This window comes from Cydia pomonella, chromosome 21 (assembly GCF_033807575.1).
Source record: "Cydia pomonella isolate Wapato2018A chromosome 21, ilCydPomo1, whole genome shotgun sequence".
NCBI lineage: Eukaryota > Metazoa > Arthropoda > Insecta > Lepidoptera > Tortricidae > Cydia > Cydia pomonella.
In genome coordinates, this window is record NC_084723.1 from 12,203,791 (window position 1) to 12,347,969 (window position 144,179).

Sequence of the window (144,179 nt, forward strand, 5' to 3'; positions counted from 1 at the left end):
ATTGTAAATTTTTGAGATGCGTGCAAAGACAGAGTTTTTACCATATTTGGTAGAATGGTAAGGTATGTTTAATAATGGCACTCAAAGGCCCGAAACCCCAATAATAATAATAATAAAATGTTTAATAATGCTGTATGTCTTGTGCGACGTAAGGGTGTTCGTAGGGAAATGAAGTTAAGAAAAAGTAAAGCTTGGTCTGACTTTACCCTTTTACACAAAAGCGATTTTTTCTAATAGGCCATATACGATAAACCAGGAAAAGAAAACCTCTTTCTCAAGGTCAGTTCAAAATCAGATATGAATTAATTTATAAACAAGTAGGTAATATTCTTGAAACAGCTGAATAGGAATATCTCATTTTGTATTGTAGATCAATCGTGTTATGTTTTCAAAGTATTTTACGTTAATTTCAACAATTAGGAAAATGGCTGCAACAGCTATGCATAATCGTACAAATTAACACACAAATCCATGAATAAGCCATGACTAATGTCAGAAAAATACAAATGATCTCTTATATGTGTTTTATGCACGGTATCTGTGTACTTACGGATCGGACAAAAGGCCAATGACATACCTGCATGTGCGCAGACGTGCATGTGCACGTGCGTGTTGTAATATACAGATCCTTGCGTGGCGTGTGCGTTGTTGGTGCTCAAATATTTTGACGCAAGTGTGCTCTGGCCTTAAGAACTACCGATTTGACCTCCAGGTATTATGGGCTTGTGCACAAATCACGCGAGGTTCGATAGGGGGGAGGGTGTCACGAAAAAATCACGACAGATCACGTAGGGAGAGGGGGGGTATAAGGAGACCTCACGTGTATTTTTTATTGTGAACGAAACTACGAAAAAATATCTACCACATACTTTTCTCGGTTTCGTTAAACATAAATCTTCACTTGGCACTTCAAAATAACAAGTATAAACAAAATTTACTCTATACTATTTATACTATTTATCTTAAAATTAGGTCGAATGAAAAAAAACGTGAGGTTATGTGGAGGAGGGAGGGTTAGCCAAGAACCTCATGTTAATTAATGCATGTTAATTATAAAATGTAATGTTTTGAAAAGACGTATCCCACCGAGTTTCTTGCCGGTCCATATTGGGATACCCTCTTCCAATTGAGGGGGGATTTAAATCTTCTCGGGTCAGAGGTGTAGGGTTCGAGCCGGGTGTAGCTTTATTTGACGTTCATAAGCGCATTGTAATATGCCTACTTGAATAATAAACTATCTTTATCTTTAGAATTGTTTGACATGATGCCAACGGCCGCTTTCTATCACCGCACCGCTCACCGTCGGCAGGGTGTTCATCCTCACACCCTAGAACCTAAATGGTCGCGCACTGTGCGGTTTAAGAGGAATTTCCTCCCGCGGACGCTCCGGCGGTGCCCATAGCGTGGAAGTTGAACAGTTCTGTATTCCTACATAATTATTACTCTTTGATAAATACTTTTTCACTTGGGATTCACGCTTGGTTTGTGTGTGTGCGTTGTAGAATTGTGAAGTTGTATTTTAAGGTTTTTTTTTGTTGCAATTTGTGTTGAATAATTAGGGTATAGAGTGGAGTAGTTTATTAAGTCATTGCAACAATAACGTTTTTGACCCTTATTTTGCCTTTGTAAACACTCTATACACTAATTTGGCTTTTTATCTGTTTTTCTCTTATTTTTTTTCTTTTTGGTTGCGCATCATTATTTCATTTCATTTTCTCATTCTCTATTCATTCTTGATCTATTTCTTCCGTAACATTATTTTTTCCCCTTTTAAATACAGCTCATCAACTAATATACTACTGTAACAGAACGGAGTGCTAGGTTTTTTTATTCACACTTATCCAAAAATCAAAATGTCCGAAATTAAGTTTCTCTCGCTACAGAAGCCCGAACTCACTTATGAGGTAGCTATTCGCGGCGAAACCCCTTCTGCAACTGTTGAGGGGCTGCGAAAGCAAATAGTAAAACTTGCCCCCTTATTACCTTCTGACGATATTTTAGAGTCACCATTTGATTCCAAGACTGATATTTCGGGGGTCGATGAATCGTTGCTGCGTCTGGAGGATATGGTAAAACAAATCTCGGCCACCTTTGATAAAAATAAGCTTGCACGAGCAAAGAATCTGCACAAACATATAACGTTTAGACTGGGCCGTATCGATACTTCGCTATCACCTGAACTTGTTCAAAATCTCAATAACAGCGTTAATAAGTCCGAGGACATAGGCGCGAACTTGGATAACCTTGAACCAGTTTCCCAACCATTGTCGTCTGCTAGTGCTTTCTCAGATTCCGTCCCCCTTGAAGGAAGAGTTATCTCTGTTTCTTGCGATAAAGGGTTTCTTACAGAGTTATCTAAACTAAAATATAATGGAAAGACTTGTGTTCGAGCTTTTATAAAGAGAGTCGATGAATTTACTTCGGCCCGTTCTATTCCTGGATCCAAGATACTCTCTTTTGCTACAGAAATATTCAGTGACGATGCTCTTCATTGGTTCCGTGGTATCAAGGATCAGGTTTCTTCTTGGGAGGTTGTTTGTAAGCGCTTGAAGGAAGATTTTAGCCGACCAAATTACGATTATTTTTTTCGCGAGGAGATAAGAGCTCGAACACAGGGCGAGCGCGAGAACATTACTGTCTATTTAGCTATTATGGCCGGCATGTTCTCACAACTAGATAAACAACCTACAGAGGCTGAAAAACTGGAGATTCTATTACACAATATTAGGCCTTGCTATGCCGCAGTATTGTCGTCCGTGCAGTCCGTTGCGGACATTGACACCTTACGCTTGCTTTGCAAAAATTATGAAAATATTCAATCCCGCCTCTCTCATTTCCGTGAACCACCACGAGTGACACAGGATACTATGGCGCCGGATTTCGCTTACTCGCACTCGAGCAGTTCAAACCGTTTCTTTAAACCTTTTGCGTCCACCGGTAACAAGTCCTCGTCATATTTAAGTGGTTCCCAGAATGAAGGCAGCCCCAAGCCCGTGCATGCTGTTACAACAAAAAATAAATTTTGCCCACGTTGTAGGGATGACTCTCACTCTCTAAGGAATTGTAAGGCCGAACGGACTATCTTGTGTTTCCGTTGTGGTCGACCTGACGTCCGTTTCTACGACTGTCCAGATTGCCAAAAACCATCTTCCAGCCTTCCAAAAAACTAGTCAATCAGAATTGTAGTGCATCTGGGTCTTGTAATTTCGATAGATCTGAATGGAATGACTGGTTAAAAGTCGTTAAAAATTTCTTTTGTGTTTACAAGGTCGCTTCAGTTCTGAAAACTAAACCCAGTGGTGATAACAGGGCCTACATTCAAATAAAAATTGACAATAATAATGCTGTCGGTCTCTTAGATTCAGGTGCTGCGGCAACTATTCTGGGTAGTAATGCGCACAAAGAACTATTAGACTTGAATCTGACCCTACATACGGATCACTCTGAAAAGTTTGAGGCTGCCGGTGGTCACATCTTAGATTGCATTGGCTATATGTTGTTGCCTATTGAATTCAACAATACAGTGCATATGATAACCGCTTATGTTGTTCCGTCGGTGACAAATCCCTTAATTCTAGGACTGGACTTTTGGAGGAAATTTGAGTTATGTCCCAATTTAATTGGCACTATTGACATTCTTCAGACTACTAATTCCTCGCGGGTTTTACTTGACAGTATTGATACAACCACCCATATTATGGGTTTAGAAAGCATGGATAGCACGCAGCGTGATAAAGTTCAAAACATTATTGATTTGTTTAAACAACAATCCACGACCGTAAGGGGACTGGGTCGAACTTCTTTGATTTCCCACCACATCGATACAGGTGATGCACCGCCCATCAGGCAACGTTACTATCGCATGTCCCCTGAAAAGCAACGCATCCTAACTGAACAGGTGGATGAAATGTTAGCCCTTGACGTTATCGAGCCGTCTGAAAGTGCGTGGCAGTCCCCAGTGCTAATTGTTAGGAAAAAGAACGGAGAACCTCGATTTTGTCTCGACAGTAGAAAGCTAAATTCGGTCACTAAGAAGGACGCGTATAATCTGCCCTATATGTCAGAGATTTTAGATAATCTACGAGACGCGAAGTACCTCTCTAGTGTCGATCTTTCAAAAGCTTTCTGGCAGGTACCCATTGTTGAAAAAGATAGGGATAAGACTTCGTTTTACGTCCCCGGCCGTGGTACATTTCGTTTCAAAACTACCGCTTTCGGGCTAACTAACGCCCCGGCTACGCAACAACGCCTGGTAGATATGATGTTTGGTCCCGAATTTGATTTAAAAGTATTTGCCTATCTTGACGATATTATTTTGGTTAGCACTACCTTTGAAGAACATATATCACTATTGACTCGCGTCCTTGACAAATTAAAGTCCGCAAACTTGACGATAAATATCGACAAATGTCAGTTCTTCCGTAGTCAACTTAAATATCTTGGATACGTAGTCGACTCTCAAGGGCTACGAACTGACTCCGATAAGGTGGCCGCGATTGAAAATTTTCCCGTTCCGACTTGTAAAAAAGATTTACAACGATTCTTGGGAACAGCGTCGTGGTATCGCAGGTTTGTACCCAACTTTAGCACTTTAGCAGGCCCACTGAATAAACTTACTTCGAATAAAAAGAAAGCACCGCCTTTTAGCTGGTCGCCAGAAGCGGACGCCTCGTTTAAGAATCTTAAAAAATGCTTAGTTACAGCACCTGTCCTAGCTTGTCCAAATTTCCAGCTGGCATTCGAAGTTCATGCAGATGCTAGTAGTTATGGGATAGGAGCTATGCTAACACAAACACAAGACGGTAAAGAAAGACCAGTTGCTTATATGAGCAGAGCCTTGTCGGGAGCTGAAAAGAACTATAGTATAACGGAGAAAGAGACCCTTGCAGTCTTAACAGCGTTGGAACACTGGCGTTGTTACTTGGACAATGGTAAGACTTTCACTGTTTACACAGACCACTCAGCTCTAAAATGGTTCCTTACCCTTGATAACCCAACCGGTAGATTGGCCCGTTGGTGCATAAGATTATCTTGTTTTGATTTTATAGTAAAGCACCGTAAGGGTTCTGATAACATTATCCCGGACGCATTATCGAGACTCCCACCTATCGACAGTATTTCCACCGCTAACTCTTTTAGTTCAACTGCAGATAACTGGTACAAAGATAAATATAACACTTGCCTTAATAATCCCATATGCTTACCTAATTTCAAAGTTATCAACAACACCTTGTTTCGGTTATCAAAAAATCGCTTTCCGTTGACATCTGAGTTTGCCTGGAAAGAAGTAGTACCTGACGAACTACGTGAAAAAGCCATTCATGACTATCACTGTGAACCTACTGGCGGCCACTTAGGCATTCATAAAACGTACTTACGTCTGGCCCTATGCTACTTCTGGCCAAACATGCATGCGGATGTTGTGTCTTTTGTGTCTAAATGCTCGACTTGTTTGGCTATTAAATCGCCTAATCATACCACTCTGGGTGAAATGGGTCGACCTAAACAGTGTTCTAGACCGATGCAAATGATTTCAATCGATTTTATCGGACCTCTGCCAAGAAGCCGGAAGCAAAACACTTTTCTCTTTGTAATTGTTTGTTGCTTTTCAAAGTACTGCATGATGTTTCCTCTTCGTAAAGCGACGGCTGCTTCTGTTGTTAAGATTCTTGAGGAGGAATGGTTTTTAGTGCATGGTGTTCCGCAGACTATTCTTTTAGACAACGGTAGCCAGTTCATTTCTAAAAGTCTTAATAACCTATTCGTCCATTACAAAGTTCCAAACATATAGGGCTACAATATGAGGTTCTTCAAAAAGGAGTGTGTAGGTTTTTTTAAAAGGGTCGGCAACGCGCATGTAACAGCCCTGTAGTTGCAGGCGTCCGTCGGCTGCGGTGACTGCTTACCATCAGGCAGGCCGTATACTTGTTAGCCACCGACGTGGTATACAACTAAGGCTTATCTAACGATGATTAACGAAGACTTACTATTCATCATACTTTCTTTAATTTTAAATATGTGAAAAACAAACTACTTGTTTTATGTTATCCATGATAAAAGATGACTGCAATACAGATAGTATAGATATAGATAACCCCCCCCCTACATGAAAACCTACAAACATATTATTATCTGCATTAGAAAAACAAGGAAACTTCTATCAAGTACATATATATCTTTTGTATAAAATAAATTTAACTACCATTTATTTCAGGGGGTTGAAATAAAAATACTTACTTGTTTTACTTTACGTATATTTGTCACACGAACCCGCCGCCAAAACGCCGCTCCCATACAATCGAAATTACTCTCGCTAAGATGGTCGGCTCTTTATCATTTGTCACCGTGCCTGTCACGTTCTAACAAGTATGTAAGCACGAAAGCTACGGGCATAGTGACAAGTGATAAAAATGGAACCATGCTGCCACCGCAGATTATCACTTGATCTTAGAATTGATAATTACATGATGTGGCATTTATTTATTTATTCAATCTTTATTGCATAAAAGAAAAACAATCTTATAGTACACTTAATGCCACGAGGCATTCTCTACCAGTCAACCTTATGTTGGCATTGGTTGTGGCAATCATTTCATGAAATGACCGGTTACCCATACCATGAAAAAGTAAAACCTAGCCTAAACATATCATGACGTGATCAATTCTAAAATGGCATTTCTGAAATGATTAAAATCTGGCCACGACTTATCTATAAATATAAATGTGTCCAATACAATATTTGTATTCGTTGCTAATTCTCGTGACGTGTCATGGTCGCATTTTTATCACCTGTCATGCCATGCGTCACTTTCGCACTTACATATTTGTTAGGACGTGACAAGCATGGTGACAAATGATAAAGAGCCGACCATCTTAGCCTCACAGAATTAGATCAGTTTTGATCCGAATCAAATTGCAATATGTCAAAGTCAAAAGCTGTACAAATATTTATTATTAGTATTAGTCTTATCTATATAAATGTTTGCATTGACATTAAAATTTAAGTGCATCTTGTATCGCATTCATAATAGGGTTGTTTCCATCTACAAATCTTAGGGCAGAATTGTGTCCCAATAAATTCTTTTGGATTATAAGAACATGTTAAACTACTTTTAGGGGACCTGTAATGACCATATTTTTGTAAATATAGAATTTAAAATATCTTTTGGCACACGTCACGTGACCAAACTCGAAACGCCTTTGAAGATTCTGATGACGTCACAACTCTCGGATTGACAGTGTTGACAGTTAGGCGATATACAACAAATGGCAAATGTCCGTTGACAGCTCGTATCTTCTACGTGCGTATGTAGTTATCTGTCAAACCGTAAACTATGACGTCACACAATTTTCAAAGAGCGTTTTGGGCGCGAAAGCATCCGTCAAAATATATTTTGTTAGTTTAACATATTTAAAGCCGTTTTTAGTATAAAAGTTGAATTTTAGGGCAACGTTTAGTTAATATAGAATGTAATACAAGCGTTTCAAAAAATTGGAAACAACCATATTGTGTCATGTATCTTATCTATCTTGTTTGAGAAGATTCTAGTGGAAGTTCAGTTGGCGGTCAAGTATCTCTATTATTTGTATTGTCCGACCTAAGTTTCGGTTTCGGTATAAAAATAATGTTTCGATCGAAGGTTCGGTTTTGATCGAAACTAAAGCAAAACCGAACCTTCGGTTTCAGTAAAAAAAAAAATTTAAAGTTTCTGCCAAAAAAACTGCCGAACCGAAAGATGTTATAGTCGATAGTGTCCGACCGAAGATTCGGTTACGGCATAAAAATTATGTGTCGGCCGAAATTATAGCAAAACCGATCCTTTGGTTTCGGTCGGATGGTAATTATTTGTAGAAGAGTATATTCAATGGAGTCGGAAACCGACAAAGGTTTTTATAGAAGGCGCCTACATAGGATTACCTTTTTTCTAGTTTAGTTTTATGGGATTTAGCATAAATCTAGCATCCAGGCCATAAATTACGAAAAGCAAGAAACAGGAAAACCCTATGCTGGCAACATCTGTAAAAAACTTCGTAAGGCTAACCCCATTGTATTCACCTCGTAGGGCTCATGTTCGTCGCTAATTACTTATTAAGTTCGATAAAGACCATTTTCAACCAAAAATTTGTTGCATTTATTTTCCCCCAAATCAAAATCAACTCTATTTCATACACTATAAGGTTCAAAATTCACTAGCAAATTTTGGATTTGCTTCTTGTAAGGCAAGGCCTTAAGAGGTTAAGGTTTAATAAGATTATTCTATAAAGAAAACCTTTATTGTAAGCTTTTCCCACTACAAAAACGAGGTAAATCAAATGTAGATTATCCTTTTGAACGCCAAGAACACCTAAAGGCGTCGTTACCAGTCGTGCCCACAGCGCCAAGGACAACTATAGGTGTTATGGCGGACGCTGTCAAAGTAACCTTCACACTTTCGAATAAGGTTTACATTAGCTCCCTTGCGCCCGGGACCTTGGCGTTTGAGTGATGATTGTGTTTATGATATAAAGCGTTCAAAGGGTTAAAGAAACAAGGTAAAATATTGTATATATTTTAATCAATACTTCAATTATCTTAAGTTACAACTAATAACCTTAAATAGAGTAAGAATATACGTACAGTATATTATGAGTATATTTAAAAATCTTAGTCCTCTCGTTTCACCTTCGTTTACGTGCACACACCACATACAGCGGATCTGAAAAATAAAATATAATAAATAAATATAATAGGACATTGTCACACAAATGGGCATGTCACATAAAATGTCAACCCCTCTGGTGTTGCAGGTGTCCATGGGCGGCGGTAATCGCTTACCATCAGGTGATCCGTCTGCTCGCATGCCTCCTCTACCAACTACCAAAAAAAAAAATCCTAGGGCCCGTTTCACAATGTCCAAGTAAAGTCCTGAATAAGCTACTTGCCACTTATCTGACGAATAAAGTCATCGTTGGCGTTTCACAATCTTCAAATAAGCTTAACTGGTAGATAAAGTGCTAAGTTTTGCGGGATGTTTTATCTGGCAGTTAATTTATTTGTTAATTAGCTATCCTATACTTTACTTGGACATTGTGTAAGCTCAATAATGATCATACATCGGGGATTTTGGTGCGAGAGTCATATCGTGTAAAACAGAGACGCTTTCTATATAGATTTTAGTACATTGGGCAATTGCTATCTCTATTGCACGCGCATGATTATATTGCTGTCAAGCTCGCACAGTGACATTGACAACCGGCATCATGGGCGGGACAGCAATATAATTATGCGCGTGTAATAGAGATAGCAACAGCATAGTTACTGAAACTAAATTTTGGAGGAAAAACGTTATCACTACTTTTGAGGTTATAAAATTTCTAATATGAAAAACAACGGAGTATAGTTTGGTTTTCAGTTTTTTTTTTCAAGTCAAGAAAAAGAATTATTTTTAATACAAACAAGCATACGGCCTGCGCGATGGTAAGCAGTCACCGTGCCTATCTTCTTCTTCTCGTATCGATGGTTTCGTGATTCATATTAAGCAAGACCTTCTGGTCTACCTTCTGGTAGCGACGCTTAATGTCCTGTCTGTCGCATCCCGTAGATCTTGCTCGGAACAGGTGTGCTGATTTCGGGGCAGGACAGCATGTGCATCATGGCTTGGGGAGCCGTGCCACATGCACATAGATAGAGCATCTGAGCCGCTCAGGCTGCCCCACCTTATCAAGTTTTCATTGCTGCGGCCAACCTGGGACCGCAGTCTATTTAAAGCTTTCCAGATCGGCCACGGCTGTTTATGCCCTGCCGGGAGCTTTTCAGCGGGGCGGACGTAGTTATCGGGAGGGGCGCGCGTACTTTCCCAGTGTGTCAGTCGGTTCTTGGACGGCGAAAAACAGATAGCGTCAGTGCACCGGATGAAGCTCTTTCGGCTTTTTAGGCAGGTATGGGCATTGTGAATGTCATCTCGCTTTGTGTGGTAGGGTACAGCCAGTGAATGTAATTCCAGTTCTAGAGCAGAGCCCAACTGGGGAAGTACGTCCACCTTACAGAAAACAGCAGCCAAATAACACTAGATCCTACTCATAGTGTTGTGTTCCTGCCGGTGAGTAAGGTTGCCAGAGCTCAACGAGGTGGGTGGGGTTAGGGTCGGCAACGCGCATGTAACTCCTCTGGAGTTGCAGGCGTACATAGGCTACGGAGACTGCTTACCATCAGGCGGGCCGTATGCTTGTTTGCCACCGACGTAGTATATAAAAAAAAAGGCGGGACGGTGGTAGCTCGTGGCTGTGGAGAGGGTGCCTTGAGTCTTGCTCTTACTTGAGTTTTTCAACAGCATAAGCCACCTCCCTGGGGGTCTCCGGGGGCGCTATGCCCGCCAGAGCGTAGAGCTTACTAAGAGGAGTGGGCTTCAGACAGCCGGTGATTATGCGGCAGGTGTCGTTGAGTGCTGAAGAAACCTGTCCTGCGTGAGGGGAGCGGTGCCACACCGGGCATGTATATTCACCCGCCGAATAGCAAAGCGTAGCCTATAGACGCCTGCAACTCCAGAGGTGTTATATGCGCGTTGCCGACCCTTTAAAAACCTGTACAGTCCGTTTTAGAGGCACCCCATACTGCAGACCCTCGAGAAGAGCTCAGCTGAGAGCTCATTCAATGATACTTACCACCATTTTTATCCTGGTTAGACTTCGCTTGCGTTTGCATGTTGCTTGGCATCAATAACATGCTCCCATCCTGTAGGATAATTAATAGTACATTACGATACAAGTGCGAACAATAGGAAATTCGGAACAAGTGGCGATAAATTGTTTTAAATCGTCACGTGTTGCGAATTACCTATTCGCACGCGTATCGTACAACGTTTTACAGTACATATGGCCCTATAAATTTTCGACATAGTTGCGTAATGTGCTAATTATTGCATTAGTGCGGTAAAGTAGCGCCATATGTACTGTAAATAAATACTATAGGACAATCTTACACAAATAGATCTAGCCCCACAGTCAGCTTGAAGGCTCGTTGTAGCGAAAGGTGCGACCAGACCGCAGCTTAAAAAACGGTCACGATACGCACCGTAAATTGATTTATTTATTTATTTATTTAATCTTTATTGCACAAAAGAAAACCTTATAGTACAAAAGGCGGACTTAATGCCATAAGGCATTCTCTACCAGTCAACCTTTAGGCAAAGCAGAGAGATTGTGGGCGGTGCTACTTTAACAACAACAACCAAATATAATACAATAACATACCATACATACATAATACATACATACATACATAAATATACATACTTATAATTCTTATAATATATATACATAAATAACGACAAAACATATAGAGCTTACCCATACATTATTATTTTTTGAATCTGCTAGCAAAGAAAGCACGTAAGGATTTTTTAAATGCAAACTTATTTTGAGCATTTTTGATGCCGTAGGGAAGTTCGTTCCAAAGACGGGCCGCCTGCACGGAAAACGAATTCGACATGAACCCAGTGCGGTGAGGAGGGATTGATCTGCGTAAAAATCGCAAAAATAATTACACGGAGATCTTATGGCAGACACCACACCGGTGACGTAAAAGACGCAAAGATTTGCGAACAAAAAAGATTCGCGTGAAGCACGTCACTGCGATTCCGTACCGTCACCGTTATTTAAGCAGCGGTGTGGGGAGCAAGGATCATGCTACGGAGACTGCTTACCATCAAGCGGGCCGTATGCTTGTTTGCCACCGACGTAGTATAAAAAAAAAAAATGCGTCAAAAACGGTACGCATACGAAGCGTCACTGCGATTCCGTATCGTGACCGTTTTTTAAGCTACGGTCTGGTCGCACCTTTACTATTCATAAGTGCTTGTTGTTAGACCTACATTAATAAAGTATATTTGAACTGAACTGAACTAAACGAAAGACACAACAAAAATATAATTATCTTCTCTTCTTGTTTCTGTACATCCAATACGTCAATATTATCTGTTTGACTGTCATCTATCTGGTGACTGCGAAGCGAAGGTTTTATTTTTTATTCTTACCTCATTAGCTACTCCATTACACGTATTTTCACCGATATTCTGACTACATTCATCTAGAGTATCCTCTTCTTGTTTCTGTACATCCAATACGTCAATATTATCTGTTTGACTGTCATCTATCTGGTGACTGCGAAGCGAAGGTTTTATTTTTTATTCTTACCTCATTAGCTACTCCATTACACGTATTTTCACCGATATTCTGACTACATTCATCTAGAGTATCCTCTTCTTGTTTCTGTACATCCAATACGTCAATATTATCTGTTTGACTGTCATCTATCGGGTGACTGCGAAGGTTTTATTTTCTATTCTTACCGTATTAGCTACTCCATTACACGTATTTTCACCGATATTCTGACTACATTCATCTAGAGTATCCTCTTCTTGTTTCTGTACATCCAATACGTCAATATTATCTGTTTGACTGTCATCTACCGGGTGACTGCGAAGGTTTTATTTTCTATTCTTACCGTATTAGCTACTCCATTACACGTATCTTCACCGATATTCTGACTACATTCATCTAGAGTATCCTCTTCTTGTTTCTGTACATCCAATACGTCAATATTATCTGTTTGACTGTCATCTATCGGGTGACTGCGAAGCGAAGGTTTTATTTTCTATTCTTACCTCATTAGCTACTCCATTACACGTATTTTCACCAATATTCTGACTACATTCATCTAGAGTATCTTCTCCTTGTTTCTTTACATCCAATACGTCAATATTATCTGTTTGACTGTCATCTATCGGGTGACTGCGAAGGTTTTATTTTCTAATCTTACCTCATTAGCTACTCCATTACACGTATTTTCACCGATATTCTGACTACCTTCATCTAGAGTATCCTCTTCTTGTTTCTGTACATCCAATACGTCAATATTATCTGTTTGACTGTCATCTATCGGGTGACTGCGAAGCGAAGGTTGTATTTTCTATTCTTACCTCATTAGCTACTCCATTACACGTATCTTCACCGATATTCTGACTACATTCATCTAGAGTATCCTCTTCTTGTTTCTGTACATCCAATACGTCAATATTATCTGTTTGACTGTCATCTATCTGGTGACTGCGAAGCGAAGGTTTTATTTTTTATTCTTACCTCATTAGCTACTCCATTACACGTATCTTTACCGATATTCTGACTACATTCATCTAGAGTATCCTCTTCTTGTTTCTGTACATCCAATACGTCAATATTATCTGTTTGACTGTCATCTATCTGGTGACTGCGAAGCGAAGGTTTTATTTTTTATTCTTACCTCATTAGCTACTCCATTACACGTATCTTTACCGATATTCTGACTACATTCATCTAGAGTATCCTCTTCTTGTTTCTGTACATCCAATACGTCAATATTATCTGTTTGACTGTCATCTATCTGGTGACTGCGAAGCGAAGGTTTTATTTTTTATTCTTACCTCATTAGCTACTCCATTACACGTATCTTTACCGATATTCTGACTACATTCATCTAGAGTATCCTCTTCTTGTTTCTGTACATCCAATACGTCAATATTATCTGTTTGACTGTCATCTATCTGGTGACTGCGAAGCGAAGGTTTTATTTTTTATTCTTACCTTATTAGCTACTCCATTACACGTATCTTCATCGTTATTAGGAATATCTTCATCTAGATTATCCGCTTCTTGTTTCTTTACATCCAATACGTCAATATTATCTGTTCGACACTCATCTATTGGCGTCGGAATATTTGTGTTCTGGCTTGCGTGCGAGCATTTTGGTGTCCTGAAAAATGTTTTTCAGTATGACCTACATATTCACCCCTCAGAGTATGCTCAGGCTGTCCGGCTGTCAGTCTGTCAGTCAAACTAGCACGTGACCGGTAATTAAAAAGAATACTATATTGCACTGCTCTTATGTGTCAATTTCAATTGTTAGTACAAATATCTTAAAATGTATGGTTTGTATGTACTTTTATATTAAATACTTACTTCAGATGTTGTAAAATGTCCTTCAGATAACAATTTTGTTCAGCTTTCAACTCGTTGCTACGTTTCAATTCTAGCACCAATTCCTGTGGAATAATGTTTAATTTAAAATGACCTTCGGTTTTATAGTTAACCTCTCGTATTCCGCAACGTGGATCCGTGCAGTAAGTACTGAATTCTTATTCATTATTAATAACAGCTCAATACCTACTAACGCGGATCCGCGGTGGATATGAAAGGGTCTAGAATCATAATAATCTTGTTATTATTTTAGACCCTAAGGTAAAAGTTGAGTCAAGATCATGGACGATTGAAACAAAAAGACGACAATATCTATGCAAAATCGTGTTCCCCCCATATTTAGATTATTACCAGATGGTGTCACTAACACAGCTGCAGGGCTAAGATGGTCAGCTCTTTATCATTTGTCACCATGCCTGTCACGTTCTAACAAGTATGTAAGTGCGAAAGTGACGCATGACATGACAGGTGATAAAAATGCGACCATGATACCGCTGCTGGTCTCAGTTTTATCTATTTTGTTCGGCGCTTAAATCTCTACTCAAAAATAACTGTAATTCCGTTCAATAGATGGCGCATAATATGGTAGCAACGCGATTTTGTACTGACACTGCGTCTATTTATTTACTTCGTTCATGGAATCTAAATATTAATTAAAATAAATTTGATTATTGCCCTAGTTATAGTCTGTTCTTTTATTCCGTAGACTAAAATGACAACCACATATGTCAAACGCAGAAATAATGTGACCAGCTTAAAACGAATAGTGCTGATCTTTGATTTCGGTTTGTGAATAACCGATAAATAATAAACTAATTTTAGATCCAAAATAAACAATAAATAAAATCTACTCGCTACTAATCCGCTCAAACATTTAAAAATTGCATTATGAGCTTCGAGGTGACTGTTAATCTTACAATAAAATCGCTTTTAAATATTATAAATATTGTGTTTAGACCTGGATACAAACTTTCTAAATGCCTCAAAATGGTGTTACATGTCTATATAAGTAACTCCCAATAGTTTATTTTCGGTTAGTACCGGTTGTAGCACATCACTATTTATAAGGCGTAAAAAACCAGCAACACATGAAATGTCATTTTAGTCTACGGGATAAAAAAAATAAACTATAGAAGTCATTGGCATGTCTAAAAAGGATAGTTTAAAATACTATATGTGTAAATTTTAATAACAATATACATAATGGATATATACAGAGGATTACTATCTTCTTCTTCCTCGCGTTGTCCCGACATTTTGCCACGGCTCATGGGAGCCTGGGGTCCGCTTGACAACTAATCCCAAGATTTGGCGTAGGCACTAGATTTTACAAAAGCGACTGCCATCTGACCTTCCAACCCAGAGGGTAAACTAGGCCTTGTTGGGATTAGTCCGGTTTCCTCACAATGTTTTCCTTCACCGAAAAGCGACTGGTAAATATCAAATGATAAAGAGGATTACTATAACTAGCTTAAATCTAAAATAGGCCCTTCAGGCATTGTACCAAGGACGCTGACGGCATTTCCTCGTTGTATCGCAATGCTGATACGTTGTGCGAGGAAGCCGCCAGCTCTTCGGTCACCAGTTACATCAACCAGACGTTTCGCGATTTCTGCAAAAAACTTGTGCGCGCTGGGACCCCATGGACCTCTAAATAAGGCTTCCTGCTATCAAAAGCGTGACGTCAAGAGTATTTAAAACAATGGACGAAAAAAGTGAGTTTAAATTGATAATATGATACGTATAGAAAATGCCTTATAATTTTAGGCTATCGCTCTCAGGGCGTTTTTTTAAAAGGCTTTCTGAGGGAGAATAGACAACTTACCCGCAAAATATATTTCGCCTCTCAGCGAGGTTATACAGGGTGACCTTAGCCATTGGACAAACCCAGAAATCCCACGTAGGGTTACTTCTCAGGAATGCTCTGACGTTAATATTTTTTTAATTAGAACAAAAGTTAAAAAATATTTTTTTCGAACAAAAGTTATTTGCAATAATCGACAACAAAAAGAAACACACTGTGTTAATCTTTGGCACTGTTTTTGACAATTTGTTCGAAATATTTGATAATGATGACATTTTTCAAAAGTCAGAAGCTTATTAGTGTCATAAATATAAAAGATAATCAAAAAGGTCGAAGAAGATTCCATACTATTCTTTGAGGATATTACCTTAGGAGCTACTAACACATACAGGCTGCTCCGAAGTAAAAATTGGTAATTTGTTAATTTCTTGGAAACCGCTACACCGGCTGTTATAATACTTTGTACACTTGTTCTAAATACCTTAATGCATATGTACCTTTCGGCTTTGTCCAATGGCTAGGGACATACTGTATGTATAGGATTGTGCGGGGCTAATAGGAACGCGGGAATAATGTGAACATTGCCTGAAAAAGACAACTTACCCGCAAAATATATTTCGTTTCTCAGCGAGGTTGAATAGGACTGTGCGGGCCTAATAGGAATGCGGGGCTAATGTGAACATTTCCTGAAAAAGACAACTTACCCGCAAAATATCATTCGTCTCATTAGAAACACTAGTTTCGGGTGTAGTTTTCTTATTATTTGTCTCCGGATTGTTCTCGTTCATGGGGCCATTTCGAGCGAGGATCTCAGCGAGGTTATATAGAACGGTGCGGGGCGATGGGGCACGCGGGGCTACTGCAACTTCGGATTCAGGCTTCGTGCTGGATTCTTCTATCTGTAAAATTAATTTTAAATCATGTAAATCTAAATGATTCTGACTTAAAGATAGAATATATTGATGCAAAATTGTCTTACAATAAAATTAACTGATATTAAAATATTCGATGTAATTTTAGAAATCGTCCGAATGACTCAAGTGAATATTCGATGTCGAATTTATATAAATAGTTGCGATAAAAATAAATTAAAGAAGTTTGCAAATAGGCAAAAATGAAAGAGCGCTCAAGAGGATGAGACACATTTTATATTATGACTGAAATAGTTTGGTATCGATATTGATAACACAAATGTATTGCTATTGTTAAAATTCTGTATACATGTACGACCAGTTTGGCCTAGTGGGTAGTGACCCTGCCTACGAAGCCGATGGTCCCGGGTTCAAATCCTGGTAAGGGCATTTATTCGTGTGATAGCATGGATATTTGTTCCTGAGTCATGGGTGTTTTCTATGTATTTAAGTATTTATAAATATTTATATATTAGATATATCGTTGTCTAAGTACCCTCAACACAAGCCTTATTGAGCTTACTGTGGGACTTAGTCAATTTGCGTAGAAATGTCCTATAATATTTATTTATTTATTATTTATTTTATTTATGTAACATGTGAAGTTTTTAAGGAATAAAGAGGCTATAATAATAATTAATAACACTTGTGTAGATAATTAATCACTAACACTAGTACGTTTCCGCCCCAGTTTATAACTTACAGTTTCGCCGTCTGCCTCAGGACGTTGTTTCTAGGCCCCTGGGCGTTATCCGAGGAGTTCCCACAGTTTCTTCTCTCTATAACCTTGCACACTGCTCTGGGGTCTCTTGTATGTGCCTTTAATTTTTTAAAGGGGCATTTTGCAAGTGAGACTATATGAATCCTAACTAAAACATTACTTACAATTTCGCCGTCTGTTTCAGGTTGTGTGGCTGTTTCTTGGTTCTTGGGCGTCACCCCGAGGAGTTTCCGCAGTTTCCTCTCTCTATAACCTTGCAAACCGCTGCTGGAGCCTTTTGTATGTGCCATTATCTTTTAACGGGGCATTTTGCAAGTGGGACTATATGAATCCTAACTAAAACATTGCTTACAGTTTCGCCGTTCGTTTCAGTTTGCATGTCTGTTTCTTGGTTCTTGGGCGTCACCCCGAGGAGTTTCCGCAACTTCCGTTCTCTAAAATCTTGTAAACTGCTGCAGGGATCCCTTGTATGTGCTATTTTTAAGGGGCATTTTGCAAGTGTTTTTTTTTAACATATTTTGCAAGTGAGACTATATGAACCGTAACTATTTAATACATCACTTACAGTTTCGCGTCCGTTTCGAGTTGTATGTCTGTTTCTTGGTTCTTGGGCGTCACCCCGAGGAGTTTCCGCAGCTTCTTCTCCCTAATACCTTGCAAACTACTTCTGGAGTCCTTTGTATGTGCCATTATTTTTTAAAGGGGCAATTTGCATATGAGACTATGAATCCTAACTAAAACATCACTTACAGTTTCGCCGTCCGTTTCAGGTTGTGTGTCTGTTTCTTGGTTCCTGGACGTCACCCCGACGAGTTTCCGCAGTTTCCTCTCTCTATAACCTTGCAAACTGCTGCTATGGTCCCTTGTATTTGCCATTATTTTTTTATGGGGCATTTTGCAAGTGAGACTATATGTGTCCTAGCTAAAACATTACTTACAGTTTCGCCGTCTGTTTCAGTTTGTATGTCTGTTTCTTGTTTCCTGGGCGTCACCCCGAGGATTTTCCGCAGTTTCCTCTCTCTAAAACCTTGCAAACTGCTGCTGGGGTCCTTTGCATGGGCCCTTGAGAGGACACGGATCTTGAGGTCTCTCCATGTCTGTAATAATAACTTATTACAACTAGGGAACAAACAATAGTACATTACGATACTAGTGCGAAAAGTAAGAAATTCGTAACGAGTGGCCATAAATTAAAACACGACTGAAGAGAAGGGAATAATTCAACACTAATTGCGAATTACCTATTCGCACGTGTATCGTACAACGTTATACAGTACATATGGCGCTTTAAATTTTGCTAAAGTACTAATTATCGCACTAGTGCGGTAAAGTAGCACAATATGTACCTACTGCACATTATTTTTCATACAATCTTTGAAAGGATTAGATTTTGACCAACTAGCACTGCGTACTACAGCTCCGTCGTGGTATAAAATAAAACACAAATCATTTTTTTTTAGTATAGTAGTGTACTTAAAAACACAAATCTGATTTGTTAAATTAAACTTACTTGACACCACGCCTTCATACTTCTAGCGAGGCCTATACCGTTGAGATGACGGGTGATTTTGACCCAGGCGGGTATGTTCTCGCTCGGATGCCTAGTGGCAACTTCAGGATGGGATATCATGAAGTCAGCCAGGGCACGTATTTGAAGGTTGGAGCTGCGTCTGAAATATTAATTATTTGTGATGCAGGTAACATCAAAAGTAACGTATCAGATTATGCTATTAATATTAAAATAACATGTAAGCACTAACTGCCTAAAACAAAACTAATTAAACTAACTAATTACATAGTTAAGGCTAATCTTAGTTAAGATAATCTCCAAATATAGAGATTGTAACTGGGTTCGGACTGTATCTCAAATCTCAACACTGAAATGAAAATATAGTTTTTTTTATGCGTCAAATGTATCGATTATTCTCTAATGACAGGGCAAGGGTTTCAAAAAATACTACCCCATAACATCATATGTTTGTTTTTTTTTAAGTGAAAGCTTCTAGCTTCTTAGCGGCGCTGTGCACTTTTTGTGATGGGGAAAAAATGTTAAACTCGCGACAGGTCACGTGACCGACAGATTGAAAATTCGTAAGACGGACACGTGACATCATGGTGACGTGCAAATTGAATGTCATCGAAGCCTGGTTACTTTTGAAAAATCGTAACTCATTCGAGTGTGACATTTTATTTTCTTCTCAAAGTGCTGTCATAACTGTTAACCTTTTACCAGGCTAATTGTACAAGCTTTTATTTACTTTCACCTAACCGTTGTCTGTTTGTAATATAAAAATTACATTTCATGGGAAACATACAGCACATAATAAAACAAAATGGTAAAAACTAATCTAAATTAAAATATATCTAAATAAGGCCCCCGCGGCATTGTGCCAAAGATGCTGGCAGCATTCCCTCGCTGAATGGCAATACTTATGCGCTGCGAGAGAAAGCTGCCAGCTCTCTGGTCACCGGTAGAGTCTATGAGCCTTTTACTCATTTCCTAAGGCTAAGGGATTTATACTTCCCACATGCGGCTCTACAAACATGTGTTCTATTTTCGATGAGTAAGACTGACATTCGATTATCATTTTTGAACTGTCAGCCTGATAAAGGGTTAAAGAGGTTTAATCTTTGTTAATGGTGCTGTATTGTATCTTTGTGTTGTTGGGTGTCCATGATTGTAGATACTCAAAAAATTTTTTTACCAAAAAGTTAAATAACAGAAAAGAAGCGTGATTGTTTTACTTAATATGATGGTGAACGGTTCATTAACATTTACTGATTGTGTAGGCTGTAGTCGTGCTCACGTCTCATGAATTACTCTGTATATGTTACAAGGCTACTATACTTTGTATCTTTACGTATTTAAATAAAAGTAAACAAAATCTACCCTCAAATGACTCCTTAAGGCCGTTGAGTCTGAGGCGAGTAAGCCCATATTTCCCGCCGAGGTATGTATAGTGCTTTTCTCAAACATGCAATGAAATAATAATATTTGTATGAAATTCCACTAACGACCTCTTGTCCTAGTCGCAAATAATGTACGGTACTTCCCCAATTTGGGGAAGTACCTCCACCTTACAGAAAACCGCAGCCAAATAACACTAGACCCTACTCATAGTGTTGTGTTCCTGCCGGCGAGTAAGGTTGCCAGAGCTCAACGAGGGTGGGAGGGGGTTAGGGTCGGCAACGCGCATGTAACTCCTCTGGAGTTGCAGGCGTACATAGGCTACGGATACTGCTTACCATCAGGCGGGCCGTATGCTTGTTTGCCACCGACGTAGTATTAAAAAAAAACATGAAACGTCTTACTTCGCAGCCTGTTCGTAACATAACATCAATATTTCATTGCATGTTTGAGAAAATGTTATAACTACCCGAAAATATACAAATTGTTTGTTTAATTTTATTTAAATACCTAAAGATAAAAGTTATAGTCTCGACATTCTTAACAGACAAGTCAACCAAATTTCTAATCATAATAATGAATACTTGCCTTTTAGAATGATGTAGTTTAGGAAGTTCAGCATTTTCTCGGCTGCGTTCAATGTCCTTGATGGGTTCACATTTCAGAGGGTCAGGCATTACGCATTGCGTTGGTGATGGTGGATATACGTAATCTTCGTTTGGTTGTTTGACATGCTCTTCCACCTTTAAACCAAAGGAATAAAATTTAAGATGGAGCGAAAAGCGGTCACATATATTTCGGTAAGGGCATTTATTCGTGTGATGAGCACGGATATTTGTTCCTGAGTCATGGGTGTTTTCTATGTATTTAAGTATTGTAAAATCTTCGCTGGTCTCAGGTGTTGTCGAGGTGATAAATAATAGTGGACTGTAGTATAGACGCTGGTTTACTTCAAAAAATACAAGAATACAAAAAGTGGCAAAGTGAATAGTCGTTGGGGAATTGGATAACAACGGTAAGTTTTTAAAAGCTCTGTAAACTGTCAACGTTTTGAATATAAAATTGCCATAGTGAAATTAGAACATAGAGATATTGAATAACGATTGAATTTATACATTTCATTGAGTATTTTAATTAAAAAATATGCAATATGAATGAAATTAATTATAAGAATATTTGGATACATTAAATTAAATTATATAATAAATTATTGTTTTTTAATTGCAAACATTAATTACTTAACCTAACGAGTAAAGGATCAAAAATGAGTCCATTTTTGAACGATTCGTAACAATATTTATATATTATATATCGTTGTCTAAGTACCCTCAACACAAGCCTTATTGAGCTTACTGTGGGACTTAGTCAATTTGTGTAATAATGTCCCATAACAAAAGTATTATATCTGTTTAATTTAAACTTTAATAGCTATCAATAGAATTGAAAATTATAACTGCCATATAGGCCTGCGCATGCGGTAAGGGGTTAAATAGATAATAATATAAGTAACATATAGACTACCTAGCTTACATATTATAGGAGCTTCGTCTGCCAACAAACCGCTCTGTGGTGTATTTATTTGCCTATATAGTGCAGTTTCTGTGTGTTTTATTATTGTATTTCCGCTTAATTAAAATGTGTAGAATCCAATATAAAACCTAAATCTGTATTTTGCGATAGTGTCTGAAGTGCGTGTATGTATAAAATTTCATGTTATTTCAGAATATCGTTTTACAATAACTTCGATTGTATGGCGGCGTAAATGTCTATGTAAATATTGTCGTGTGTGTCTATGCCAATACTTACATTTTTCTCGTTGGCTTCAGGTTCGTTTTCGTTTAATATTTGTAGTATTCTCCGGGAAACCCTGTCGTTCCATCGGCTTCTCTTGCGGTCCTTCCTGCGCGCGTTTGTTACTAACGTTCGCCATGTCTGAAATTAAAATAAAACAACATTGAAGATTCTACATAACAATTTATTTTGTATTGAAGGACGGATGGATAGATGAGCGGACGGACGGATGGATGGACTGAAGGATGGATGTTTGGACGAAAATCCTTTCGTCCAAACATCCATCATCATCATCCATCCGGATGAACGGACGGACTAATGGAAGAAGGATTGATACTTAGATACTTCTCAGGTATAAAGATGTGCTTAAGCGCCAGATGAAGAGCTGCAACCTTAACCCGTTTCTGTGGAAGAAGCAGGCGACCGAGCACCCTGTATGGAGATCTTTCGTCGTTAAGCAAACAAATGATTTTGAATCCCGTCAACTTTGGAACTCGATATCAGACGGGATGATCTGAAGCCGCCCACCAGCGGCTATTGCGTACAATTACGTGAATGGTGGCTTTCTTGCCCGTCGTGTGCCCGAAGAGAAGGGTCTTCGCAAATAAAATCGACTTCGCGGGCCACACGGACGTATTCAACAACAACAACGGAGCTGGAACAGTCGCCCTGGTCGGAACCGGCTGGGACAGTATACTTATACGCATTTCCATCTAGTACCTAACGCTCTTGGGCGCCACTGTAGTATCAGCATTATTTAGCCTCCTAAGGCCCAGCCATAGAATTGAAAAATCCTAAATTTGCCACTAGAATTTGAACCTATAGTGCAGGGAATACAGTTGATTTTGTTTTGTTTGAAAATTGAATGAAACAAACCAAATGCAACTCTGTTCCAATTGAATATGATTTAAATTTCATCGAACTGAATAAGTCCTATAGGTAGGACCTTGGGCCTTACGAGGTTAGGGTAGAGGTTAGTTCTAGAATAGTTACATCTGTTTTACTTTTCATTTTGCTTTCTTGTATCTTAATGCTTGTAGCTTTTTTTTTGTTTTGTTTTGGCTAAGGTTAAGAATTTTAAGAATTTTATTTAAGTTTATTTTTTAAGTTAACCTTAGTCATAGCTTTTAATTCTTAAGATGTACTAACAAAATATGGACCATGTTTGTCTGAAATAAATGCATTTTTTTTTTATTATTTAACATAAGTACAAAATGTAAGCGCGTAGTATTAGCAAGTTGTGTTTGCCTATAATTGGGTGAATACTCCGGTATTATTTTTGTGGTTATTATTTAAGTCCAATTTTATTTGTATTACACCTGTTGGCATACCTTAATAAATAACTAAAAATTCAAATATCTACACAACCGCCGCCACTCTTCGTAGTGCGGGTCATGCTCGGTGTTCATGTACCGGCACGGAAGGACGGACGGACGGATGGATGGATGGATAGTTGGATGACGATGAATGATGATGGATAATGATGGATGGATACTTACACACTTCCATCTAGTAACGCTCTTAGCAGCCACAGTTGTATCAGCGTTGTTCAAGTATCGGCACAGCCGTCGCCACTCTTCGTAGTGCGGGTCTTGCTCGGTGTTCAAGTTCAGGCACTTCGCTCGCGCGAGGGAAGGGTGGAGCTCCATGTAACGGACTAGGGCGTATATTTGAGTCGGTGTGCAACGACTGTGAAAAAAAATCTAGATCTACTATTTTTGTTGTATATTTTGTCCCGTGAGCCAAGGGACATTAGTAGCATACTTTGTTAGAATAACTTGTATACAACCACCACCACTTGGAAAAGGCACAAAAAAGGACTTGCCTTAAAATGAGGTTCGAAATAGTGAACCAGGAGAACGTAAGGATGGCAAGGAGGGACAAAAAAATGTTACCGACTACGAGGAAAGATGTAATGTGGCGAAAATTTGACAACTGAAGTACTGGCGCTGTAGGTATATATTTGACAATCCAGTTACCACAAAACTACTTTCAAACTCTAGGTTGCTTAGGTTCAAAGAACAATATTAATACTTAAACTAGAGTTGTTTATCTTTGTTGTGTTTTTAGACTATAATTGTACAAAGCTATATCTGTTAAAAAACCCCTTAACCCGTATACATATCAATATATCAATGTGGTTCAGTGAAGGAGACGGACTGAAGATCTGCGCTGCGCAATCAATTTGGAATGAACTGGCTGACGCAGCGTATGGTGAGCCCGTTCTTTTGCCGTGCATGCCTATTTTTTTTTGTTATTATATTTTGTAACCTATCTGTTTTTTTATTTTATTGTGTGGCTATAAATGGTTTCTTATTCATAATGGTTTTTAATATTTTGCACCACCGTCTAAGCGTTCGCTAGTCCCATATTTCTCTGCTGGATAACGTTAATCTATCCATCATTTGAGGTTTGCTTTTAATATGTTACGAACCGTTGTCTATGTTACAATGGTAAATCAACTTTTCTTGTCACTTCTTGCTATGGTTACGGTCTCCTGAGTCACTTTTAAAACCCTGGTTTTATGGTATATATGTTCAAACATACACATTTAAGGCAGTTTCCATAATGGGCCATCTACTTGCATATTATTAGAATGTAGTACTATACCATGTTGTATAACTATGCTACTATTGTCGCCTGGCTGACGGACGAAATAACAAAAAACAAGATCATCGACCCATAAATGTAATTAAGTAAATTTCGCCAACAAAAATAAAATATACTTACACGCTTCTATTTTTCTTAAACGCACTATCTTGCTTGTTTCCCTTTTCAAAACCTTCACTTAATTGCACAGGAGACACACTGCGTTGGTCAGGGGACATTTCACGGCTACGTTCCACAAGAGATATTTCTAGATGCCCAGGAGACTTTTGACTTTGTTTAGGACTATTTTCAGATTCTTGGTTGGCAGGGTCGTCATGAGAGGGGTCACATAGTATTAATTCGGGCTTTGTGTGTTTTGGAGATTGTAAGTAAAGGACAGGCATACTGTCGATTCGATCCGGTAGTATGTCGAATTCTTGCTCCTATAACAAATAAAATTAGAAATTGAAACTTTAAACGAAGGATTAAAAAAAAAGTAAATTGGAACGATTTTGGTGTCAAACTTCGTTTTTATGATACTTTGATAAAATTTTAAATAGAAAATTTGAATAAACACGAAATCTCAAATTGACTCGAAAGAAAATGTATGTAATCTAAGTTACAAACACCTTACTTTTTAATAACCAGATGGAGGATTTTTTTACAGAATAGGGAACTTTATCTATCGAGTATCGACCAATTATTATCGAAATCTGACGTAAAAAAATTCGACAACAAAATAAATATCAGCCAATACTGATGTAATAAAATACTCAATGTCTTTTGTTTGTAAAAAAATATTCTGTCTTACAAATTAAACCCCCTAAACCATTATACACGGCGTTCATAGGGGCCTTATTAGATAAAAATATTTTTTATTATCTCCGATATAGAGTTAATTAGTATACCTCTATCTTTGAGAAAGTAACTTAAATTAAGCTCAGGAATGCCGCATTAAAATTAAAGGAGTTAAAAAAACCACCGTGTACAATAAAAACACAGACTTTAGCAAGGGCATAGAACAAAGAAATATACACGCAAAAAAATGGGTGAATAAACTATTCCTTGTCACCTGGGTAACTTTTAAAACCCTGGCTTTATGGTATTTAAAATAACCCAATATACTTTTTATGGCAGATTAAGCCCTTTCTATAATAGGTCATCTACTAAGTAGTAGATGATCATTGTAACATCTAAGTAGAACGTACTATTACTTATAATATTTCTCCTAACTATGATACTATTGTCACCTGGCTAACGGGACAAAATAACAACAAAAGAGTTGACCCATCCACTTATATCTAAGTATATTTTTACACAAATGTCATTTTCAGTTTTTCTTAATGACGTAAGCAAATGAAGAATCAGCCAATATAATAATTACAATACTTGATAGGTATTTACAGTTTCAGTGTTTAACTCCTTGGGATTCTTCTCACAAATTTCTAGGATTTTCCGGTCTAATCCTAAAAGCGTTTCGTCAGACCATTTTTTCTTCAGAACGCTTAGTTTCAAATCTCGCCACGTCTGGAAATAACGATAAATTTGTAAACCAATGTATTAACATAAATTTGATTAAAGTGTATTCGGATGATTCTAAATCACTACCGAATGGCGAGGAATTTATTCCCAAAATCATCCATAATTGCATCTTGTCAGAGTCCGTTTTCGAAACCACCCCAAATTTAGATGTGATTTGGTGTGACCCGAATACACCTTACATGTAAAAATGTGAAATAGTTTCTAAAGTATAATAATAATATTTCAATAGATTTTTATTTACTTCACAATGTCTTCTGGGTACAACTTACTAGAGAAAGAGGGTTTATAATATAAGTAACCTTGGAGATGGCTAGAGCGAGATGGTCGATCATGTAGTCTACTAAATATAATATTTATAATAAAAAGGTAACCCACCTTTTTCCAAGAAATAGTACTTTTAGCAGTTCCTATTTTGTTCAGGTACTTGCTGAGCTGCCGCCATTCAGCATAGTGCGGGTCGCCGTCGATCGCCTCTATGTAGTTGGACGTGGCTAGAGCGGGATGGGTGCACATGTAGTCTACTAATGCGTGTTTTTGGGCGTTGGTACAGCGTCTGTGAAATAATTATCTTATTTAAATTATCCAAATGGGTGGATCAACTTTTTCTTATAACTCGACATGATTACGACTCCTGGATCACGCTTTGAAATTTTAGTGTTATCGTAAATCCAATAATTCACTACTGATGAGGTAGGTAAGCCTGTTTTATTGTAGAACAATTTATGTATACGTATTTATGAATAACCAATTAAGAAGGATTTCATAGATTGAAACTTGAAGAACTGATTCATTGCATATTTTTTCCTACTCCTGTACTTTTATTTGTCATTTATACATTTATGAACACATATAAGTATACATAATAGGCTTGACGAAAAGTATATACTCGATAGAGTATATGAGGAATACGAGGAGATTGTCAGGTTTTATAGGTTTGTTGGGAATGATGGGATTTAACTCCCTAGAGGTAAGACGCAGCTCAGCACTTCTCACTACAATCTGTAATATCTTACGCGGTGACTCTGACTGTGTCGAGTTAACAACACAAGTAGTGCGTCTGTTTGTCCCAACACCTTCTAGATTTGAGTTTCGGCCTCGTAATCGCTGTCTTTTATCTGTGCCGGGTTCCCGAACTGTGTCGCGCAGGAACGCTCCTTTTGTTCGAGCTTTACGCAGCTTGAATTCACTCCTCGCATCAGCGCCTGAATGTGATGTGTTTGCAAGTAGATGGATGTCAGTGCGTGATGAATGTCTGAGGTTCAGCGAGATGATGGATATTCGTCCCTCCTCTGTGTTATAAGTGTCACCTGTATTCTAATTAGTATTTTGATGTTTCATGTCAACTCTTTCCAATTATACATGTCTAGATTGTCTAGGTTCAATATGTAATTTCACAGTGCTTTAGTTTTAACTGTTATACTGTGTTAATTAAAATGAATAAATAAAATAAAATAAAAAAAAATAAAAATAAATAGCTTATTGTATAAATAAATAAATAATTTATATAATACGACATTATTACACAAATTGACTAAATTCCACATTAAGCTCAATAAGGCTTGTGTTGTGGGTACTTAGACAACGATATTTATAATGTATAAATATTTGTAAATACTTAAATACATAGAGTACAACCATGATTAAATTAGGATTAGGGAAAATTATATTATCTTACGCTTTTTTACGCGTTATTTTCGATGGTCTATCTTGATCTGATTGTGCATTTTCACTTTGCACCGGCGAAGAACAACCAGAGTGTTGTCCAGGAGACATTTGGTCAAAGTAGACTGCGAATGGTTGGGCGTCTAAGTCTGCCTGTAAACAATTATATTATATACATATAGATAGATCGGTTATACTTATACATAAAGAGCATAAAAATACTACCATATTTATTTCACTATATACGAATGAATCTGTTTTTTGTTGATTAATTTTCGAATACCTTAATTCATTGTAATTTTAAATTTTTGCGTTTTCATAATCACATCCTTTGATTAACCTTCCCTTAACCTTAGTAATCTAATATTAACGATAGTTTAAGTCTAATAAAAATAAGTCCCATTGGGTTACGTTGAGCGAGGTTATCCAAGCAATATTAATAGAAGCAACCGTACAAATATACTTGCAAAACTGCCTATCGTAGATTTTTTTGTAACAATGTCAGTAAAATAATCATACTTACAGTTTCCATATCAAACTCATCGTCCTGTTGTGCATCTGCTGTCTTTTTTAAGATCTGAATAATTCTCTGATTTAAATTAAAATTCCGTTCGTTACTCGGTTCTTTTTTAGCAGCTTTCTTGAGATCGCGCCATGTCTGCAAATTAATATTTCCATAAAACATTACTTTATCAAAGATTCCGAGGATACATTAGCGGACGCCACGCCCACGGGTCATCGAGAACCTTATCGGAATTCACGAAGGTTGGTATTAGGCTATCCGCGCTCGTCAATTGACGTCTAGGCGGTTGAAGGGATAAGTGGACGGCAAAGCCGTATTTTTGCCCTTAAACGACAACACGGAGAATCTTTGAATTATGTGTAATACAAATAGTTTCGCATGCGTCCTGGTGATGGTGACCTCTTTACATAAGAAGGCGTGTAAGCTTCTTTGTAATGTGTCGTTATAAGAATATTAAATAATATTAATGTTTGATTGTCTTCGGTTACCGCGATAGTAACAGTTACTCATGAAATAAAAATCTTTTAACGGATTACATATATGGGGTATAATGAAGGGACGGATTGTAAATTCATTATCTGCTATATATGTCTCCTGGGTCACGGGACTGAATAATCACAGTTTTTACTCATAAAATGTGAATTGGAGTAACTTTCTTGGGCAGGGTAATTGAAAATGACAAATATCGACGAAACTATAAGCATTGAACAATAATATATTCTGTTAAAATAAGAACCGCACCATTTCGATACTTCTCTGAGATTCCCTCTTTAGAGGCTGAGCCTAGTATGGGGATCATTGTACTGCTTATCTTGTGATGACAAATTCTTGATATAAATATATTCTTATTCTAATAATTTCTACTGTAGCAACAGTAATCAAGACACCTTGGTAAGCGTTGCAGTGGCGTAGGTGTTGCTAAAGTATCAAGTGCTTCTAGTTTAAAAGATATTTGTCGTTTGCTAAAGTACCCCGATCTGGAAGTTACCCCAACCATAGGAAATAAGTAAGCATAGTGCTCACTCCATACATCAGTTTTCTTAACAAAAGGCTTATTATTTTCGTAGTCGACATCTAGCGTCAAGTAGCGGATTTATCAGTACAGCTTCTTGACAGTAGATGTCGCGACGAACGAAAAATGTAATGCTCAACAATTATTAGCTAATATTATAACCGCATTAACAACTCCTTCTGCTTATAATATTAGTTGTAAATTGTTGAGAAATACACTTTTCGTTAATCGCGACACTCGTGACATCTAGAATCAAGTAGATGTCAACTAGGAAAATAATACGCGTTTTGTTAATAAACTGATGTAAGGAGTAAGCACTTCATGCTTACTTACTTTTCTATGCCCCAACGCACCTTACAATGTTTCTTTACTTACTCGTTTCCAAGCCATAGCGCTTTTTCTTGTAGAGCCAATTCTGTTAAGGTAATTGCTTAACCTTCGCCACTCCGCGATGTAAGGGCATTGGGTGTCCCCAGCTAGAACGAAAACAGAAATACAGTCAAGGTGACTTAACACTATCATGGATTTTGATTTTATTTGATCTGAATTGGAAAATCAAAAGTTACACTCAAGAGTAGTGAAAACGGGATCTCTTTATATTACTTATATGATAAAAATCCATACAACCATACGATTCGTTATTGTTGATCGTAAGTATAGATATTAAAATAAATATGTTATTATTGAGCAACATTCGATTGAAATAAATGAATAGTTTAAAAAACACTAGAATAACACGCTTTTTAACCTAGAAACCTGATCGTGTTCAAAGTCTATTACGTGACCTTTCTCACAAGTGCAAACACGACTATGATACGATATTCCATCATGGAATGCCAGTGCCTATCTTCCGGCTCCATCATCAGACCTTGAAACCTAATCGTGGTCAAAGTTCATTACAAGACTTTTCTAACAAACCCAAACACAGCTATGATACGATGTTCCATCATGAAGTTCCAGTTCATATCTTCCGGCTCCATCATCAGATCAGTTCGACAGTACCATATTATTGTATTGTCATCAGAACTACATACAGCTGCCAATTTTGATGATGCTACGATCCTTGGAAGATGGTTAAATTAGTTACCTTAGATTCCATTACATAGTTACATACAGGTCGACCTAATAAAAGCGTGTTAAAAACGCTTTCATATCCAAATATAAATCTGAATTTTAAATAGATATTTAGATACGTATTTTTGTCGCTCTATAACAGAAAAACGTCCGTACACGGAAAGAGATCCGGATGAAACAAAGCTGCACAGGTAGATTGTAACTTGGAAATGATACTTTTATCTTGAAATACACTCCCTAACTTGTGTTAGCGACATTTAAAAAGTGTTTTATTTAACCCACATTTCAACACTCCATTGAAGTGGGTTAAAAGTATGGGAGTACTAAGCGGTAAGGGTTTATTAGCAGTTAATACTTTTACGCGAGTACGTCGCGGGCGGTGACTAGTATTACGATAATGTAAGCAATATAAAGTAGAGATGCAATGGATATCCGGTGAATATCCGGTATCCGGCCATATTTTTACCATCCGGCCGGATACCGGATAGTAGCGTAGTATTCGGACGGATACCCGATAGGTGCTTAGTATCCGACCGGATACCGGATAGTAATTTAGCACGATGTTTATGAATAGAATATGTACTAAACACTAAAACATCTTATAAATAACAAAACAACGTTAATTTATAAGCACTCGCAACGAAAATATTAAAATACTTACGAATAAATTTATAACGTGCCGCTATTTGACTCACTGTAAGTGACTTTAGTTCACGTATCTATAAATTAATGACTGACTTGCAACCTGCAACGAACTTTGAGCAATTGCGAGGTCTGATGTAATTAATTTTTGACAAACTTTTAGACGGATATTCGGCGGCCGAATATCGAATATTCGGCGGACCCAACGGCCGGGGATCCGGTATCCGGCTACACTACTATCCGCTGCATCTCTTATATAAAGCCAAAGATATACCTGTAGATCTCGCTACTGCCAGAGCGGGATGTTTCTCCATGTAATCCACTAACGCGCATATTTGTGTGTTGGTTGAACGCCTGAAATTCATAGATTATATATATGATTTGTACTACGTACCTATAAATAAGGATGACGTTGAGTGCTCACTCCATAAATGGCTATCCTTTATGAATATTAAGTTGTATGGGAGGCATGACAATACTTATTTAAAAGAAATAAACTCGCTAAATCTTATTACTTATTAAGCTAAGCTAATATCGTATTTTATAAAGTTTTCGAAAAGATTGCGTAATATTGATTATAAATTGATTTTTTAAATATTTATGTAATTGGTTTCTCTAAGTTTACTTATTTTTCTTCAGTTGAGGTAATATAACGCTAACCGTGAAAAAAAATATGTCACAATAAATTGAATTCATTCATATCTACTTGTAACGTAATATCATGTTTTAACTTACGTTTTTGGTTTCAAACGCTGCCGATATTGTCGCAAAGGCACCACGTTTACAGCGGACACGTTGCGTTGTACAGGGGACACTTGATTTGAAGGAGCTTCGGGGCGGTCTGTTTCGGCCTGAAGCAGATATTTGACTTGCGCTGGTAAACGTAAATGTAAATCATCTTCTGCCTGTAAAATAGAAAATAACCGTACTTTAGTCACAGATCTATTGTTTGTCTTGTGACCCAGGAGATAACAGTAAGAAATTTTGTCAAAATGTTGTCATAAGCGTACAAAAATACGTAGTAAATTGTCGATCAACGTTCCGTTACAGTTTTACTATCTCGTTACCCTGGAGACAACAATGTGAAATTTCGTTAAATAAATTATTAATTATTATCATAGGTTTATACACGGATGATGCCGTTTTTAAATCTTAACCCTTGGCAAATTAAAAAAAATCCTGAGTCGCCTCGCTTCCACGGATACAGGAAAAAAATGGTCTTAGAAAAAATACAAAAAGAAGATATAAAATTAATTAGTTATCTCATAAGATACATTGGCAAGAAAAGGGTTCGTCGTAATAAGTTCGTGTCTTTTTAATGTCTTCTGATACCCAGAAGACATTATAGATTTAAGAAAGTGGGGATTGGTCGATCTGTGTAAGATTGTCCCCACATATTTTATTATTTATACCAATATATTTTTAGGGTATTTACTCACCGAAACACCACTTGTCGAATTTGTGCCTTGTGCGTGCGCTTCAATGATTTGTACGATTTTTTGTGTTACCGCCGAATTATTTTTTGAATTCGTGTTATTTCTTTCTACAGCGTTGCGTTTTAGGTCGCGCCAAGACTGAAAAAAAAACATAAATAAGATCGAAAAGTATTACTTACACATTCGGTCATAAACATTATTATCCTTTAAGATTGGTTAGCTCTTGTCACAAATTTATTTAATTTAGTAATAATAACTTTGTATGCACTATGGGTACTGACTGCCTGAAATAAAAGCCTTTTATTTATTTTATTTATTTTTATTTATGTTTGCCTAAATACGTAGGCAATAGGGCCGTTAGCTTCGCTGTGCCAGCCCCAAAAACAAAGGGCAAACTAAGACAGCGTTGGCGCAATGTCAAAGGTTTAAACGTCTGTGGGTTAGCTGAAGGTCCAGGAGATATCGAAGTCTGGTAATAAAAACCGGCCAAGAGCATGGGCCATGCTTAGTGTAGGGTTCCGTAGTAAGACTTCCGTCACAGTAGACTTGAACGGGGGCAATTAGTAAACATCATCTAGAGTTAGCAAAAGGGAATACCTTCGCGATGCTTTGTACGTCTTTGTACTATGAAGAGAAGACTTTTTGAGATAACTCAAAAACGGCTTAACAGATCATGTTCGTTATAGTTTTTATTAAAAAGTTTTTTTTTTACTAAGCTTTACTTGCACGATTTTTTTCATATTTTCTGGACCCGCTTTTTTTCCTTTTTCAGATTATTTCCGAAGATATTACTTTTATGATTTTTTTTTTTGATGATTCCTATTCTTTTTAAAAGAGATATCTCATACGATAGGGCTGAAGAAAAAAAAAACATCCCCACTTTACGAGTAGGAGTGGCACCTTAAAAAATATTTTTTTCTAGACTTATTCTACCACTTTGTTGGAGTGATTGATGTAGCTTTTTAGGACTTACGAACACCGAGTAAAGGCGTATGCGTAGGCGTTTGCAACACTGCTAGAATTGCAAGTGTTTATAGCCCGCTTTGCCCACTTATCAATGCTATAAAAAAACGTAAAATGCTAACCTGTTGCCAAGCCGCCGTCCGTTTCTCAGGCCCCATTTTATTCAAAAGCTGCCGTAGCCTCTTCCAGTCCGCGATCTTTTTGGGCGTCTGCTGGTTACCGAACGCCATGCCACTGTTCATGGCCATGCAATCCACCAAAGCGTTGATTTGATCATGGTTGCTGCGTCTGCAATTAATATTGAAAATTAAAATAATTTTATCATGGGGATTGCGCCTAGGAAAACAATAGATATTTTTCTAAACTGGCGAGAAGAAACAAAAAAATTGGAAAAAAATACTTACAATTTAGTCAACGGTTTGGGCATAGGCGAGATGCTAAGTGAACTGTCCGAACTGAAATCCGGAGTACACTCAATAGCCTCCAATCCGTTTATAGCGGAACGGTCTTCAGGCTCCAAATACTGGCTCTGGTCCTGGTCACCTGGCAATTCCTGGCCTTGGTAAGAATCTTCAGGGGTGAGGTGAATTGAAGCATGTGGCAATGTCAATGATGGAGACATTTCCTGAAAGAAATTACCTTTTTTTGATACCACGTCAGTGGCAAACAAGCTTATGACCCGGTTGATGGTAAGCGGTAACCGTAGCCTACAGACGCTCCAGAGGTGTTACATGCGCGTTGCCGACTTGTTTAGACTTAGAAGAAAGGAGAATATAATTTATTGCCACGAAAAAATGCGAAAAACAAATTACATGTAGAGCATTACACAAATACAAACATAAAACTAAATTATAATGGAAAAAGGACGGTTCCCATCGGAGTTGTAAGGTGAATTTTTGGCAGTTTCTCTCGTAATAATAAACAAATATTTGTTCCAGAGTCATTATACCCTTATCTGAGTACCCACAACACAAGACTTCTTGAGCTTACTGTGGGACTTAGTCAATCTGTGTAAGAATGTCCTTTAATATTTATTGTATAAGTATATTACCCCATTGCTTATTGGAGGTGTCTCTTGGGTCACGTTTTAAAAGTATGAAACATGTTATTTAATGAGAATGTCTATTTTATTTAGTTATGTTCTTTATTTTATGGCTTACAAAATTCCCGTGCTCCCTAGGGTGCGCGTCAGCTGAAGACATCAAGATTTCTCGAATTTTCAGAGCCGCCTCACTTGCACTTGTATTATTTTGTATAGCGACTTGTACTTCCCTTAAAGCCTTCCTTTTGAGGTCCCGCCACGTCTGAAATTTAACGACAGTGCACTTGACAGTATGTAAGTTGCCAAAATTTTTAACGTTAATGTGTGTGTGTGTGTGTGTGTGTGTGTGTGTGTGTTATTGTGTCCAACACCACACTATTTTGCCGCCTAATCATCATAGAAATATTAATGCATACTAAAAAAGACATGCTAATTTGATATTTAAACAAGGTGATATCTAGAAAGATAAGTGGGTTAATCAACTTTTTCTTGTTTTTTGCAAGAATTGCCCTTTATTTAATTAGTATTAGTTCAACTTTTGTACGTTTTAAAATGGTCAAATTGAAACAAGATCCTTAATATATATGCCAGATACGGCAGAAATAAAAATACGTCAAATTTTTATTTAAAAATTGGGTGACCCAGTGGACGAACCCTTATTTTCATACAAAAGTGTGGGACAGCTTTGTCTCCCGGTGCACTGCTCTTAAACAAGTTATAAAATATAAAATCATGATAAAAAATATTGCATTATGTAGCTTTTTTATCTGTTTTTATATAATAAGAAAAAAATAATTACATAAAATCCGATTTTTTTTTTAATCACTTTTAGTCAAAGTAGGTCAAATTTTGCTAACAATAAAAAGTTGATTCAGCTAACTATGAAATCAACTAATCCCAAAAAAAATAAAAGAGTACGAGAGAGATCCTATAAATAGTTGACTAAAATAATCCAGCCCATCACATTGACACACTTTTTTCATTTTACAAATTCGTAAAAAAAATCACCACTTCTAGGAAGAAAAAACGAACTTTCGTAGTCCTAATAAATAAATCAATAATAAGTATAGGAGCACTGTCAGGTTTTCAAACTTACAACTTTCCATTTCTCCACAGTTTTGACTGACCCATTCCGGTTAAGAGTCTCAGCCAAGCGAAACCACTCTGTCTCCGCAGTGTGCGGATCGTACTCGTATCTGGCAAGTTGACGGTGGTCCCACATGTAGTCTATCAGCGCCATCTTCTGGGCCACTGTGCAACGACTGAAATAATTATCAAAGACATTAGTAATTGCCAAAAACACAATTGAAAACTTAAAGTGCCCATACGAGTAATACATTCAAAATTTGCCAGTAACATTTAAACATTTTAAACATATAATATAACATAGAAATCCAGTTTATTCTGTATTGTTTCTCTATACCACATCGGTGGCAAACAAGCTTACGGCCCGCCTGATGGTAAGCAGTCACCGTAGCCTATGGACGCCTGAAACTATTACATGCGCTTTGCCAACCCTGTAGTCCTTTATTGAGGATGCAACTCTACATAGTTAGTTCAAAGTATCACTTTACTAAGAAAGGTGTCAAACCACAAGTAACTAACTTGTGGCTTAAACGACGACAACAACGCCAAATTATAGAAGATAAACATCTTTAAAAAATCTTAAAGTTAGTCTGGAAAATGTGGCCCAGGAGACAAACAACAATGGGTTTACAAATTTCACTAATCTATCAAATACAATTTGTTACAGTGTTGTACAGAAAAAAACACTAACATAGTTACAAAATGTGTCTCTTGGATCTCTATAATTAAAATAAGTTTTAGTTTATTTTACAGTCGAAAATTTAGCATTAAAGTTTAAAAATTATCATGTTACTGATTGTACCAATATAATTATATTATAATACAACAATTAAGTTTTAATATAAATTATATGTTACTGTATAAGTATTTTTATCACTTATCTCTGTTGATAAGATATTAGTGACATACACTCCAATATACTTATCAAACGTATGGTGATAAGCGATAAAAACGCGACATTGTGCTCAGTGAATAACATAAAGAGGGCCATATGACTGCTCATAGACAATTTTGGAACTCATCTTGGAAAACATTTTCTTATCTTTCCTGTAATTTACCTATGTTGAACAAATGAGGCACCATTAATTTATTATGTAAGACTTGACGTTTGAACTCATCTTATTTTTTCTAACATTTTTATGTTTAAAATAATACTACCACACTCTATGCTCTCGGTACACCGAGAGCTCTGGCTTCTGGCTCCTAGTATAAAATTAGTAGACAAGATCGCCTATAGACGATTTGATCAAAATTAGTTTAGAGACGATTCAGCTGAGTGAGCCTTCCTGGTCTCAAGCGTCCCTCCCTATTCGGTTCGGAGGTTCAGGAATTCGCAAAATTTCCAGTGTGGCTTCCCCAGCCTTTTTGGCATCCACTAATAGCACGTCTGGTCTCATAGAAAATATCTTAAGGGCTTTGCCCACAAACTATGAGGTGCGGGCTTTGAGGATGCTAAAAATGCTTTTAAAATTGCTTGCCCGGGCAAACAATTTCCAGACAACCCAAAATCACAAAGGAGCTGGGATAATATTTACTGTGATTTAACTTACAATACTCTTCTAATCAACTGTACTGGTCCAGATCACGCGAGGCTTTTGGCGGTCGGAGCCTGGGAAGCCGGCTACTGGCTACATGCCCATCCTTCACCTAATACTGGTACTTTCCTGAATCCGACCTCCCTAAGACTGGTGACTGGTTTGCGACTCGGGGTTTCAGTATGTACGCCACATATATGCTCTTGTGGCGCAGACGTGGACCGACTGCAACACCATGGATTATCTTGTCAAAAAAGTGCAGGTCGTTTTTCAAGATATGCGTCGCTTAATGACATAATCCGTCGATCTCTTGCCACCGTCAATGTGCCTGCTCTTCTTGAGCCGACTGGCATTATCAGGGATGATGGCAAGAGGCCTAATGGAGTGTCCTCGGTTCCTCGGAGCTAGGGACGGATGTTAGTGTGGGATGCTACCTGCGTAGACACACTGGCACCGTCCCACCTCCAACGGACTAATGTAAAAGCGGGCGCAGCACGGAAAGCGCCGAAATTTTGAAACGTAATAAATATAAGAGCCTTGGTAGAGAGTACCATTTTGTACCATTCGGCGTTGAAACTCTACGTCCATGGGGTCCCAGTACATACAAGTTTTTTGGAGAGGTCGCGAAGCGTCTGGTTGACGTAACTGGTGACCGAAGAGCTGGGGGCTTTCTCGCACAACATATCAGTATTGCGATACAACGAGGAAATGCCGCCAGCATCCTTGGTACAATGCCTCAAGGGCCTATTTTAGATGTAAGCTAGTTATAGTCTTCTTCTTCTTTAGCCCTTCTCTACCCTTCGGGTGTAGGCCTCCTTCATTTTATGCCACTCGTCACGGTTCTGTGCGACCTGGAGCCACTTCTTCCCCGCCGTCCTTTTGATGTCGTCGTCCCAACGCATCTGGGGTCTACTTTGAGGACGTTCCTCCCACCATGGTCGCCACTCCAGTAGACGTTTGCTCCACGAATCGGTTTTTCGTGCTATATGAGCAGCCAGTGCCGGATTAACCCTTAAGCAAAATAAGCACTTGCTTAGGGCACCACGTCTAGGGGGGCACCAAAATCGGAGGAAAAAAAACGCGCAGGCTGCATCAGCATCACAGTCGTAGTGGAGTATGTACGGTTGGTGCCCTAAGTAGATACTAGTTGTATAGAAAAGTGGATACTTATGTTATGTTCGGGAACAGACTGACGAAACCAAACTTTTTGATACGTGTGCGAGTACCCATCTAATAACGAAGGGTCGTAAGAGTAAGAGAGCGAGCACACGTAAGCACGTCTCCAACGTAGGCCTTTGATTTAACCTTACGCCGAAGCCCTCAAAGCTCATGGCCAAAAAATCTTGCCGACGAGCTTGTGGCCAGCCGATGTTTTGGACGTAGGTTTGGATACAAAAGTCGATCTTCTGCCTCACTTTCACTTGGACATGGAGCCCATGGATCGAAATCCAAACTTTCCTCTCTCGCAGCTGCGCCTTCTGCCTTGCTCACACCTCGCCATTGGTCAATTCCAAGCTCTGCTTTCTTCCAGCTCGACCTTTGGCCTCATTCGTAAGCGCCGATCGAACGCTCCGCGCGTTCAGCCTTATAAAAAGCTCAGCCTTAGACTTTGCCTTTAAATACATTGATTTGAACTTTCACGATTAAGGCCAATCAAATTAGATCCAAAAATAGGGTTTTGAGGAATTAATTCCCAGCAAGCTGGAAATCGTTTTAATATGAATCTAAATGCGTGTAATTCGAGTTTGCTTCATCCCAGGAGGTGTGTATAAATTTTGGGTTCCTTAGAGGAGATAAATTTTTCCTTACCCACCATCAATTACAGTGGCACTACCAGCAAGGTTTGGTGACTCAGACACTAGTAAGACGGCGTTTTCGGATTTCACCAAAAATAAAGAAATTAAAAATGGCGGCAATTTTTTATTACAATTTAGACTACGAATATAAATTGAGGTACCTTTCGGATCCTCAGATATAAATTTTAATTATATCATGATTAGAACAAATTTTTCGTGCCGTTTTACAAGCAAAAAAATGAAAAAGAGGAAAAATGTATGCACACCTTCTCGGATGGAGCAAACTGGGATTACACGCATTTTTAGGTCCAAATGAAGATATTGAAAAGATTACCAGCTCGATGGGAATTAATTCTTCGAAAAAATCTAATTTGATAGGACAATCAAATTAGATTTTTTGTGACACATTATTATTCAAGAAAATGGGACTCAAACACGTTTAATTAAGTTCTAAAATTATTTTCAACGTTATAAAGATGATGATGTCAACTTGGCCCAGTCTTCTCCGAGACCATGGGGACAACGCCGGCCTTGAAACGTCGGGTTAGAGGTAATTTTATAACTTACTGGATTAAGCCCCGTTTTCGGAAACAATTATTTGCTATTTAAGACCCTTGTGGCCATTTTGTCAGAACCAAGTCCCTACTGAATCTCAGCCTTTGTCCTCACATGAATGAGCTTCGCAGGAAAGCTAGAGCTTTCCTAGAGCGTTGCAAAACTCTGTGCGGAGCCCGGGCTACACTTCCACATTGGTTGGCTCAGCTCAGCTCTTACGAGCCTTATGCGCAGCACGGTCTTCAAATTAACTTGCTTATATGGCCAAGTGCATTGTTTTTTCCAAAGTCTGCTCTAATTATAATCAAAATACACTGTTTCTAAACTTTCGGGTTACTCTTGGGCAGGGGTACCAATAAGTCATGTTACGAGTACCTTGTGAACCAAACCAGGTTTTAATCGCATAGTAAAGCACACAATAATAGATATTAGGTAATTTCGGTTATTTTGTTTGGGCCAACTTTGACAAAGGTGACATTCCGATGGCGACTGCAGCAGCATTATCTACTGTTGCAACATTACTGCTGCAGTACTGTTAATTTCCGTGTTATAATAATGTGACGGATTGAAAATTCTATTCTCAGCAGTAATGCGGCAATAAACGTCACTCAATTTACCAAGAAAATTCAATGTAATCTTGATGCGGGGGCACCACGGTCTAGAAATGCTTAGGGCATCAAAATATCTTAATCCGGCACTGTGAGCAGCCCATTCCCACTTCAGTCTGGCTACGCGTTTTACAACATCGGTGACCTTTATTCTTTATATTCTTTATTCTGTATTCAGGCAAACACAAAGTATAAGTTTACAGCTACAGCCAAGGCACTTATACTGTTAATACATATGTAGTCAGAACATAAAATTAGTAAACTTGTATTACACACATTATACATTTTTGGAACTATCTCTAGAATTAAACATACATATAATGTATTACTAAGTTACATATGGATTAAAAAAAAAAATTGCTCTTCTGTCTCAGCCACTAATTCGTTTTACGGTCTCTCAATGTGATCCCAACTAGTTTTCTCTCTAGCGCCCGTTGGACAATGCTTAACTTATGTAGTATGTCCTCGGTGAAGACCCAGGTTTCAGCTCCATAAGTGAGAACTGGCAGGATACATTGGTCAAATATGCGGGCTTTTTGTTTGGCCTTAAATTTCATTTTGAAGGCAAACTCTAAATTCGAATAAGCTGCCCAGGCTAGTCGTACGCGTCTGTTGATCTCATTGGTTTGGTTCCTCTTCCCGGTCACTATCTCTTGTCCCAAATATACATATTTATCGACAGTTTCGATGGCGGTATTGTCAACTGTGATATTCACCTTGACTTCCGTATTTCATAACTTTTGTCTTGTCTAGATTCATTTCCAGGCCACACCGTATGGAAGCATCACTGAGTTCTTGGATCATGCATTGAAGTTCAGCAGGGTCATTTGCCAATAAAACAATGCCGTCAGCAAACTGTGCAAGTTATTTAAGTGACAACCCAATATATTCAATCCACGATTTTCCCAGTTGAGGCTTTTTAAGATATCCTCTATCTATCTAGTTATAGTATTCATCTGTATATATCCATTATGTATATTGTTATTGTAATTTGTGATTATTTTATTATAACAATTATGACATTTAATTTTGGGTAATATTTCGATATTGGTGTATACATTAAAATTATTGTACTTGTTAAAATGCCTTCTCTGGTAGAACATAAGACACGCTTTTTTAATGTTATCATCTAATGTACTTTACCTATGTTCTTGCAATAAAATATTGATTGTTTGAATGCTAATGCTACATAATGTTGTAGTCTCAGTTTACTAGTATAAAAAGCCAAAATCCTCTATGGCAGTGGTTCCTAATCTGGGGGTAATTACCCCCAACGGGGTAAAACTGGTATTTTACGGTGGTGATAAACTAATCAAAGAAAACAAAGATCTATAAGACATAATATTTATAATTATGGAGGAAGGGTAAAATGAAGTTCCCAAGTTAGTCAAAGGGTTGACAGTACTGAAAAGGTTAGGTACCACTGCTCTATAGGTAGTACTTACTGTAAACAATATTGATTAGTGTGTTGAATCTATCCCTGAACCTACTTTGATAGAACAAAGTGTGAAAGTGCTACTATATAAGTCATATTATTGAACTTAACGTTTATGGCCACACTTTGGCAATGTATTCTGTGCAGAGTGTTATTAAAAGTTATTTAAAAACAAATGAAATTGTGTATGAGAAAGTTGGTAATTGTGCTGTATTTAGGATGCTTTCACATAATTCAATAAAAGTATGCATTTTGTATTAGAAAATAAGATGGTAAAAAACGTAACCTATATTCCACTTTAATAACTTTGTATTAAACTCAAGACGACTTACATTTTTGGAAGCATCCTGTGATTCCTGGGCTTCATTGTGCATTTGGCCTGTTATATTTATTGATACAAAAATTCGGGTCTCTGGTTACACCAGCTTCGTTTAAAACGGGATAGCTTTATTGTTTATCAATATCTTCACCATAAATCATTTTGTTATCTGAATATCCATCAAATGAAATGAAATGTCAGTAACTACACTAATGACATGATTTTCGAACTCTAGGGTAAGGTTAACCGTCTAAATAATATTGGTTATATGACTCGTCACTTTGATTTGGAGCAGTTAACATTTTCTTTTTCACTAGATTATAGTCCGTAATGTACCCAGAGTTTTAAACAGCGTTATATGAATTTGTTACAAAAAAAAATTGTGAATAAGAAAATCTTGCAGTAAATATCATGAAAATTCTTGGCATTAGTTTTATACAAATTGAGGGCATAAAGAACTCCAGCCAATAAATAATTATTAGTAACTCTGAACTACAGTGTACCGTTTGGATTCATGTTTTTGATGCCACATAAATGACATTGACAGAACTTTATTGTAGCTTTTGGCGCCGCTTACCTCTGAATTTGAATTTTGTTGAGTTGATGTAATGATTATTATTATTTATACCTAAGCAATAGGTATACATACAATTTTATTATCAGCGTCATAGTTGCACTAGCAATCAGATAAGGGATAATTACAACCTAACGGAAAAAACATTTAAATAGTAATAAGTACTTTTTTCAGTAACTTCGTGACTGTGTTAATATTTATAGTTTTTTATTAGTTGTATCAGTGGCACTGTTGGAGTTTACTCAAGATGAGAATAATTTTGCTATCAGGTATTTTAAGGTAAGAAAGTCTAAATAACAACACACTTAACGCTTAAATTAAAAAAAAAATATACCTATTATATTTTCAATTTAATATTTGTGGCCAATTCTGGGGATTAGTTGTGAAGCGGACCCCAGGCTCCCATGAGCCGTGGTAAAATGCCAGGACAACGCGAGGAAGAAGAAGAAGAATATTTGTGACCTAAAACTATAATAAATCAGGAGAATTTATCCATACCTAAGTTGGCCATCTATAGAGATGATTTTATTTAATTTTCCTCACTTATATAAGCGAGCTTATAATACAATTCCCGATTTAGCGAGCATATATGCTAACTCCCGATTTAGCGAGCATATATGCTAACTCCCGATTTAGCGAGCATATATAATATGCTCACTCCCTATTTAGCGAACATATAAGCTAAATCCCGATTTAGCGAGCATATATGCTCACTCCCGATTTAGTGAGCATATATGCTCACTAAATCGGGAGTCATAGAGATCAATGGAAGGAGCTATGCCTAGCAATGGGACACCAAGATAGGCTGTTAAATATACTATTTTATATTTAGAATACTGTATTTTGTAACTTCTTAGCTTCTCAGTAGCCGTGCTAGGGTTCTCGGATCACAGTGTGCGGAGATTTAAAGATGGCTTCCTATTCGGGGCAGCAACTTCTGCATACCAGGTGGAAGGGGCTTGGAATGAAGATGGTAAGCCTTATTTAAGCTGACTCTGCACTGACTTCGTGGAATAATTTGTATGAGTATGATAAACTTCATGGAACGGAATGAGTGTTAATAATATTAATACATATTTTGTGGCCAGGTCATAGATCATTTCATGAAATGCCATCGTAAAATTGATCGTTTCGTGATTGGTTAGATAAGGTTTGACTTTTTCATGATGTGGCCAACCGATAATTTCGTTAAATGATTGCCACATCATATCATATACATAATACACATGGATCATGAGAATGGTGTAACATAATATATATATATATACATAATTAACCCTAGATATAATAATTTGTCACTTTCACGCACTGTAACATTGATTTTGTAAGTTTTATAAAAAGTTGAGTTTTTTCAACTCACACACCCTCAAAACAGCCTCGTGTTTTTCTTCTTTATTGATTACTAGTTAGTAATAGTTGTATATTTTTATCTAATTTTCAGGTAGAGGACAGTCAGTATGGGACCACCACATCCACATTCTTGAGGGCCAGCAGCCGGCGCCTGGAGACGTGGCCTGCGACTCCTATCACAACTACAAGAGGGATGTGGAGATGCTGAGGGAGCTAGGGGTGGATGTTTATAGGTTTTCTATATCCTGGTCTAGGGTATTGCCTAGAGGTAAGAATAGTACATTGTGCAACGAGGGTAAGTGAAATATTGCAAACGAGGGTGTTCATTCGCGACAGCTTCAGGCTGGAGTGAATTAAAGACTCGAGTCTTAATCCCGGAGTTACATACAATGTATTTCATCACACTTGAGAACAAAAAACTAAATTTTAAGCGAATTTTTCTTAAATACGATTACATTCCTAATATTCGTCCGCCATATTGTCATTTAGGTATCCTGCCTCCCGCTTGAACCCCTGCTCGAGTGAATTTCTTAACTAGCAGCGGCATCTATCGCGCCACTCTAGTACCAATGTCGCCCGGCTGCCAGCGCTCATCTACATTGTTCTAATTATTAAATTATGCAGCAGTGTATTATCAATATTATCATTGAATAATTCCGAGATATGGCCCTACGATTAACATTAAGAAAGGTTGATGGTTAACTGATGAACAAGTCATCCTAATTTATGTAATTTTTCAGGTTTCAACAGCGTAATAAACGAGCCAGGCCTCCAATACTACGACAATCTAATAGACGAACTACTAAAATACAACATTCAGCCCATGGTCACTATATACCACATGGATATACCATTGAACCTGCAAGATTTGGGGGAGTGGTCTAACCCCTTCTCTGTTATGTGGTTTGAGGACTATGCTAGGGTAATATTTGACCGATATGCTAGTAAGGTAATTTTTTATAATTTAGCCGATTTGTATGTAATTATGTATAGTGGCCGCCATCTTGAATCAGAAACCCGAAAACCTTGAAAACGAATCCCTTGATGACTTTTACCCGAGTGTGTTCGAATGTCACTGATCTTTTATACCGCGTCTTTGGCAAACATTTCATATAAGTAGTTCATATGGTAAGTGGTTACCGTAGCCAATGACGATTTCAGGACTACACGAATGGAATAAACAAGACAATTTTTGATACAATTTGATATACGTCAAAGTTCTAACAATCCCAAAACACAATAAGGATTGCGTCGTTTTATCACAGAGTTCCTTTGGCCACCTCCTATGTCCATTATCAGATCAGCTTGATTCAATAGTATAGTAATAAATAAATAAAATAAAAATAGCCTTTATTATTGAAGTTTTTACATTTGTAAGTATATTTATTTATCATTTCCATCGGCAACTCCAACTCGTCCCTTGACGAAGGCCTCTTCCAAAGTCTTCCATTCTGGTCTATTTCTTGCAACACTTCATCCAAGCTTTTCCTCCAGTCTTTCTTAGGTCGTTGGACCATCTGTACTGTTGTGGCCCGCTTTTTCTGGTGTTATATCTTGGGCACCAGCACTCCACAAGTTCTCTAGTCCATTTATCTTTGTAATAGTATAGTAATATATCGCATTTGTCACTCAACTTTACCGATTCTAATGAAATTTTGTGAGCAGGTTCAGTTATTAAATATAATTTTTTGTACGATTCAGTTTTTGGATTTTTTTCAAAATGGCGGGAGTAGCTTCACATTTATTGAGTTGTAAGCTTGGAGGATTTGTCGTAAGCTATGCTCGCGAGGTCTACAGCTCACAAATAGACACTAGTTTAAAGTTTTAACCGTACAATGTCTGATTAAAACTTTTTTAAAGGTAAAATACTGGATCACCATGAACCAACCAAGCACCGTGTGTGAGTTGGCATACAAATCGAACCATTGGCCTAAAAGCATAAATGGCATTACAGATTACGTGTGCGCTAAGCATGTGCTTCTAGCCCACGCTAGAACATATAGACTGTATGACAAGGAGTATAAGACTAAATATGGAGGTAACTCTATTTATTGTTTTATTTTAAAGCTCCCGTTTAAAATATAACATTATTTTAACATTACTCACGTATTTTAAGTCGAATAAACGTTTCGATTAGAGTTGGTAGGAACTCAAGTCTTTTTAGTCTGAATTTGAAGAACTCTACTCGTTTTTACGAAACTCGACGCTTTAAAGACTTCCGAGTCTTTTAAGTTCCGAGGCGAGTCATTTATTGAGTCTTTTTTAAGAGAATTCAAAAGGACTCGAGCCTCCGAATAAAGACTCCGTCAACAATTTCATAGGCTAAATAAAAGTAAAGAAATGATACGTTATTGTATTATTCGTGTGCGTAATCCATGAATATTATTGAAAGGCAAAGCATGTCGAAATTTTACAAACAATAAAATTTAGAGTTCTTTGAAAAGGTCGCAACTCCGTACAAAAGTCTCGAGTCTAACAAGTTGAAAAGAACTCGAGTTTACACTTAATATGTGAGTCTGAAAAACTGGGCTATAACCGAGAAAATCGAAGTTCGTCAATTGCGGGCATTTATCGCTGTCACTCTAATTACGTCTTAGTGAGAGTAAAAGAGAAAGATCCTCGCAATTTGCGAATTTCCGTTTTCGCGGTAGACCCCCTGAGTCGAGTCTCAAAGCAGAGGACTCAAAGAACTCGAGTCTTAACCAACACTTAGTTTCTATCCAATTTTCGAGGATCTAACTTCACGTACGAAGCACCGACTACATGCATTCGTTTATATAGCATTAGAAAGAAAAGTGATCTTGACGGGTCTTTTTTATTAAAAATCTAATATGTAACAATTATAAATTAATTTCTATACATTCTATTGCTTTCATGAGACAATTTTATTAAAAGCGTTTTTCAATAATGTTTTATATAATTCGTCAAGATTGTTTAACTAAAAAGAGCGACTAAGAGCGTACTTCCATCTTCAATGCCGGCAACGCACTTGCAACCCGTCTGGTGTTGCAGGTGTCCATTGGCGGCGGTAATCGCTTACCATTAGGTGATCCGTCTGCTGGTTTGCCTCCTGTATCCTAAACACTTGACTTGCTTTATTTAAATAGCAATAACTCATTTTAAATAATATTTTAACACCTTAACGCACGTTCGCTCGCTCACCATTCAAATCGTTCTCCCCGTCCCTTTCTTCCTTCTCTCTCCCTTACGTTCCGTTTCACGCTATCCTCTTACGTTCCATTCCTACACAAATATGTAAGTATATTACAATATGTAACTGCACTAGCCTACCTATACGTTCCTTCCACCTTCCACCTGATGATTCATTCTTTGATACCTATATTCAGGGTCTATCGGGATATCCATAGCTGTGAACTGGGTGGAACCCGTCAACAACAGTACTGAAAACGTCGAGGCTGCTGAGATTTACAGAGAGTTCTTGGTACGTAGTTATCTGATAAACTAAAATAGATGTTATATCTAAAAGAAAACGCGACAAACTAAACCCCCCGGTAGCCCGCGTAGCCAACATGCCAATCGATAAACCCTCCGAAGCGTAGCGTAGTCATCTCTCCCTATCTATATTTCGGTTTTCGCATTCGGTTTTTGAATATCCATCAAATGAAATGTCAGTAACTAGTGACATGATTTTAGAACTCTAGGCTAAGATTAACCGTCTAAATAATATCGCTTTAACATTTTCTATTTCGCTAGATTACAGTCCGAAATGTAACCTACCGCAAAAACCGAAATTCGCAAATAGCTGGGATCTTTCTCTTTTACTCACAGTAAGACGTAATTAAGTAGATAGATAATCCGTTTATTTGTTTGCCACAATACACACAGGAAATACAATTAATAAAATGACAAAAAAAAAACAGAATACAAAATCATACGAGAGAAATACACATTTATACAAAATAGAAGTAGAAAGAAAAAAAATAAGTACATTGAAATAATACTGTTACTAAATTGACGAACTTCGATTTTCTCGGTAGAGCCCCGGCCTGAAAGTGTGGATGTTATTGGCACTTCAGGGGGCCTACCGCGAAAACCGAAATTCGCAAATTGCGGGGATCTTTCTCTTTTACTCTCACTAAGACGTAATTAGAGTGACAGAGAAAAATGCCCGCAATTGATGAATTACGATTTTCCCGGTAGCCGCCCAGGAGCCCATTTCTGGAACGGTATTAGACTAATATTATAAGTCCACGAACTGTCAAGTCGTATGGGTTACCATGACAACACACTAACAATATTAGACTGCAGTGGTCAGTAAAAGTGTGATATATTATGATGATGGTGATTTTAAAAGAAGACACTATATATGGTTGAAATGATATCGTGTCCGAATGCTGTTATACTTCTATAAATGGTATATTTCGGTTTCAGTATGGCATGTACCTTGACCCGATCTGGTCCAAAAATGGAGACTTTCCCAAACTGGTAAAGGATAGGGTGGCCAAGAGAAGCAAGGAGCAGGGATTCTTCATATCTAGACTGCCTTCGCTTACGAAAGACGAAATCAAGCTTATAAAAGGTAAATAATCTTAAAAAGTAAATATTGGTGGCGGCGGTGACGTCCGACTTTCAATCCGGAGCTCACGGGTTCAAATCCTGGCTGGTACTGGTCGCACCAATGAGTTTTTCGGAACTTATGTACAGTATATCATTTGATATTGACCATTAGGTAGGTAGCTTTTCGGTAAAGGGAGACATCGTAAGGAAACCTGCATACTTCTGCTTGTCCAACGTCGAAGACGGTTTAATTTGTCCCAGACCACAGAGCAACGTAGGCCTTCGTGCATATGCATAAAGTTCAATTTCAGTTTTGACTCTTCGGTGACGTGGCGTCCGAGTGACAGCTTTTGTGTTTGACGCGGCGTCGAGAAGGTTAAAGAAATCTTGACCGGAGCCGGAGCCTAGGAGTGTTCCTTTTCGCCTACTAATTGTCATGCAGTTTGGCGTAGCTTTGAATATTGTATGTTAAGGTTTTTGTGTAAATAAAGAAAAAAAAAAGAAGTCCGCATTCGAAATGGTTCCCAGCAGCAGCCGCGGCGCACTACGAACGAGCTGAACTGCACATACGCCCTCTGGTGTTGCAGGTGTCCATGGGCAACGGTAATCGCTTACCGTTAAGCTCCTATATCTTTAAAAAAAAGTGCCTTATGCCTTTTTACTAATGATGTCTGTTTTTCCTGTTTATTTTTTGTACAACTTCTTAAGTGTTTTACTTTACTGCTACTTACTGTATGTATTATTTCCAGGTTCAGCAGATTTCCTAGGCCTAAACCACTACACGACCTACCTGACGTCTCCGTTGAAGGGCAGCCACACTGCGCCCTCTTTCGTCGATGATGTTAGCGTCAACACAACGGGTAGAGAGGAGTGGACGCAGGCGCGTAGTGATTGGTTGAAGGTAAGATTTTATACCCCCGCCAGCCTGCCACACTATCCTCCTCACGCTGCTCTCCGCTCTGCTCCTCGCGCTGCCAATAAAACCGACACCAGCACGCCGCACACGCCAGCTAAGCTACCGGTCGCCTTCACCGCGGCCCCGCTCAAACGGTATCACCAGGTTAGGGGTCGTAGGGTTGGATAACGATCGGTAGCGAAGAGCTGGCCCACACCAACCACACACACCGTCCCCCAAATGACGGCCATTTGACCTCACCCACCGGTCGGTGGGGAGCGACCCGCGACAGCCGCCGCAGCCGAAAGGCGGTAGCGGACCCTCATACCCCCCTGACGGGGGGTATCGACAGACATCCAGTCCAAAAAACCGATAAAATAGGGAGCGGTAGGCATCAGGAGGAGCATGATGTGCGGCATGGCACGACGAGTGACATTCCCACACCTACGTCTCTGCCTACTTCCCATGCTAATCGACGTGTGTGGCAGGCGTATTAGTTGTAAGGTAAATTTAGGGAAGACAGTCATATAAAATTCCTTGCTGGGAAAGCCGTCATAGGGAACTCTCGTATTAGTATACATCGGTCAGACACAATCGGAAAGGAAGAGCTTCACTCCTTCAGCTACTGACCTTCTGTAACACCGCCGACCGCGAAAACTAATACTTATAACAAACCACCACTAAAAATAAAAAAACTCGACACGTATTTGGCCTCGTTGCGCTGATATTCCATGAAACGGAAAACGATTACCAGGCCCGAAATTGGGACTGATTTCGGGCCCGATATCGGGAAGTGTGGATGTAATTGGCGCTTAACGCCTGATTCTATCAATCATAAATCATAATCATTCTCAGATAGTCGGGTACACCCCAGGGATAGCTCTTTAATAATAATAACATTTGCTTTGTATTCTTAAGTACGCTGTGAATTGGTTAAGCCAAAGAGAAAAACAAAACACAATAATCTTAATTATTTTACAGAGCACGCCCGACGGTCTGTACAAAGTTTGTCTGCTCCTCAACAAGCGTTATGACTACCCAACTATCTTCGTAACGGAAAACGGCTGGTCAACGGACACGGGTCTACAGGTAAACTCCTCATTTTAGGGTCCTGGTTGCACCCTAACAGTGGCGAAGCAAGACCTTTATTTAATATAGGCAAGGTAGGTACATTGTGCGAGGCCCTCTAGTGGCCGAATTATACATAAAAGGCCACTCAGACCGCGAGGCCGTAGGCGGTGGCCCACATCGCCAACGCCTAACGTCTTCCCTGCTCCCTAAAGTAGCCCGCTTATCCGTTCTTGTTAGTCTTTAATTTTCAAGCTGAGGAGTTTCTATTTGTTTGTGTATTGTATTTGATTAGGTATTATTGTTGTGTCGCCAAAATCATTGGATCTTTTTGCCTGGCAATAAATTGTTTTTGATTTGATTACGAATCGCAAACTGAAGGCGCCATAAAAAAATTCTATTAACATCTCTATGATGGCCCTAGTCCGTAGATACATATTGAACTGTTTACAATTTTATTTACGTTACATGTCCGTTTTTAGCCGGTCACAAACTTACCTACATAATAAAAATGTGTATTAAATTTCTCGTTAATTGTGACAGATGGACACACAGACAGACGCAAAAGTAATCCTACAGATAAAGATCATTTTATTGTCAAAAACTGTGTACAGTCGTCTGAAAACATCGACACGATCGAAGTGCCAAAAATATGTATACACGACCTTATGGCCCAGATATTAGGTAGTGTATACATATTTTTGGCACTTTGTCCGTATCGATATTCTAAAACGTGACCGTACAAAGGTATAACATGCCATTTAAATACAATATACATAGGTAGATGTCAACAGTATGTCCATTTCGAGCGTCCAATAGTAGGTTGAGTTTGAGTTTAACAGAAAGAATCCCAATAAATATTTCGGCCATTTTCGCTGCAGGATTCAAGTCGCTCTGAATACATCCAGCAGTACCTTGAAGCACTGTTGTTGGCCATTGAAGACGGGACACAAGCGCTCGGTTATATATACTGGAGCCTCATGGACAACGTGCAATGGACGGATGGGATCAGGTAAGCCAGTGTTCGCAAATTATAGTTATAGATGCAAGGGCGTAACCAGCTAGTGAACTAGGAGGGAGAGGGGGGGGGGGGGCAAGTTGACATCACCGGAGGGCTAGGGGGGCAGACGCCGCAGAGGGGCATAAATCGTATGTAAAATTTGAGCTCCATCTTTAGGGGTAGCCCCGGTTTGTTATAAACATTAAATATCTATATAGAACCCATTGCATTGATTTGAAGCAATACAAAAGTTAGGAATTACAGTAAAAAGTCTAACCAAACCTAACCGAAGTTTTCTTTTTTCTAGTGAACGTTTTGGTCTCTACGAAGTAGATTTCGACTCGCCAGAAAGAACGCGGACAGCGCGGCAGTCTGCGCTGGTTTACAAGAGAATCATACAGCAGAGGATTATCGAAGAGGGATGGAAGCCGAAAAATTTGAATATAAGTGTTAGCGAATTGAAAACTGGGTGGTAAACTATTGGCCAGGTGCACGATGTCAGCGCCGCCTAGCGGGTAGTGGGCGCAACTTTGATGGCGCTGTCAAATAATGAACGCAACATAATAAATAATATCTTTTTGTGATATAATGGAGAGCATTTCAGTCGAGTACCGTGTTTAGGCAACGAAGCTTGCTGAGTTGCCTTAGTAAGGTACGAGATTGAATAGCTTGATCATGTCACTATTGTATACAATACTTTTTCTACGAGTCATCTAAAATAATACTTTTTTATTATAAAACCTAAGTAATTAATGAAAATGGGTAAGTATCTCAATAGACAAACATGTAGTCCCAATAGATATAAACGCGCGACTATTGCAGCCCGTTTAGTAATTTAATTTTTTTTATGAGAGCGTGGCGGCACGTGTTTGGTAATTTTTCTTATAGTTGACTACAGCGCATCGAAGTTAATATTATAGTTGAGTTGGGAGACAAAATACCATTAAGATCGCTTATCTTCTTTCTAATGCTAAAAGATGAATTATAGGGCCATACGAACAAATATTACAAAACTAAAATACTATTAATAAATCAAATCATTCCGATATATTCCTATTGGATTTGCATAATAGCACAAATTTAGCAGCTTTATTGTTACGTTGAGCGCGCACGCCTGCACCAATATTTTTTTTGTTTGTTGTTGAATTTTGAATTATTAAGTGCAATAGGGTTGTTTCCAATTTTTTGAAACGCTTGTATTACGTTCTATATTAACTAAAAGTTGCCCTAAAACTCAACTTTTATACTAAAAACGGCTTTAAATATGTTAAATTAACAAAATATATTTCGACATATGCTTTCGTGCCCAAAACGGTCTTTGAAAATTGTGTGACGTCACAGTTTACGGTTTGACACATAACTGTCACTGATATTTGTCATTTGTTATTTATCGCCTAACTGTCAACAGTGTCAATCCGAGAGCTGTGACGTCATCAGAATCTTCAAAGACGTTTAGAGTTTGGTTACGTGACGTATGCCAAAAGATATTTTAAATTCAATATTTACAAAAATATGGTCATTACAGGATTTACAGGTCCCCTAAAAGTAGTTTAACATGTTCTTATAGACCAAAAGAATTTATTGGGATACAATTCTGCCCTAAGATTTGTAGATGGAAACAACCCTATTTATGGTAACTATAAAATTAGCATTTGTTTGATTATTGGTTTCACCTACGACTCCTATGCATCTGATTTGTAATAAAGCATAAAAATTAAAATAATATGGTGTTTTTTGATACTTTCAACATTTTTCGAGATACTCCAAAAAGTCGAAAAATCCTGGTCGAAAATTCCCGTGCCTCGAGAAAAAGGTCGAGAAACCAGGGGGCCTACCGGGAAAATCGAAATTCGCAAATTGCCGGGATCTTTCTCTTTTATTCTCACTAAGACGTAGTTAGAGTGACTAAGAAAAATGCCCGCAATTGACGAACTTCGATTTTCGCGGTAGGCCTCCAGGGCGGCTACCGAATCGTAATTCGTCAATTGCGGGCATTTTTCTCTGTCACTCTAATTACGTCTTAGTGAGAGTAAAAGAGAACGATCCCCGCAATTTGGTAATTTCGGTTTTCGCGGTAGGCCCCCGCGTATCATGTAGTGAGTAGATTTCATTAATTGTTTATTTGGATCTAAAATTAATTTAATATTTATCGCTTATTCACAAACCGAAATCAAAGGTCAGCACTATTTGTTTTAAGCTGGCCACATTATTTCTGCGTTTGACATTTTTGGTTGTCATTTTAGTCTATGGGATAAAAAAATAGACTATAAGTAAACGTCCGAATTTCATAGAAGTTTGATGTTTAAAATAACACTATGTCTGGGCAATCAAAATCGCTGTAATGTAATTTTTAAGACATTGTACCTGATAATGTTTAATGCAAATAAATTATCTTAATCTTAATTTGCCAAAAATGTTCAATGTTTCATATTATTTCATAAACCATTTTTTACATTTCTAATATTGTTAATGATCTTCTGATATTCCGTGAAACGGAAACCGATTATCAGGCTCGACATCGGGATTGACCACGGGACTGACTTCGTTCCCGATCTAGGACCCGTTTCACGAACGGTATTAGACTGATACCTATTATTAGTCCACGAACTGTCAAATCGTATTGGTTACAACGGCAACACACTTATAATATTAGAGCTAATCCGTTCGAGAAATGGGCCTTAGCTGTTAAGGGTTAACAATTATCGGCCCGATTTGAAGAATGATTAAGGGTCGGTTGCACCAACCCATCTGTCGCCGTTAAAGCGTTCGCAAAATTTTATTTTATGGGAAGTTTCATAGATCTGCGGGCCTACCGCGAAAACCGAAATTCGCAAATTGTGAGGATCTTTCTCTTTTACTATCACTAAGACGTAATTAGAGTGACAGAAAAATGCCTGCAATTGACGAACTTCGATTTTCGCGGTTATAGCCCTGCTGCGGGACGTGTTAGCTGTGGTTGGTGCAACTGTGGCCCTACCGTAACATCTATCTACGATATTTGTAACGTCAAAGTGACATTGGTTGCCCGAATCGAGTTGCTTCTGTTAATACGAGTTATACGACATACAAATGATATCTAAATGAGAACGTTCTCTGATGAGATGAGATGAATGAAAGAATTCTTCGAATCGGGCCGTTACGTGGACTCGACTGTACCGGCATCCAGGCCATAAATGTAAAAAAAAAAAATCGACTGTACCGATTGGACTCTTGTGGAAATACACTTGCATGAGAATAACATTGACACTGACAGGACTTTGATTATTGTTGCTTTGGCGCCTATAGCAGTTTAGCAGTCGACCTTGATTATTGTTGATATAGTTAAATATATTATTATTTTTACCAAGTAATTCTGATAAAATTTATTTATCAGCGTTAGTTACACTAGCAATCAGATAAGTGATGTTAATTGCAAGTCGTGGGCAAACATGAAGGTATTATATTCATGAAACAGTGCGAACGTGACTCTGGTTATAGATATTGCTTGGTTAATTTTGCATTTTTGTTTATTGTAACCGATTTCATTACAACAAACATTACCGGTCAAAGTATATAAGATGCGAATTGTTTTGTTAACGGGTATTTTAAGGTAAGAATCACCAACAAAAAATAAAAAAGGCTACTTAATCAAGATAATTTAATTTAATTAATTCTAATCTAATCAGTCTAATTAAAATGGAATCTAATTCAGTCTTATGAATAGTACTGGAATGATTTACTTTTGTTTCATCATTGTATTTTGCATCTTTTTTAGCTTATTAGTAGCCGTCTCGGGGTTCTCAGATAACAGTGTGCGAAGATTTAAAGATGGCTTCCTATTTGGGGCAGCATCTGCAGCTTACCAGGTGGAAGGGGCTTGGAATGAAGATGGTACACATTTGAAATTATTATCAGAATAGTAACAATACACAGCTTAGGTTATTACTAGCATCCGGAGTAGCGGTGACAAATTTCACACAGAAGGTAATGGAGTCACCTAAGTATTTTTATGATTAAACGAATAACGATTATATGATTAATTTTGCATAATAATTGCGATAAATTATCTTGCGAGCATACATAGTAGGTAATATGTTTTTTTATCAAAATATTAGTCACTAGTAAAAATTACTAGACTAAGAAGTGCCATATGATATATTCTTTTCTAGGCCATTGAACTACAATTGAGGACTGAAATTATTTGTTCGAGGTCCTCATCACAGTCTACAGTTAATTGTGTATCCATGTTATAAAGTGAGTTGCCTATGGCCAACTTTCTTGAAAAGAAGGAAGGTTGCATATGGTAAAAAAATATTATATCAATGAATGGTGACATTTCGCTGCCCCAGTATTACATACCCTGTGATATTGGGGCAGCGATTTGTTAAAAGAAATTGAAACATTTGGGTGTTCCTGAAATAGTTTTATAAAGATAAGTTTTAAGTACTTAAAAAAAATATTGTAAAAACGACTCCATTATCCTCTGTGTGAAATTTGCCACCGGTACTCCGGACACTACTTATAACTATTTGTTTGTAAGCAGCATTAGTATGTACTGTCTGACTATAGTTCAATTGCTTCTAATTCAATCAATTTTGTACAAAATTATCAGTTTAGTGGAACAAATTTAAGCAATCAAACCCGTTAACCCTTTATAGGGCATTCAGATATAAGGAACAAATGATCACCCTATAACATCATCCAAGGCTTGGAAACGGTTAAATTTCGAAACCATTATCATGTACTTCGCGCAAAACCTTTTCATTTCGGTTTTGCTCGAAAAACCGTTATTTTTAAACCGGTTTTTATGAGAATAGTTCTTGTCAAATTAACCGGTTTAAAGCAATAAAAATCGGTTTCTACTTATTTCGGTGCCTATGTTTACGTGGCACAACAGGCCAGCCGGTCTTCGTCGCTCGTCTAATAAACCGGTTTTTTAGGTTACAATAATGTGTTTAAAATGTTCGCGTCCTTATAAAAGTTCGGAGGAAAACCGAAATAAACCGGTATCTACCAGTATTTTACAAACCGGTTTCGAGCCTTGACTTGACATCATCATAAACTTTCAAACTCACACCCTCATCTCAGCATTGTGGGTTTTTCTCTATCAACTAACATTTTTCCCACCAAATTTTCAGGTAAAGGACAGTCCGTATGGGACCACTACTTCCACAGCGGCCCGGGCATAGGGTCGGCGCCCGGAGACGTGGCCAGCAACTCATACCACAACTATAAGAGGGATGTGGAGATGCTGAGGGAGTTGGGGGTGGATGTTTATAGGTTTTCTATATCCTGGCCTAGGGTACTTCCGGAAGGTACAATATTTTTGTTATTGTTTGTATGTATGTCCTCTAGCTGCCCAAACCAAAACAAAGATAGTTCTATTTTCCTAATTATTTTATTTAAAATCCTGGTAAAGTAGGTAGTAATTAATTTTTCAGGGAATAGTTTCCTCCCTGAATATTTTGACACAATTTATTGTACATTAACCATGCCCCTTCTTTTAAATTTTATTAAAAAAGTAAGGAGCGAAAAATTGTTTCAAAAAGTTGCATGTAGTTTACAGTTTAGGGTTTTTTTAGCGAGTTTCCTTTTCCTTGCGTAGGTTCTTAGCTATGTTTCATAGAAATCAATCCAGCAGCAGTTGAAAGAGTCGATTAGTTTGAAGAGTAGCTCTTTTCCAAAATAAAGTAAGACATTTTTCGCTTAAAATGTATTTTTTTGGCATATAGTGTAGGGTTTTATTTTTAATTTTATAGTTATTAAATACAATAAATATATTGTTGATTAAAAAAATGCAAATTTTTAATGTACCGTCACAATAGGGTGCTTTAAGTAAGAAAACATAAATTAAGTTTGTTATCATATTCTGAAAACTACCCCTTTTTTCAGGTTTCAGCAGTATAAAAAACGAGCCAGGCCTCCAATACTATGATAATTTGATAGACGAGCTACTAAAACACAACATTCAGCCCATGGTCACAATGTATCACTTTGATCTACCTGTGGTCCTGCAACATTTGGGGGGGTGGGCTAACCCCTACTCTGTACAGTGGTTTGAGGACTATGCTAGGGTGCTATTTGACCGATATGCTAGCAAGGTAAAGATTTTTTTTTAAGCTGATTTTTTTTTAATACCAAGATGGTGGTAAACAAGCATACGACCCGCCTGATGGTAAGCAGTCTGGAGTTGCAGCCTATGGACGCCTGCAACTCCAGAGGTGTTACATGCGCGTTGCCGACCCTTTAAAAACCTGTACACTCCTTTTTTGAAGAACCCCATACTGTAGACCCTCGGGAAAACCTCGGCAGGGAGCTCATTCCACAGCCGGAGCGTCCGCGGGAGGAACTTTCTCTTGAACCGCACAGTACGCGACCATTTAGGTTCTAATGTGTGAGGATGAACTCCCTGCCGACGGCGAGCGGTGCGGTGATAGAAAGTGGCCGTTGGCATCATGTCAAACAATTCCTCAGAGCACAGCCCATTGTACAAGCGGTAGAACACACACAAGGAGGCAAAGTCTCTCCTTAGACTTAAAGGTTCAATACCGATTTGTATGTACGTAGATGTATTGTCCAGTCACCTGCAATAATATGTTACTCTTCGAAGGCCACAAATTATGTGACACCCTCTTATGGCTCTACAAATAAGATTGTGTTACATATTTTTGACTGTCCGCCATCTTGAATCAGAAACCCGAAAACCTTGAAAATGACTCCCATGACGACTTACGATAGATAGATAAACCATTTGCCCGAGATTTACACTTACCTGAGTGGAAAGCATGTAGTTCTGATGGTAAGTGGTTACTGTAGCCTATGAACGCTATTCGCTAACTTGGTATATATATCTCAATTTTGTCGACTTTAACCTGAGTAGATTTTAATTATCTTGATTTTGATCATTAAAATCTACTCTGGAGGCTTTTTATTACATAGAGTTGGTGGAAAACTAGCATTAGGTGGCCTTATCCCGTCACCAAGATTCGAACCGAAACGAAAACAGTTAGGATCACAAACTGTCACTACCAACCAAATTAAGTTAAATTCAATTTTTGAAGGTCAAATACTGGATCACCGTGAACCAACCAAACTCCGTGTGTGAGGTGGAAAACTTTGAGAACCATCTCCCTAAAAGCACGAAGGGGGTGATGGACTATTTGTGCGCTAAACACGTACTTCTAGCGCACGCTAGAACGTACAGAATGTATGAGAAGGAGTACAAGAAGAAATATGGGGGTAAGTTTGTTATTGAAAACCTTGGAATTCCTAGTTGCTATTATTTCATACAACGCTCTCAAATGTTTCGTTGTAATTTTCACGCAACCCAAAATCAACTCTATTACCTACACCATGGGTGCAAATTTGACTGTTATTGAAAACCTTGGAATTCCTAGTTGCTATTATTCCATACAACGCTCTCAACAGTTTCGTTATAATTTTCACGCAACCCAAAATCAACTCTATTACCTACACCATGGGTGCAAATTTGGCTGTTATTGAAAACCTTGGAATTCCTAGTTGCTATTATTCCATACAACGCTCTCAAATGTTTCGTTGTAATTTTCACGCAACCCAAAATCAACTCTATTACCTACACCATGGGTGCAAATCTTTTAAGTTATTGAAAACCTTGGAATTCCTAGTTGCTATTATTCCATACAACGCTCTCAATTTTTTTTTTATACTATGTCGGTGGCAAACAAGCATTCGGCCCGCCTGATGGTAAGCAGTTTCCGTAGCCTATGTACGCCTGCAACTCCAGAGGAGTTACATGCGCGTTGCCGACCCTAAACCCCCCTCCCCCTAGTTCAAATGTTTCGTTATAATTTTCACGCAACCCAAAATCAACTCTATTACCTACACCATGTGTGCAAATTTGGCTAAGTCATTGAAAACCTTGGAATTCCTAGTTGCTATTATTCCATACAACGCTCTCAAATGTTTCGTTATAATTTTCACGCAACCCAAAATCAACTCTATTACCTACACCATGGGTGCAAATTTGGCTAAGTTATTGAAAACCTTGGAATTCCTAGTTGCTATTATTCCATACAACGCTCTCAAATGTTTCGTTGTAATTTTCACGCAATCCAAAATCAACTCTATTACCTACACCATGGGTGCAAATTTGGCTAAGTTATTGAAAACCTTGGAATTCCTAGTTGCTATTATTCCATACAACACTCTCAACAGTTTCGTTATAATTTTCACGCAACCCAAAAACAACTCTATTACCTACACCATGGGTGCAAATTTGGCTAAGTTATTGAAAACCTTGGAATTCCTAGTTGCTATTATTCCATACAACGCTCTCAACAGTTTCGTTATAATTTTCGCGCAACCCAAAATCAACTCTATTACCTACACCATGGGTGTAAATTTGGCTAAGTTATTGAAAACCTTGGAATTCCTATTTGCTATTATTCCATAAAACGCTCTCAAATGTTTCGTTATAATTTTCACGCAACCGAAAATCAACTCTATTACCTACACCATGGGTGCAAATTTCACTAGCAAAATTTATATTTGTTACTTGTATGGCTGTGCCTCAGGAGGATATTTTTTTTTTATAATTTCAGGTTCCGTCGGGATATCCGTATCTGTAAACTGGGCGGAACCCGTCACCAACAGCACTGAAAACGTCGAGGCTGCAGAAACGTATAGAGAATTCTCGGTATGTGCCCTTTTGTCGACACTACTCTTATGGTTGGCATCTCCAATATTAGCTCCCCTACTAATTGTGTCAATGATTGGTTGGTGAGCTGATTAAAGAATTTAAAGAGACAGGCATTTAAATTACGGTAGGGGTGGGGACCGTATCAGAATCAGAACATTTATTTGCTTTCACGTATAAATACATGCAAATACAATTGTAAAATATACTCTAAAGTACTTACATGCTAAAACTGATTATTCTAAGGTTAGGTATGTATGGGAGTTATGCATTTTAAAATTAAGGGGTACGTACATGTCATTCAATAGGACTAAGTAAAAATAATAATCAATCATTATCAATGTGTGGAGTAATTAGTTGAGTGAATTCGCGAAATATTCATTAATTGTGTAATACGGCCTATTAATAAAGAAGTCTTTTACTTTTTTGTCAAATAATCTAAAATCTTTACAATCCTTAATATCTTGGTTTAACTTATTAAATATTTTGATTGCCCTGTTATTAAAACTATTATTAAAGTGGCCATAACTTGATATTGTACGTGCTAGTTTGTTTTTGTTTCTCAGATTGAAATTATGACAATCACTAGATGTGGGATACTTATTCCTATGTAGGTAAACATAAACACATATGCGATAGAGATACACTGAGGTGATCGTCATGATTTTTTGATCTTTGAACATATCTCTGTGGGTAATTGGTATACGTGTGGATCCAGTAATAAGACGTAGTGCCTTTTTATGTATGATCTACGTCATCTGATACAAGAGCCCCATGACACACGTTCATAAAAATGATGCTAAGTTTGGAAAAAATAGAAAAAAAAAATAGAATTGGCCGAAAACAGGAACAAAAGCACCAATTCCGGTTACAAGTGAAATTTAAGTCATCTGATACAAAGATGAGACTGGTGGCAACAGGCAGGAATTTATATGTAGCTTCAGAAACCACTCGTATGTCAGTTCCTGTATGGCCGGAAGTGCGTCTGCCGGGCACTGTAAAGGTACCAAAAAGAGTGGAATTTACGTCATTTGATACAGATGAGACTGGTGGCAACAGACAGGAATTTATATGTAGCTTCAGAAACACCGTGCGGAAACCGGACTAATCCTAACAAGGCCTAGTTTACCCTCTGGGTTGAAAGGTCAGATGGCAGTCGCTTTCGTAAAAACTAGTGCCTACGTCAAATCTTGGGATTAGTTGTCAAGCGGACCCCAGGCTCCCATGAGCCGTTGCAAAATGCCGGGACAACGCGAGGAAGAAGAAGAGATGTAGCTTCAGAAAAAACTCGTCTGCCATTTCCTATATGGCGGGCACTGTAAAGGTACCAAAAAGAGTGGAATTTACGTCATCGGATACAATGATGAGACTGGTGGCAACAGATAGGAATTTATATGTAGCTTCAGAAAAACTCGTCTGCCATTTCCTATATGGCGGGCACTGTAAAGGTACCAAAAAGAGTGGAATTTACGTCATTTGATACAGATGAGACTGGTGGCAACAGACAGGAATTTATATGTAGCTTCAGAAACCACTCGTCTGCCAGTTCCTGTACGGCTGGAAGTGCGTCTGCCGGGCACTGTAAAGGTACCAAAAAGAGTGGAATTTACGTCATTTGATACAGATGAGACTGGTGGCAACAGACAGGAATTTATATGTAGGTTTAGATAAAACTCGTCTGCCAGCTCCCAAATGGCCGCAAGCGCGACATTTGGAAAAATGAATTTATTTTACGTTTATTCTGTTTCCAGTACGGCATGTACCTGAATCCGATCTGGTCTAAAAGTGGAGACTTTCCCAAACTGGTGAAAGACAGGGTGGCCAAGAGGAGCAAGGAGCAGGGATTCGTCAGATCAAGACTGCCCTCGCTTTCGAAAGACGAAATCAAGCTTATAAAAGGTAAATATTTAACCCTTCACCACGACTATAGTGCGCGGCGTGTCATCGTGAACCTTATGGGGATGCAGGAAGGTTCATATTAGGCTGAAGCCGTGCGTCAGTTGACGTCTTTGACGGTCAAAGAGTTAAAAGTTGGTTAATAATAGGTCATATCGTAGTCGCAGCGAATAAACCTATATAATTTCAAAGAGAATTTGAAATAGAGGTGTGTTGTCAAATAAAAATTTGTAGCCACAGTAAATTTACTGCCATCTTTCGACACATGATTAAAACTTTTAGAACGCCATTTGAGTTTGATCCTTATTCTTTTACTGATTGCTAAATAAGTAAATATCATACAGTGGCGCCATCTAATAGATCAAAGGCCAAAGGTATGACATCATCGTTTCGAGCGATGGCGCCATAACCTTTAGGTTGTGCCCGGTAAGATGGCGACACTTTTTGATTTTTTTTTTTTATTTATTCCGAAAAGGTAAGCATTTGACCACAATCTCACCTGATGGAGAGTGCCGATGTAGTCTAGGATGGAACATGCTTACCTAAAAGATGTCTATTCACTCTCGATTTAAAAAGGTCCAAGTTATAGTGGATTGGGAATAGATTTGCAGGAAGTGAATTCCACTCCTTAGCCGTACGCATGATAAAGCTGGATACGTAGCGTTTAGTGCGAATCAGTGGTAAAGTAACGACGTAAGGGTGAAACGCAAGTCCGCGTCTAGTCCCACGGTGGCAGAACGGAGATGGGGGGATAAGATTATGTAATCCCATCGCACACTCCTCGAAATGTATCCTGTAGAATACCGATAAACAGGCTACCTTTCTACGGTGTTCTAGGCTCTGCAGTCTAGCCTCTACCAATCTCGCATCCCCAATTTAACAAATATTTAACAAATTTAACACATATACGTAGCTACAAAATTTTCTTTGACAATACACTTCTATTTCAAATTCTTTTTGATAATTACATATGTATCGTTCCCAGGTTCAGCAGATTTCCTAGGTCTGAACCACTATACGACCTTCCTAACGTCCCCGTCGAAGGTCAGCCATCCTGCGCCATCGTTCGCTGATGATGTCAGTGTGGACCTTGCTACCAAAGATGAGTGGACGCAGTCACATAGTGCTTGGTTGAAGGCAAGTTACTTTACCTAGTACACACAAATATGGAAGGAGGTAAGGAATGAAATCTCCATGTACCAATAAGTGTTATCAAAAAACCTTAAATAGGTGGCGCTGCGATACCTAGACTAGAATACTTGAAAAAAAAAATCAAATCATAGACGGCGCACTGCACGCGCATTTTTAAAATTTTACATTACATATGGGGCTACTTTATAGCACTAGTGCGAGAAGTAGCATATTATGTTACTGTGTCGAACATTTAAAGGGCCATATGTACTGTAAAACGTTGTACGATACATGTGCGAATAGGTAATTCGCAACTCGTGTCGATTTAAAACACTCCCTTCGGTCGTGTTTTAATTTATCGCCATTCGTTTCGAATTTCCTATTTTTCGCACTTGTATCGTAATGTACTATTTTAACTCACTCAGTTCATTATGCATTATGATTTGACGACCGGTTTGGCCTAGTGGGTAGTGACCCTGCCTACGAAGCTGATGGTTCCGGGTTCGAATCTCGGTAAGGGTATATATTTGTGTGATGAACACAGATATTTTGTTCCTGAGCCATGTTTTCTATGTATTTGAATATTTGTATATTACATATATCGTTGTCTGAGTACCCACAACATCAGCCTTCTATATCGTGGGATCATTTATTCGTGTGATGATCATGGATATTTATTCCTGAGTCATGGGTATTTTCTATGTATTTAAATATTTATAAATATTTATATATTATATATATCGTTGTCCAAGTACCCTCAACACAAGCCTTATTGAGCTTACTGTGGGACTTAGTCAATTTGTGTAATAATGTCCTATAATATTTATTTATTTATTTGTTTCGCTTTTTAGCGATAAGACCGCCTGTTGTCTGCCTCTAAATTTAATCAATTGTTTATTTTTATTGTATATTTTTACTGAGGTGTGCCAATAAAGAGTATTCTATCTATGCACTCAGAAACAGTTAACGAGAATACCCACACAAGGTTTTCATAGTGCTTGGGTGTATTAATTAGGTTATACATTAAACGTAACTATCAATTGGGTATATTTGGGGATTGTAATAGTTGTAAGGGTGTTTTGTTCTTGACGACCGGTTTGGCCTAGTGGGTAGTGACCCTGCCTACGAAGCTGAATAAGCTGATGGTCCCGGGTTCAAATCCTGGTAAGGGCATTTATTCGTGTGATGAGCATTGATATTTGTTCCTGAGTCATGGGTGTTTTCTATGTATTTAAGTATTTATACATATTTATATATTATATATATCGTTGTCTAAGTACCCTCAATACAAGCCTTATTGAGCTTACTGTGGGACTTAGTCAATTTGTGCAATATTGTCCTATAATATTTATTTATTTTGTTTGTTAGAAAAATAAAATTAAAAAAACTCAATGTTACTCTAGTATAAATAAACTGCTAGTCTGTTCGGAAAGAAAAGAGTCGTGGAATGTATTGGGCCTCATACATTCCACGACTCTTCTCTTTCCGCACAGACTATTTTAGGAATATTGAACACTACTGTATGTACTTATGGACCTACTTCTAATCTAAACTTTTTTACAGAGCGCGCCCTACGGCCTGTACAAAGCTTGCCTGCACCTCAACCAGCATTACGACTACCCGACCATCTTCATCACGGAGAACGGCTGGTCGACCGGCAAGGGTCTCCAGGTAAACACCTCATTGTGTGCTGAGTGGTGTCCATTTGTAGCCTCTATAGGGACCGTGCGCGTTGGAGGGTCTGCCATCTTGTGGCCTGAATCGGAACCATAAACATGTATATTTACACGTCACTTGTTTACTTGTACATAATAGGTTCTGCCATCTTGTGGGCTACATCGGAACAATAAACATCACAGTTACGCCTCGCGCCAAAAATCTGACGGCTCCTGTGCTGCCTCCTACAGTTTATGCACGCTCCCAATTGGGAGCGTGCACGACTGTCACGCAACCTAGTGTCCGCAATTCTAGGGGAAAACGTCAATTCACTACATCTTATAAAACTACTCCAAAACTAAAAACTACTGAACGGATTTTCATACGACTTTCATCTATCAATAGAGTGATTCTTGAGGAAGGCTTAAGTATATAACTTGTTAAGGATTTGTGTAAATTGTTTGAAATATAACGATGTTGTCGGAAAAAATCACGCTGGCTAGGAGCTTTAATCGAAAACGCTGCCTAATCCGTTTGAGCTATAACAACACAATGTATGGTGGGGTTGTTTCTCATTCATAGGTCTACAAAAAAGTCCGCGATGTGAAATGTCTATCTTTTAAGGATAACTTACTATATCCATTCTTAACTTCTAGAAAAAGATCACGTAATATGTGGCATTTGCAAAGCTATTTACATGGATACATTATTAACAATTATCAAAATAAATACGTTAGTTATATTAAGCATTTCATACAGATTACAATGGTCCCTTACACCATACAATTTAAATGAATATTTCAGGAGTAATCGTAAATCAAAGTTTCATTTCGAGCCATATAATTGTACGAAATGTTAAAGACGCTATCCGCAGTTAGTTCAAATTTTTACCACCTTATGCGCTGGGATCGCTTTACTTACCCCCACCACGCACTTCGCACGGTCCCAATTGCAGCATCATCACTGTAACTATTGCATGTTAGTATAAGTTACAAGTAGTTATAACTGTTTAGTGTATTAGATCTTCTTTCTTTCTTTTTTTCTCTAATGTGGTGCTGTTTGTAGATGGTTTTGCAATAAACGTCTATTCTATTCTATTCTATTCATTTTAGCGTTTCTCTGGAGGAATTTGGACCTAGACTAGATGACAATCAAATAAAATGTGCAAACGAGAGGTGCATTCAATAGTATAGTAGCAAGGGATGCAAAGCTCTCATTACTAGCGAGGTTTGGCGCTCGAACGTAGTGTGAGCGCTAATAGTACGAGGCTGAAATTTAAAAAAAGTAATACTCTACTTTTCATTTCAAATACGAGGAAACTAAACTACATTTATTTTAATTTTATTTATTCATATTAGGTAAGAGTCTCGTTATTTATGGAATGGGGAGTTAAATATCAGAATGGAAATGGTACAAAAAAATCATTTAACACCAAATTTAAAATGATAATCGTAAAAAAAATAAGTTTATTATTCAAGTAGGCATATTACAATGCGCTTATGAACGTCAAATAAAGCTACACCAGCTCGAACCCTACACCTCTGACCCGAGAAGATTTAAATCCCCCCTCAATTGGAGGAGGGTATCCCAATATGGACCGGCAAGAAACTCGGCGGGACACATTACATCTTATAATTCACATGCATTAAATAAGAAAATAAAATACTGTTTGATATGTCACCGTATTTAAGAATTATTTCGCTTAAAATTTAGTTTTTTCTTCGCAAGTGTGATGAAAAATATTGTGTGTAACTCCAGAGGCAAGAATATTGCAAACTCTGGTCTTTAATTCTCTCTAGCCTGCAGCTGTCGGGAATTACCATCCTCGTCTCCAAAATTTCACTTACCCCCCTCGTTGCACAATGTGCTATTAACCGCTCGTGCTAATATTGATACCAGAGCAAGCGAAAGATTGCAAAATTGAACCACGAGCGTAGCGAGTTGCGAGGTTTTTTTTATACGACGTCGGTGGCAAACAAGCATACGGCCCGCCTGATGGTAAGCAGTCTCCGTAGCCTCCAGAGGAGTCACATGCGCGTTGCCGACCCTAGCATTCCCCCCCTCGTTGAGCTCTCAAGGCACGAGGGTTAAACTTTGCCCCCTTGTAAAACAAATAACTATTTTACCGCAGGATTCGAGCCGTTCTGAATACATCCAGCAGTACCTCAAAGCGCTGTTGTTTGCCATCGAAGACGGGACACAAGCGCTCGGCTATACGTACTGGAGCCTCATGGACAACGTGGAATGGATGGCTGGCACCAGGTAACGAAACTGAACAATTTATCTTCTTCTTATCTTATCTTCTAATTACCGGGGGCCCTTGCGGATACACTTCGACCCATAGGGATCTTTTGTGTAGTTGCCTCCTAAGGAAAGACCCATTAGCTACTCAAGAGCCTCTTTGACTATTTCCATGTGTCGGATGATGGAGCTTATGGGTAGCCTTTTGAATTCCTTTGGTTCCAGATAGCCTGCTCCAAAGTCCTTCATTCTTTGTCTGGCGAGGGCGTGACACTCACTTGACAAACTGAACAATTTACGTAGCTATATCGGCGCCTACCTATCGACCAAATTTAATTTTATACCATAATTTTATTTGCGCGCATTCAAATGGTAGTAAGGTCATTGTGAAGAAGCCCGCTAGACCATGTACGGTCGGTTCGGTTAAATAAATTGTATTTAATACAAAAAGATACACAATATATCTTTATTTTGCTTGAAAGTGTGATTCAAAATATTGTATTAAAAATGTATCGTGGTCACACACATTCCAACAGAAACTGGCATTGTTTTAACTACCACTTAAAAGGCAATTCTGTTTCACAGTCTTTACCGGACAAGACTGATTACAAATCATAGAACACGTTACTGTTCTTATCTTAAGCAAGCCAGTGGGTTTGACCCAGGAGCCACGGACGTCATCTTCTCCCGTTGTCTGGATATTGACTGACAGCATAACTGGACTGGATGTCGTTCGATACCCCCCTAACGGAAGGTATGAGAGGCCGTGTCCGCCGTTAGGCTGCGACGGCTGTAGCGGGTCGCTCCCCACCGACGTGGGGAGGTCATTGTGTGGACGTGTGTGGTGATGTCCAGCTCTTCGCTACCGCTCGTCACCCAACCCCACGACCCCTGGCCTGGTGATACCGTGTGAGCGGCGCCAGGTTTCGGGGCCGCGGTGAAGGCGACCGGTAGCTTAGCTGGCGTGCTGACAGCATAACTTTAACTGTTCTCGATGTCAATTGTTTTGACAGCGCACTCTATGACGCCTTGGCGGAACTGCGTCGAACGCTACTCAGGTGTAAAGTGTAGTGATGAAACGCTTCTTAAAGCCGATAGATGGCACGATTCAGTCGTTCTCCGACAAAACAGTGCACAGTGTTTAAAAGACGGGGAAGTCATTGTAGCAGCACACATCAAAAATGCCTTAGCTAAGTTTTTTTTTTATCTATAAGCTGGTTGCATACAGTCAATGTAATTGGAGGGCAGGAAACATGCGTTTTGTTTGCATTTTAAACATAGGATTGCTTTCTTCGCTGTAACGCCTATAGCTGCTTTTGGTGCGAAAATATGTACAGGAGCGGCCGATGTACTCAAAAATATCTGAACACACTAACGCCTTGACAATAGAGGCGTGTTCAGATATTTGTGAGGGCCTTGGCCGCTCCGATATATCTGATGGCGACTGTGCAGTCAGTGCCCAAAAGATAGTGGTTAAAGTGTCCAAATATATCGGAACATACGGGTTGTTTATTTAGTCACCTGCAATAATTGAATATATAGGTCATACTGAGCAATTTTTACTATGGGGCCGACCCAGAAGTCGCGAAGAAAAATTGTCTGTTTCATACATTTTGGCCGTCTGACCTTGACATTTTTTTTTTCTCTTTATTTTGGCACAAACATTGTCTTATATTAACATATAATATTGACAATACAGTGCCGAAAACGTTATAGATTATGGTTATTAATTTTGTTGCAATTTTCTATGGGAGAGTAATTTTTTTTGCGATTTCGGGATTGGTCCCATAGTAAAAGTTGCAGAGTATGACCCAGGGATCGGAAACCGGTATTTTTTGTATGGGAACGGAAACGGTATTTTTTCGTTCTTTGTTAATTACTTCATTTCTAATTAGGCAATCTAATAATACGAAGTCGTTATCTGAAAACACAACTGAGTCCTACATTTAGAGTATAAAATAAACCGAAATATATGGTTATTTCGATGTTTTTGCAAATAACCGGTTCCGATCCCTGGTATGACCTATATATTCACCCCGTAAATTATTGCAGGTGACTAAATAAAACCCCTGTATTTCTTGGTCACAAAGGAGTGATTTGATGCTTGACTTTGCATTATTTTGTCCGGGTTATGGTTATTCGTTTGTGTTCTGATTAATAATATCCCCCTAAGGCCCAGCCATCGGTGAAGGAAAACATCGTGAGGAAACCTGCATACATCTGCGAAGAAATTCAAAGGTGTATGTGAAGTCCCCAATCCGCATTGGGCTAGCGTGGGGACTATTATAGCCCGAGCCCTCTCGCGCATGAGAGGCCTGTGCCCAGCAGTGGGACGTATATAGGCTGAATTATTATTATTATTCTTAAGGCCTAGCCATACAAATGAAAAATTAAAAAAATTGCCACTGAAATTTGAATCCGAACGATACAAATCAAATGCAACTCTGTTTCAATTGAATAAGATTTAAATTTCTTCGAACTGAATAAGTCCTATAGGTAGGACTTTGGGCCTTACGAGGATATTACATTTAAGAAGAAAGTGGACTACCACTTCTCCATACAAACGTAGTCTGTTTTCTGTGTTCTGAGAAAATATTTGTACACCATTTAATGTTATCAAGGCATGAGTTTGTTACACATTGTTGCTGTTATAACGTGGACTTTTTTAGTTTTTTCAAATAATTATAACACCTCTAGTCATGTTTTTTTTAATAAACATGTATTTTACTTCCTCGTATTCGAATTGAAACGTAGAGTGCTTTAACTATGAAAGGCACAATTTCAGTCTCGGACTATTGACGAGCTCACTGCGTTCGAGCGCCAAACTACCTCGTTAAATGAGTGCCCATCCCTTGGTTAACAATTTACTATTTTTTGTCATAGTATTTTTGGGTCAACACCCACCCACGGAGAAGCGATCGTCCACATTCCTCTTATGTTTATTATTGTACCGTTTACACCTAAAAATAAACACTTAATTTTAAAACGAAGTTTTTTTTCCAGTGAACGCTTTGGTCTGTACGAAGTGGATTTCGACTCGCCAGAAAGAACGCGGACAGCGCGGCAGTCTGCGCTGGTTTACAAGAGAATCATACAGAAGAGGATTATCGAAGAAGGATGGAAGCCGAAAAACTTGAAGATTAGTGTTAGCAAAGTGAAAACTGAATTGTAATGTAAACCACTTATCGGGCGTCAGTGTTGTCACATACAATTTTGGCGAAGTGGTAGAACAGGGTGCAAAAATAGGTAGAAATGGGTGGAGTTTAAAATGAAAAATAGGTAGATCTACCACTCAATAGCAAGTACATTTTTATGATTAAAAATGTATATAAAATGTTTCAAATTATTTATTCGTTTTTAATATTGTGATGTTAGTACACGTGTTTGTTAAAGAAATTGAAACAAAAGTTAGGATTTCCATTGTTGGTAATAAACCTGTTTGTATAATCTGTTTCTTTGGCAAGTTTTCATTAAATCGAATAAATTCGGTAGAAATTAAGTAATGTTCCGTCACATGTATTGAGAATTGCTTACAATTGTACCATTTTGAAAAATAGGTAGATTTCAGGCCGAGGGAGGTAGATAGGTAGAACGCAGGCAAAAAAGGTAGATCTACCAAAAAGTTGGTAGATGTAACAACACTGTCGGGCGTACAACTTGGCTCTAATCTCCAAGGTGAAGAAAATTACAAATCCATGATATAAACAGACGTAGTTTAGTAGCTGGATTTATCAGTACTGCTACTTGACAATAGTTTAATATCTTATGGATTCTAAGATGAACAGACGTTAGCGCGATGTAGGATATTCGCAGGTCATACCAGCGCCATCTACCGGGATATTGGGTAAACCAATTCCCTTAAGCGTTTTGAAGGTGGTTGTAAAAAATAAAAATGTGCGCGGTATGTTTTTGGAGAAGGTAACTGAGTTTTGGTACCGAAATCGATAATGATATCGAAAATGTATACATTTTACGTTTTGACTTATTTTTATAATCTCAGCCTATAATATTATAGCCTACGAGTAGAAACCCAGTTTCATAAATCATAAATAAAAGAGAAAATGGAGAGTGGAGTGAAAGGGCGACGTTTCCTAGAATGCACATTCCAAGCTTTATTATTCTAAGATTTAATTAGTATTCAATTTAGGGGAATTCAGACAATATAAGATTTTTTTTGTTCAGTAGGCGGATCCACACAGAACGAGTCGCCTCGTGAGGAAATTGCCTCGCGAAGCAGCTCGGTCTGTAGTCATGCCTCGGGCGAAGCAAACGCATTCGTAGCCGCAATGCCTCGGGCGAGGCACGCCGCCACAGACCGAGCTGCTTCGCAATTCGCGAGGCACCTCGTTCTGTGTAGAATAGACTTGCCTATTCATGTACGGACTGTAGGGTCTAATGGATTAAAGGCCAAAAGTTGCGCCATTTAATAGATCAAAGGCCAAAGGTATGACAGCATCGTTTCGAGCGATGGCGCCACAGCCTATGCCCGGTAAGATGGCGCCACTTTTTGATATTTAATAAATTTGACACATCAGTGAAAGAATAAGGATCAAGGTCAAATGGCGTTCTAAAAGTTTTAATCATGTTTCTAAAAATGGCAATAAATGTACTGTGGCCACAGAATTCTCTTTGACAATCCATCTCTATTTCAAATTGTCTTTAGTGATGCTCAACCTGCGGCCCGCCAGACTTTTTTTAGGTGGCCTGTGATCCAGGTAGATTCTTGCTATCCAATGCAAGGGTTACAAGGCAATACCGTCTTCGTGGCCCTCATAAAACGATCTAGAGAGAAGAGATGTTTAATAAATTGGTTTCATTTCTGACTAGCAATGTACAGTTTTTTTTAAATACCACGTCGTTGGTAAACAAGCATACGGCCCGCCTGATGGGAAGCAGTCACCGTAGCCTGTGAACGCCTGCAACTCCAGAGGTGTTACATGCGCGTTGCCGACCCTTTCAAAACCTGTACACTCCTTTAGAAGAACCCCATACTGTTAGTTTCCTCACGAGGCGACTCGTTCTGTGTGGATCCGCCTAATGAACATCAATTACTCATAATACATTCCCTGAATTTCCCCAGTTTTGATGCTGTACAAGGCGAATTATTAAAGTGACTTTGGAGCATTCCATGAAACTGTCTACCGTTGGCCCGTACAGTCAAGGTATTAAATATCGACACGGACAAAATGCCTAAAATATGTACACACGACCTAGTGGTGTGTACATATTTTTGGCACTTTGTTCGTGTCGATATTTAATACCTTGACTGTACAAACGCGATTTTTCTGAAGATTTGCAGGTACAAGAGTTTACTTCTCTGTGGCTAATGGTCAAAAATATGCACGGAAAAATAATCGCCTGATTTAAACGCCGAAAAAAAGGTCGCAACACAGGAATCAAAATTCGTCCGTACAGGACAGCCCGTGGAATGCTCCCTTCAATGATGAATGTTTTTAATGGTTTAATGATTTACCCCCTTATTCATAAACGTCTACTAAACATAATAAGCCGCTAATAATCGTTTGTCCCTTTCCATCATACCAATACGTCGGAAAGGGACAAACGATTATTAGCGGCTTGTCAACTTTAGTAGACGTTTATGAATAAGGGGGTTAACCATTAAAAACGCCATAATTGCCTTAATATTGTATTTACGAATACTGTAATATATGATTATAATAATACGGAAATATATGTTTTTTATTTCCTCACGACCCAACCCACGATATTAGGTCAAGTATAGCGTTTACACTTATTTTTAGCATTCCGTAAAGTAAGTTCAAAAGGAACCGTTATGGTACGACTCTGTCGTCTGTATGTCTGTCTGTCACACTGCTAAATATCTCGAGAACTGCTTACGTTATCCATTAGAGACTAAGTAGTTACGAACAAGGCTAACCCAGACACACGTGTTATATATTTCTTTACAGTACATGTGGTGCTACTTTACCGCACAAGTGCGATAATTAGCACATTAGATACGTAACTATGTCAAAAACTTAAAGGGCCATATGTACTGTACGTTGTACGATACATGTGCGTATAGTTAATTTCTATTTTTCGCACTTGTATCGTAATGTACTGTTATACCAAACTAGCTCAAAACGTATTTTGTGGAGTGAGATGTCTGTTTAAACCTCTCTTTCTTCTATTTTTTGGTATCAAGTAGAAACCTCTGCAAACGAATGCCATAAAAGCTTGGAAATAAATTAAGAAGTTATCTCTTACGGTAGATGTCGCTAGGCGCATATGGTGGAAATATTCGCTATCCTCGAGTAGTCTCGGTAGTCGGTAGCGCAGTTGGCAGAGCGATGTGCTAGTGATCCACGGGGCCTACCGCGAAAGCCGAAATTCATAAATTGCGGGGATTTTTCTCTTTTACTTTCACTAAGATGTAATTAGAGTGACAGAGAAAAATGCCCGCAGTTGACGAACTTCGATTTTCGCGGTAGGCCCCCAGCGTCGCGAGTTCGAGCTTCACTTGAGACTAGGGTTGCCAACCGTCCCGCTATATTCGGGACGTCTATAGCCCTATAGTATGCGTCCCGCAAAAGGCCCGCGCGGGACCCCAACTGTCCCGTTTTCAAGCTAGACTAACGAACGTTCAGTTGTAAATTGGAGTAACATTAGAGCACGCGATTTTAATTTGAATATATAACGACGCGGTATATAATGACACGAGGGGTCACTATAAGATGTTGTTAGGTTACCTAATTAAGTACATAATAACTAAATAGGGAGCGTGCATAAACTGTAGGAGGCAGCACAGGAGCTGTCAGATTTTTGGCGCGAAGCGTAAATGTGATGTTTATTGTTCCGATGTAGCCCACAAGATGGCAGAACCTACTATACACAAGAAAACACTTGACGTGTAAATGTGCATGTTTATGGTTCCGATTCAGACCACAAGATGGCAGACCCTCCAACGCGCACGGTCCCTATTCCCCCTTCCTTCCGTAAGTAGGGACTGAATAAATTAACCGACTTGGTATTACCTATATACCCGGCCCGGGGAACCTTGATCCCGGTGACAGTCCATTTTTGTATGGAGTAACTGCCAATGTCAATTGTTTTTGGACTTTTTTTGGTACTTAAACACTTATTTTTTATTTAGAAATATAACTATTAGGTAATAAAAATACGGTAAAAACCTATTTCTACAATTATTCTTTAAATTATGTCTATCCAAAAGCGAATTCGAGGAAATGTCATAGGGATCATCATTCGCCGCGTCAAGTATACTTTTTACGGTAGAAGAACTGAGTTGCGAGACTTGGTTTTTTTGATGGCATTAGTTCTTCATGCCCTTCAATACGTTGACAGCCAATACACCTTGCCTAAGCCAGGTGAAGTCCCGTGTTTTATACCCAAGTCTCGCAATTTGATCACAAATGTATCGCAAATCTGTGTAAGGTTGGCAACCCTACCTGAGACTGAATTAATCCACTTTTAATCCCTGGACCGCCTAACCGACAAACGTACTTGTACCCGTCAGATGCCTAGTGCCGGATTCATCCCATCCCTCTTAAACGCCGTATAGGCTCGCGTACGTGCAACGGGTGCACTGCCGCGACTTAAACTAACTAAAACTAACTGCTTTGGCTCAGCGATCCAAAAAGAATCTTGGCCTCCGAAACGAGAGAACGCCACCTGTCCCGATCCAGCGCGGTTTCCTGCCATGAATTGGCATTCAGCCGACGCAGGTCCGCCTCCACGACATCACATCTGCCTTGACTTAAATTGCATTAAAATGCGAGTAATATAAAACTCTATTTGTAAGTGTTTAGATCTCAAAATTGTAAAAAATATGATGGAATAAATTTGGTGACTTATAAGGCACAAGGCAGTTGAGACAGATTGTACAGATACGGGACTAGGCAGTTGACGGGTGCAAAAATTGAAGACCCTCGGGCAATTGACAGGACTGGTACGAACCAGGCACTAGGCGTCCCACAAGGGTTAATTCATTTCTAACCTTTTTTCTTTTATTTACCAGCGAGCGTTTCGGTCTCTACGAAGTGGATTTCGATTCTCAAGAAAAAACACGCACGGCGCGGCAATCCGCGAAAGTTTACAAGAGAATCATACATAAAAGGATCGTCGAAGAAGGATGGGTGCCTAAACAATCGAAAATGAACGCTAGTGGTAAGGAAATGTGGGTTATATTATTTCTTTATTTACTAATATGCGACTTTGTACTCCCACGGAACTTATTTAGGGGCTACGTATGGGTTAAAGGTATAGGTTGCGTTCTATTTATGTATGTTAGCCTGTACATGTATCGATCAATTCAAGCACTTGTTTAACTTTTGGCGATATACCGACAACACAAGTGTTATTGAGCTTTCTAGAGCTATTGTACATGGGCGTCGCCAAGAACAAAATTTCACAACGCGCCAAAAGTATCTGATATTCCGGAAAACTTTTCCAAATAAAGATTTTTTTTGACACATGACACATGAGACATGTCGGCTCCGTTGGGCCTCTACATTACAGTTTCAATGTGTTACGAGTTGTCAAAAAAACTGTACACGAATTTCGCAGTTTTAGACAGGGGTTCCGCCAATATCGAGTGAAAAACCCCAATATCAGTTACTGCATAACCCCTAGCTTCAAATAGTTGCGCCCTCTTGTCTCGAGTCCGAACACATTCCATTAGGAAGTGCTGTACATCCTCGACAGAGCCGCAAATATCGCAGTTGGGCGACTCTGCTTTCCTCATCAGATGAGCAAACATATTTAATGGAATGTGACCGGATCGAAGCCTGTGAGCACGTACAATATTCGCCCGGTTTAAGTCAGCCACTTCCCACCAAGGTATCCGAGGAGGCTCACATTGGATGGTCTTGTACCATATTCCTTTTAAATTTCTAAAATTCACGGTCAAACGTATACATTTTACAGTCTTAAATGTTCTACATATCACTATTTGTTACGCTGTTACAGAATGGTAGATACTTTTGAAGCGTTGTTTGATCCGCTACTTTTGATGCTGACTATACTAGTTCGATGTCTGTAAGATTGTCTATAATATTTATTTATTTATTGTGCCTCATAAAGCATTTATCAATGATTTGTTTACTACTGTTTAACTGTGAGAGTAGAGTTATTTAATAATAATGAGTTCGTCATACATATGTACCTACTATATATTCAATCTATACATATATTATTTTATAATTTTACCAATATTTTAGTTAATAAAACATAAAAAAATATAAACCTTGTTTTTATTTTGGCTAATGAAGTAACCGAGTAAAAAAGCGCAAAGCTCAACGCAGATGGCGCTGCCATCAAACAGGACCAAACTGACAGATGGGATTCCTTGAGTTCAGTTTCTAGATTATGTTATGATTGTAAACCTTTTGAGCGCCAAGAACACCCAAAGTCGTTGTTAGTAGTCGTTCCGACAGCGCCAAGGACAACTATAAGTGGACGACGACCGGTCTGGCCTAGTGGGTAGTGACCCTGCCTACGAAGCCGATGGTCCCGGGTTCAAATCCTGGTAAGGGCATTCATTCGTGTGATGAGCATGGATATTTGTTCCTGAGTCATGGGTGTTTTCTATGTATTTAAGTATTTATAAATATTTATATATTATATATATCGTTGTCTAAGTACCCACAACACAAGCCTTATTGAGCTTACCGTGGGACTTAGTCAATTTGTGTCATAATGTCCTATAATATTTATTTATTTATTATTATTATAAGTGTTATGGCGGACACTGTCAAAGTAACCTTCACACTTTCGAGTAAGGTTTACATTAGCTCCCTTGCGCCCGGGAGCTTGGCGTTTGAGTGATGTTTGTTTATAACAAAGCATCGCCACTTTTTTATATTTAACAAATTTAAAACATATCAGTGAAAGAATAAGGATCTAAGTCAAATGGCGTCCTAAAAGTTTTAATCAAGTGTCGAAAGATGGCGGTAAATTTACTGTGGCTCCAAAGTGTGGCAGAAAACAGCAGCCAAATAACACTAGACCCTACTCATAGTGTTGTGTTCCTGCCGGTGAGTAAGGTTGCCAGAGCTCAACGAGGGGGGGCGGGTTTAGGGTCGGCAACGCGCATGTAACTCCTCTGAAGTTGCAGGCGTACATAGGCTACGGAGATTGCTTACCATCAGGCGGGCCGTATGCTTGTTTGCCACCGACGTAGTATTAAAAAAAAAAGTTTTCTTTGACAATCCATGTTCTATTTTTCTCTTTGGTTGTAGTATAACACAGGGCCATCTGTTGGTTTTCGGTAGAACTACGAAAAAGTTTGAAGCAACCACTTTGTACAAGTGTTATCCAGATTGTGCTACCCCACACCAGATGGCGTCCTATAAAGTAGAGCGTATACTGCTATTCCGCAAAAGATGGCAGTAGTAAAAATGAAACATGTCTTATTCCACGCAAGATGGCGCTAGTAGTAATCAATTGTGGCGAATCAAAGAGAAATTTAAATAGAGGGTGATTGTTAAAGATAATTTTGTAGCCACAGTAAAATTACTGCCAACTACACATGATTAAAACTTTTAGAACGCCATTTGACTTTGATCCTTATTCTTTCACTTATATGTGTTAAATTTGTTAAATATCATATCAAAAAGTGGCGCCATATAATAGAGCGTAGGCCAAAGGTTATGGCGCCATCGTTCGAAACGATGCCGCCATAGCTTACGCCTACAAACATTTTACGCAAAATAGTATTGGCATGTGTTTTGATTTCATCATAAAATTATCGAGCCTGCTCAAAAAACTCACAAGAATCGGTTAAGAAATGCGACCTGTACACGCCAATTCGAACATACACTGACATTATAATGATATTTAAATCATGTTATTTAGTTATCGTGCGTCTCGCTCGCGCGTATTATGTACGGACAAGTACGAGCGAAATGCACGATATCTAAATAACATGATTGAAATATCATTCTGATGGCATACGTTCAAAATGCCCTCGTAGAGGTCAACAGCCTCATACGGCCCGATTCGAACTAACGTCAAATATTACAATTATTATACGATATGATATGTCAGTGTCATAAATGACGTTTTTGTCTGAAAAAACGTCACTTTTGACACTGACATATCCGATCCATATCGTATCTAGATCTAATATTTGACGTATCTCAAAGTTCGAATCGGGCCGATAGAATAATGAAAGCAGTTTTGGCCAAGCAGAAACGGAGACGCTACACTCGCGGTTCGCGTACGCTCGGTTAATCAATTTATTCGTAAAAGCTGCCATTTGTTAAATGCATTACTTTATCTAAGAGACCCTCACGCCAATCGAAATAATCTCTCGTATCAGTTTATACCCTACATAAACATAACAAATAGTATTTTATCCAAAATAAATACATAACAAAACAAATATGACAGCCATCGCAACAATACATTATCCAATTTTAACACTCATTATCTCCGGTATTTAGGGCATATTTTATAAAAGAATAAAAAAAACAACAATGAATAAAATCGGATAAAATGCTATGTTTAAACAACACCGCGGGTGGCGGCGTACAATGCTCAATAATACCCTAAAGTACAAACCATTTTCAACATTAATCTTGCATTAATAGGGTACAATTTCTTTAAATGAAATTGTAAAGCTATTGAGCTTCAATGAGACGTGTTAGCTACCTACATCATTGTACTATTACAAACTTAACTTTACCGTCAATAGTGGCGCTAGTATCTACAAATTACATATAAACAGTTCCCGCGAATTTCAGTTTATCATTTCGCCACTAACAAAAGATAAGTTTGTAGTTTAGTGTAAGGCAGATCAAACGCATTCGGTTCGGTAAGTGTTTTGCTAATCGAAAGTAGTTTTTTTTGCTTAAAAAACTTAAAAAGGAACCGCTGATAGTTTTTAGAGTATTTATGCGTACTTGATTTCTGAAGTAGGTCTCGCATGACGAAAAGGGGATTTCGTTTTCGTTTCTTGAGTAGCTTATCCCAATAGTGGGATTATATTGAGGTGCTTTATGGGTCAGTTACTATTGAAAAGTAGAATCTAACTAACTATTCTCTCGCGGTCGAATGATGGTCGATGACAGTTCATATTTAAATATGGAGTAGCCCGAGTAACTGTCGCGTAATAATGACTTTCTCGAAAAGTCTTTTAGTAATTGATTTTCGCTCATGTCGTCTCGGATATGGGTGAATAATGGTATCAATGCATTCAGTACCCCTAGTGTAAATATTTTCGACAGCGAAACGTAACGTACGCGTTTGCGTTAAGTGTCATTTTGTATGAGATTTTTGACTTTCCAAAACGTCCCGCTTGGCGCGCTGTTCAAAAACCCATACAAAATGAGACTTAACGCAAACGCGTACGTCACGTTTCGCTATCGACTAAATTTACACTAGGGGTACAGTTTGAAGTCCTGAACAAAGAGCATAATAATCACTACGTTTTACAAAGTCCTGAACACAAATATATGAGATGACAAAACTGACAAAAGAAATTGTGCCCACCATTTTCGGCGTTTGACGTCTGTCACTAAGCTAAAGATTAAGCATAGCTAGCCAGAGGCGAAACTGTTATGAAAACTGTTCATGTTCTGCCTACGTACCTACGCATTGTAAATAATCTAGATCAAATGTATTTATTTCCTTAAAATAAAATACTAACTGTAAAACTTCAAACAAAATCAAATGAACTTTATTAAACAGTTATAAATCAACATCATAATTAAAACTTATTAGTATTCATATATGTATAGTCTTGGTTACAAATTCATTTATTTCAAAAGACACTGCACCTACTTCATCTTTCTGGCTTAACCCATTGGTTGACTGGTCAAGAATGCCTTAAGGCATTAAGTCCGCCATTTACCTACCTTATGTATTACGCAATAAAGATTAAATAAATAATTAATAAAAGTAAATTCCACCAGTCAACATAACGAAACAATTCAAAAGCATAAAATTACTTTGCCACTCCTGTGGATAAAATGCAACTTTCTCAACAGTTTTTGAACACTCATGCGAGCCATTACGAGGAAGAATTAAAAATCTCACTAAAATCGGGAAACCGAGTAAAACGCATAGTGCTCTTTTCTGGCGGCGGGCGAGGGAGGCCGCGTACATTAGGTGTTTGGATGTAACATATGAACGGGTGGTGTCGCGGGCTTAGATTAGCTAGCATTGCGTGGAGACGGAATGTTATTAAGAGAGAAAAATAGCTTTTTGAATCTAATGAAGTAACGGTAATTTTTATATGAAATTGCATTTCGGGAGAGAACGTTTTCCACTAACGAAATCTTAACAAAACTCTTTGATTTTGATGTCGATCGCTTCAGCATAATACATTCCAGGTTTATAGGTTTCGCTTTAAAAAAATGTTTTATTTTGTAAATTTTGAATAAAAGGAAAAACTAGAAAACTAGTTTTTTATTGTGTCAATAACATACTACAAAATCATGGAGAATGGAAAATGATTCGAAGTAGAAAAACGTTTTCTCCTTTTTTACGGAAAATCACGTCCTTCCCTCTTAAACACTTGTAAGCCAGCAAAGTTAATAGTGACACTAAAATGCGGGGAATTTAGAGCCCGACTTAAACCGGATTATTTACCGAAACCGAAGGTTCGGTTTAGCTCTAGTTTCGGCCGAAACTTCGTCATATGATTTTTATGCCGAAACGGAAACCAAAAATTTCACCACGGTTTCAAAAGTGTGTTTCGGGAAACAAATCCACGCGGACAAAGTCGTGAGCAACAGCTACTGTTGTTATAAAATTGTAGAACCGCCCAGAATTACTTTGTTTAGCCTTAACAAGGTTAACTGGTAAAGAATGCCTTATGGCATTAAGTCCGTCTTTTGTACTGTAAGGTTTGCTGTGCAATGAAGGTAAAATAAATGAAATACACAAGAGAAGCCCCTTCCATATTCTCCCGCGATAATACAGCTCCATCAACCACCGCACAATACGCTCCTCCACACACATACTCGTATACATACTTATACATACATTCGTACAGCCTCCCCCTGACGATCCCTCAAAACTCAAGAAATCCGCTAAGTAACACAGTTCATCACAGATATGAAGTTTGTCTGTTTGTGCGGTGGTAAAATGTAAACAACGCAACTTCAATCGTAAAATACTCGTGAATGCAGAATGGAGTAAAGAAATATTTAAGAGCTATAGTTCTATTTCAGTTATGGTGCGCTATTTCGCGTTGTTTTTTCAATACCACGTCAAAAATTCAATGAATTTATTTGCATTGAACACAGTTATCAGAAGGTGTTAAAAATCAAAAGAAATTCAGTCTGCATGCGGGCGTGCAAATATTGTAAAAAACAGGCAAGATTTACAAATGCATAAAATAATCTAAATAGAAGCTACGTCAAAGTCTAATACCCTTTGAACAATTACGACGGCTAAGGAAATTTCGACAGTTTCTTTAATGTTTCGGTAGCTGTGTGGTCGTGTAGACACCAGAGAAAAAACGAGAGACATCTATAAACCAATCGAATCTAATTATTAACCTACGTCGGTGAGAATTTTTTGTCAGTAGCGACCCGCAGTGGCTTCGCGCGGGTTCCACAAAACCTAAATAAATTATACATCTAAACCTTCCTCAAGAATCACTCTATTGATAGCGGAAATCCGCATAAAACGAACGGATATTCAGTAGTTTTTGAGTTTATCGCGAATTTACATACAAACAGACAGACGCGGCGGGGGACTTTGTTTTTAAAAGGTGTAGCGATATGCGGTAACCGTAGCATAAGGACGCCTGCAACTGCAAATGTATGTCGCAGACAGACACTTTACAGACCTGTACACTCCGTTTTTTGAGAACCCCTGCTGTACTTCGAGAAACCCTCGGCAGACTGTTCATTTCACAAACGGAGCTTTCATTGGAGGAAGGAAAAAATATATTTTCATCACACTTGCTCGAAAAAGATCTCAATTCATACAGGTGTACTGAAGAACGAAAGCCTGTTTTGTTCCCACGGGAGTTATGGATTCTGAAAATAAAAGCTATAACTCCCGAGGGAGTATTTAAGCGACGTCATGGCCCCACTCGAACTTTATGTTACCTCAAAAACTTCCGTATGACGTATGAATTGGATATGTCAGTGTCAGAAGCGACGTTTTTGTTTTAAAAAACGTCACAAGACCATGTAAAATCTTCGCTGGTCTCAGGTGTTGTCGAGGTGATAAATAAGAGTGGACTGTAGTATAGACGCTGGTTTACTTCCAAATTCCAAAATTACAAAAATACAAAAAGGTGGCAAAGTGAATCGTCGTTGTTGAATTGGATAACAACGGTAAGTTTTAAAAGCTCTATGAACTGTCAAAGTTTTGAATACATAATTGCCATAGCTAAATTAGAACATTGAGACATTGAATAACGATTGAATTTATACATTTCATTGAATATTTTAATTAAAAAATAGGCAATCTGAATGAAATTAACTATAAGAATATTTTGACACATTAAATTAAATAGTATTTAAAATTATTGATTTTTAATTGCAAACATTAATGACTTAACCTAACGAATGAAGAATCAAAAATGAGTCCATTTTTGAACGATTCGTAACAGCTTTCGACAATAATTACACGGTGGGCCGTGTAACAGGAGCAAAATATTAAACGGTAGGCTCCTCAAACTGACCAACCGCACGACTTTTGAATATTACTTGTGTTTTGATTTTTAGTAGACTTTAAAGTGTACTTAGTGTACTAATTTTTAGTACACTTTAAATTACACTAAGACGCAATGTATTGCAAATTTTGTTACGTTTAAAGCGTGACAAGCAATGATCGGCGCCTGGTAGGTTTCATCAAAAAATTTAAAGTACATGAATATGATTCTATTTTAATTTCATGGACAAATTATATAAAAATGTATGCAGTTTTTTTATTATCGAATTATTATTTTATTTCCAATTTGTTAGAAGCTGAAATAAAAACGATGAAATGTTGGTTTACAATCTGTTGTTGTAGAAAGGTCATTCTCTTTATATAAATGGACCCTTAATTTTAAAAGGAATCGATGGACAATACGAGTCGCCTCTGGAGTTGCAGGTGTACATAGGCTACGGAGACTGCTTACCATCCGGCAGGCCGTATGCTTGTTTGCCACCGACGTAGTATAAAAAACGTATCAAACAAAGAAAAAAATATGATAAATTACTGTGGGTAACACATTAAATTCAGTGAGTTTTTAAGAATATATATACTTACATGGTTTTATTTTTAACAACACAGACTTATCCATATTAGTCATTATGTTTGACGTTAAAGTGGCATAAAATGCTACCGATCATTAGTGACAAGGAACGTCAATTACAACACTGATGGCGTCCATTGAAGATTAATATTTAATTTGTATGAAAAATAGGACGTAGAAGAGTATTTTTTTAAAGTTATTGAACAAAACTGTCATCGTTTAAGTGGATATAAATTGTATAATCTACGTTTTAATTATTTTCTCGTGTCACAAGCCTCACCCGCTATATTTCTAAACCTCCAAAAAAAAAAGATTTCAAAGTAAAGATAGGCCCGTTCATATAATTCCGGCCGAGCAGTGTGCCTCAGTGGAATGCTACAACGCGATTCGTTGATGAGTTCCCTTCACGCGCGCACGATTGCAACTAGTTTCGTTGGACTGCACGCTTGGCTCGCATTCGCATGGCACCATTCTTTGTGCCCTGAATGCCCGTCTTTACGAAGTAATATATAAGTCAATATCCAAGAACATAAACAAACCAAGGTTCCCCCACTAGCTTCAGCAAACAAATCCAATTTTCTAATAGCGGCATTATTTATTCTCATATGGTATGAAAATGCCTTTTATCATATTTTCCCGCTTTCGTTGGCCTTTGATGCTGCGATCGTCTCTGTTAGCCTATTTGGGGAATAAGATGTATTAACTAGCTTGTGCCCTCTGATTTTATGTAGGTTGTAGATATATAGGTACATGCACTTACCTATCGTTGCCGTAGATACACCTATATACATTTTTTTTGATTAGACAAACAGTACCTGGGCGACCGAGCTTTGCTCGGTTATAACTATTTATTGTAATATGGTGGTCTATAGGTGATAATCTTAACTACATTTTTTTACTAAATTAAACTTTTCTAAAACAATAAAAATTAAAAAATTATATATAAACTTGAACATATAAAAAAAACAAAAGATAGTCACCGGGCGAGATTCGAACCCGTAACACTCGTTTAGCAGTCCGCGTCTTAACCCGCTGGACAGTGACCGGTAACACGAAATTAGCGACCATATTCTGCGTCGAAAGAAAAACGCATGAAAACTTGAAAACACGCGTTTTCCCAAACATAAGACTAATCTAGATAGATTGTATACCCCCAAAAACCCCCATATACCAAATTTCAGCGAAATCGTTAGAGCCGTTTCCGAGATCACAGAAATATATATATTTATATATATACAAGAATTGCTCGTTTAAAGGTATATATGTGACGAGTGGTATAGAGTTCTTGTAGGGTTAGAGCTTGACTCTACAGGAGATAACCTTTTTGACAGTGCGAGCCTTATGGCTTCGTCTCGGAAACATTTTAAATGAAAATGTTTTTTTTGGGACTCCACTTGTTTTTATAAGATACTTATGACAATCTTCCATCCCCTAATTTAAAAGGTTGGGGGTGATTTACACTTAAAAATCAAAATATACGTATGAGGTGGCATCTTTTATACAATCTGATTTTTAATGATTCCCCATACACACTTCAAGCCCCTTTTCCCCCCTAACACCCTTTTCCACTCCTTTTTTACCCTTATAGGGTGACTATTGTATATCCTTTCCCATAACAAAAACCATCTACGTACCAAATTTCAACTAAACCTGTTCAAAAAATTCCATCCCCCCGTTCACCCCCTTGGGGCCAAAAATTTAAGTTTTTTTAATTTTTTATTATTACATACCAAATTTCAGCATGCTAAGACTTCAGGAAGTATCCTAAGAGTTTTGATGATCATCAGTGAGTGAGTGAGTCAGTGACTAAATCGGGGATTTTTAGATATGAATATAATCCAAAGTATAAGAGCTATAACAATTGATTTTTTTATGCTTAATAAGTCCACTATTGACATCATATCCCGTGAATTTTGTTTATCTGGTAAAATCAAGACCCAAGTTATTATGAGGGTACAAAAAAACGACGAAGCGCTTCTGCCTTCTAGAAAGGGTACGTACCCTTGCGTTTTGCTTTGTTCGTCTTGGCGGGGGCACTACCGTACCCTTAGAAATTTTCTGCTCTGTATGTACAGCCGCGGACTTTAATTGTTGAGCTATTTTAGGGTTCACTTTACATTGGACATTTCATACCGTTAGTATTGACAAAAAAAGTTATGGCTTTCGGACGAAACCTAATTTAAAGGATGTGTGCGGTATTGTAGTTTTTGTATATATGTAATAAATATGTATTTAGTTGTATATATGTGTATATATTTGTTGTAGGTCATATACCATTGAATGTATATTGTAGGTTGAAATAAATACCTTTTATATTTTAATTTTTTTGCGTTACTTTGTACAGTACGGATGTCTACCGTCTCCAATTCTCCCTCAATTGCTCGAAGGCTAACTGGAAGATATCCCTTAAAGGGATAAGTTCGCCTTTGTACTAATGATGAGTATTTTATTTCCTGTTTTGTTTTCATTCCTGTACAATAAAGAGTTTTACTACTACTACTATTAACAACCAAATTAGTTTAAACCTTAAATGGCTCAACAATTTAAGTCCGTGACTGTACCTAAACACTAAAGAAACCAGTCCATTGATGTCATACATCTGTTAATATATCTCAATAAGGCTAAATTATTTATTATCGAATCAAGCCCAAAATAATTAAGTTGCCTTTCAAAATAAGATTATCGTATAACAATCAGTTTAAACGGTATAAAGGGTACGCAAAGAGCATGTAACACTCCTAGAGTTGTAGGCCATAGACTACGGTGACCGCTTACCATCGAACGGGTCATATGCTTGTTTGCCAGCGACATAGTATACCAATATAACAATCATCTGTTTAGAAGCTACGGTCTTTTATAATAAGAAAAATATTTAATAAACAAATTCAGAGGTTTCAGGACGTATACCGTGACATTTCAACTAGAGTCCGACCAAGATAAGTCGGCAGCGATGTTGATAGCTAAGACAGTGCAAGTGTTATTTTAAACGGCAAACTTCTATACAATTACGACTTTTACTTAACACTTGCACAGTCTGGGCTATCAAAATCGCTGCTAACTTATCTTAGTCTGACTCTAAAACAATAAATCGGAGACATACAGTGTATTCATTATTTTACTGCCGAGCGTAAAGACTCACATCAATACATTTTAACATCAAAATCTCTAATAAAACGTTTTTTTTTTTTCTTATACCCATTAATTTACCCAAACGAAATAAAAACCAAACCAACGTAAAGAGAGTTAATTGCCAAATAATTACATTATTCCCAACATCTGTGAACGCGAAAATAGTTTCGGCGATTTAGCGTCTAAGTACCTCCTCATAATTGCTTTAGGCCCCCGAAACATTGATCGTGCCTTTCAAAACACAAAGAAAACCATACCATTATCAACCACTCTATTCTATCCACACAAGGGTGGCTTTTGAGTAGTCTATAACGGAATATAGGGTTGTTTTTTTGATAGAAAGGGATGCATGTTCTAGTAAACGGTTGGCTGGATCTCTAAGGGGTGGTTCTCTCGGAGAGTGACGCCCCGATCGTAAGGGTAGCTGTCAGTTTGCAAATGTTTCTCTTGCTGAGTGGACGGGGGTGCTTGTTTGACAAGTCGGGATTGACAGTGAAGTGATGTTTGTGTTGTGTTGAGAGGGATTTTCGGGTTTATTTTGAGGTATGTTGGTTTTGTGAGACAGCTATGTGAACTGGTGTATTTTTATTAAATGGCGACGTGATTATTAAATTTACCTATACCCATAATGTAGGTACGGTCACGTCTGATAATATCGATACGGATAAAGTGACAAAAAATATGTAAACACTACGTTAATATATGGGACATAAAGTCGTGTATACATATTTTTGGCACTTCGATCGTGTCGATGTTTTCAGACGTGACTGTACAAGTACAAAGTAGATACCCGACTGCCTACCGTCCTAACCTACGGTTTTATTCCCTAAATATTCTTGCTGCTCCTATTCTAAATACGTAGGTCACTAGATAAGTTTCGACAAATATGAAACAATGAGGTGGCCTATCACAAATATTTTTAAAAGTATATTTCCATAGACGATGTTTGGGCGGAAAAGCAATTACTTTATTTTTAAATTTACTTAATAAGAAATATATTTAAACTTTGAAAACGTCGGCGTGGGCTAAGGGCGATTTACGCATATTTTATACAACATTTTCATTTCATACAAAGTTAAGATTTTTTTAAGTAAATTTAAAAAGAATGGAAATATAGTTTTAAAAAGTATATGTGATAGGCCACCTGTCTGTTTCATATTTGGCTGTTGCAAAACTTATCTAGTGACCTATGTACCTATTATTATTATTATTGGGGTTTTGTGGGCCTTTGAGTGCCACGTCGACCAAGCAGTGATCTGTTGTGACAGCCCTTTAAAGTTCATTACTAATGCCCGTTGAATCCAGGAAATTCCAGATTCCTTGGGCCGTAATGTGATGTAGGTACGTCATAGGGTTGCAATACGTGCCGCTCTAAGTAGGTACTTCTTTTTGACATTAGTAGTCTACAGGAACAAAGAATGTGCATTGCAGTCTCCTCTAACTCCTGGCAGAACCTATACCTATCTTCTCAAGTCGAATGGTGGTCCCTTTGACAGACTAACTATCAATACCTATCTACAAGCAGAAGTTACTCCACTTCGCGAAAAATGCTTATAGATATTTTTTGGAAATTTACGCTTTAATTTAAAAACGTTCTAAGGTATGTGGCATTGGAGATCTTATTAGGATTAAATTAAAAGGACATTAGGCCTTGGATATTATTAAAAACCTATTAGCTAGGTGTAATACACAATCATTAAAAAAATTACATGAAAAAATTAAAATAATTTCATTACGAAATAGCGCGTCACTTGATTTGCAACCGGTATTATAGTCCGTTTCCGCGTCCGTCCGAACACAACACTATGAGTAGGGTCTAGTGTTATTTGGCTGCGGTTTTCTGTAAGATGGAGGTACTTCCCCAGTTGAGCTCTGCTCTAGATCTGAAATAACACCCTCTGTGCCTTAATTAAAAACAACTATTATATATTGCAATTGTGAAAGTAAAAAGTTTTCCTGTCTGCCTGACACACAGGTAATATTTTTGTCAATGGTAAATATGTCTTTAGTACTTATTCACAATTAAATCTCTCAACTGATTTAGATGATATTTGGTATTAACAGCTTGAGTTCGGCGAAGGACAATAAAGGAAAATCACAGAAATAAAATTAATTATCGGAGACAAAGTCTCGAGAACAATCTAGTATGCACCATAAATGTTTAAACGTACACAGAGCAGGGGCCCATTTATCGTATGGGTTACCGTGGCAACACACAAATAATATTAGACAAATACCGTTCGAGAAATGGGCCCGAATCCTGGACTAATATTATTAGTCTAATAGCGTTCAAGAAATGGACCCCAGCTATGACCACCAGCCCTGCACCACCAGACCAGGCCAGTTTAGGCGACCGGTCTGGCCTAGTGGGTAGTGACCCTGCCTATGAAGCCGATGGTCCCGGGTTCAAATCCTGGTAAGGGCATTTATTCGTGTGATGAGCATGGATATTTGTTCCTGAGTCATGGGTGTTTTCTATGTATTTAAGTATTTATAAAATTTATATATAATATATATCGTTGTCTAAGTACCCTCAACACAAGCCTTATTGAGCTTACTGTGGGACTTAGTCAATTTGTATAATAATGTCCTATAATATTTATTTATTTATTATGACATGTGCCGCCGTGGAAGCGTCAAGGAAGCGTCAACGCTTTAAAAAATGGTTTTAAAAGTTGATTGGCCAGTTAAACACAGTAAAGGCCATAAAATCGGTTAGGCCATAAACCGCGCTGTTAGATGGTTTAATTACTAGGCGAGTTTTGACGGAGTGTCGTAAAATTACATTACAAAGTTAGATGAATAACCCTTTACAAGATGCGTGGTTAGTGTGGCTTTTACACCGTGGCGAACGGACCGATACATTTATGAAAGACAATTCAAGTACTTATTTTTTTTTACAATAAGTGCACGCCTGTATGAAGACTGAATGCACGGATTTCTTTTATTTTGTAACACCTTCTCATAACTGTGTTCTATGCAAATAAATTCTTTAAATCTTTCTTTGAATCTTTGATGGTAAGCGGTCATCTAAGAATGCCCGCACCTGCAGGTGCTACATGCGCGTTGCCCTTTAAACATGTACACTCCTTTTTTAAGAACCTCATACCGTAGTCTGTCGAGAAAACCTCGACAGGGAGCTCATTCCATAGCCGGAGCGTCCCGATGAATCCAGTCGGATTTTGTAAACGGAATAATTCTTTTGAAATTCTTGTTGGCGTGACAATTAGTTTCATGCATAAGAATGTCTTCTTTATTATTGATGCGTAGTGCTGTAAACACTGTATATGTGAACAGAACAGCGTCTTTGCTAATATATTGAGCCCATGTCTTCTTATTCTTTAGTTTCCATAATCTTGCGTTTAATTGACGCAGTTCAAATTATTGATTATTAATAATTAAAATTACAAAACCAGACTAAGGGTTCTATTAAACTTTCATTTTACATTTATATACGAGTACGAGTATTATATACTAAAATGAAAGGGTTTTATGCATACTTACCAGGTATTTCTATGAATTTAAGTTCTGTACTACTGTCCTTCGTAAAGAGACCATTGTCAAACAAATCTGATAAACTTTAGTATTTACACCGCGAATGTCCTTCGTAAAGAGACCATTGTCAAACAAATCTGATAAACTTTAGTATTTACACCGCGAATGAAATGAGAATCCAGCACGATCTTCACATACGCTTCGGTGTAACACACGGCCTGATTAGCATGTAAGGGGTTAGGCATTTTCCGGTGTTAAGTTGCGATGGTATCATGGACAGCTGTCCTTGCGTCATCGTGGACGGATACCCTAACACGCTTCGTGATCTAATCAGCATATTAGAGGTTAGAATTTAATGTTTTGTATAAATTAATATGGGATGGTAATGTTTTTTGATTATGTAATAGTGTTTGTATTTTTTCACTGGTTTTATTAGAAAGCAGATAACTGTCGCGAGTCAATTTTCGCTAGGAAATTATACAGGCACTTCAAAAATAAACCCATTAGTCAAGCATAATTTAATTTAATATTAATATAACATAATAACAATAACAACAATCTCTTATTAGAGATGTTACACACAGAAAATGAATAATAATGTTTTTCAATTCTTATAGATATTATTTGTATTTCTGTTAATAGATGGATATCTTTACGTGCTTTTTGAGCTTTTTAGTAGGTATTTATTAGATCGATAGTTAAATTTTCTGTATAAATGAATATTAGTTTGTACTGGGAAAGGGATGCTAATATTAAATATATTAAAACAGGTCACTTACGTATTTTAATCGCTCAATATATTTCACTCCGTATAGAGGAGCATCATCGGGAGCTCGCGTAGGCGGACCGGCGCAGACTGCGGACCGCATCTCCGCGACCGATGATTTAATACGTCTGTGAAGTTTTGTTATTATTATTACTAAGGGAAGATATCTTTCGAATCTATATCCTAACATACGTTTATCTAAAGCTATTCGGCATTCATTAGGTATTAAAATTTAGATAGATTAATGATCCATTGCATTAATATTAGTTTATACTGAAAATCATATTCTATCGGATATTTAGATCTTTTAGGAGCTAAATTAATCAAAAATCATTTAATAAAAGATTCTCCTGTCACTGGCAGATGCCAGCAGGCAGAAACAAGCAGCTTGTCACAAAGTGATGATTACATTTCATCATATCATTTGGCCCGTATAAAAAAACTTATTTAACACACTATAAGAACGTTGCCCAAGCATAAGATTCACAGCTTTGCTAAAAAAAACCGCGCATTAGAACATAATAATTATTAAGTGTTAAGTATCTCTAAACTTTTTAAAAGCCGACCGCAGGTGCATTGGCTTAAATTTCAAATTAATTCATATTTTGCCAACAGCCAACCGCTTAGTAAAAAGTTAATCGATTCGGTAAAATATCGATTACGCAGCCGGTGTGATTGTATCTGTGGTATAGAGTTACCGTAGACAAGCGTGGGAGGTTTTTAATGCGTTTTAGTAGCTGAAAGCTTGTTCCAAATTTAAACTGTGAAGTTGTTTGTTAGTGTTCCATGAATTTTCAACCATTTTTTTTAAGTTATATTATTAATGTTGATGCTATTTATCTAACTGTTATTTAAGTCATTTTATGTACATCTTGTAACCTATTAAGTGTTAACGTTAATGTAAGAACCTTTAATGTTCTTAAGCAATTTGACAGAGAAACTGAAAATCGTGAGAAAACAATTAATCATTACATATTTTGGTTTGATAGTTTAGATTTAGTTTTCAATAAGTTTTAGAGCTAATTGATGTTTCCATTTTATATACTTCAGTTTTCTGTTTTTGTTTTGAAACTTATTGAAATAAAAAAATAAACATTGTTCTCCGTTTTTCCCGTAGGATCCTAAAACCCACCCATCAATAATAAAATAATAATAATTCAGCCTATATACGTCCCACTGCTGGGCACAGGCCTCTCATGCGCGAAAGGGCTCGGGCTATAATAGTCCCCACGCTAGCCCAATGCGGATTGGGGACTTCACATACACCTTTGAATTTCTTCGCAGATGTATGCAGGTTTCCTCACGATGTTTTCCTTCACCGAAAAGCTAGTGGTAAATATCAAATGATATCAACCTATCAATATAATTCGTAATTCATACTAATGCCTCTGTCTGTGAGATGTAGACCTCGTGAACCTACATGGCTCTTCCCTTTAAAAATAAAATCAAAATTAATCGAGATAACATTAATTATCGAACCTGCTCATAAAATTTCATGGGAATCAGTTGATAAATGCGGCCAGTAGAGTAAAACAGCCGAACACACTAATGTATTTATCCAATCTGAAACGGAGACCTTTGCTCGGTCACCTAAATTAAAATTAAATTAAATTATAATTTATTTCAGATCTTTACAATCCATAGATTTTGTTTGATACAATAGTCAAAGCGCGTTACAAAATATTATAACACAAACGGCCTGATTCCAACTTTAAGATACGTCAAATATTTACTAATATGATATGGATCTGTGTCAAAAGTGACGTTTCGTCAAACAAACACGTCACTTTGACACTGACATATCCAATCAATATGCTATCTTTAGTAAATTTTTGACGTATATTAAAGTATTTTTTTTATACTACGTCGGTGGCAAACAAGCATACGGCCCGCCTGATGGTAAGCAGTCTCCGTAGCCTATGTACGCCTGCAACTCCAGAGGAGTTACATGCGCGTTGCCGACCCTAAACCCGCCCCCCCCTCGTTGAGCTCTGGCAACCTTACTCACCGGCAGGAACACAACACATGAGTCCCTACTCATAGTGTTGTGTTCCTGCCGGTGAGTAAGGTTCACTAGACCCTCCTAGTGTTATTTGGCTGCGGTTTTCTGTAAGGTGGAGGTACTTCTCCAGTTGGGTTCTGCTCTAGATCTGGAATGACATCCGCTGTGCTGTGCCCTACCACACAGAGCGAGATGACATTCACAATGCCCATACCTCTCTTTTGGACGTAGTTTAAGGACGTACCCGGGTCCAAAAGTTGAAATAGGGCCGTATATGCGTATGTCTCACGAAAGAACTCAGATTAAAACTGACCTTCACTCGGTCAGCCAAACGGTCAGCGTGAGGGCGTTACAAAATATTATTATATTATGACACATAAACGTTAAATATAACCTCGTTACATAACTAAGCCGACAAATTACTTTAACCGAACGCAATCCAGTTACCAAGTACACTTGAACATTAGTTTAACTTTACGACCGGGGAGTGGCGGAAAATAGTTAGAAGCTAACTACTTTCCATCATGTCATCGCGTTATAGGCAGACATTATTACTGACCTTTGGAAAGTTAAGTTTCATTATTATTCTGTTAACTGTTTAACTCATTATTTTACGCCTACCGTAAAATTTGCCTACTTTGGTTTGAAAAAATTCAATATTATTACATTATGGCAGGTATTGTAAGAGTCGTCCTAACTGGGAGGATGTCGTAGTTACAAATAATTAGAAAAATAATTAAACACTCTTCAATATACTTTTAATAACATTTTAGCTTTGGTGTAATATCTCTTAATATAAATTTCTCGATAATATGACCTTTTTGAGATTTCCTGCAGTAATGCTGTCAGCAGTAATGTCGATCTGCAGTACTGTAGCAGTAATAAATAATAATAAATAAATATTATAGGACATTATTACACAAATTGACTAAGTCCCACAGTAAGCTCAATAAGGCTTGTGTTGAGGGTACTTAGACAACGATATATATTTATAATATAAAAATATTTATAAATACTTAAATACATAGAAAACACCCATGACTCAGGAACAAATATCCATGCTCATCACACGAATAAATGCCCTTACCAGGACTTGAACCCGGGACCATTGGCATAGGCAGGATCACTACCCACTAGGCCAGACCGGTCGTCAAAAGTAATGATGATGCAGTCTGCATCCGAACGGTACCTTTAGCGTAGTTTGACTCAATACGCCTGAAAAATGACTCGGATAAATAGGTACCTCTTTTACCGGCCATTTTTAAACCTCCATTTCCAGTCAAACAAACTGTATCACACGTAATGGCCGAATCATGTCCGTTTAAACATGCGATCGCATCCAATCACTGCAAATCGTTCTCGATGTTTGTACGTAGTTCACAACTTTTGATTTGTTGGCTGACCAGTATAGGTTGGGCTCGATGGCATCGTCATTACCGGGGGCCTAGCCAAGATGCAATCGTTTGCGGAAATAGAAATGAAACCCTATCATTTCCATACCTACAATATTTACGTTTCATTTTCTGCAAAAGATTGCCATCTTGGCTAGGCCTCCAGGTTCTAACTTTCAAATATATGGGCGTGAAACTTGCCACAGAAGATATGGCCGCACGACGGCGGTTTTTGCCTTTTATCTCAAAAATTAGTCTGAAAATATCTTCTGTATCAGATTTGGCACGTCAGATCCTCCGGCAATATCACAGGCTATGGTATGCAGGGAAACGGATTACGTACTACTAAAAGTAAATGAAAATAAGACATGTTTTCGCCATTGTTTTCTATCGAGCATAACTTTTAAGTACTATGTATGCTAACTCGGAGCACGAATATGAAAGATGTAATATATTAAAGTTTATTACCTTAAGAGGCTCGATATTAGACATGACATTGAACCTATTTACTATTGACACGATAATGATAAGTTCTGGTTTAGATAAGTTCTCATTTAGATATCGTTTGTATGCCGTATAATTGACAGATGCAGCTCGATTCGGGCAACCAATGTCACTTTGACGTCGGAAATATGGTAGATAGATCTTATTGGAATCACAGCGGAATTGAAATAAACGTCAATTTTGACATGTCGTTTTGTTATCGATCTTTTAAAGATCTTTCCAAGATCTTAAACGTGTCTTAATCATTCTTCGAATCGGGCGGTCAGTATTGGGTCTCAAGGGCCTACTTTAGATATAAGCTATTTATTACAGTAATGTTCTGAATATATCCATAAAAATAATATTTTACAGTAATAGAAGGTTTTTGATGAGCTAATGTACAACTATACATAAGCTTTACCTAATAATAAACATCACTTTAGTATTCGTGCCCCGAGTTTTACGCATGTTTTTAAGGTTTTGGTCGGATTAAGCCCTCAACAATAGGGTTGTTTTCAATTTTTTGAAACGCTTGTATTACGTTCTATATAAACTAAAAGTTGCCCTAAAATTCAACTTTTATACTAAAAACGGCTTTAAATATGTTAAATTAACAAAATATATTTTGACAGATGCTTTCGCGCCCAAAACGCTCTTTGAAAATTGTGTGACGTCACAGTTTACGGTTTGACACAAAACTTCATACACACGTAGAAGATACGAACTGTCAACTGACATTTGTCATTTGTTGTTTATCGCCTAACTGTCAACAGTGTCAATCCGTGAGTTGTGACGTCATCAGAATCTTCAATGACGTTTCGAGTTTGGTCACGTGACGTGTGCCAAAAGATATTTTAAATTCAATATTTACAAAAATATGGTCACTAGTAACTACAGGTCCCCTAAAAGTAGTTTAACATGTTCTTATAATCCAAAAGAATTTATTGGGATGCAATTCTGCCCTAAGATTTGTAGATGGAAACAACCCTATTGCGTGTGATTTTTTTTCCAATTTGTGCTTGGTTAAAACGTGTAAAAACTCAAAAAAAAAACACTTCAATTTTCGTTATCTCCCTCTTAAGCTTTGGCTCTCTCTTATTTTTTTATGCTTTCCCTGTATACAATACAGGTAATTCTTACAATTCTCGGATTCAAATCGCACTCCAAAATAATGTATAATTTGGCCTAGGACTTTCATTTCAAGCATAGACAGAGATAATCATACGTCTTTATTTTACGCTAGTACTAGCACACAAAAGAAAGGGATAAGTATAATTTCCTTGGTTCTTACTGACTAGTTGTGTTTGCCAGAATAGCCAGACGATCTGGAATGTTTTGTGAATGCCGAATGAAATGAGTGAATTCATGTGATGCTCACTTGCCGGCGGTATCGCGGCATCGTAGTGACAGAGTCGTGGCTTCGTTTTGGGAAATTATTTACATTTAAACATGTGTTGGTTTCATGATTACGAATAATACAATTTGCGGTTGGTTAACGGTTATTTTTAATTCCTAAGAATCCGTAAGAGGTACGAGCACATATTTTCAACCTTATAAATTATAAAGTCTGTGCTTAGGTACCTACATATTTTGAACCTTTTACATGCATCGATATTTATGACCTGTTTCATTATATTTGACATAAACAATGCAGTAAATATATTACATAGTTTAAAAAAATATTTCCCGTCGATTTAGTAAAATAAATAAAATGTTCGAAAATTGTAAACATTGTAAAATTTTAACCGAACAGCGTTAAATTCAATTCGAACCCCCGAAATTAGGTATGAATTATACAATACAATTTGACGTTATATGACCTGAAACTTTAAATGACTGAATGTCATGTTACAATTAATTTAATTGACAAACGCTCGAGGGACACTTTCGTTATAAGCTATCGTGTTATTAGGTTATCATTTATTGTATTTTGGTGTTAATAGAACAGTAAAATGTACATAATTTACTTTATTTACTAGGACATAGATGTTAATTGATCCCAATAGAGGCATTTTATAACATGGCGAAACATTCATTCCAATAAATAAGTTTGCGACCGGCTGTGTAGGTCATAGTAGGCGATTTGTCACTACCTATATATAAGCGAAGTCCTCTTATCCGAATTTGTCTCAAATTTTATATGAAAACCAAATTTCGCCCAGTAATTACGTCATAGTAAGCGATTGGCCAGTATAAGCGGAGTTATAGTAAGCGGTTGGTCTGTATAAGCGGAATCATAGTAAGCAGTTGGTCAGTATAAACGTAGTAGTGGGTAGTGATTCTGCCTATGAAGCCGATGGTCCTGGGTGCGAATCCCGGTTAGGGTATTTATTTGTGCCATGAGCACAGATATTTGTTCCTGAGTCATGGGTGTTTTCTATGTATTTAAGTATTTACTTTTTTACGTTTTACTTCTTCATGTTCATATTCGACATCCGATATCGGACGATATGAAAACGCTCTCTAAAACAGGTCTACTTAAACGAATCCTGACATCAAAGTTATGTAATTTACTTATCGTGCATTTCGCTCGCACTTGTCTGTACATTTATTGGTGCGAGTGAGATGCACGATAAGTAAATGACACCATTAAATACCATTTTGATGTGATACGTTTGAAGTAGCCTGTGAATGTTCAAAGTGCTGTAACAACCTATTTTCAATTCAAGAACAAAGTTCTTTTAACATCAAAAACTCACTAATACCAGGGGGAGGAAACTAGAACGTTCGGGCTTTCTCGACTCCGTTCAGCTCAGGATTGCTCCGAGCAATTATTAAGGTTGGCACAACTTGACGTTCCTTTGCGTGCACAACCACAGATAAGACAATTACGTGAATTTTGATAACCCTAAATAGCCGAAAGGGATAGGTCCATTGATTAGACAGGGACAACACGATTCGGCCCTGAATCGCTGTCAAACTTCGGTTTACTACGACGTTTCCTTTCTGTACGGTAGTACTACTTATTACTTATTCTGTACTTATACCCAATGATATTATATACCTATATACGAGCTATATATCATCTTATACCCTCTATTTTATCCGCTATACTCTATTACACGCAAATCCTGCTAATACGTTAAAAGACAATCCAGTTTTCCTGAAATACATATTTCGTAATACGATTATGCCACATTTTTTAAGACGGCATCATCATTTATGCATAACCCCCCAGGGCCCCTTGGGGTCTGACAATAACGCACTTAAGAGCTCTGAATAATGGAGGGCCGTCTTTTAGTGGAGATGGAAGTTTTTAGAAACGGGGAATTACACGGGTAATTTGGGTAGAAATTAGGGTGAAAGTGGATTTAAGTTAAAGCATAATAAACATAGATACCTATTTATCTTAAAACATTTCTTCTAGGCCATTGCCCTGTAGCATAGAAGTTATTACACACTTTTTTTGAGCTCTAAAAGCCAGTTCCCGGTCTGTAGAGCTACCCCAAAATATTATTCGGTACCTTAAACTCGATGTTACAAAGTCATGGTAAGCGATAAGCACTGCAGATGGACTCACTCTTTTTTTTTAATTATATACTTAATTCCTAGGAATATTGGTTTAATTTAACACCGCAAAATAATTGTGTTTGGTGTTGTTAGAATTGTCTCGATGAGTATTAGAAAGTGTGGAAAAAAGTACAGTTTTCGTCAAAAACTTATACTACAGTAATGTTGTATTTCCCTCTCCAGGCCAGCAATGCACTAGCCACCATGGACTCCCCCCTCTCCTCTCAAGACGAGCGCGACATCGAAGTGAACGTCGTCTCCGGCGCCTCTAGCCCCGACATCTCTCCTTCTAGAAGCACGCAGAAGAGCCCCTTCTACGAGCTAAAGAAGGACAAAGAAGAGAAAGCGACGGGAAGCGCGCCGTACACCAGCTTCTCTATAAGTTCGATATTGAACAGAACAGAGCCGCGGAGAGAAAGTAATGTGCTGGAGGCGGCGCTCGCGGCCAATCATTTTGGGAATAATGATGCTATGTTATCAAGGTAAGTCTAGTTGCTTGCTAGCCTCCTGTATCTTTAGGTATTTAAATAAAAGTAAACAAAATCTACTAGCCAACATGAGGAAATAAATCAAAACTTGCATTAATTTACTTTGCCACTCTCGTGCAAATTTCTCATTAGTTTTTGAATAAAAAAAGAGCCTTTAGAAGCTAGTGTGGTAAAATATTAAATCGCGAAACTGCTATCATTGAACAATCAAACAGTACATTTTAAACAGTTAATTGACAGACAGTAGAGCAGACAAACACGACCCCCAAATCCATCTGACATGTAACATCAACCCGAAACTATCCCATGTCCGACGTCGCGTCGGCCCCATTTGTCCGATGTCAAGCCCATTTGTCCGTCTTCCTTGTCCGACAAGTACATCTTACGTAGATAAAGGGATGTCTGATTAGCTGGGTAACTACCCCTGGGGTGGGTTTATGAAGCCTTTATCTTCTAGTTTATCTGACGGCACATTTGTGGTAGTAAATATAGCTTAGTAAGAAGTACTTGTTTGGTGTAAAAATGTAATTTCTTGTGTGAAAAAGGGGACAGCGGTTTCTCCATACAAACTTAGTCCACATGCCACTCTAGATATTGATATTATGGAAAATATTTTTACATTAACCATACCATATATTAACCATACCATAGCAAAGACAATTTGAAATAGAGGTCGATTGTCAAAGTAGATTTTGTAGCCACAGTTTACTGCCATCTTTCGACAGATGATTATGACGACCGGTCTGGCCTAGTGGGTAGTGACCCTGCCTATGAAGCCGATGGTCCCGGGTTCAAATCCTGATAAGGACATTTATTTGTGTGATGAGCACGGATATTTGTTCCTGTGTTATGGGTGTTTTCTATGTACTTAAGTATTTTATAAATTTTTATATATTATATATATCGGTATCTAAACCCACAACACAAGCCTTATTGAGCTTACTGTGGGACTTAGTCAATTTGTGTAATAATGTCCTATAATATTTATTTATTTAAAATATTTATTTATTAAAACTTTTAGAACACCATTCGATGCCATCCTTATTCCTTCACTCATAAGTGTTAAATTTGTTAATGTGAACATTATTTTGGCGCCATACCACTTTTTGATATTTAACAAAGAAAACTAAAACATAAATAATAATAAGAAAACATTCATAATAAAAACAAAACAATAAGGGAAAAAAATTCAAAATATGACATTGAGAAGAGGAAAAGAAAAAAGTTAGACGGGTGTGTATATAGTATGTATATTGTGACGGAACGGAGTGCAATATATAATACTTATGTAGTTATTTCTTTTACAAGTCGGCAAAGTTGTTGTTTATCCGGTCGTGCTAATATTGATACTCGAGCAAGCGAAGGATTACAAAATTGAATTGGTTCTAGAAGTGAAATCTTGAGCGTTGCGAGGGTTTTAAGGCAGGAGGGTTAAACAAACTTTGCCTCCCAGTGAAGCACAAACATTTTCACTACACCAACACGAGGACAATACTAACTACTCAAATACTTAAAAATTAAATCTAAATTAACGTAATAAAAAATATATAATTCAAAATCATTAATTAAAAGTCAATTCTACTAGCTAACATAAGAAACTTCAAAATTTGCACTTTGCCCCACATGTGGATAAAATGCAACTTATTCATTAGTTTTTGGACAATCAAGAGGGCCTTTACCAGTTGGTGTGGTGAAAATATATTTGTGTACCTGTGTATTTTTAGTGTGTGTTTTAGTTTGTATACAATAACATATTAAAATATTTTTATAAAGATTTTTCTTGTATATAAAGGTCAGGATAGAATATACTCGTATAGTTGAGTGTGAAGTGCATACGTGTTTGATAATAAAACAATTAATAAATTACATTTGGCTGGGCTATTATAAGAGATTTAAACCAGATCCCCCATTAAACTAGGTATAATTGTAAGGGTAAAAGAGATGTGAAATTTAAAATTAAAATAATATATTCTTTTCAATTTAAATTTCAAAGGGCATTTAAGGGCAAAGTCGATTATTAGGTCGAACCATAGTAGTCTCATTCGATATTTAATAACACCGTTAGAGTAACAAGAATAGAGATATGTATAAACAATAAGGTAAGAGAGAGACAGCGCTTTACAAATAAAAGACACTTCCAATATGTCGTTGTTTCAATAATCAAGTCCTTACATAATAATGCTGGGCAAGTTCCGACAAGGCTTGAACTTCGGTAATTATGCCCGAATAGCCTTAAAGTGCCGGGAACTAAATAGCGATCGCCGATCTTAACCGTGCCTCGTTTGGACTTAATAATTTAGGCTAGTAAGTACTAGCTTCTGTCCGCGACTTCGTCCGCGGATGATGAAAATATTAATTGATAATAACTGTCATATCAAGCCAATTCCAACAATATAATGTGACACTGAACGAACATGGATCTGACATCATTCCAATATGAGATGTTCCAATCTCCTTTAGAGGACCTGCTGAATTGTTAACTTTTAACATGTTGGCTACGCGGGCTGTATCATATCAGTATCATATTGGAATGAGATTTAATAACTAAAACTCGAATTGGCCTGTCAATCCTTCCTAGGGACTTAACTATCTCCATACCAAATTTCAACTAAATTGGTTCAGCGATTTAAGTGTGAAGAGGTAACAGACATACAGTTACTTTCGCATTTATAATATTAGTAGGGATTCAAGTTTGTGTGTTATTTTTAACCTGCCAACACTTTCCAAAATTAAAAGAGCAGGTCATGTAGATTGCTAAATTTAGAAAGGCCAAACTTTAATTATTTTTTTAACCTAACATAAACATTAAAAAAGTTGGGTCGTTTACGTACGTATTTTTTTGAATCCGCGCCTGCATCGGAATATCTCAGTTTACATAGGAAAAAAAATCAAGGTAGCCAAATCATTGTCAATTATGGTCGGTATCCGACCTCCGATTAAGAACACATGTTACGAATGTAGGGATCGAATTGTAACAGGGGTGAAGCTTTGATCTATCGCAGAATAATTAAACTGCTTATAACGACGAGACAAAGAAAAATTCTACACTTATTTCCTTCACATTGGTACTTAAATTTGATTACCTCGAACGAAAACATCGTCTAATCGTAAGCACTTTCGGTCCTAGTACCATTGTTAACCATTAAAAAACAACCCACAAGGCTTGAGACTAACTCATTTTATTATATACCATTTCTTAAATACATGGCATAACAAGAATAAGCGGGCATCTCGCTCGTTTCTTCCCAGAACGAGTAGATATGAAATAAGTTACCTCCTGAAATATTTTTCTTTACACTACGACATGGGGTTCTTCATGAAACGGGTATTCATGGTTCTTAAGGGTCGACAACGACTAAGCAGCTCCTCTGATGGCAGCTCGTCAGCTCGTTTGCTGATTATCATATAAAAAGCAGCTACTTGCCGCAAGTAGCGGTCTATGTAAACGAGGCACCAACTGTGGTCGAGTCTAATCGATACCGAACATTAAGTAACCGCTGGCAAATGGCTAGTTGAACGTCTGTTGAATAGATAACCCAGATTACTTCGCAACCCGCCGCGCTATGGTCAGCTACTAGCCGCAAGTACTTGCTTATTTATAGCATGTATTTTGGATTTAACCGCAAATTAAAAGTAGTAGGTTTTAAGGTTATGACATGACTTTCAAAGATAATTTTAATTTAGTCTGCACTACCAGAGCTTAATTAATTTTTGGAAAAAATTGAGCGGCAATGTATTGCGTACAATAAGGAGTGGTTCAGATTTTTATTTATTTAGTGATAATTTTAAATTAGCGCATGTTTGTAGTAATCCGTATATTGTTCTATACAATTAAATACAATCATATTTAAAATAAAAGGGCGAATTGAAGTGTTCGCCTGTTATATTACATGTCTCCTAAGACTTTTTGAAACAGCGTCTTCTGAGAGAATTTATGAGGTGTTTCTCATAAACATAGTCTTTTCTTTAAGTTTGATAAGCTACTTAATACATTATTAAATTGTCTTAAGTTCGATATTGCACTTTTTTGATTTGACTTCACTTTGAAGTAGTTACGTGGAATTTCCATTTTTGTGTATTCGCGATTTTTACAGAAATCTGTCTCTCATAGAAAAACTTCTGTCAGAGGTTAGATTGGAGAGACTTCCTGACTACCGAAGATGAACTCCAGTTTATTGGTATAATTTACTCGTAAGATGATATACAACTAGTTGTAAAAATTGATATTCAAGTGTGGCATTCTAGAAAACGGCAGGTGAAGATTGTCAAATTGTGTTGTACAAAAAGTTACGAAGTACATTGTAAGTTAGTAACTCGCTCCAGTACTGTCCGATGTAAACGTAGCACCTTGTGGCAATCGATGAAGTATCCACTACCGCAAGTGGCTAGTTACTTGTTCGCCCAAGTTAGTAACTCGCTCCAGTACTGTCAGATCTAAACGCAGCACCATGTGGCAATCGATGGAGTATTATCCACTACCGCAAGTGAGTAGTTATACTAGTTTCCTGAGTAGCCGGGAGGATTATACACCTTAGTTGTGGGCTACGGTTTGTAGTTAAAGCTATCTTGGCTAAAATGGAATTCAATAGAAATGGCAAATATTGTAAACAAATCAATGATATTATATAACTATAGATGGTAGTGGATAAGTTCGCCTTTGTACTTAGCTTTTCCTAATTGTAAGTTCCTTTTATTATGTGTTTCTGTACAATAAAGAGTTTACTACTACTACTACTCCCTAGCTCGCCGCCCCATCTCCCTTATGGCAATATTATATTTTAACTAGTAATTGATTTAAGTATGTAAACTTTTGATAAAATCATGGTTGTCCACAAAAAGTGAGCAATTATGGAGAAATAAAGGTGAATTGATTTGTTTACAATATTTGCCATTTCTATTGAATTCCATTTTTATGTTTATCCTAAAGATTATGCACCCCTTCCTGTCTTATTCCCACTTAAAATATTGATAAATTGTACATTATAGTAATGTAATTACTCTTAAACTTAAATTATGTATTTTTTGCTACTTATAATTGACTGTTGACATATAAATTAACGTCGAGTCTTGTATATGTCGTTTTAAAATTAGAGTATAATTTCGATTGTATGGAAGCGGCCGAACATTTAGTAATGAGACTTTTAATCAGACTATCCATGTAAAATCAGTCAATTCAGTCTTATTTTTTTCATTAGGTCATCCGCTACCTGGCGCGGTTGCACGGTGCGGGTGAGCGAGTTAAAGAAAAGTCTGAACAACGCTAACAAGCGCGGACGCGAGCGACGGATTTTACCTACAATGGCACCCGCGTGCATGCGCCCGCTCCGTGCAGCCGACGCTAACGGATGCCCTAAATCAATAATACTCTATTATTATTAAACTCTATATCTAAATCAATGTTTGACAACAACTCGTCTTATAGTAATTATGTAGATACTTTTACTGGTAGTCATGCAAAAAAAGTTTAAAGTGAAAAATACAATGTATTTAACATTATTTCCACTTTGTCACGAAATTAACTTCACAATAAAACTTGAAGGAAAACACCATATTTCAAATGTTAAAAAGACCCTCGTTAATGAAGGATGTCGGACATTTTGTTAATTCGTGTTGCTGCCATCTTGGTAATCTTAACTTTTTAATTCTTTGGCTGTTTGTCCTTGTGCTAATAATTAAGATGGATATTTTGGGTTTGTTTTGAGTATCATGTTTTACGGTTTTTTTAGGTTTTTATTGTTTTGTTTCCATTGTAGGATTTAGGGGAGAAATGTTTTGATTTAAGTAGTTGAATAAAGAAAACGACAGACTTTTGTATACATTCTAAATAAATTGCAGATATGGAACAAAAAGAGTTTCATTTTGGGAAATTCAGTACCCCTAGTGTAAATAAATTCGATTTCCAAACGTGACGTACGCGTTTGCGTTTAGTCTCATTTTGTATTGGATTTCGAAAGAGCGCGCCAAGCGGGACGTTTTGGAACCTCAAAATCCTATACAAAATGAGACTTAACGCAAACGCGTTCGTCACGTTATGATGTCGATCACAGTTACACTAGGGGTACAGATAGTTTTGACCATACCGTAAAGTAAAGGAGCTACATATGTCACTAGATAAGTTTTGCAATAGACAAATATGAAACTAACTGGTGGCATATCACATATACTTGTTAAAACTATATTTCGATAGACAATGATTGGCTGGAAAACATTTACTTTCTTTTTAAATTTACTTATTAAAATTTCTTAACTTTGTATGAAATGAAAATGTTGTATAAAATATGCGTAAATCGCTTTTAGCCCACGCCGACGTTTTCAAAGTTTAAATCTATTTTGTAATAAGTAAATTTAAAAATAAAGTAATTGTTTTCCGACCAAATATTTTCTATGGAATATAGTTTTAAAAATATTTATGATAGGCCACCTCATTGTTTCATATTTGTATATTACAAAACTTATCAAGTGACCTACGTATTTATGGCAACATGTATTTATTGACATTTTATTTCATGTAAATCGCAACTAAACTGAACTTTAGAAAAAAAAAACTCTTTACACTTGACAGTGACAGTTATGAATGTTATATAAAATTATGGAAGGTGGAGGTAAGGAATGAAATCTCCATGTACCAAAAAGTGTCATCAAAAAACCTTAAATAAGTGGCGCTACAATACATAGAATACTTGAAAAAAAATCAAATCATAGACAGTGCACTTCACTCCGTCAATAACGCCTAGGTTCTTAGCTACTCTAGCGCTACTCTGGAGAGATTCGGAACTAATTATTTATAGCTGTCAGCTGGACACTTGCAACAGTTCTACCATAAGAGATAACACTCCTTTTAATTCCACACTCCATAATATAAAATGTACAAATTAACGTTAAACATACATTTTTCGCGTTTTCCGTTGCTGTTAATATCTTCTGCAGTTTTAAGAGCTTAAAATCACAACACAAATAGTGACAACTTTTTTTTTGTAATCGGCTATTTTATTTACAATAACTGTATACATAATGGATATATACAGTGGTGTTACTATAACTAGCTTAAATCTAAAATAGGCCCTTGAGGCATTGTACCAAGGATGCTGGCATTTCCTCGTTGTATCGCAATACTGATACGTTGTGCGAGGAAGCCGCCAGCTCTTCGGTCACCATTTACGTCAACCAGACGCTTCGCGATTTCTGCAAAAGAGTATTTTGAAACCATTGAGTTGTTAACATTTTTAATTATATTGTCTCCTACTTATTCACAGATAATAAATTACATACCTTATCAAGTACCTATAGTAATATACCTCTATAATGGACGTGGTACCAATAATGGAACGTAAATCCCAAATCCTCCAAAATAATTATTTAACATCAGTTTTTAAACACTGGAAATATTGTACCATAAACAACAGTCATATTAGAGCTCTTTAAGTTTGATGTCTCATTTATTTCAGTCTGTTTAAAAAGAAATTAGGCTATACTGTCCATGACTGGAGTAAAACACCGTAATTTAATTTTTTTAACTATACGAGTATTGAGACCATTTTTTATTAAACAAGTCAAAAACATGAAAGACGAATATGATGTTCAACTTTTAACGCGCATAACTGTAAAAAAATTACGGGTATCAGTGAAATATCAAAAATACTCCGAATTTTCTCTTAAAATATCTTACGTTTGGTGCCGTCACATTTTCCCTCTCACTTTATAGCTCGATCTCTTTCTAAAGTTGAAACCGGGGTGTTATCCCTCGTCTTGAGTTATTTACGATATCCCGCGCTCAGCAACCCTCCGACTTTTGCTATTTTATGTTATATCTTAAAGATTTAAGAAAAAACATGCTTGTTTTGATGTGGAGATAAAAAAAGATAAAATCACTGAAGGTATTCCCCTGCGGAAGGGTGCCCATAAGGCTGGCTACGTTCCCTCGTTGAATGGCGATGCCTATTCTTTGGCCTAGAAATGAGCCAGCCCTAGGGTCACCCGTGGCCTCTTTTTAACTTTTAGGAAATAGAAGATCGATTCAGCTTTAACTACTTGTAACGGTTTGAAACTGGTTTAGACACGACTTTGGTGATTGGCGCGCATCTCACTCACGACTTTCACTTCATTTCGCGTGCAGCAATCGGCCTGAGCGATTTTCAAGAAAGGTTGCCAGAGCTCAACGAGGGTGCGGAGTATTAGGAGTCGGCAACGCGCGTGTGGGTCAAAATTATTTTCGTTGTCTTGTTTTCTGTCTCCAAAAAATATGACAGGGTGCAGCTTTTGAGATGTTTTTTTTTGATGTAAATTATAATCTATAGCTATTAAGACATGCAATAACACTCAACTTTTTTTATTTGATAGAAACTAATACAAGCGTGACAGAGTGGTCAGAAACAAGACAACGAAAAGAATTTTCACTCGAGTTGCAAGCGTATATAGGCTACGCAGACTGCTTACTATCAGGCGAGCCGTATGCTTGCCACCGACGTAGTATAAAAAAGATTAAAATCTTAACAAGTTGTTAAATCGGGCTCCAGAAAAACTAAAGTAAACCAAAATCAGTATATGAGTATAATCGACTCAACTAATTCCCGCTCCATAAAGAGATTAGCTCCGGTAATAACAATACGGCGAATAACGTCTTGAGGGAGAGCCCTTCTGATACAAATAATTTAACGCCCTTTAGCTGTGGCCCGAGTTATGGGATACTGCGTATAATCCCGCCGAGTGTCTTGCCGATCCCATATTGGGATACCCTCCTCCAATATAGGAGGGATTTAAACGGTTGGCAACGCATAAGTGGCTCCTCCGATGTTGCTTATATCCATGGGCGGCGATGACTGCTTCCCATCAGGCGGCTCGTCTGCTCGTTTGCAGCCTATGACATAAAAAAAAAAACAATCCATCAAAAGCGTTATTTACTTAACCTCTGTATCACTCTTGCATATTCAAGCGATAAAGACGCAGATAACTAAATTTCAATTTTATTAGCGTTCCCTGGTAGGCCCTTTGTAAACAAACCGTCTTGATGCATCAATGTCATATTTTAATATCTGTGAAACTTGGTCAAAAAACAGTTTAAGGCACAGTATGTATAAGTTACTCTATGGTTTTCGATAGGTAACAGTGCTGCACTCTGGCGGCAGAACATTGCAGTAATACTCCCTATAATTAGTCGCGGGTTCGAACCCCGGCTCGTACCAATGAGTTTTTCGGAACTTATGTACGAAATATCATTTGATATTTGCCAGTCGCTTTTCGGTGAAGGAAAACATCGTGAGGAAACCGGACTAATCCCAACAAGGCCTAGTTTACCCTCTGGGTTGGAAGGTCAGATGGCAGTCGCTTTCGTAAAAACTAGTGCCTACGCCAAATCTTGGGATTAGTTGTCAAGCCGACCCCAGGCTCCCATGAGCCGAGGCAAAATGCCGGGACAACGCGAGGAAGAAGAAGACTCCCTATAATTAGCGTTACCCGCTCTATCTGAAAACTTGTGGCACACGCTAAATCGGAGCCTATGTGCCAAGTTAAGAGGTTACTTATCGGTTTAGCCGATTTGATATAAGGGGCGGAATGTTTTCCAAGGGGCGCCCTCCGTGGCTATTAGTTTATGTTTCACTGGTTATTGGGAATATTTTTAGGGCTCCGTACTTTAGAACGAAATAAGCAACTCATTTCGAAACTGAAGGGTTTGAATCTCGGAATTTTAATACAGGGACTATTTTTGATACGACGTAAGAGCAATTTCGGCTTAAAAGGTTAAATTTCCATATGTAACTGCAAATAAATATAGTAAACACCCCTATAATGGAACAGGCACCAGTAATGGGATGGTATGGACAAATCTAGTAAAACAAGTATTTGCCATCCGTTTTTAAACGCTGGCAACATTTTACCATAAACAAGAGCCAAAGAGCTGTTTAAGTTTAATTTTTCATTGATATTTGTTAGTTTGAAAATTAATGGCGCCATACATCTCATGACTGGAGCAAAAAACCATACTTTTAATTGGTTAATAACATTGAAACCAATTGCAGTAGATTTCATTAAATACATAGAAAACATAGAGGATGAACATTAAGGAGGAATTGGACATTCAACTTTTAAAGCATAAAGCGGTATTTTTTTTTATAGATGGTGAAATATCAAAAATACTCCAAATTTTCTCTTAATTGTCCCATGATTGGTGCCGTTAACATAATGCCTGTTGAATGACCCGTGGGCCAAGATGACCACGGAGTGGGTGCCCCGCGAGTCAAACCGGAGATCCGGCAGACCTCGTCGGCAATGGCGGGATAACTTACACTCCTTTTTGAGAGACTGGCCAGTTGTAGCTCAGAACCGGGAGTGGGAGAAGAGGGGGGAGGCTTTTGCCCAGCACTGGGACACAATAGGCTCGTAATGATAATGTAACTTGATTTTTCCTTATAAAATAATTCAGTACGCGTCGTCAACTAGTGAGTGCACTAGTTTAGTTTTGTGTGTCATTTATTTTTTATAGGATAATTTTTCTGTCGTCTGACTTTTTTTCAAAAGCGCGTAAGGTATTGAAATTGTGAAATTATTAAATCTACTATTAGGCTGATTCGCGTTTTACATTGATCTGTTTCTGATTTGATACTGATCTGTTAGTGTCAAAAGTGATGTTTTTGGTTGATGAAATGTCATTATCGATATCATATCGGAAATAGAATCTTATACCTTTAAACGAGCAATTCTTGTATATATATAAATATATATATTTCTGTGATCTCGGAAACGGCTCTAACGATTTCGCTGAAATTTGGTATATGGGGGTTTTTTGGGGTATACAATCTATCTAGATTAGTCTTATGTTTGGGAAAACGCGTGTTTTCGAGTTTTCATGCGTTTTTCTTTCGACGCAGAATATGGTCGCTAATTTCATGTTGCCGGGCACTGTCCGTCTGGTCCAGCGGGTTAAGACGCGGACTGCTAAACGAGTGTTACGGGTTCGAATCTCGCCGTGTGACTAACTTTTGTTTTTTTTTATATGTTCAAGTTTATATATAATTTTTTAATTTTTATTGTTTTAGACAAGTTTAATTTAGTAATAAAATGTAGTTAAGATTATCACCTATACACCACCATATTACAATAAATAGTTATAACCGAGCAAAGCTCGGTCGCCCAGGTACTGAATAACTAAAACTAGAACTGCCCTGAGTCTCTTGTAGGGGTACTATGTAAAATGAGGCTTTATTTTGCATTCTCCTGAGCGTACACTTTCAGTAGGTTCTTCTATAATATATAGGCTCGTTTTTACTAAATTAGTTGTAAAAATTACACAGTTTAAACAGTTCAGACAAAAACTTAATTTAAAATTGTCAACCATAGTTACATAAAAATACAAAATAAAACCCAGAGCAACATCTCTCCAAATAAGGGTTAAATATACTCGCCCTTATTATGAATTAACACCCCAATGTATAAGCAATCAAGATTATCCAACACACTTTAAAGAGTGTAGTCTCAGAACCTGAAATCAACAAAGCCAGCTGAAAGCATTGTCCGTTGTGTTCGCTAAAACGTCTTCACTTCCTCAAATAACTACTCACAATAAGTAAAAAGCTCTTAACCCAACAAAAGGCGACAACTCTGATACAACTAAACACTTTAAAGTGAAAAAGCACAAATGCCATTATTAGTATCGAGTCGAGAGTGTCGCGCTCCGCGCCGGCCCAAAAAGAGTAAAATCGTAGCGTGCATCGATTTTTATACCCTCGCCGGGGGCGGGGTCACCCAGCCAGCCAATCAGAGCGCGGTGAACCGACCAATCGCGCGGTTTCTTCCATTCCGCTCTTAAAGGAGCGCTGTAATGGAATTTGAATTCAGAACTTTGGAACGGCGGGATTAACCGACGGGATTTTTTCCTTTATCGATTTTATGGCGTTTTTTCGCTAATTAGCTTTGAGAAGGGTTTAGCCTGGAGCGGTTTTAGGAGTTTTTAATTGGTAATTGGTACCCAATTCGTTTTTAGAGGTTTCAAGTGGGTTTTTTGACCTTTGAAGTTTTGAGTATACATATAAGTAGCATAATATCTATTCAATTGTTTGCGCTTGTGTTAACGATACTAATGTCTATTGTCGGTTTGCAGACAGAAAAGTATAGACATGATTTTTACTTGGATTTTTATAGTAAAGCTAGATTTAAGGATGTATCTGAAGAACGAAAGGCTCTACGCGTTACGCCTACGACGACGCTACGGGGTTACGCCTTTCGTAGCTTCGTAGACCGCTACGAAATCTTATTTTGCTTTTAGTTATTTAGTTCGTTAAAAACCTAAATTTTCAGGTATTTATTTTTGTTTCATCCTGAAATATAAATGTATATACTGTTCTTCAGTATGTGGTATAGTACAACATAATATAATATAGTACTTAGTAACAAAAAACCTTATAATGATTACTTTCCTTTGACCTACTTGGACTTGGACTTTGATTACTTTTTACGTAAAAAAATACTTTAAACTATGCCAATAAAAAAATATTTATGCTAATTGTGATTTACTAGACTTATATTGCCTGGGATAAATATCTATTTATACATAACATTTTTATTCATATTATTTATACATAACATTTTTATTCATATTATTTGTACATAACATTTTTCTTGTTTTGTTTTGTCTGTTTTATATACAGTCAGTATCAAAAGTAGCGGATCAAATAACGCTTCATAAGTATCTACCATTCTGTAACGGCTTAACAAAAAGTGATGTATTTAATATAGAACAATTAAGACTGTAAAAGATATACTTTTGAATACGAATTTTAGAAATTTATCTATATTTGGAAAAGTTATCCGAAATATCAGATACTTTTGGCGCGTTGTTTCATCCGCTACTTTTGCTGACTGTACCTGTGTATGTGTAATAAAGTAACATACATACATACATATTTATAAATATCGGGAGCTCGTATACAATACAAAAGGTAATCACGGTCCATAGCCCGTTCAATATTAGTGTAGTGAAACTAACCGTGAATAATTCAAAAGAAAAAAAAAAGTAATTGTGATTAGAGCCTACCACTACAATCTGTAAGGAATATCTATTAATACAAACAAATATACTAAAATCAAGCTATTATGTACAAATAGTTACCTTTTTGCTAGTTAGTTTAGTTCATCCTCACTTTCTCGACACGTGGCAAACCAAGAACAAGCGGGCATCTCGCTCGTTTTTGCCCAGAACGTGCAAGTTGTGGAATGAGCTACCTTCTGAGGTGTTTCCCTTGCGCTATGACATGGGGTTCTTCAAGAAGCAGGTATTTAGGGTTCTCAAAGGTTGGCAACGCATAAGTGGCTCCTCCGATGTTGCTTATGTCCATGGGCGGCGATGACTGCTTCCCATCAGGCGGCTCGTCTGTACGATTGCGGCCTATTACATAAAAAAAATTAATAGCATTTTTTTTATATTGTGTGGGATCGACATTACTATCGAAATTACTTAAAAATGTAATTGAAAATTATGAAAAGGACCTCAAAGGTCCATTTAATTATGAAAATCTCACAGATCACATGTAAGGTGATTAGAGAACGTGCAACAAATTGGTAACGGGAGCCACGTTTGCCATCCGATACTTGCATCATTTAATCATTAAAGTCTGTCAAGCCATTTCCATCAGTCAAAATTTTTAATACTACGTCGGTGGCAAACAAGCATACGGCCCGCCTGATGGTAAGCCTCCGTAGCCTATAGCCTAGGTATGTATACCTGCAACACCAGAGGAGTTACATGCGCGTTACCGACCCTAACACTCCGCACCCTCGTTGAGCTCTCAATATAAAAAATTTAAAAAAAAATGTAAGCGCGAAAGGTTATCGTTCTATAAAAAAATTGAATTTCGCGCCTATTTCTACTGATAAAGTTATACATACGGTCGCGCATTCTGTACAACGTATGGACGAAATTTAGATGTTAGCGGAGCGGACATGGCGTTGAAAATATGTTCCAACGTTTTAGACGAACGTTTTATAATAAATAACTGCATTTATATCTACAAACAATCATATAAAATAACAGCTAGCTGATATACGGCCCGATTCGAAGAATGAGATACGATAACGATAAGTTCCGGTTTAGGTAAATTCTCATTTGGATATCGTTTGTATGTCGCATAATTGACAGAAGCAGCTCGATTCGGGCAACCAATGTCACTTTGACATTAGAAATATCGTAGCTATAGATCTTATTGGGATCACAGCAGAATCGAAATAAACGTCAATTTTGACATGTCGATTAATTATCGATCTTTAAAGATCTTAAACGTGTCTTAATCATTCTTCGTGCAGACCGATACACTATACAGGCGCGACACTATCATAAATAATGACATTACTTTAAGTAATGTCATTATTTATTAATGACATTTCTTAATAATGACATTGCTTATAAGTAATGTCATTATTTATTACTGTTGTGATTGGAATGAAGGAATGGTGGTAAGTAAAGAAGTAAATTTAAATATCTGTACCCCTAGTGTAACTTTGATCGACATCATAACGTGACGAACGCGTTTGCGTTAAGTCTCATTTTGTATAGGATTTTGAGTTTCCTAAACGTCCCGCTTGGCGCGCTCTTTCGAAATCCAATACAAAATGAGACTAAACGCAAACGCGTACGTCACGTTTGGAAATCGAATTTAGTTACACTAGGGGTACTGTTTGATTTTAGTGCAAGTTCGAATTAGCTTGTACGTATAGCAAACGTTTTTTTTTTATGTAGGTTGTCTGGAAGAGGTCGCGCGTAGCGATAAGGCCGCCTGTTGTTTACCTCTATCTTAATGTATTTTTTGTGTTTCTATATAAATTTATTCTGAGGTTGTGCAATAAAGAAGATTTGTACTGTATTGTATTGTAATATGTTTCAAATATTGCTAAGTTGTCAGTCTGTTGTCAATAAGAAAATATATACAATAACCTTATAATTTATGCATGCATTAAGATTAAATAAATAAACCCATCAAAACTGTGCAAATAATACTGTTAAAATCGGTTCAGAAATGTATAAAAACGTGTCCCATACCACCACTACCACGACTACCACCACCACCATTAGCTTTACCACTAGCTTTTCGGTGAAGGAAAACATCGTGATGAAACCGGCATACATCTGTGAAGAAATTCAATCCAATCCATACACATAAAACCTTTTGCAAACCTCCAACTGTTTTCTTTTCTATTAACACACTTTACTTTCTACCCTTTGAATTAACATAACATTGATACATCTAGATTGCGTATAACTATCCCTAGAGAAGTATCGAGCCACAATCTACGCCATTGCAATTAGCTGCTGAATAGCCATTGACATACAATCTGGAGTGTCGATATCGAGCTGGCTCACTGAATAGCTTGCAAGTACATCACTAGTGCCGATTGCGTAGGGCTGTGATAAGTGTCGATTTATGTTTATCTAAGGATCGTGTAATCCGTTTTTGGATTTTTTTATTATATCTATCTTTGCTAATAGCTTATATTAAGAGCGAATATCTGGGAGACCGAGCTTTGCTCGGAAATCATATAAAAACTAAAAAAGCGGTCAAGTGCGAGTCGGACTCACCCATGAAGGGTTCCGTACCATTTAACACGTATTAAAAAAACTACTTACTAGATCTCATTCAAACCAATTTTCGGTGGAAGTTTGCATGGTAATGTACATCATATATATTTTTTAGTTTTATCATTCTGTTATTTTAGAAGTTACAGGGGGGGGGGGGGGGGGCACACACATTTTACCGTTTCGGTTCTAAGTATGGGGAGACCCCAAAATTTATTGTTTCTTTTTGTGTGAAAATCTTAATGCGGTTTACGAAATCCATCTACTTACCAAGTTTCAAAAGTATAGTTCTTATAGTTTCGGAAAAAAGTGGCTGTAACACGGACGGATAGACAGTCAGACATGACGAATCCATAAGGGTTCCGTTTTTTGCAATTTGGCTACGGAACCCTAAAAATGCGCGTTTTCCCAGAGATGATAACTAGCTAGATCACCCCCGAAAACCCCCATATAGCAAATTTCATCGATATCTTTACAGCCGTTTCCGAGATCCCCGAAATATATAAATATACCTATATACAAGAATTGCTCGTTTAAAGCTATAAGATTAGCAAACTTCTTGATAATGTGTTTATATAGGTGTGAAGTACAGAGCAATTATACTAAAAGTCGGGTTAGAAATGTTCAAAATCGTATTTAGTACTTTTAAAAGCTTCAACAGGCCTCGCGTTATTTTCAACAATATAAATAAACTATCAAAAAAAGACATCAACAGTGTGACTTTAAACTATCGATAGATTAAAACTCCCATCCCTACCCCCCAGGGCCGCGCAATCCTCTTTGTTCCAACAATCGATAATCGATACCGTCGACATCTCGATTCCGCAAAGTGAGAAAGCTTGTTTCCCCGCGATAGAAGATTTTCTCTATTTCCTCCAAAGTGATTTATTACTTTTTTCTTTTTGTTGTTATTCTTATATTGTGAGTTGTAAGTGAAAAGTTAGATCCCCTTTGTGAAAGCGATTCCAATGAAACTAAGAGTGTTAGACTTTTCACTTTTCGAATGTTCGGAGCTACGATGTTAGTTTTGGATTGAATAAAAATACGAGAAAAATACATAATGCATAAATAATTTATATAATAATAATATATATTGTAGTCCAATTCAGCCTTTACTTACTATAAATAAATAAATAAAATAATACCATTGTACCAAGGATATTGGCGGCATTTCCTCGTTGTATCGCAATACTGATACGTTGTGCGAGGAAGCCGCCAGCTCTTCGGTCACCAGTTACGTCAACCAGACGCTTAGCGATTTCTGCAAAAACTTGTGCGCGCTGGGACCCCATGGACCTAGAGTTTCAAAGTCTAGTAGTAAAGTTTCAGTTAGTGTAGTATTCCAATTAAATATTTATTTACTACTCCGCTGTTTGATAATGATTTTGAATAATTTTATCAAAGTAAATTAAGCGAACGCTTCGGCTGTGGAATGAGCTTCCTGCCGAGGTTTTCCCGAGGGGCTACAGTATGGGGTTCTTCAAAAAAGGAGTGTACATGTTTTTAAAGGGTCGGCAACGCGCATGTAATGCCTCTGGTGTTGCAGGCGTCCATAGGCTACGGTGACTGCTTACCATCAGGCGGGCCGTATGCTTGTTTGCCACCGTCGTGGTATAAAAAATAAAATAAAAAAAGGTCATTTTGGACCACTTTGTTCTCTCACTCAGCATTGCTTTTAGCCATTATTAGGGTTGGCACAACTTGACGTTCCTATGCGTGCACGATCACAGATAAGATAATGACTTGAATTTTGACAACCCTAAATAGCCAGGGATGATAGTGCCATACTTTAGAAAAGGACAGCGTGATTCGTCCCTGAGTCGCTGTCAAACTTCGGTTTTGTAGGAAGTGTCATTTCTGTACGGTAGTACCATTATTTATTCTGTGCCCGCGCCAGCTAGCGGACGTCCTCTACAAGTGGCATGACGTTTTTGAGTTATTGGAATTTTGATCTTATTTCATTTAATCAAATTTGAAATTTAATTGACATAATTAGTCGGGAGTCGACGGCCTACCACTCCAAGGGTACATCGATAAACGCGAAAAGAAAAAATGATGATATATGAATAATTGGCAACTATCAACGCTTAACATCTTAGCTAGGCCCCCAGATATCTTTGGCTGTTGTCTTATATATTCCGTTTTGTTACAGGTTGGGTCTGATCACACAATGGAGCGCCCTAGCCGGGCGGTACGGCCAACTGATGCCCCCGTGGTACTGGCGGCCTCACGACAGATCCCCACCACGAGGTGAGACCATGCCACCGAACTAGAATAACTACGAGTAGGGGCCTATTTTTCGAACGGTATTAGTGTAATATTATTAGTCTGTTGCCATGGTAACCCCTACGACTTGACAGTTCGTGGACTAATAATATTAGTCTAATACCGTTCGGGACATGGGCCCTAGGTATAGAAGAGTGACTAGAGCTCAAAAATGACCCTACGGGAATTGTATCGCGAGCGACTCAACTGTATCGTGCAATAATATGTTACTCTTCGAAGGCCGCAAAAATATGTGACACGCTCTTATGGCTCTACGAATAAGATTGTGTCAGATATTTTTGCAGCCTTCGCTGTGTAACATATTATTGCAGGTGACTGTACTATATTTACGGAGTGATGTGTCAGATAAGTGTCAATCATAATGGTCCGTTTTTCAAAGTCAAAAATGTATTGTAAATATAAATAAATATTATAGGGACATTCTTACACATTGACTTGATCCCACGATATAGAAGGCTGATGTTGTGGGTACTCAGACAACGATATATGTAATATACAAATATTTAAATACATAGAAAACATGGCTCGGGAACAAATATCTGTGTTCATCACACAAATATATGCCCTTACCGGGATTCGAACCCAGGACCATCGGCTTCATAGGCAGGGTCTCAATTTGACGACCGGTCTGGCCTAGTGGGTAGTGCACTAGGCCGGACCGGTCGTCAAATTGAGAGCTTTGCTATATTATATTCCTACATTAGTCCATGTCCATTCAAATTCAGTGGAACCGGTTAATATATTTATAATACGTCGTTTTGGTCAGATCTCTGCGTCTTGTTTTCTTACATTCCTCACGGTTAATACACTTTCTTACTCTTCTTAAGTAGATTTTTTTTTTATACTACGTCGGTGGCAAACAAGCATACGGCCTGCCTGATGGTAAGCAGTCTCCGTAGCCTATGTACACCTGCAACTCCAGAGAAGTTACATGCGCGTTGCCGACCCTAACCCCACCCCCCCTCGTTGAGCTCTGGCAACCTTACTCACCGGCAGGAACACAACACTATGAGTAGGGTCTAGTGTTATTTGGCTGCGGTTTTCTGTAAAGTGGAGGTACTTCCCCAGTTGGGCTCTGCTCTAGATTTGGAATGACATCTGCTGTGCCGTGCCCTACCACACAAGGCGAGATGACATTCACATTGCCCATACCTCTCTTTTGGACGTAGTTTAAGGACATACCCGGGTCCAAAAATGTCGCGAACGTATTGCGAACCAGCTAATATTAGCCAACACCATATGATCAACAACGTCATGGAGTAGATGGCGCTAGTAGTCACGTTTAAGTTAAGTAACCGCTTCTAGGTTATTGGGATTTTTTGAGGGAAGTTGAGAGGGTAGATGAGAACGACAGTAGGAAAAAGGAGGTTGTGTACGAACAGATCGACGCGGCAGTGATATTTGCTTTTAGATCAAGTCAAGAACGTTCTTATGGTGTTATTAGAATAATGATGTGTCTCTGGTATATTGTGACCAACGCTATCAGTACTCAGAGTGAACAGTGATCCAGTGAGGCTAATATGAACTTAAGGTAAACTTTGTGTGAGGAATGGGGTCGCTATAAGGGGAGGTTTGGAGGCGACTATTAAGCTCAAGAAACCAGGTGGATAATCATGTGACACTCATGTTATATGTAGGTAATAAAGTCGGATACCAGCACAACTCATATCGTCATCTCACTAACATCCAGGCCTCGTATAGGTATGTAGTACATTTACATATCGCTTTCCAGTATCCGTAAAAGCATTAGCTCATTCGATAGGTTAATAAGTATGGTGAGCTTGACGACAGTAGACTAAGGTTTACTGAAGAAGACTAGCCGTTTACTTAGTAGACTAACGATGTTGCCATGCATTAAAAATAAAGTAAAGCGCGTGCTGGTACTTAATCAGTGCGGTAAGGGCCGGTAATCGATTACTGCGACGCCTTACCAGTGTAATCCACTGACGTAACCGAGCCGGCATTATGCAACAACACGGTGGGGTTGGGCCACTTACAATACATGCCTGTCAAATATGACAAGTGACCGCCGAGTGAGTCAAATAAACTCAGAAATAATGTGTTTTTGCGTATATCAACCGTCAAGCAGTTGAAAAAAGCGGCAAATTTAAAAAAAATATTGGGAGCGTGCACGACTGTCACGCAACCTAGTGTCCGCAAGTCTAGGGGAAAACGTCAATTCACTACATCTTACAAAACTACTGAACGGATTTTCATACGACTTTCATCTATCAATAGAGTGATTCTTGATGAAGGCTTAAGTATATAACTTGTTAAGGTTTTGTGTAAATTGTTTGAAATATAACGATGTTGTCGGAAAAAATCACGCTGGCTAGGAGCTTTAATCGAAAACGCTGCCTAATCCGTTTGAGCTATAACAACACAATGTATGGTGGAGTTGTTCCTCATTCATAGGTCTACAAAAAAGTCCGCGATGTTAAATGTGTATCTTTTAAGGATAACTTACTATATCCATTCTTAACTTCTAGAAAAAGATCACGTAATATGTGGCATTTGCAAAGCTATTTACATGGATACATTATTAACAATTATCAAAATAAATACGTTAGTTATATTAAGCATTTCATACAGATTACAATGGTCCCTTACACCATTCAATTTAAATGAATATTTCAGGAGTAATCGTAAATCAAAGTTTCATTTCGAGCCATATAATTGTACGAAATGTTAAAGACGCTATCCGCAGTTAGTTCAAATTTTTACCACCTTATGCGCTGGGATCGCTTTACTTACCCCCACCATGCACTTCGCACGGTGCCAATAGGCGCGAAGGGTTATCATCCCATAGAAAATTTTAATTTCGAGTTTTTTTCTACTGACAAAGTTGTTTGACCGGCATTTGCAAATATACTATTGTAATAAATATATATAATCGCCCACTGTATCTTCTGAATACAGCTTTTCGTATTTCCCAGTCCGCTAAACTTACGTTTTGGTACAATTAAGAGGCCGCCTCGAAAGTGTTCCAGTTTTTTCATTTGTAGTCTGCACTTTGGTCACTCATGACATGATACGTGATGGCTTCCTTTTTTTTTAAACTTCAATATCTATAAGCGTAAGCATCATTGGATGCTTATGGGTGTAGTCCAGCTCCAGAGAAATATAAAAATAAATAGCATAGTCCCAACTGGAAGAAAGCATGAAACCAAGCATGCACGTAACTTATGCAGGTAAGAAAAAACAGAACTATCTCAATTTGTCAAGTGGGTGGCTCCCTCGCTTTCCCCACTGTTTTGTCAATTATGCAGTTTTTTATTATTCAGAAAAACGATAAAAAATAAAGTCATATAATTCTGATTTGACGGAATAAACATGAATTACACTAACTATTCACAAACCTAAAAGATTGGAAAAATATCACAAATGAATTCTCGTAACCCCCCAACCCCAATATTCATCTCACATCTCAACTGGAAAAGCAATCATCATCACATCTTTGCTCTCTCAACCCCGCTCTTTAATTCCCGAAAGCCATCGGAACAAAGACCGCCATTTCACGCGGTCCAAACCGAGCGCACAATGCTTTCCTACAATTATTCGCATATAGCAACACTGGCGGAAGTTTGAAAACTATAGCTATCTCACTCACACCCGTGCTAGCTGACTACATTGCGCTTCGCGTCAAAAGCGTTTGGACGTAATGTCGCGTTTTAAGTTTTAATATTCGAATGCGGTGTAGATTGCTATTTAGTGTTATCTGTGGTTTTCGCCAGTAATGTTGGTATACCGCGAAAAGCGCCGGGAATTATTTTATTGTTTTGTGAAAAGAAAGAAAATATATATGTTCAGTTAATTTATTTATCTTTTTTCTGTACTTATACCATATCTGAGTTTGAATTTTTTATAAAAAAAATGTATTACATTATTTCTCTATTTCATGTATTCTCAAGAAACGCTTTACAATTACAATGTTTTGCCTTTAAGTATTGTCGCTGGCAAAGTGCTAAATTTTGTTGTTTATCTTCAATTTATTATTTAAGTAACTTATACATAGACATACTATAATTTTAGGGAAACATTAAGAATACATCAAATTGTACATTATTACACGTCGTAATAATGAATCCATTAGGACCATTAATACACTAACTTCATTTACCCTGAAATCATTAGTATACATGCATTAAGCAAATTGGAAATACCTAACGTCTAATGCATCCAACAAACGCATAAACTGCTTAAACTAGTAAGCGTTTGTAAGCAAAGGCAACAAAGGCTTACGGCGTACGGTTTCGAAAATCAATTCCAATCACAGACAACTAACCACTTTAATAAGACCCCTCTTTACCTGACTAACGAACGAAACGCTAAGCTCAAGCTATCATGGTAACCTATCTTTGTTTTAACTTTTAAAGTAAACTCCTTCCAATTTAAATCAAACCCTATTCGCAAGAGCACACAGTCTGGTTTTGTCTGAATGGGGAATGGTATGAATTCGATTGTAGTGATTCGTTGGACAGTGTTGATGACATTTGGTTTCACGCGTCCGATTTCGAATTTTGAATTTCGAACTCGGGAATGGATTTTCGAAATACCTTGTTGATTTATTACATTAGTTTACTTCGAATTTCGCACGGAGCTTGTGCTGTATGTTTATTTAATTATTTATAAAATTAGTGATTCAAGCACTCTCAGTTTGAGTTTAATTGAACATTCAGTCAACTATTTTGGAGCTGTGTTGAAGCTCGTTCACAGTAATTTAGTAACTAAACATCGCAACTTGGCACAAACTTAATAAAAAAGTTGTCTTGAAGCTCGCTTACTATTGATTATTATTTGAATATATCTATCGCTTACGCTTTGCTACTAAATAAAAAACGTTAAAAATAACTAATTATTCTCAAGTTGACTCCATAGACAACTGACTTGTAAGTACTGGTTACGTAGAACCTACATTGTTTATGGTTTAAACTAAAGACTCGGGCATCGTAAATTTTACACCACTCCCGAACCATTACTCGCATAGATAGTTGGATACACGTAATCAATAGGTAGAAGGTATACGATAGAATACAGATGGAAATGCCTTTTATTTTAAAAGCTTGAAGTAACGCGAACTGCTTACACATATCGCATATATTATATCTTTGGGCAATAAAATGTTTTTCTGAGAACAAAATACACGAAGAGCAATTCTATGATTGGTAATCGTGTTTATTTATCTACATTGAAGTTCTAAATAAAGTTGATAGGTTAATTGTGCTTACTCGTTAGAAATTGTTAACTACACAAGTTATCGTTAGATACTCGTAAAATCTAGTTTTTGCTGCAGTATTTTAAGGCTCGACTAATGAACGCGGAACTCAAGAGCGAGGTATAAATAGTTTTGGTATGTTGTTGATTCCATAATTAACAGATACTTTGCCTCAGCAATGAGAAACATCCAATAAAACCAAATTCATTGCGCGCATTCAGCGAAATGTGGTCTTATTTTTTCCTAGCAGAAAAGTATAGGTTTATTACTTTTTTGAGACCCGAGTTAAAAATATTTTTATACATACAGTGGGTATTTTAATACCACCGCAAATTTAATGGACATTGATTTTAGTGCTATGGAACGATTTTTTTATTAAGTATTACTCTGGTAGTAATACCAGAGCGTGATGATTGTATGACTGATGCCAAGCAGTCACCGCAGCTTATGGACGCTTGCAACTCCAGAAGAATTACATGCGCGTTGCCGACCCTATAAAAACCTGTACACTTCTTTTTTGAAGAACCCCATCCTGTCGACCCTCGGGAAAACCTCGGAAATAGGATTTACAAAAAAGAATATTAAGCCAAACTTTTGATTATGTCCAGTCGTGTTGAATCACATGATCAAACACTGACATACATTTAATACAGAATGTTGTGTAGGCGTTAGTCCGTAATCTAATCGGAGGCGTAAAACGTAAGCGGCAGTAATGGGATCCGCGGAAGCCACGCAACCGATTGTAATCAAAACGAAGCTGTTTTTGTAGGTTAGCTGTGATTTCGTGGCGCAAACAATCAATAAAACGGTATCTATTCAGCTGGAATGATTAGGTTGACTGATTTTTATTTTGTTGTCCATTATTATTTGTCAGATTTTGATAAGTTTGAAGACCTCCTCTTTTTGGGTTGAATAAGCACGAAATCCCAAATTGGGACGAAAAATGGACTTATACAAGTTTCAGTTGAGTTACGAAAATTCCATACGTTTTACTATCTTACTGGAAGATTTTTTAGGACACACACAGAAATTGCTCTATCAATCCACACAATTTTTTATCGAAATCTGAATAATAAAATCGGCTATATAATAAAAATTATCCTATTTACTTCGGCCTTTGTCAACGACAGTAGGCTTCTCGGATCTAAATCTTCATTACATACATGCAATAGCTTTATGTGACATTCATATGACTACTTGATGAATGAACTACATAGATATCTTTATCCAATTTACAAAACATTACACGCACTTAAAAGAAAATGCTGCTATATTTATAAAGCTTGTATTTGCTTTGTGAAAAACAAATCAATATAATAGGTGTCTCTACATGTTGACGGAGTCTAGATTTATTTACCATGCACGCTCAATTCATTGGCATCCTCTGATTTTGGAGCGACGTGGTCATTAGAATGAAATATCGTTTCTGATTTTAACAATTTTCCTGGAACTTTTAATCTATGCAACAAATCTGCAAAGAGGAATCAATATTATAGTGTTACCTTTATCTCTCATGAGCTAAACTCCTTTTCTTATTGTTACAGAAGACATCACGCACGAAGAAGGCTCAGCCGGTGGCTCTCCCCGCCCGCGCTCCCCACCCCGCGCACCCACCCCTCCATCACCCTCCCGCTCTTCCCCCCGCTCTCCTCGCCTGCACCCAGCACTATACCCTCAACAACAAGACCCTCAAGACTCAGACCCCGACGTCGACGAAAGCGACGACTTCGACAAAGACGAAAAGCGAGACCCAAACACCAACTTAGGAAAACGGAAGAAGAAAACCAGGACAGTCTTCTCACGATCTCAAGTATTCCAGCTCGAATCAACCTTTGATATGAAAAGGTATTTGAGCAGTTCTGAACGCGCCGGCTTAGCCGCGAGTCTACACTTGACAGAAACGCAAGTGAAAATCTGGTTTCAGAACAGACGTAATAAGTGGAAGAGGCAGTTAGCTGCCGAGTTAGAGGCGGCTAACATGGCGCATGCAGCGCAGCGTTTGGTGCGCGTTCCGATATTGTACCATGAGTCGAGGCCGTCGGGGATGCCACATACGCCATTGCCGATGCACCCGCAGTTTTCGAACGAGCCGGGAGTTTACTTCCCTCAGCAGCCGCCGCAGCCTCTGCAGCCGTTGCCAGCCTCGCCGGTGACGTCGCGTGCGCCGTTGAGCAGCCTAGTGTAGTGTCAGGTGACGGCCGTACGGGCCGAACAGTTTTTGAGTGATACACCCGGTTCCTAAACAAGTGAAGTAAACGTTGGAGAAATGTCATGTTCTTCTATACAAAGTAACGCTATACGGCTTCAATGAGAATTAACGCTATAGGAGCTAATCAGACGTACTTTAGAATCTCGTCAGAGTTGAACCCAAATCGACTGCACACGCTCGATTGTGTATTTGTACAATATAAAATCCTGCATTGTATTTAATGCCTGACATAGTATTATCAGGTAAGTGAAACTAAAACATTTCAGTTGATAATTTTTATGGAATATTTCAAATGAGTTTAAAAATTCATAACTCGTCAATGTCTGTGAAGAACATTTTTGCATATAAAATTACACCTATATTTAAAAAGTGGTTGACAGTTTTAGGGACTCGGAGTGTTAAATCAGACGGACTAGTCATATCATGAATGTCAAATGCCAAATCGTTAATGTGACATATATGTATAGGTATTGTAAGCTAGATTATGTCTTTTAAATGCCTATTTATGAAAACTTTCAAGTGCAGTGAGGGGACGAGTGGCTCGCGACTTGTTGTATGGATAGTCGAGTTACTTGACCGCTTACTGACCTGCTGCAAACGAGGCTTAGCACTGTTGTCAAAATTGTCAAATTGATTTAAAATATAATATCATGTTATGCATTTATTCTATTTACATCTACTATATTTTTTAAACAACATAAACTTATTTTTCCCGTTTGATTGACTCTTAAGTTGACATGATATTGCACAATTTGTGGGGACTTTTTAAAATTAATTTGACAATAATAGGCAGCAGAAAAGGAAAAAAAATAGAATAAGTAACTATTGCCTCCAAATCTGGTTAAGTAGATCTAACAGTGTACTAGTGTACCTAATTTTAAACTCGCGCTTCAAGCAAACACCTCTCATATTTTTTAACCGACTTCAAAAAAGGAGGAGGTTCTCAATTCGACAGTTTTTTTGTATGTATGTTACTCAATATCTCCGAAAATCGTGAACCGATTTTCAACATTTTTTTTTAATCGAACGGGTATAACCCCGAGATGGTCCCTTTGGCACCAAGTCGGGGTCTGATGATGGGATCTTGGAGAAATCGAGGGAACTCTTCAAATGTTATAGGTACATGTATGGCGCTTTTGGTCATTTTTGAAGTCGGTTTTAATTTTGGTTAAAAAGTTTTATTTGTAATAAAAAATTACCCCTAGCGGCCCACCGTACTACGACAAGTGGCAGTCAAATTTGAATGTATGCCATGGAATTAGAAAATATAATATTTCCATCTATCAAAAGTAAATTACGAAAGTACGTTATTTCTATAGTTTTTACGGAAACACGAATTTTGTTGTAATAACATGATATTTATTCTTAATTTCAAAAGCAACTCTGTTTGCGATGCTATAATTCAAATTTTATTGGAGGTCATTTGTACTAGAATTGGGAACGTGGTACGCTAGAGAGTAAAACATGGTCTTTAGACATCATTGAAGATAATTTTATCCTTAGGGAAACTATACTATAGGTATTTAAATAAAAGTAAACAAAATCTACCCTCAAATAGCTCTTTAAGCCAGTTGAGGGTAGATGAAAATATTACATGATCAAATAATGTAGGTTAAGGTCAGGTCGGTCGTTCAGTGACAGATCCAGGCGGGTATATATTTGGTTCGTTAACCAATAAATATTATTACTACCCGCAAATGTACAAACTGTTTGTTTACTTTTATTTAAATACCTAAAGTTACAGAATATACATAAATCACGCAATCCGATCAAACTTAGGTATATTTAAAATCTATCGGTCTATTTTCGATTCGATTTTCAAAAACAGATTTTGTTTGGAGGCATAGACAAGTAAAATTGTAACGTACAAATCGTCATTCCATGTTGTAAATTATTGTAAATAGCGAATAGTGAAATTCTCTTGTATTTATATTTATTCAGTAGTAAGCTAGTTGTAATTGTAAATATATCGCAAAGAACTGACTATGCTTTTTATCGATTAGCTATAATTCTCATTAACATTTAGGATGGTCGGATGTTTAAATACTTTTTACGTTTTTGAAGTTTCCTCTGTAATATTTATAACCCAATTCTACCACCAAAAGTTGTTAAATTTATTTTAAACCAAGCTAGCTCTGCACGGCATTTGCTATGACAAAGTGTGGAAATGTCATCATTAATGTCAAATGTCTATGCATTCATAATGACACTCCTCCACTTTGTCCTGCTCAAATCGGTGAATAGTTAGCTTGGACGAAGATAAATCGTATTTTAAAACCTTCCTCAAATTAAGCTCATACGATTCAGTTAAGGATGAACTAATAATCCGTTATAGCGCAAAAGTACTCAAATTTTATTTCCAGTTATGTTTTATGTCAATCCATTTTTAATTTAAAAAGACTTGTGGTTTTTCAATATCAGTATCAGAGAATATAGTTGTGGACGAAAATTGAAAAATATACCCTTTACAGTCCAGATCTTGGAACCGGTTCTTTTATCAGAATTTTTCCGGTATTTTCAAACAGAATTTTGCGGAACGGTGCCAATATTTTTAACTAAAAGTAAATATATAGTAAAGGTCATACAAAAGTTATTCATTTTATTTGTTACGTTGAAATTATTTCTCATTCTGTTGCAGTCTTTTCTTCAGAACTAAGTTAAAAGTCTTGCTCATTGGGGCTATTGTATTTATAGCTTTATATGACTACAGAGTTAAATAAGGCTTATCTGTCCCAAGCATGTGATGCAGATTTTTAACTTGGTTCCAACTGTCTTAGATAACTCGGACAAATTGCATATAGAAACAATTTATTTGGTAAATCCCAATATAATTAACCGGTTTCTCTTTAGAAAGAAACCGGTTATGAGAGGAACCGGTTATTTATAATGCTCACGATACCTGTCGCGTCGAACAAAAATCCCTATGACTATTTTTATATGGAGTAGCTGTCACGAAAAATATTTGTAGGCATTTTTTTGTTTTTAACTTTTAAGTTTATTACTTTTTTCTGAAATGTAACATTTTAGTAATGAAAATACGTTAAAAATATATAACATAAATTATTTTTAAATTAAGCCCGAGAAAAGAGTTTTGAACGTACTGTCATGAGGATCATCATACGAAGCGACAGGTAGAATTACCTAAACTAAAATTATACCTTAAACCGGGGTGAATAGGGACGGCTGGGGTTAATAGGGACAAAACTAAAAATGTGATTTACTTGATAATTTCTTTAAAAAATACCTTCACAAAGTGTATCATACAAAATTTACTATTATTTTAAATCGAAAGAGACATTATGTAGGTATTTTATAAGAAAATGACAGGTAAATCACATTTTAAGTTGTACCCTTACCGTCCCTTTCACCCCAGTTGACGATACTTATATGTTATAATTTTATCCCTAAGTGTATTTACGTTTTCATAGAAAATACACACATTAATAATTTGTTTTACTATGTCTTCCATTATGCGATTTGTCCTTGTACTAGACGTTTGTACAAACTGTTGCCATGTCGCTTGGACGTTCGTTCCGTAATGTTGCTAGACTATATAATTAAACGAAGCTTAATTCTAAATATTAATGTTATTTACTGATAGTAGTTGAGATCTTCGTCATATTGTAATATTATAAGAGGAATAAAACAAATATGCTGATGTATTTTTATTTTCATTTTACCTTAACCATGTTCCTTCCTACATAAATTTACATATTATATGGTATAATGATCTAATTGTGAGTGACGGTAGCTACCGGCAGCGTGTGAACCATGAACTGGAAGCTCTGATGAAACAGAAGACCATTGTTAGGTTTTGCACATAAGGCGGGTCGCCTTGAAAGAATGCCCGATATGAGAGCTCCAAAAATTATGACAAGGTGGACGCCACAACAGAAAAGGCCTAGTGGTAAGCCTAAGTAAAGGTGGCTGGGGCTGGACTGTGTGGAAGACGATCTTAGGAGGATGAGGAAGTATGCAAACTGGAGCAAGGTTGCCTAGGATCGCGACAAGTGGAGGAAGATACTGGAGGAAGCCAAGACCCACAGAGGGTTGTGGAAAAATAGATAAGAAGAAACCAAGTCTCAGAGTGTTACTTTCCTGTAGTATCCTTTATCCTTTATCCCTATAGTAAGTAAATATTCTTTATTGCACCAATAATTATACATTTTACATACATGTAAAACTACAAATGAATTTTCAAGGAAAATAGAACCAAGTAACAACAGGCGGTCTTATCGCTAAAAAGCGATCTCTTTCAGACAACCTTTAGGTAGCAGGAAATTTAGAACTCATACAAAAGTCAACAGGTAGTGCAAGGAGCTAAATATGGAGACTATTAAACACAAACACACATACTACTTATATAAGTATTAAAACAATACCTAATATACTAATAAATATACAATATAATATAATACAATATTTATAATATTTATATTTATACTTACACATATACAATTTATAAAATGGCAACTTAAGGTAGAGATAAAAAGTATAGTTTCAGCTGATTTTTGAAAATGGGGAGAGATTTAGCTAATCTTAAGAGTCCTTATTCCTACAGACGAGCGTATTTTGTAAAATGCTTCCTTTTCCATTCAAGATTACGACGTAACTATTAGTATTTATTCAAAAACTGGTAACGTACTTAAATAATCGTTTCCTAAACTAGCGGCTCCAACAGTTCAAATTTTCATTTTCTCTTTTAAACCTCTTTTTTAATGAGTTTTTTTGGGAGTCTTTTCCAAATTTTGCAGTGAGATGTGGCGTTTCGGTTCTCAATTTTGCTGTAAACAAGAATCATTTGGTACATTAATGACTACAATTTGATTCAACATATCTCGTACGAGGGGCTGGAATGATTAACAATCGAAGATTCATTTGAAAAAACTGATAAAATACCTTCCGAGTTTTCTTAATTTTTTTGGCGAAAACAGGGTTTTATTATATTTTTTTTCCCCAAATTGTACGCATATTTTGCTTTAAAAATAATATTATAGCAAACTGTAACTTTATGTTAACCTATAAAAAAAAAATCATAACTATGGGGCCTACATTGTCGTAAATTTATATTTTTTTAAAACACGTATAAATCACGCAGCAGCGACGCCCCGCTCTCAGTCCGCGCGGAGCGCGCTTAGAGGACGGACCTGTGCTCGATTGTCAGGCATTCGTTGCGATCGTAATCAGCTACGGAGTTCCGAGAAGTGCTATATACTGCGATTAGAAAATCTTAATAAAAGTTCATTTTTTACACTATGCTTAACAGACTCTCGCTTATTGATGGATTTTCAGTGGTCCTTTTTTTTATACTACGTCGGTGGCAAACAAGCTTACGGCCCGCCTGATGGTAAGCAGTATCCGTAGCCTATGTACGCCTGCAACTCCAGAGGAGTTACATGCGCGTTGCCGACTCTAACCCCCTCCCGCCCCTCGTTGAGCTCTGGCAACCTTACTCACCGGCAGGAACACAAAACTATGAGTAGGGTCTAGTGTTATTTGGCTGCGATTTTCTGAAAAACGCATTTTTACTTGAAATTACGTTAGGGTTTGCATTTGCATTATTATTTTTGACCCGGATGAAGTCCAAGTTCTCATGACGGAGTCAGGAGTTGGTCACCAGAACTCCTAATCTACTCATTATAATCCCATCGTGTTTGGGCTCAAAAGATTTGCCCTGACGAACACCATCGATCTAGATGAGGTCCAGGGTCTCATGATGGAGTCAGGAGTTGGTCACCAGGACTCTTAATCTACTTATCATAACGCCATCGTGTTTGGGCTCAATAGATTTGCCCTGACGAGCACCATCAATCTAGATGAGGTCCAGGGTCTCATGATGGAGTCAGGAGTTGGTCACCAGAACTCCTAAACTACTCATCATAACCTCATCGTGTTTGGGCTCAATAGATTTGCCCTGACGAGCATCATCAATCTAGATAAAGTCCAGGGTCTCATGATGGAGTCAGGAGTTGGTCACTAGAACTCCTAATCTACTCATTATAATTCCAACGTGTTTGGGCTCATGAGATTTGCCCTGACGAGCACCATAGATCTAGATGAAAATGAAAATGAAAATGAAAATGAAAAATTAATTTATTATTGCACACACAAGCATGGGTTCAACAGTGGGAAATATACACTAAGTTGAGGTTGCGTGCATACAGCGATAGTTTTATAATAAACCGTTGGAACAGGGGTCCCCAAACTAGGCATAGCCTGTATCTTGGGCAACCAGTTAATGAATTAAAAACTAGAGAATTATGCCTAAAATATAGATACTACTATTAAAACTTAGCTACTAGGGATTTTCGTTAGTCAGTCTGTCAGTCAAGTCCCCTAGGGCTAAGTGGAAGGATAAGTGTATTAGTTAAGCAACATAAATTACTACAACATATGGGCAAAATCGAGACTTGTTAACCTAATATTTAATGTTTATTTCTCGATACAAGCGTGTATCACCGTATCATTACTGCACTATCTCCTCAGTCTTATTATAATCAATAGTTAGCAACCAGTCACATATAACTCGCTTTGCCTGTTTAACAGGGAGCTCCTTAATGTTGCAGTATTTTACAATTGAATTGTACACTGATGCTTTCCCATAGCTGCCGAATCTCCTAGCAAACTTAGTTTTTGTTGAGGGTTTTTTTAGTATAAAAGTGCGCTTTTTTAGCATATCATTGTGCAATACCGTGCCAATCAAATTTTTATGGGTAAGTATACAGGCTCGGAGTATAAAGAGCTGTCGAATGTTCAAGACCCGGGCTTCTTTATATAATTGAGACGTGGGGAAGAGAAAAGGTTTTCTAAGCATAACTTTTAACACCGATCTTTGGGCCCGTTCCGCACCTAGGAGCGTGGTTTTTGCTGCGATGAGGCCCAGGGTCTCATGATGGAGTCAGGAGTAGGTCACTAGAACTCCTAATCTACTCATTATAATTCCATCGTGTTTGGGCTCAAAAGATTTGCCCTGACGAGTACCATCGATCTAGATGAAGTCCAGGGTCTCATGATGGAGTCAGGAGTTGGTCACTAGAACTCCTAATCTACTCATTATAATTCCATCGTGTTTTGGCTCAAAAGATTTGCCCTGACGAGCACCATAGATCTAGATGAGGCCCAGGGTCTCATGATGGCGTCAGGAGTTGGTCACCAGAACTCCTAATCTACTCATCATAACTCCATCGTGTTTGGGCTCAATAGATTTGCCCTGACGAACACCATCGACCTAGATGAGCTCCAGGGTCTCATGATGGAGTCAGGAGTTGGTCACCAGAACTCCTAATCTACTGATCATAACTCCATCGTGTTTGGGCTCAATAGATTTGCCCTGATGAACACCATCGATCTAGATGAGGTCCAGGGTCTCATGATGGAGTCAGGAGTTGGTCACCAGAACTCCTAAACTACTCATCATAACCTCATCGTGTTTGGGCTCAATAGATTTGCCCTGACGAGCATCATCAATCTAGATAAAGTCCAGGGTCTCATGATGGAGTCAGGAGTTGGTCACTAGAACTCCTAATCTACTCATTATAATTCCAACGTGTTTGGGCTCATGAGATTTGCCATGACGAGCACCATCGACCTAGATGAGGTCCAGGGTCTCATGATGGAGTCAGGAGTTGGTCACCAGAACTCCTAATCTACTCATCATAACTCCATCGTGTTTGGGCTCAATAGAGTTGCCCTGACGAGCACCATCAATCTAGATCAGGTCCAGGGTCTCATGATGGACTCAGGAGTTTGTCACCAGAACTCCTAGTCTATTCATCATAACTCCATCGTGTTTGGGCTCAAAAGATTTGCCCTGACGAGTACCATCGATCTAGATTAAGTCGAGGGTCTCATGATGGACTCAGGAGTTGGTCACCAGAACTCCTAATCTATTCATCATAATGGTAATTTGATGGTGCTTGTCGGGTTAAATCTATTGAGCCCAAACACGATGGAGTTATGATAAATAGATTACGAGTTCTGGTGACCAACTCCTGACTCCATCATGAGACCCTGGACTTCATCTAGATCGATGGTACTCGTCAGGGCAAATATTTTGAGCCCAAACACGATGGAATTATAATGAGTAGATTAGGAGTTCTAGTGACCTACTCCTGACTCCATCATGAGACCCTGGACTTCATCTAGATTGATGGTGCTCATCAGGGTAAATCTATTGAGCCCAAACTCGATGGAGTTATGATGAGTAGATTAGGAGTTCTGGGGAGTTCTGGTGACCAACTCCTGACTCCGTCATGAGACCCTGGACCTCATCTAGATCGATGGTGTTCGTCAGGGCAAATCTTTTGAGCCCAAGCAAGATGGAATTATAATGAGTAGATTAGGAGTTCTGGTGACCAACTCCTGACTCCATCATAAGAACCTGGATGGACTTCATTCGGGTCATAAATAATAATACAAACCCTAACGTGATTTCAAATAACACTGAAACTCTATAGCACTAATGTGCGCAAACGATTGGCATCTTGACTAGGCAGCATGGGTGCGTAGCTACCATGCCAATCGATACGACAACGAAACACTATCTGTCTCTCTCTCGTACTAATATGCACAAACGATTGGCATCTTGGCTGGGCAGCATGGGTGCGTAGCCAACATGCCAAACGTTTACGATACGACAAGGAAACACTATCTGTCTCTCTATCGCACTAATATGCGCAATCGATTGGCTTCTTGGCTAGGTATCATAGGTGCGTAGCCAACATGCCAATCGTTTACGATACGACAACGAAACACTACTGTCTCTCTATCGCACTAATATACGCAAACGATTGGTATTTTGGCTAGGCACCAAGCAAGTGTGTGGCCAACATGCCAATCGTTTACGATACGACAACGAAACACTATCTGTCTCTCTATCGCACTAATATACTTTATTTATACCTGCAGTCATTTACTAACTTCTTCATTTTCCATTGGTGTGAAAGAGACATAATAAAGAGCAAGGGTTATAGTACACTCTGTAGTCTGTACACTTAGTAGTAGTGTACATAAAAAAAACTACTGTGCATATAAAATAAAATAAAGAGTGCCCATATGATATCATATAACACTAAAATTAATGTTGCTTGAAATTATATTGAAAACTATCAAGATTATTCTAGTCTGCATTGAAACGCGCGTCGCGTTGCCGGCGCTCGCGTACCGAGCGCCAACGCCATCTATCGAGCGTTATTTCGTGAAATCGGAGAACGCTCCAAGGATTAAGGGCTCTTAAATCTACATACTATATACATCTAGCAAGTAGAAATTTTGAGTAGTTTTGTACCTCAAGAATGCTTGCATGTGTTTTAGTTAGCCCGTCACAGTGTCCCACTGCTGGGCGAAGGGCTCTCCCCGTGATCTCCACAGCTCCCGTTGTTGTGCTATTTCTGGCCAGTTACTGATGAAGGTATCTAGGTCGTCCCGCCATCTCCGTCTAGGCCTGCCACCTTTTTTTTTATACAACGTCGGTGGCAAACAAGCATACGGCCCGCCTGATGGTAAGCAGTCTCCGTAGCCTATGTACGCCTGCAACTCCAGAGGAGTTATATGCGCGTTGCCGACCCTAAACCCCCCCCCCCCCCCCTCACGTTGAGCTCTGGCAACCTTACTCACCGGCAGGTACACAACACTATGAGTAGGGTCTAGTGTTATTTGGCTGCGGTTTTCTGTAAGGTGGAGGTACCTCCCCAGTTGGGCTCTGCTCTAGATCTGGAATGACATCCACTGGCTGTGCCCTACCACACAAAGCGAGATGAAATTCACAATGCCCATACCTGTCATACCTGCGTCTGTGCATGTGTTATTACAGCGGCAGTTAAGCCCTAGGAGGCTTTGTTCGCTGGCATTATTTTTAGAATGTATGTATTATGTTTTGTGTTAATAAAAAAAAAAAACAAAAAGCGACGGTGGTCACTGGTCACTATCCTTAGACAAGTTTAAGATGTAGAAATGACGGCTCAAACCAAGGTCACGTTGCCCAAGCATTTTTTCGATAATCTCACTGGTTGATTGTCCATCGTAGGCAAGGTATTTTTGCACTGGATACATAAGCAATATATAAGTCTATTTTATTATATATTCATGTAAATATAAGTACTTATTGCTGTATGTATTATTTTTTATTTAAGTTATTGATTAATCTTATTAGTTTCGATAGAGATAGTCTTTAGGCATAAATTTTGCCATTGGTACTCAATTATTTATATCATGCAATAAATTGTATATAAATATTTAAGAGCGAGAACAAAATAAATGCATAACATCTAGGTCGAATTTTAACGCAAACAACCATATAATTCGTAATTCATTTCGGTCGCGTGGCTGGTTAAACGCAACGATCTGATAACCATCACTACCCGGCCGGGATATTACCCCGCGCTGGCAACACTAAACGGCCACATCCGGCGCTTCCGGCCAACACTGGTTTTTAATGCGGAAGTGGGCAACACTGGTGTTTGTTAATGGAATTTGCCGCTTTTTATTTGTGAGGGGGTTTGAGATGACTTTAGATTGGTAAATAGTGCAAATGGGTGGATCAACTTTTTATTGTTGTTATTTGGTCCCGTCAGCCAGGGGACATTTGTATTTATTTATTTACACTTTATTGCACAAAATATAGACAACAATGTACAAATGGCGGACTTAATGCCAAATGGCATTCTCTACCATCATTCATTTTTGTCTATCATTGGAGTATAATTTGTTAGAACAAAATGCTATACTACGATATACTACTCGAAGTACATGTACCCATTATATGTAGAAAGGGCTTATACCTATCATAAAAATGTAGGTTTGGTTATTTTAAGTACCATTAAACCCGGGGATTAACGAGTGACCTAAGAGATCGTAACCATGGCAACGAGTGACAAAAAAAAATTGTTTCACGCAAATAATTGGTTTCCCTTACGCTATCTTACATACTAAATAGAAGAAATAATTTTAACGTAAGTATGGAACGCGTCAAATTTAGGGTTCCGTACCCAAAGGGTAAAACGGGACCCTATTACTAAGACTCCGCTGTCCGTCCGTCCGTCCGTATATAATAATAAGTTGCATTCGCAACAGTAATCATTATAAGTTAGTTTGTAGATTCCATATTTTACTAAAAAAAATTATAAACATAATATATGGTGAATCAAATCAAATCAAATCAAATACTGTCATGGAATACTGTGAATTACTATATGATAATATATTGACTATACATTTAAAAAAAAAACTTTTATGAAAAAACCATAACATGAGACCAATTTTTTTTTTTTAAATTACGAAAAGGTAAGCATTTGACCACAATCTCACCTGATGCCGGTGCCGATGCAGTCTAGGATGGAACATGCTTACCTAAAATATATCTATTCACTCTCCATTTAAAAAGGTCCAAGTTATAGTGGACTGGGAATAGATTTGCAGGAAGTGAATTCCACTCCAATTTTTCTCATCCTCGCACAACGGACTATTGCTAGACTACTTAAAGTAGTGAGGGGGAAATCACTTACAAATATAAAAAGTTCTACCGTAAAACCGTCGTAAGTCCGTCTGTCACCAGGCTGTATCTCATGCTCCGTGATAGTTAGACAGTTGAAATTTTCACAGAGGATGTATTTCCGTTGCCGCTATAACAATAAATACTAAAAAAATACGGAACCCTCGGTGGGCGAGTCCGACTCTCACATGTCCGATTTTTTCGGAATTTAGTTTGTAAATATATCATCTTGATTCGACCCGATTCGTTTTGATTTGGTTTTTTTTATAGTTTCATCACGATCTCATTGTTAACAGAGTTAAATCTGAAAATAAAACCATCACTACCTATTGATACCATATATTCATTTTAATTTAATTAGATACATCGTAGTTAGTACTAGAAAACAATTAAAAACTATTTAACTCAGCATATAAGTATGTCAATTATGATATATATCACGAATATGCCACAAAGCTACTAGATGAAGATGTTGATTAAACGTTTAACGATGCAATATAAAAAAAATACCTGCGTAATTTACACTCGAATATATTATAGATAATGACAAAACAGTCATTACAAAGACGAATAATTACTCGCCAATAACGCCATCAATGGCCTATTAATTCCAATAAAACCGTTTCACGAAGATATCTATTTAATTAAGCGATCCACGATATTAATTCGATTATTACCTCCCGTAAAAACTACAAAACATACCTTTTAGCGCAAACGATACCCAAACACGACACCCTTATAAACGTAAAGAACTTTCAATTTTATTGCCAGGTAATAGAGATAACATTCGTTTATCACTTATGTTTAATTACTGTTACTGAGTCGCGGTAGTGCACGCCATTCGATTCAATCACTATTAAAATGCATCTTAAAACAACGCTGATACAATTTATTATCGCTTGCTTATTACAAAGCTTTTAATTATGTCATCCAAACACGCTATCCGATCAATGAAAAATCAACCTTTGCATGATGATATAAAGTTGAAAATTGATTGTTTTGATAACAGCGCCATCTCTCGCCCTTAAGCGCGAGTAATCTTAATTTAATTAAAATTGGAATGTTATCGCGCCATCGGTCGCATGCCCCCAAGTGTTGCCACGCTCCGATTACCGAGGATTTTCGTGTGTTTCCGTGCTTCTTCGGTTATCAGCTGTCACTTAATTACGAAATTGGGAATGAGTGTTCGTTGCCGGTTTGTTCCGATTGTTATTTGTTTGAACGCCGTTGGGTAATTTATTTTGACTTTTTAATTTGTTTATGGGTGACAAGGATTTGAAAAGAAAATATTTATATCGTGATAAACTATTGAAATATTATGTTAATGTGATATTTGTAGAATCTGGTTACGCCTATTTTAAGGGGCCACAGTACTGGCAGTAGACGGAACCCTGTCAAATTTATATTTGTGTAGCAACGGTTCTATGAATTGTTTGTTTACTTTTATGTATGTCAGTCGGTCAATAACAGTTCTCATGTAAACACTGAATAAATTTCTAGTATACACTTTCTTAGTTTAACTGTGCTATAGATCTCTGCTAAATAGTGATAGATCTTTCCCCATATAAACTAGATATTTATTATTTGTTAAATATAGTTTGACCAGCCATTTCTGTGAATAGAAAAGGCGGCAAATTAAATAAAATGTAGGCGAGAAGGGATGTTAACCCATTGAAAATTTTAATTTTGCATGTTTTTCTGCTGACAAAGTGGGTTTGCCAGAGAATAGTAGCTTTGTGAGCTATCGACCTCGAGAACCCCCATCTCTCATCTCATCATCATGGCTCTGTCGTTTGAAAAAAAATCAAAAAAATAATAGAAAAAAAATTGCTCATCTGCTCACCTTGGTGACAGTCAGGTCGCCTTTCTCAAACGATTAACAATTAATTGGGGAATGCGACCTAGAAGAACAGCCGGAGATATGAAAGCATTTTGGCTCAAGCTGAAACGGAGATCTTCGCTCACGCTCGGACAATAATATCAGATTTGTAAACTGTACACCCTTTTCTAAAATAAAGTTGTTTAATCTATGGTATATTATCTGTCATTACTGTCAAACCGACCAAACCGTGCTGTTCGATCTCTCTCTGTCTCTAGCCGTCTAACGGTTAACATATCTGTGTAACTATGTAGCTTAGTTAAAAAAAAACAACGGGTTGCACTCCGGGAGTGCTGGCAGAAGTGAAAACTTGAATATAAACGTTGTGCATTTTTGATATTTTGGAATGGTTAGGGAATAATTTTGCACGAATTGCTTTAATTATCAGTATAAAAGTACTATCATTTATGTGCTAAAACACAATATTCATTTATTGCGCTATCGTACACAAACATGACAATTTATATTAAGTACATTAAAAATTTAACACTTCAGAGCTATTACAATTATTTAATTGCAACAGTTTTTCAGGTCACGTGTCCATCTTACGAATTTTCAATCTGACGAATCTGTCGGTCACGTGACCTGTCGCGAGTCTAACATTTTTTCCCCATCACAAAAAGTGCACAGCGCCGCTAAAGAAGTTTTCACTACAATAAATATCTGGGAGACTGAACATTGCTTGGAAAACATATACGAACTCAAAAATGCGTGGTTTCCCAATTACGAGTATAAGACCTAGCTAGATCGATATTTCGCCCCCGAAAATCCCCATATACCAAATTTCGTCGAAATCGTTAGACCCGTTTCCAAAATCGCCAAAATATATAAATTTACAAGAATTGCTCGCTTAAAGGTCAAAGTAAATGCACTTTTTCCGCCAGATTAAAGATGCCCCAAATCGAAGAATAGCAACTCGTCATGAAAACAGACTATGCCTGCCAAAATCAAATTTAATAATGCACAGAAACAGTCCACATGTTAGGTTTATAATAATTTATAACAAAATCCCTGAAAGTATAAAAGCCGAAGAAAAACAACATATATTTAAACGTAAATTAAAGAACTTGCTTACAGAAAGAGCGTATTACACTATTAATGACTTTTTAAATGATAATAACTTGACAAGGTAATTTAATTTTCAATTGTAATTTATTCTTCTTCTTTTTATTTTTATTTTAATTTATTGTTTTGACTTATTTTGCTTTTGTATTAATTCTGGAATTATGGTTAAAATTTAAATATATACCTAACTTAACATGAAATAGGATCTAGATGTAAGTGCAAACAAATCGTTGTAAAAATGTAAATGGTGAGTGTGACATGATATACAAAATTAAGACCAGATATGTGATTGTAAAAATATATGCATGCATGATAGGTGCGAAATAAGTAGATTCACGAATAACGATTGAGATAATTGTAAATTAAAATATGTATGACATTGCAATGCCCTGCCAGGGCCCATATGACTCTGAATGTACTTAGTTATTAAGATCTGTACTAAACTATGGTTGCAATAAATAAATGACTAAAAAAGGTATAAAATAAGATGAAAATGTGAGTTCTCCGAATCATTCTCATTTCCATCAACCACCTCGCCGCGCTCAGCCAATTTCCAATATAAACTCTGCTGTGAGTTCATTTTAAATTGCTTTTAAAATTAACAATTTTAATATACATAGTGCCGAAACCATTTGGGTGATGTACGCTTTTCAACATATATCCTGAAAATAAACCGGTTTATATCAAAATAATTTTCGTATGAAAAACCGGTTTTGCATATTTTCACATTGGGCTAATATTTGATAAGTTTAAACCCGTGTGACTCCTTACTTTAAGAGCGTTTTGACAATGTCCCACCCGATATCTGATACGACTACAACGAAGCAAAAATTAAAAAGCAACTTCTTATACATTTAATTATTATTTACAAAGCGAAATAAATGTCATATGCGAAGATAAAATTGACCAAGGGCTCCAGTGTCCAAGGCTGGAATCGAACCTGCGTCCTCCGTTTACGCGACAAATGCCTAATCCACTCGGCCACTCGCTCACAGCCGTGGCATTTGTTTTTTAACGGCACTATCTTTTTCGGCCATTTAGGGTTGTCAAAATTCAAGTCATTATCGTATCTGTGGTCGTGGACGTATAGGGATTTTTTCAATTTGGAAGTGTCTCTCGCGCAAACTATTCAGTTTAGAAAAAAATTATATTAGAAACATAAATATCATTTTTGAAGACCCATCCATAGATACCCCACACGTATGGGTTTGATGAAAAAAGATTTTTTTGAGTTTCAGTTCTAAGTATGGGGAACCCCCAAAATTTATTGTTTTTTTCCTATTTTTGTATATACATCTTAATGCGGTTCATAGAATACATCTACTTACCAAGTTTGAACAGTATAGCTCTTATAGTTTCGGAAAAAAGTGGCTGTGACATAATCGGACAGACAGACGGACATGACGAATCTATAAGGGTTCCGTTTTTTGCCATTTGGCTACCGAACCCTAATAAACTTTCGATTACCTACTTACTTCAAATAATATTACAATAATCGGATCGTTTTACAACTAGAAATGCGGAAATCTATTAAGATCAGCGATAGGTAAATAATAATTAAGTTAAACGAAAATACCGTACGCAATGGCCACATCCCCCACACGTTGTAAATTGACTACAGCAATTTGACTCACGAAAAACCGAAAAACATACCAATTAATAAATGGTTAAAATGTAATTTACGGGCACGTCAGTTTTTTAACAGGGAACATCGCCTAATGGCCGGTTTCATGTCAGCCATGTTTGTTTTAAAACTTGTAATTATTCAAATTTGGAATGGCAGATGCGTTCGAAAACGATAATCGATTTGACTCGCATGATGGTTATTTGCGGATGGTTAAGTCTAAATCAAACGAGTATAAACTTTACTACCTTGCAATTAAGGACTAAAGGCGATTATTCTGAGTGTTATTATAAATTGGTAAGTTGAAGATATAACAAAGTTGTTTTTACAGATCAATTTTTAAATCGTTTGCAAAAGTGAACCTTATTGCTTTTCGTTAAGATATAATAAAAAGTGACTAAACGGCAAAGAGTGTAAGTTTAAGATTAATTTTCAAAATGTATGTTTGAACTGTAGCAAAGGAATTAATGACGTGTTTAATTAATATTACAGTGACATTTTTCAACAGAAGCTTTTAATCTCACTTCTATATCTTTATTTATTGAGAGGTGTAAGTAAAAAAAATAGTCCTCGAAGACATATTTGAAATAGATCTCGCTGTGCGGCCCCGTAACTAACTAAATAGTAAATGTAGTTTGACTTGGCAAGCCTTTGCCGTCAGTAGAAAAAGGATGCAAATTAAAAAAAAATTGGCGCGATGGTTCATTATTTATTTATTTATTTAAACTTTATTGCACACATAAAGAAAAATGTACAAATGGCGAACTTAATGCCAAAAGGCATTCTCTACCAGTCAACCATTGGGTCAAACTGAGACATTTGTGTATGTTGGTGCAGGAAAAAATAATAACAAATAATAAGGGAAAAATTAAACGTGAAGTCAAATAATATCAAAAATATATAAATAGTTAAATACTACTACTTATATAATGTATAAAAGACGATGATGATGAGATTTAGATGTGTGTAATGTATGTGTAATGTGTAGTTCATCACCCTTCGAAAATTTTGCGCCTTTGTCTATACTTACAAAGTAGGTTTGCCAGATTATAAGGTAACTATGGATGTTAAAAGTGGGCGTTTGAGAGCCGCCGTGCAGTGCCAACCTAGATCAGCTGTCGAACTCGGTGTCACGATTTTTTATTACACTTTACACGTATTCACTAACTTTTTTTATACTACGACGGTGGCAAACAATCATACGGCCCGGCTGCAACTTTACTCACCGGCAGCCGGCAGGAACACAACACTATGAGTAGGGTCTAGTGTTATTTGGCTGCGGTTTTTTGTAAGTTGGAGAGTACTTCCCCAGTTGGGCTCCAGACAAAGCGAGATGATATTCACACTTCACAGTGCTCATATCTTTCTTTGCTGCGAGATCGTGCAAATGTATAGGTAACTAGCTTCTGCCCGCAACTTCGTCTGCGTAGAATAAATATAAATATTAAATAAATATTATAGGACATTATTACACAAATTGACTAAGTCCCACAGTAAGCTCAATAAGGCTTGTGTTGAGGGTACTTAGACAACGATATATATAATATATAAATATTTATAAATACTTAAATACATAGAAAACACCCATGACTCAGGAACAAATATCCATGCTCATCACACGAATAAATGCCCTTACCAGGATTTGAACCCGGGACCATCAGCTTCGTAGGCAGGGTCACTACCCACTAGACCAAACCGGTCGTCAAAAAAGGGTTTGATGAAGGGAATGATGATGATAATTGTTAAAAACTGCCCTATGTCCATTCTCGGGCCTCAAACTATCTCCAAACCAAATTTCATTCTAAATCGGTTCAGTGGTTTAAGAAGAAACATTAGTAGTAATTTTGCATACAAACCTTTTCGACATTTTCCTGTCTGGGTTTTGACACTTTTGGCTTTTTTAGATTTGGCTTATTGAAGTTCTATATTACCATTACCTGTGTCTGTACATTTTGGGTTTTTTGATATTTTGGTTTTTATCAGGACTTAGGTTACTTCAAACAGCGCTATAAACGGCCAAAAAATGTGCCGTAAACATACCTAGCATACAAAACCGGCAACAATAAACGCAAAAATTAAAACGGTCTCTTATTTAGTTTCCAGAATTTCGTTACGATTGGTTAAGTTTTGGAGGAGGAAAATGTCAAAAACGAAAGCGCAATTTTTGAGATTTTTACGCAGGGTTTCTTGCCTAAGCTGCAGTTGTCCTTATCGCACTAATAGGCCGCCTCCGTCAGCGCGACGGAGATATTTACCTAAAATTTGGGATTCAGCTGGTATTTCCTGCTAAGCGTGAACTGACAGACAAACGGACAGAGTTACTTTCGTATTTATAGATAATTGTATTAGTGGGGATATAGTTCATGTCATCCACGCCACGATGACGTGCATATTTGTCAAATCTACCCTTTAATAACATGACGATACGACTCAAGGCACCCGTCTTCATGAATGACACAATCTTTATTTTCATAATTATTGTCACAATATTTCCCGTTAACTTTTTCGTGATCCATGTCACAGTTAACTTTGTAATAAATGTTTTAACATCCCGATAAAAATAATTACTTTATTTATGTTGATGACGAAGGCTAAGTGACATAACATAACATCACATGCACATCCCCAAAAAAGCAAAAATCGACACGCGCCGTATCGTGCAAAAAACAAATAAATTAAATTAACAGTATAATTTTTGAATTTGTACTTTATTCAGAAATGGATATTGAATACCAATTCAATAACATTGCGTCCCGTATAATATACCGGGTGAAAAACAGTAGGCAGTACTTCTCAAATTGACCAACATTTGTTCAGCGACTTTTAAAAATAACTTGAGTTTTGATTTTTAGTACACTTTAAAGTTTATTCTAAGGCATAATGTATTGCGATATTTTTGTGTTTATAACGTGACAAGCAACGATGTCAATCACAATGATGAGCCTACATTGAAGATCATAATTAATCTGTACGTAAAATAGGAACTCTAAAGACTCATAAGTTTTATAAAAAAGTAGTTATAAAAAAGTTTTATCGTTTGAGGAATAAAATATATGTTTTAATTATTTGCTTGCGGGCCCACCCGTTATACGGTGTAAAGTTTACCAAATCAATCGTTAGATGTCACGGTACCAAAAAAGGCGATTTCTACATCACGCTAACGAAGTTTTTAGGGCGTTTGGATGTATATGTCCTCGTAAGGTTAGGGAAGTCATTTTTTACTCAGGTAAAGGTAAAGGGCTGGATTACGTTCAGCCGACTCCAATTTCCATGTTAAAAAAAGTTACGTTAAGTACGAACTGACGAAAAACAAAAGTTAAGGTGACAAAAGAAGTACGTACATGTACAGTTTTTAAAGCGATTGACGTCATTGACGGCTAGTGACCAAAACATTTTCAGTGTAGTTTTGAGACATCAAACGCGTATTTAAGAATAAGGCCCGTGAGCATTAATTACAATGAGTTTTTAAGCAGTGACCCCCGAAAAGCGAACGATAGTATCGCGTTAGAATTAGCGATGGTGAGATAGGGCCTAATAACGGTCCGGCTGGCCGTTAGTAGACATGGCAAACGACGTTGTTTTAATAATAATACAATATAGTCGTTTCAGCGAACGTTCTCATAGCGAAGAGTCTCGACCAACACCTTCAGAGACTCTCGCTAGGTGGTTGGATCAAGGGTCAGATGCAGAAGGCGGTGATCTTGGACACGGCGCGGATAGTCCGCCGGTTCCTATCTCTGCGGCCCTGACCACCGGCAGCTTGTCGCATATATTATTTATTTGCAGACATATATTATGTCAGTAGGGTGACAATGAAATATTATGGTACCATCAAGCTGACGTGATGATGGAGACAGGAGGTGGCCATAGGAACTCTGTGATGAAACAGCGCAACCTATTTATATTTGGGTTTTTTAGAATTGTCTCGATAAGTATTAGAGTCAGACCAAGACAAGTCTGCAACAATTTTGATAGCACACGCAGTGCAAGTGTTATTTTACATATACTGCTTTTCAGATCACCTGTGAGGAAATAATTATGTTTTAAAATAATATTTAAGCTAAAAAATTTGTATGCAAAAAAATAAATAAATTGTGTCATAGAATAGAAAATGCTACGTTGATACTTCATAGCAGAGAAGAAAAAGCTATGATTTAAACTTTCACGATATTTACTCATTATTATTTAACAGAACTGGCCTTAATCAGGTATAATAAATTTAAAATTTACCTCCGACGTTTTGTGGCCGACGCCCATGCGTTGGGTGGGATCTCATCCAGATGGAATCCAGTAATTAGTAAATGGAAGCGGAAACAAATATCGATAGTTGAGAAATCGAATATCGTTACTGCTGTGTTTCGACCGAGTAACATCCCTAGTGCGCAAAACGTTCAAGTTGATAAACAAGACCAAGTGCGGGTAGTTCGAAAAACCCGCGCGACTGGAAGATGTTGATGTCAACTTTAGCCAGTCTTCTCCGAG

General features: G+C 37.6%; 3 protein-coding genes across 6 annotated transcripts; 2 read left to right on the plus strand and 1 right to left on the minus strand.

The window, feature by feature from the left end:
* Positions 1-8,538: 8,538 nt before the first annotated feature.
* LOC133529757 (uncharacterized) lies at positions 8,539-74,457 on the minus strand. 3 transcript variants are annotated; one of them, XM_061867559.1, is made up of 24 exons: positions 74,356-74,457; positions 35,706-35,871; positions 34,728-34,871; positions 33,972-34,192; positions 33,690-33,855; positions 32,608-32,742; positions 31,904-32,073; positions 31,443-31,522; positions 29,828-29,928; positions 28,441-28,575; positions 27,931-28,070; positions 26,631-26,808; positions 26,118-26,240; positions 24,855-25,156; positions 23,624-23,813; positions 22,140-22,265; positions 20,922-21,076; positions 18,936-19,095; positions 18,360-18,522; positions 16,498-16,688; positions 13,972-14,054; positions 13,597-13,765; positions 10,642-10,711; positions 8,539-8,696 (listed from the first exon to the last, which is right to left on the minus strand). In XM_061867559.1, exons 2-24 carry the CDS (start codon positions 35,847-35,849, stop codon positions 8,659-8,661), a joined length of 3,384 nt encoding a protein of 1,127 aa, XP_061723543.1. In that variant the 5' UTR covers positions 35,850-35,871; positions 74,356-74,457; the 3' UTR covers positions 8,539-8,658. The 3 variants fall into 3 exon arrangements, with proteins under 3 accessions (XP_061723543.1, XP_061723542.1, XP_061723541.1); XM_061867558.1 differs by lacking the exon at positions 74,356-74,457 and adding an exon at positions 41,957-42,198 and having other exon boundaries at positions 16,498-16,692; positions 18,364-18,522; XM_061867557.1 differs by lacking the exon at positions 74,356-74,457 and adding an exon at positions 41,957-42,198.
* LOC133529904 (lactase/phlorizin hydrolase-like) lies at positions 42,613-70,971 on the plus strand. Its single transcript, XM_061867705.1, has 22 exons — positions 42,613-42,796; positions 43,375-43,490; positions 43,959-44,135; positions 44,608-44,816; positions 45,728-45,905; positions 47,215-47,309; positions 48,260-48,407; positions 49,135-49,286; positions 50,262-50,369; positions 51,230-51,360; positions 51,656-51,821; positions 54,873-54,937; positions 55,103-55,218; positions 56,466-56,642; positions 57,220-57,428; positions 58,389-58,566; positions 59,910-60,004; positions 61,756-61,903; positions 62,886-63,037; positions 64,595-64,702; positions 66,819-66,949; positions 69,932-70,971. The coding sequence occupies exons 1-22, from the start codon at positions 42,765-42,767 to the stop codon at positions 70,098-70,100; spliced, it is 3,060 nt and encodes a 1,019-aa protein (XP_061723689.1). The 5' UTR covers positions 42,613-42,764; the 3' UTR covers positions 70,101-70,971.
* An 11,417-nt stretch (positions 74,458-85,874) lies between the features above and the next one.
* LOC133529811 (homeobox protein HMX3-B) lies at positions 85,875-124,301 on the plus strand. Of its 2 annotated transcripts, XM_061867620.1 has the most exons (4): positions 85,875-86,783; positions 98,071-98,369; positions 116,084-116,181; positions 122,977-124,301. In XM_061867620.1, exons 2-4 carry the CDS (start codon positions 98,092-98,094, stop codon positions 123,615-123,617), a joined length of 1,017 nt encoding a protein of 338 aa, XP_061723604.1. In that variant the 5' UTR covers positions 85,875-86,783; positions 98,071-98,091; the 3' UTR covers positions 123,618-124,301. The 2 variants fall into 2 exon arrangements, with proteins under 2 accessions (XP_061723604.1, XP_061723603.1); XM_061867619.1 differs by lacking the exon at positions 85,875-86,783 and having other exon boundaries at positions 97,098-98,369.
* The last annotated feature ends 19,878 nt before the right edge of the window (positions 124,302-144,179 follow it).

Coding starts and splice junctions, on each gene's coding strand:
- LOC133529757 (XM_061867558.1), bottom strand. CDS start 41,991: ATGAAGCCCAGGAATCACAGGATGCTTCCAAAAAT. Junction 13,766..13,971: donor GACATTTTACAACATCTGAA/GTAAGTATTTAA, acceptor AACATTTTTCAG/GACACCAAAATGCTCGCACG. Junction 10,712..13,596: donor GTAATGGAGTAGCTAATAAG/GTAAGAATAAAA, acceptor ATTATCCTACAG/GATGGGAGCATGTTATTGAT.
- LOC133529904 (XM_061867705.1), top strand. CDS start 42,765: ATGAGAATAATTTTGCTATCAGGTATTTTAAG. Junction 47,310..48,259: donor AGATTTACAGAGAGTTCTTG/GTACGTAGTTAT, acceptor TTTCGGTTTCAG/TATGGCATGTACCTTGACCC. Junction 51,822..54,872: donor GCGAATTGAAAACTGGGTGG/TAAACTATTGGC, acceptor TAACCGATTTCA/TTACAACAAACATTACCGGT.
- LOC133529811 (XM_061867619.1), top strand. CDS start 98,050: ATGTTGTATTTCCCTCTCCAGGCCAGCAATGCACTAGCCACCATGGAC. Junction 98,370..116,083: donor AATGATGCTATGTTATCAAG/GTAAGTCTAGTT, acceptor GTTTTGTTACAG/GTTGGGTCTGATCACACAAT. Junction 116,182..122,976: donor CGACAGATCCCCACCACGAG/GTGAGACCATGC, acceptor TTATTGTTACAG/AAGACATCACGCACGAAGAA.